This window comes from Atractosteus spatula, chromosome 9 (assembly GCF_055471065.1).
Source record: "Atractosteus spatula isolate fAtrSpa1 chromosome 9, fAtrSpa1.hap1, whole genome shotgun sequence".
Lineage (NCBI taxonomy): Eukaryota > Metazoa > Chordata > Actinopteri > Semionotiformes > Lepisosteidae > Atractosteus > Atractosteus spatula.
In genome coordinates this window covers 14,573,481-14,707,500 of record NC_142714.1, presented here as the reverse complement: position 1 = coordinate 14,707,500, position 134,020 = coordinate 14,573,481, and the positions used below count along the sequence as shown (strand labels likewise).

At 36.5% G+C, this 134,020-nt stretch overlaps 3 protein-coding genes across 3 annotated transcripts in view; all 3 read left to right on the top strand.

The window, feature by feature from the left end:
• dph6 (diphthamine biosynthesis 6) overlaps positions 1 to 62,092 on the top strand; it is a 78,862-nt gene extending 16,770 nt beyond the window's left edge. Inside the window, exons 4-15 of the mRNA XM_088925935.1 lie at positions 3,959 to 4,032; positions 4,820 to 4,938; positions 12,426 to 12,487; positions 13,141 to 13,235; positions 14,853 to 14,946; positions 17,276 to 17,420; positions 19,132 to 19,263; positions 20,321 to 20,450; positions 25,247 to 25,421; positions 45,409 to 45,654; positions 52,067 to 52,460; positions 60,818 to 62,092. Of these exons, the coding sequence (XP_088782061.1) occupies positions 3,959 to 4,032; positions 4,820 to 4,938; positions 12,426 to 12,487; positions 13,141 to 13,235; positions 14,853 to 14,946; positions 17,276 to 17,420; positions 19,132 to 19,263; positions 20,321 to 20,450; positions 25,247 to 25,421; positions 45,409 to 45,654; positions 52,067 to 52,460; positions 60,818 to 60,936 (1,785 nt within the window). The 3' untranslated portion in view covers positions 60,937 to 62,092. The remainder of the gene's footprint in view (positions 1 to 3,958; positions 4,033 to 4,819; positions 4,939 to 12,425; positions 12,488 to 13,140; positions 13,236 to 14,852; positions 14,947 to 17,275; positions 17,421 to 19,131; positions 19,264 to 20,320; positions 20,451 to 25,246; positions 25,422 to 45,408; positions 45,655 to 52,066; positions 52,461 to 60,817) is intronic.
• A 6,659-nt stretch (positions 62,093 to 68,751) lies between these two features.
• Positions 68,752 to 77,051, top strand: znf770 (zinc finger protein 770). The gene is made up of 2 exons (XM_088926021.1): positions 68,752 to 68,840; positions 70,290 to 77,051. The coding sequence occupies exon 2, from the start codon at positions 70,533 to 70,535 to the stop codon at positions 76,233 to 76,235; it is 5,703 nt and encodes a 1,900-aa protein (XP_088782147.1). The 5' UTR covers positions 68,752 to 68,840; positions 70,290 to 70,532; the 3' UTR covers positions 76,236 to 77,051.
• Positions 77,052 to 80,081: 3,030 nt separating this feature from the next.
• Positions 80,082 to 133,795, top strand: aqr (aquarius intron-binding spliceosomal factor). The gene is made up of 36 exons (XM_088925593.1): positions 80,082 to 80,197; positions 80,720 to 80,799; positions 80,991 to 81,047; positions 81,485 to 81,525; positions 81,941 to 81,976; positions 82,074 to 82,194; positions 82,541 to 82,681; positions 84,464 to 84,532; positions 85,206 to 85,306; positions 85,683 to 85,759; positions 87,573 to 87,637; positions 87,808 to 87,924; positions 88,665 to 88,778; positions 88,900 to 89,003; positions 92,720 to 92,822; positions 95,078 to 95,198; positions 95,540 to 95,681; positions 96,915 to 97,093; positions 97,324 to 97,491; positions 99,631 to 99,800; positions 103,311 to 103,552; positions 103,958 to 104,101; positions 105,004 to 105,073; positions 106,092 to 106,202; positions 106,928 to 107,037; positions 109,895 to 110,030; positions 111,508 to 111,717; positions 114,365 to 114,502; positions 114,936 to 115,007; positions 116,419 to 116,606; positions 116,918 to 117,089; positions 121,193 to 121,363; positions 125,466 to 125,551; positions 130,586 to 130,760; positions 132,596 to 132,709; positions 133,280 to 133,795. Exons 2-36 carry the CDS (start codon positions 80,725 to 80,727, stop codon positions 133,514 to 133,516), a joined length of 4,377 nt encoding a protein of 1,458 aa, XP_088781719.1. The 5' UTR covers positions 80,082 to 80,197; positions 80,720 to 80,724; the 3' UTR covers positions 133,517 to 133,795.
• The last annotated feature ends 225 nt before the right edge of the window (positions 133,796 to 134,020 follow it).

Genomic DNA, 134,020 nt, shown 5'->3' with positions numbered 1-134,020 from the left:
TGTAGTGTATATACCATATGTACGTACAGTATGAGGCAGTGTGTACACAAAGGTCTGCCCCTATATTTATAGATTAGCACTAATTAAATTTAAAATGCTATGCCTTGGTTGTCACCTAATAGTAATTTTACAGTCCCTTTCTAATCCATCTTACATTACATAATTCTTTTAAGTTTAAAATTTGCATCTTTAACTTCTGCAGTTAATCTATTTTAAAAGGCTGTAATGAAAATAATGTCAAGTTGTCAGATAATGTGTACAATTAAATATGAAAAAAGGCCGGACTATTAAGTGTTGCTATGACCTTTTACTGACATACGGTTCAGGAGGTAAAAATGGTAATACCTCTAAAGTAGGCAAGGTGTATATTAAGAAGGGTTTGGTTCACATTGGAATTATGACCTCCATCCCAACACTTCACCTGTAGCAAAGTCTAGTATTTGTTTGTGGCTTTTCTATTGGATAAATACAAACAATCTCTGGTAAACAGAAATGGTGATCAAGTGACAGATGTGTGATTTGATAGGTGTCTGAAGTCTTGATGAAGTCCTGTTCCTGTTGTGTTTTTTAATAGCTTCGTGATAATATAAGAAGGATAATATATTGGCGATCCGGCAGCACTGAGTGTGGATGAGGGTCTTGGTGGCCCCTGTCAGAGCCTGGATAATATGGCGGCAATGGGCTCTGGATTGCAAGCTCACTGGGTTGTGTTGTTCTACTGATGCCGCCTGCCTCTCAGACTTAGGGCTCCGCAGGACTAGGCGTGCAAGCTTTAGGAAGCAGGCAAGGGATGTCTGGCCAAGCAGGAAAATGTTGATACGGTTGTTATGTAAACATCCCTGCCACATATCTGATGTAATGGGAAGACAGGCTGTGAGTAACACTTGACAAAGCTTTTTTTTTCTCAGACGGGTAGTGAGAGTTCCTTGAAACTGGGTGGTCCATTGTGGCTGTTAATTGTAATGAAAACAACATATATACTGTATATGTTTTTTTGTTATGTATTTAATGCCAAGCACTAAATAGGTGTCTAGGGTAATTCTGGGTGTGGTCTCTCAATGTGTTCTGGTAATATCAGACTGTAATGTTTACAGTCATATTTGACTATAATTTGCACTCTTATCACCTAATATGAGCAGCAAGTGCAGTGGTTTGTAATGCGTCCTTGCAGCTCTGGGTCTCTGAGTTCAATCCCAGACCTGGCGTGCTATTTGCATGGAGTTTGCATGTTTGTGTAGTTTCCTCCAGGTGCTCTGGTCTCCTCTCACAGTATAAAGACATACTGGTAGGTTAATTGTCTTCTGGGAAAATTAGTCTAGGTGTCTGTCTGTGTGTGTACCCTGCAATGGACCCTCCAGTGTCCCGTTGCGCCCGTTGCTTGCTGGGATAGGCTCCGGCTCTCCTGCAACACTGAATTGGAAAAAGCAGTTAGAAAATGGATGGATCACCAACTATTATATAGTTAAAACACCCCCCGGACCATCAGCCCGATCAGGAACTCCCGCCGTAACAACCCCATTCCTTTGGTGCTTCCTTACCACCCTAACACACTTCCTATCCCCAGGACCATTAACCACAACTTTTCCATCCTACAGGATGATCCCTCCATTGGGGCCCTCTTTTCTGATAGCCCCATCATCTCATATCTCCAACCACCTAATCTGCGTAACCTCCTTGTTCACAGCTCCCTTGACCGCCCTCAACAACCATCCACACCAGGCACTTTCCCTTGCAACAGAGCTCGCTGTATCACCTGCAAGTACACATCCACCACCACACTCATTCAAGGCCCCTCAGGACAATTCCGGATCACCCAGACAGCATCTTGTACCTCTAGCAACCTTATTTACTGTATCTCTTGCAGTAAATGCCCAGCCATCTACATTGGAGAAACAGGAAGGAGACTCGGAGACCGCTTCAGAGAACACGTCAGGGCTGTGAAGATTAAAGATCTCTCCAGGCCCATTGTTTCTCATTTCACCTCTGACGGCCACGACCACTCTAATCTCTCTGTCTGTGTTCTCAAAGACGGTTTTCCGAACTCATACATCAGAAAGACCACTGAAACCAAAATTATTCTGCAGCTAGGATCACACATTCTCCCTTCTCTTAACGACAGACTACTGTTCTTTTAAATTTTCTCCATTCATTGGAAGTTTCATTTCACACCTCTCTACACCCATTCTGACTTCACACCTCTTGATTGGCCTCTCTTTCTGTCCCCTGCTACTGCCTCTCACTCCTCCTCCCTCCCAAGCTTTGTTCTCCCGCTACTTTACCTTTGCCTACTGCCCTGTCTCTCTCACACCTGAAGAAGGCTCCACGGCCGAAACGTTGTGTTTTCTTTCTTCTTTTTTTCAGCATGGAATAAACCTATTACTTGTTCCTTTGCAGCCTACGCATGCTGACGCAGCTACCCACCTGAACTATTATATATATTCTTTTAAAATAATACTTACAAGATATTTGTTGTTACAGAGGTGCTGCCTTGTAACATGGAAGTTAGGTTCTATGAGCCAGGGGCTGCATTATGCTGTACTGAACTTGGCATTTTTGTTCCTGAAATGATTTACAGTGCATAGTTCAGATCATACGCAGTGGAAGTCATGATTACACTAGTTAAAAGCCCACACTCTCTCTTTCAAATTGAATATTTTTATTAGACATTCATTTATTATAAATAACACAAAATGCAAGGACGTTTATGCATAATTTTGATGGTTCATACTAATTTTGTAATATTAATTTACAGTTTGGTTTTCTTTTAAAAAATTTGTAAGACATGGAGCTTTGTAAGCATTAGATGTTCTAGATTCATTTTAAAGATGTTAAATTAATGTCAGAACAACAACAAAACAAAACAAGTGTTGTAGGCTTTCTTTTTCTAAGATTTTGAATTTTTATTGCAATTTATAGACATGATCCTTTGTGCTCTTTTAAGCCAACCTTGACATGTGTTAATTGCTTTCTCAGTCAGACTGGAGGCTAGGGAGCCTGGGCTTAATACATTGCATTGTTATTAGTTTTAGAAGATGATGGATGCTTTTTTAATTGCTAGGTTCTCGCGTTTTAGATAGTTAAGCAGGTTAGAATAAGCAAAATAACATAAAGCCTTGAAAAAGGTGGTTGTTTTAGTACAGAATTTGATGTTCTGTACTAAATATATTCACATATTAAAGTGAAGCACATATGGTGCATCAAGATCTATTATAAACTGTTTACAAATGACTCTGAAAGTTCTTCATGATTTACAGAATCTGTTTCCCGACCAGCAATAACCACCAAATGCCTCCTTAAAATGCCACCTCATGCTTACTTTAAAATGGGGTTAATTTCTTCAGTGGTTCTAAAACTTCTCTGCCTGTGCTCGCAATATAGTATCAAACAAGGACACCCTGTTGATTTTCCTAGAAAAATCCAGTGAACAGCAAACTACTTCATTCTCCCCCCACACATTCTTACCATGGATTGTCTTTTCATCATTCACATTATGTAGACTTTGCAAATCTGTTGGAAATGTTGCTCAGTTTTGAGTTAAATAGCATTATGGGGGGAAAGGAAGCCGAGGGCAGTTTTATGACTACCACATATAATGTTGTAACAGATTTCACTCTATGATGGGTTGCTTTGTGATGGAATATCACTGTACATTTACAGGTTTAGAGCAAGATTTTTTGCATTTTCAATGATTTTTGAAATGATAATTATTTCATTTTCGGTTTTAATTTTTATTTTAAAAATAATGCGAGGTGGCGACAGTGAGGGATGATTCCGATTAGGTAGCCAAAACGTACTTTGTGATTTTTATACTTTTGTAAGAATTCCCTTTGAAGGGACACGTTTCTAAAATGTTCAAAAATGAATAAAAAGAAACTCACCACATCTCCCTTTAGTGTGTTGGAAAAGATGTGCTCCAAGGTAATTACAGATTTTGTTTTTGTGTTTGTTTTTCCTTCAGGAGAAGGAGGGTGTTGAAGCAGTGTCTGTGGGGGCCATTCTTTCAGATTACCAGAGGGTCAGAGTGGAAAACGTGTACGTTTAATTTCACTTGACCTCTAGCTCTCACACTGAACAGTTCAAATACCTTTGAGGACACACTGCTTCTTTACACTAAGAAACTCTTTTGAGCTGAGCATTCTCCCGTGTTGTGGTGAGCTGTGGAAAGTGGGTTATCTCAGGTGTTAAAAAAAGCAATAAAGTGACAGGGGAGCTAAGCTTTAAGCAGAAGCACCATTGATCAAAAGTATATTTCTGTGTACTTTAGAAAAGTCATTCTCAGCCTTTTCCATACCACCGCACATTTACATAAATGTACAAATTTTACAGCACGCCTCCCCCTTCACCACACACACTCAAGCACACTTTTATTTTATTATAAACAGAAATTGCTTCAATGTTTAATCTGAGTTTGCTTTCAAGTACATAGTGACTATATACTGTGTTTCCACGCACCAGTTGAGAAATCCTCCTATTCAAAATCTTGGTATTTTACCAACAGACACCCGTATGAGATTGCAGATATTCCCACTTTTCAAACAACAGCCAGTGCCTACAGCCTATCTAATTATCTGTGCTGTTTTTGCACGTCACAGATTGTTATGGGGTGTAATTATAATGCTCTTTTCGGCAATGTCCATTTAATTTAATTTGTTAATCACAAATAAAGGACATGCTTTGAATAGCAGGTGGGTTCTGTATGCTTCTTGCAGTCACCTTAAAGATCGCTCTGTGCAAATGTGACCAGTAGTCAAATAAAAGAAACAAAATGCCTTGGTGATTTTGATTTGTCACGAGTGATACTTAGTTTATCTTTTTACAGGTGCAGGAGGCTCGGCCTTCAGTCTCTAGCTTACCTTTGGCACCGAAACCAGGAGGATTTGCTCAGAGAAATGATATCATGTAACATCCAGGCCTTGATCATTAAAGTCGCAGCTTTTGGTAGGTATCCAGGCTGCATGAGAGCAGTCCATTTACACTCATATAATCTCAGCCCTTTTGTAAATGAGCAGCTGTCAGAGTGAGGGGAGAAGAAAGCACAAATCATCAATCACCGTTTTGTAAAACTGTTAAGACTTCTGCCAGGGGCTAAGGCAGTTGAGTAGAGAACAATATGAAGAGATAAGGGAGAATCTGGCAGTTGGAAAATGACCACAGATAATTACATTTATACCACATTAATGAAACCTGTCAATAATCGCATACCCCTTATTGTGCTGTGTGAAAAGGTGTAAAGATATATTTTAGACTGTTGCATTCCTTTAAATTCATGAGGCGTGCAGCACAGATTAAAATCTGGTATACCTCATTTAACCTCTTAAACAGTTTAACCCCCCACCCAAAAAAAAAATGTTAATGTACTATTACCTGAAATCTTTTACAGACCATTCTGATATTTTTGGTAGCAGCGCTGTTAAAATATTAAATATTAAAAAGTTAAAAGTTTTAAATAGTGTTATTTGTTTTGGTGCTCTTTAGTTGTCTAACATTACTGCCTGCATCTGAATCATACTGTACCTCTACCTTTCTAACTATTGGAATTATCAATGGGAACACTTTGAAAATACTTCTCTTTTTTTCAGCTGTAATGATCATGTATCAAAATAAAAGGCTCTTTCCTTCCATTAAATTTAACGTTTGTTGAGGCCATATATGTTAACAGTGCTCCCAAAGATGTAACAGTCCAGACTGTTCTGTACTTTTTCAGTTTTTATGATAAAGAAGCTGCTTGTCAGGTGCTTTAAGCTACATTGTCTTCAGTTCCCTACAGTGTGTACCAATTATGTAAGATAGAATCATTTTTTTCAAAGTAGCTGCAAAAGCATTTAAACCTATAACCTATGTGCTGGGAAAAGTACATTTTTAATGTTACAGTATTGTAATGGAAGCTGTTTTCTGAAATTAACATGGAAATTGTGAGATAAATATTTAGTATTTCAAGAAGAAAATGGGTTTCTAAAATCATCTTTGGGAGTTCTGTTTTTTTTATAAGTCAGAAGGGAGGGAGTCAGATGTCTGTACATAAACAGCCTTCCTCTGTTAAACAATTGACTTTCATGATCCTACATGTTAAAGAAAAAAGCAATATAAAAGGTATTGTATATCTAACAATCTTTAGATTTTTTTACAGTTTACTTTAATACTGCACTAGCTTTTTAAATACTTACATTAAAACAATGTAGATTATTATAATGTAGATATGAAAAATAAGTCAATTAGCATAGTTCAACATTAACAGGAGTTTCTAGATAATATTGTAAGACAGCTGCTTACTTTTGGCACTTCTGGTGGGTCTGTTAAAATACCTGGGTTAGCATTTTAGGTGTTTTTACAGGTTGGAAATAGCACTTTTGTCTTACATACAGATAGTGTCTTAACTGAGGAACATTCCTTTCTGCCGACACTGAAGATCGAAGGACCCATCTGCTTTCTCCAAGTGAGAAAAATGAGTGAAAGAAAAGATTTAATTATCTTGATCTGCTTTTTTTTTGTCTTTGTCTGGGAGACAAAGACTCTTCATTTTTTTACCCAGAAATTTTGCTGTCTTTAAGCAAGCAATGGGAGCTTTACCAAATTATCTAAAATAATCCTTCTAGCGAAACATAGAGCCTTCAAGACAAGTAAAGGATTGACAGTACCACCTAGTTTTTGGTCTTATGCAGTGATTATTTTTTAATGTAGTCATTTTAAAAGAAAATGCTCTGCATTTTTGAAGATTGGAGTTAAAAAAAAGACTACCTTGGTTTTTGGCTACAGGTAAAAAGGAAGATCTTATCATACTCTGTTTCTCACCTGCCCCAGGCGGCTGTAATTAGATGTGAGATAATTTAATAGTCTGAGTGCTATGGGGCTATTAGGCACCACTCAAATAATTGCAGCTTTTATTAAAACAGGTTTAAGCAATAAAGGCTGTTGTTTAACATATCAGGTGACTGAGGAGTTAGAGTAGAGGTTACCTCTTTAGCCCTCAGGTGGATATTAAAAGTCCCTTCCAGGTAAATGGTAACGAATGCATTTAAAATGACGGATTTTCATAGTCTGATGTGTCGTGGTTTCAGTGTTGCGCTGAACAGATGTTCAGTCTGGAAGCTAGATGGTAATTTGAGTTTAATATTGCTTTATTATGGGTTTAGAAAGACAACTTAAAATTAGAAGTAATTCTATATTAAAAGCACATTAGCAGTCTTTTTGAACTATAAAGAATTGCGTGCTTATTTAAGTTATTATGACCTCAAAAAAAAATTAAAAGATGGAAAAACATGAAAAGAAGAATTGACAATAGAGCACTGTTAAAACATTTAAAATGTAAATACAAATGTGTTATTAAAATGTGTGCAATGTTTTCCAAAGTGAGTATGTATATTTTTACACTAAATGTAGATTTGATTTCTACTTCTGAGCAGGTAACAAAAAATCAGGGGTGATAAGTATACTTAATGGTAAATATTGCAAAAGAACGTCCTTTTACGCAAAGTATATTTGATATGTTTCCAGCAATAAAAAATATTTAGGCCTCATTCCAAACAATAGAAAGTACCTTGTTCAAATTGTCTGGAGAGTCAAAACTAGGTATGATGTCATAATTATATTTATGATAAAGGAAAAGAAATAGCAGTTAGTTTTTCATTGTAGTATGAAATGGAGGTAACAGCATAGAATTTAGACAGGAGTAGTGTGTTATATATGATGAGCATAATTGAAATGTTTAGAAATCATCAGAAATAAAAACACTATAATATATTATTGCACACTATTAATTAATCACAGTAAAAATAATATACAGTGTATATCCCAATAATGCAGTGGCACTAATAAATCATTTTTAATGGCGCATATAGCATTTGTTATTTTGCCTATTTTGAATGTTTTGAAATATCCAGGGCGTTTCTTTTTCTCTGTGTTGTTTTCGCATGCTAGCCTCTGTAGGACAATCAACCTTTTAATTGGAAGACAAAAATATCTACCCAAAAGAGAGTGAACTTTCATTGCCTTCATAAAAGTACAGAGAATTAGCCTTGAGAGCTTCAGCGTAATTTGCTGTTGACATTTGTAGTGCAACAAGTAATAAAACATAGTGCAGGACACAATTAAACCAGCACCGACAAGGTGACAGTGAGTAGAAAACTGCTGCTTTCGGACTGCAGAAGTTAACCTTGACTGTTCAGAATTTCCTTAGCGTTTTTAACATCCTTCGAGTCAAGGTTGTACTTCAAATGCAGATGCATTTCACTTTCCCCTACAGACCCTCAGTGAAATTCGTATGAGTACGTTAATGGTTTTTCTTCAGGAGGCCTACAGTAAGTTGCTCACCCACAATTTAGTGTGTATGCATCAGTAGAATTAATTTATGGCCTTTTGTTCTTTTAAGGATTACATCTGGAAATTTTTCACCCTGGGCACCTTCTGTTAATATTACAGACACGTAGTTTAAATGATATATAATCTGACATCTTTAAATATGTAAGACTTCCTTTTTTTTGTTGTATTAAAAGTGGTATATTTATTAAGATTTATTTTTATTACCATTAGAATTTTTGAGGAAAGGCTTTTGTGCCATTTCACAGTGGTAAAGTCCTTGTAGAACTGGGAGATATCGATCTTATAAGGTTATAATTGCACTAATTTGTATTCAATGGAACAAAAAAGATTGGTTTTTGGATGCCAGCACTTTGAGTTAATCACTTCTTACACTATACATAGTACTAGAATGAAGATAAGGCCTTTGACCAAATTGACATAAACCTAAACCTTAATCTTATCTTTTCTTGTTACTTTACATCCTTCAAATTTTGTAGTTTTAAAATGTTATTTTTATCAGTGAGGCGTTTTCTGCCTTGCATTATAAGACTAAATTAGTTTGCTTTACAGATGGAAGTATTTATTTCATCCATTTTAAAGCTTAATTGTTACACATCACAAATCTGATTTATTTCCTTTTGTGCAGACAGGGGATTAAAGCTGTCTATCAGATTTTGTACCAGCTGAAAAAAGGACTTGCAAAAGGGTGATTTTTCAGTACTGGGACTGACTGCTATCGTATAGGTAAAATTTAGTACATTTTATTAGTTTTTATGTCTGACTTAGCCTTTGCAAACTGACAGTCCTTTTTGTTTTTGCCATAGTCATTTAAAAATGTCTGATTTACATTTTAGAGTGTAGTTTTAAACCATATCCATCATATTCTATCATAAAATTATCCACGAATAAGGTGCACATTACTTGACATTTTTAAGTCATTTTTATTTTCCATAAAACAATATCTAGGAGGTTATGAAGTGTGAATCAATCTAAGGACTTAACATGAATATAGTTTCTATTACACTAATTTTTGTACAGTTAATTTTTGGTTAATAGCATGTAACCTGCTGCTTTCAACTAATTTCCTTTGAAGATTTAGGCTAGGATTGTCATTGTCATTATTTCTCAGTTCCAGCAAAATACACAGCATTTTACTTCTTAGCTGTCTTGTATACTTGATTTCATAAATTGTTATACACTTCAACATTTTAAAAGCTAAAACAGATTGTAAAGACTGCAGCTGCATGTCATGTGTAATTAGCTGTATTCACATTTTTGGTGTTAAACGTTTTGTTTTCATTAACAAAAAAACAGTGTTAGAAGAAACTGAGACCCCCAAAGAAAAGCAGGGATGTCCAGTAAAGGTGTTCTGACATGTTCTTCTAATTCTAATCCCACCATGTAATTTAATTTGCAGAAAGGGGACCTCAAAACCATTTCTGTACAGTCTGTCTCTTGGTTTTGAAAGTTCACTGAATTTAATTGCTGTTTTATAGGATAATACATGATGGAATCCTTTTAAAGGCAAGTGATTCTTTTTGTTTCATAGACCTGGATTTCCAAAGTGCACAAAAACTGTCCTTTGAGGCAGACAAATGGCTCATTTCAACAGGATTATTTAGGCTTAATGTGGCATAATGAGGTTAGGTAATTGGGTTTAGGGCAGGTTGTAAAACAGGTTTCGAAGAAGCTTGATGTGAAGATCATGTAAATGAGTACAGGGTGAGAGGATCACACCATAAAACTGGTAGTTTAAGAATGTCAGTACTACAATTATTTTCTGACACAAAGTTCTAATTTTGCTCATGTCCCTGTAGACAACAGACTTTAGTTTAAAAGGATGTTTAAGAGGAAGGAGCTTTTCTGGGGGAAACAGTTATTTGACATGCAGAACAACATCGTAAGAAGATGACTTCACTGTTACTTTATTTTTACATAGTTCTCCATGGAAAATACATTTATGCCAAACGATCTACTGTATGTCAATACTAACTAACAATTTTATAGGGCTATTTAACTGTATGTTTGCTCCAAGTTTTGAGTTAAGGATAAAGAAAAGGATGAAAACTGTAGTGTGTATTTAATCACAAAATACTTACATTATTTCTTTTAAAATGCCATCTAGTACTGCAAAAGTGTTGTTCTTGTCTTAAAAAAAGCTACATTTTCTGTGCATTAGTACTTCTGTTACTAATTGGTAAACTACAGCTTCTGCCACCACATACTGTATGTATCTACATATATACACATACTGTATGTAGCCAAATTTATCATACTGGCTCAAGTATGTATAAAACCTTATAATTTATTTAAACAAATTACATTTGCAAGCATATTAAGCATCAATGTCCTTATAGCAATTTGAACCAATCATTAAAATTCATTAAAGGCATGATTAATTAAAAAGGACATTACATTGAATTGAATTTTAATGCCTTCTCCTTATTACCTGTGTATTGGGTTAAGATGAAGAGATGTCAAGATTAGATATTCTCACACTAATTAAGCTTCTCCCCTGGGCTGAGGGTTGGGCTTCATCCAGCTTGTGCTCAACTGCACAAACTGCTGCAGCTACAACATTGTAAACTGAACTGAACAGAGCCTTGAATTACTTCTGTTGTATATTTGAAACACAGAAAAACGCACATTTCCCAGAGGATAACCTATGAGACACCAACAAAGAAAAGTAAAACAGGTCTTTTCACCACTGTACAATGTACATTTCATTTTGAAAAAAAGAGAGTCTTACAAACAACTTGTATAGCACATTACCGATTCTGAAAAGGCACGTTGCACTTGGATGTGCGAAACCAAAATAGCAATTGATGTAATTTTGCTGCAGGTTTTGGCTTTGTCAGTCTTTGATCAGTACACCAGCTCGCCCAGTCATGCTGTTGAGTTGATGCAAAACTGTAATGCATGAGTAAGCACAGGGCTACACAGAGAAGCATTATAGTTTTCTGACTTAAGCTCCATTGACAGTGTCTTGAAAGAATAGTGCTGAAAATGTTCCTTTGTGAAGAAAGAAAATGAAAAATGGCCACTTTAATATATATATACTGTATTTGAGTTTCCCACCCAAAACTAATTATCAAGTGGTAAATTATTAATCTTGCTGCAAATCCCTTAAAAAAAGGCTCTGTTGGAACAAAAGATAGATATTGTCTTATAAAGTCAGTATTGTTACTGCAACAAACTTTCAACATTGTCCTGGGAAGCTTTATATAATTGTATTGAACCAGCAAATTTTTAACCAGTTTTTTTTATCTGTGCAGTGTTTTTCTGTGTAAAGTTTTTTTTCTTCTGCCAAAGATGTGTCACTGTTTAATGCATTTTGTTCACATTGGCTATGTGGCTTTTTTTTAAGTTCAGTGTTTATAAACTGCAGCTGCTTTTCACTTGCTCAGGACACTTGAATTCAAAGTTGATTCCAAACAGTTCTATATTATAGAATAGAATTAATACTTCTATATAGTGCTGGGTAGTTCCTAGTGGGTCTAATAGGTCTCATTCATTATAAAGTGAAATAAATAGATATTAAGAAAGATTTCAGGAACGGTATAAGATTAAAAAATACATTTGATTATACGGATCTACATTTAAGAATGTATTTCGTGCCTGTTAACGCACTAAGCAACTCTGCAAAGATTTAGTTTATCTACAATTATTCTATGACAGAGTTCTAAGGTAAGCAAAGCTGTCTTTTCTACCAAAGGTCGTTCGGGAATTTTCTGGAGATTTGGCAAGACTGGAGGCATTCTGTTGAGACCTTAGTCAGAGCTAGGCTGCAGGATTCAGAGCTGAAATTTCATTCCAGCAGCTAGCTGCCATAAACATCTGCAGGCTCTGAGTCATTTCCCTCTACGGTTTAAGGGCAAAGATAAATAAACAAGGTCTTTCCAGTTTATATTCACAAAGAAACAAATCAGGGTTCACTTTTCAGCACAACTGAAAACTGTTAACCTTATAAAAAGAGATTTGTGTATACAATTTATAAAGTCAAATAAATAGATAGGACCTAAAATATCTATGGGAAGGAGGGTGTTTGGTGACAGAAATTCTAAAAATCTGATTTCAGATTTTCTCCAATCAGTGGTTCAGTCTCAGACATTTTCCTCTGTTTTTGTCAGGTCTTGATCCTGATAAACATTTGGGAAAAACACTGGGTGAAATGGAACCACATCTTAAACAGGTTGGTGATACATTTTGGTATTGTTCGCTTCCTGTCCACCCTTAATGGAGACAAACATTTGCCTCTTTCTGGAAACTTTACTTGTTTATGAAGCCTTATTAAAGGGGAAATGTAAATCATATAATGTATATTCTATGTCTTTTACAAAATGCCTAAACAGCACAAAACAACACTATACTTCAGTGTAAATTAAACATTAACCTCTACTACAAATTTAGATACTTTACATTCAAAATCATTGTTTAACAAACAAGCCAAATAAACTGTATGATCTGTAACACTTTTTTTGAAAACGTCTTTGACAGAGGCGTGTGTAGCTTAGAAGTATGAACTTTGTTTTATAATCACTTTCTTTTTTAAAACACACTTGATGTGATAAATACTTGGTATAAACCATCCTAGGTTGAATATAATGCCTTAGTGTAAGAGCTTTAGTATTTTTTTTATTTTTTAGGTTGATAACGCATTTAATTATGCCTAGTAATAAACTACCCAAAATGTGCACCATAGTATCCTGCTGTATCATGGGTTTTTTACCTTTAAAGTTCAGTTGAAAATTCCAAGTTCTCAGCTGTCCCTGCTGTTCATCATCTTGCTGAAGGCTAACATTGTGATTCAACAGTATCCATTCCTTTCCGTTGTTTTTGAATTAGCTTTCCAAGAAGTATGGTGTTCATGTTTGTGGTGAGGGTGGAGAGTATGAAACATTTACCTTGGACTGCCCTTTGTTTAAGAAAAAAATTGTCATGTAAGTAAACCTCTTATTCTCCACTATAACCTATTTAGTATTATATATTGTAGTAAGAAAATATTTTTAACTAAGCCTGTAAGTTATTTGTGTTACCAATCCATGGTTTTTCATAGTTGTATACATGCTAGATGGGCCACCTTGCCAAGAATCTATGCCTTCTGGCCAAACAAATCTGTGAATGACTACAAAATATACACAAGAATCCGTATTGAAATACTGTTTTATTGTTATACACCACAACATCATTTGCCAGCCTGCAGCTGTGATGGTATGCAATCACATAACATTTGGTGTGAGTCTCACAATGAGACTGAATCTCACGGTTTCACGCCTAGGTCTGAAAATATCAAGTATTTGTATCAAGACTAAGTTGATATACAAAACTGAAGTCATCACTGTAAAGTTTTGAAATAGCTGTAAAGTCTTACCATTCTGTTAATTATCCAATGTGTCCCTTTGAGGCTTGTGAAATTTGTGTGAGAGACATCATCTCTAAAGAATAATAAAAAAGTATTAAAAAGAAAATAATACTAATTTCAAAGTGAAAATAGTATTATTGCCTTATTAAGTGCAAAATAATGAACAGTGCCTCAATAGAAAAAACCCCACAATCATGGCTTGATGCACTCAGAAAATAGCAAATGGCAATGTGTTTTTTAAGCACAAAGCTCTTCTTCAGGCTACATCATGGGTAGCCTACATCTTTGATGGATTCTGTAAAATCAAATTAGATGTTGTGGTCAAATAATTCCTTGTTCAGGATAATATTGTCTAGTTACGGTAATAAGAGTTCACAAGCTAGTACTGTAATCTACTAGTTAGCTAGATAGACAGGCGTGGGGTGGTGGACGAATGTTAAACAAAACATGCAGTCCCAATTTCTCAGACCGGTTCTTAAATCTTGGTAAAAAAATAAACTGATTGATGGCATTGCAAAAATTTAAAAATTTACAAATTCTGATCGTAAACAAAATCGTAAACTTTGTGAAATGACTAATTATTTGTTTCATCACAAATCCCTGGTTTTGCTACGGACAAGACTGAGAGTGTGATGCGGCCCTTTCTGCTCACTGGTCACTATAGGGACTGATGTAGTGCGATGTACGAGTGAATAAGTACAGGTTGTGCAGCAAACATTTCACTGCAGAAATGTTACAGCGTGATCTACATATTAACAATTACGTAGTGTTTGTCGGCAAAACTGTCTCGAAGTCGAGATTAATATTTCTATTGGATTAAAAGAGCTGTATTCACAAGCCTGCTTGTTTACAATGTAAGAAGGCCACATTATGTCACTGGAAGTTTGGTTGCCTCATTCTGAATCACACAACATGGCAATGCGCATACCGGGAGATTTTGTGTATTTTGTGATGTGAATTGAAGGTTTAACACATTACTGTGTACAATTTACTTTCATTGTGGTTTGAAACACACTCATTAATGCTGCTTCTTTATAAACCCAAGATATAAATATAGTACTGCAGTAGGTTACACTTGCCCTAAATATTTTTCTATGGGAAACCTGCAGGATTTTATAAATTTAGCGCCAACACGGTAAAAGTAGAGAAAAGGTTTGCCTCTTCCCAAATTAATGTAATTCATTCTTTACTCTAGAGATTCAATGGAAGCTGTTGTCCATTCAGCAGATGCTTTTGCACCAGTTGGCTATCTACGGTTTTCAAAAATGCATCTAGAAGATAAAGTGAATGTAAGTATCATTTTGTCCTTTCTGGAAAGTAAATTATGGAGAATTGTTGTGTTCCTGGTATAATGTTTGACTGTGTGATAACAAAAAGATACTGATTGACCATCATCTATGGTATCTTCTTGTAACTTCGAAAATTAGTAATTTAATTTATTGAACTAGAAATCTAGCTGAAAGTCGAATGTTAGATTTATCATGGATTGCTAAAGAAATAGGCTGTTTTTCAGTGTTTCTCATTATATTATCTTGTAATTATTTCTATTCTTTTATGAATGTCAAAAAAGCTTGAAAGATATTTTAATGACATAGCAAAGAGCAGAAGTTTATTGTGGGGTTTACAGTTAATAAAGATAAATGAAAATGAGCTGCCTTGAATACATTTGAAAGTGTTCATAAAAGTAAATTGCTAGTTTTAAAATTGGTGAAAACGTTAGAAAACCTTTGTGTTTATGTGCCAGATAATGGTTGAGAATTTTCTACTTGTTCAGTGAAAAAGGAACACATAATGAAGCAGATCTGCAGGGGTTTTTTATGTCCTCGGTTGTTCTACTTTGACATCTGCAATATTCACTTGTGCCTCGGACTAAGCCTGATTTAATAAACATGTCTTGTCAAATTAAGGCACTTTGGATTCAGGTAGTCAGGATTGCCTTGGATAACCATGTCACCACACCCTGAATGACACTGTCACTAGAGGAATTAGTGGAAAAGGTTATTCTGGCCCTTCAGATGGAACAAATTCAACTTGAAGGGCTGCTCCAATTGGTCAAAATTATGAAGGAATTTAAAATTTGGTATATGTGTTCTCTGTTGCTTTAGCTGATCGTACAGCTGGGTAGTTGTTATTTTTATGTTATGCTAAACAAGGAATATCATCAGGGGCGTGTTCACAGAGATATAATGTAAACCACAAGAAAGGCTTAAGCCTTGTATTTCACCCTTATCCTCTCAATGGCCATCTCATATTAAAACGAATAATTAAACCCTAATTGATGTATTGTTGGTTTTATTGTTTTTACAAGCTTTTTGAATGCTTTATAATTATTGTTATTATTGGGTACTGTATGTTCATATAGTAAGTCCTCAGTTGTATTGTGGGGTTGTAATCTGCTGAAGCAGCATTCTTGTTGCTCTAATTTGGGAAAACTCAACTCAGCTACTTTTTCCGAATCATCTCATGCTGAAAGAAGGGCATCATCTCTCTTTTTGCTCAATACTGTATCTTAGAAGCAGTCATTAATAATGTGTCTCTTGTCCTAGGAGGGGCATATTGTATGTGTGACCTTTATAAAACACTATGGCTAGTACTGTGACCTGTACTAGGTCAAACAGAGGTGTCTTCCCAAAATATAGAAGAAAGATCCTAAATAAGAACATTCAGATTTCCCACAGCAATTGGGGAAAAAAATTAGACTGTATGGACACTTGGAACTTAGTACAAACATAGTCCTAAAAGTATATTTAATAAACAACAGAGCTATAAAATTAAAGAAGCAGAAACATAGCTTTGTTACTATACAGCGAGCCTCTGAGGTGACTGAGAAGCGGTAGCAGCCACTGGCAGGAAGGGGCTGTTGGAGAGTTTAACTGGCAGCTCTGCTCCCTCCAGCAGTGAGTCTGTAGCGAATGGTGATTCCCTCAACTAGGGCACGAGGCACAAGGGGGAACCTCCCCTTAAAAACAGTCCAAACAGCTTTCTTTCAATCTGATAGATCTGACCTGACAATATAACTTGAGGAAATGGAAAAAAAAGTAGTATAATTTGCCCTCCCTTAATGGTAGTCAAGCTATTTTGTATGTTGCAATGAGGTTCGTGGTATAATTAATGTGATTATCACATGGGCAACTGCAGTTGACAGCACAAGAGAAAAAAAAATCAGCACTGGCAAGATTTTGTTTAGAATGTGAATGCACGGAGAAAAAAGGCAAATGAGCAAAAATGTGTAGTTCAAGACTATCATTTCAGAACATGTACGGAAAGTGTTGGAGTCTGAAATTGCCGCTGAGGTAATCAGATTCACCGTGTCAGACAACTATGGCCCAGACTTATTTATAACTGATGAATATATAGTGTCTGTTGGTATGATGATCTACATTTAGGCACTTTGCAGTATTTTGCATTGATATAGAAGGGTGGTGACATCAATATGGTAGAAATATTGCATTTTGAAAGCTATTAATATAAATAGACTGGCAATTTTTTAGGGGAATGTCATAGTCTTACGATGCAGTTAAATTATGCTTCAAATGCTCTGGTGTACTTCAAGCCAAGCTCTGCGGCTTGGTAAATCCATTGAACTATTTTTTCCTTATTGTGTTCCAATTTATTCAGAGTCCATTGCCTGCTTCAGTTCCTTTTGGTGGTTGTCCATGTCTAAGCAATATTGACAACATCACAGACAGTGTGGAAGATGAAGTTCTGGAGCCCCTAGAAAGGATTTCAACAGATACATACAGTAGAGGTCTATTGGACTATGGTAAGACTTTTTCTTAAGAAGTCATGTATCATCATATTTACTTAGAGGGCAGAGTTTAAGTCAGGCTTGGTGTCAAAAGGAATTAAACTCACTAAGACGTATACAGTTTTCCTTACCAATGCCAGAATCTGAAAATAAAATTTGAAATTGTAATTGAAATCACTTACGGGACTTGCCATGAAAATTGTATGTAATTTCATTTGACCTCAGTCTTTGGTTAAGTTTGTTAGTCATGCGTTATGCGTTTGCCCCTTTACTGTATTTAATGGTTACCCTAGACCGGTGATTTCTAATGCTTTGCACCCACAATTAGAGAGCTGAGTGCCCACAGTGGTCATACAGAAGGAAATGAGGCAGCTGTAGTATAACTATTTTCCATCTCCTTTATAAGCCATACATATTTAATTCGAATTTTGGGATGTTGAAAAAGCTACACACTATCATGTTATTAATGTGTCTTTGGGTGATTAAATTGTTATTTTTTATTGAGGTTTTATATGTGTGTTGCACTGTACAGATAACTGCTCTGAGTCATTGTGTAGAGATAAAAAAAACATTTTTTCAGTGGTAATAAGTGAGTTTTTGTGAAAAAAAGGTCTATGTATTGAAAGCAAAATCTAAAGCAAATTACATGACCTACAAGACATAATTATATCTGTAGAAAACTGACACAAATTTGCATTGAGAAATAACAAATATATACGGGAATTAGAAAAGTAGAACCATTTTTAAGGCTTCTTAGCAAATCCTGACCCACATTGTGAGTGAACTACGAGTAAGCAAATGGGAAACTAGAAGCAAATTTGGAGTTCCTTGGCCGAGGAATTATTATTATTATTTTTGAATAAGAGCAGGTAGTGCCTAGCAAGCAGTCACCTGCTGTGTGTTTGAAAAGTGTCACAGCTGCTTTGGAGATGCAAACCTTTAACAGGTCCTTGTGTGTTGAAATGTCCCGAATTTCAAATCAATCAGGATAGCAGTTATTGTGCTTCGTGCATGAAACCTGTTAGACTATGTGTTATCTGTAATATTAGTAGAATGATACTTATCATGTGTTGAGTTAAATGGCTACAGGCATGATGCAGCACAATAGTTATAAGTCTCGGCTAGACAATGGAAGTTAGGCAGCCGCCATGGTTTACTTGAGAACCCCGTTTTCACATATTCATTGCCATGGTGCTATAATTATACTTAACATTCAGAGTTAACTGATTAAACCGTTTTTAAGCAGCAACAGTGAACATGATGCACTACATTTAGATAATGGTTTATGACCAATTGCAATTGTAAAAATTAACATAGCACCTTTTCAGGTGCAGTGGTTTGTAAGTTTTTGAATGAGTTTTCTAATGGATTAGTCTGGCTGCCATCTTTGTTGACGCGGAACACCTATGTTTGTCACCGATTTAATCTATTCCAATAAAACTGCTTAGTGTAAGGTTGCTTAGCTGTCCGATCTTTAACGCTAAGCAATTTCAAAAGTTGGAAAACATGTTTTTAATTTAAAATCACTATAGGTTTTCACTGATTAGAAACCTAATTATTATGTATATGTATTTACAGGACATTTTGAATTAAAATACTGTTTTTTTCTGTTAGCAATTTCAATTTAAGAAAAATTAGCTTCAAAAGTTGAGATAGCCTTAATTGAGAATAAAGATACTGTGACTTTCACATTAATATTAACAACTGTGTTTCTCTATTTTGAAAGGAGACCTTTGTTCTTGTTCAGGAAGAACTAAGCTTGGCTATCAGTGGATTTGTGGCATTTCTGGTGTTTCAGTTGGCCATGAGGATGCAAGTGTGGAGGATCAAACTAGGAATGCTTTCTTGGTGCTACAAGGTAGGCTGGAAAGAGAGTAGGAGGTAGCAAAGTGGTGACTCCATCTTCAAATGCATTTTAGATATGTCTTCTTTCTCATGAATAATAAAAATCATCTTCCAAACTGTTGCACTTCATCATTAACACCATCTCGCTGCAAAAACTTGTATAATCCACTTTGACTCTGATCAAATAAGGATTGCAACTTTTACGAGTTCCAGAAAAGACAGCTTTAGATGACTTTTACAACAGTGGAATTGAAAAAAGCTGTTACTTCAAAAGGTTACTTGTAGCCTTTTTTAAAGGTTCAGCACTTATCAGAGCCAATTCTGAATAAGGGAAGCCCCTTTGTTCACAAGTAGCTTTTATGTCTTCTTGTTGTGTTGGCAAAACACATTTTAGAGATCCAGTAGAAGAAAAGGAGTGCTTTGTTTAGGAATGCTCTTTTAAAGTTTGAGGCAATAGCAAACATGTCAGGGACCCTGTCGATCAGAAATGCAGTATTGCGATTGTAAAATGAGGACAGACACTTCAAATTAAGTCTAAGAGAAGTGAAACTGCTTCTTCAAAACACACAGTGCAAGATTCTTTTTTGCCTGCAGAGCTTAAAAAGTGCATGTTTTAGCAGAGACTCTTTTTAAAAAAAACAGGGCGAAAGATGAAAAGCATATTTAATGTTTATCATCTCATTTTTGTGATTTTGTACAGACTGTACAGAGACAATGTTAAACATATCAATATTTTATAAAGTGCCACATTTTGGTAGCTTGTGGTATTGAGGTATAGAAATGGTCTATTGTATCTACTAATATATCTTACTATTTTTGTATCTATAGGGTAAAGCTACTACAGAATTTTATTTGGATACATTTTTTGGATAAATACCTGTTAACAAGTCACTAAAATTCATCATCCTTAGTTTCTGATAAACAAAAACATGTGATGTTAATGTGACATGTGATGTTAGACATAAACATGTTATTTATTAGCACTATGTATGTATGAGAACTGGCTTGGATAGAGGTATATTTAATGATTATTCCATTAGTAAAACAGTTGTTGTTTGTTGTTGTTGCAGGTAAACTGGAAGAGAGAGGATTTCATCTAAAGAATATTGTTTTGGTTCACTTGTATGTGAAGAGCATTGTTTACTTCAGTGCAGTTAACACTGTGTACCAGTCCTATTTTGATGTAAATCCTCCTGCCAGGTATGTTGTTTTATGCACAATGTTAACTGATCTGGAAAAAACGGCACAGGGTCTAATTTACAATCTCAGAAAACATTGTCAGAAACACCACCAAGTAAATACATTTGGGAAAAATCCTGTGTAGAGAAACATGTATGTCTTGAGAAAGACATTCTTCCAATTGCTGTATATAAGGACTTAAGTATAAGTAATCAATGAGATAGATCATTTTATTAAGCTCATCTTGTTGAATTAGCTGCTAGTAGTTTGCCCATCCACATTTTCTTTTTTCATTCAGTTAATACCATGAATTAATTCAATCATGTGTCCATAACAGCAGCCATTTCACTCTGCAACTCACAAATGGCAACCCACTGAAGCAAAGCAGGTTTGAGCCTAGTCAGTACCTGGATGGGAGACCTTCTGGGACGGGGACACTATACTGTAAACAGGCGCCGTCCTTCGGATGAGATGTAAAACCGAGGTCCTGACTCTCTGGTCATTAAAAATCCCAGGGCGTTTCACAAAAAGAGAATCCTGACCAAATTTCCCATTGGCCCTTACCAATCATAGCCTCCTAATAATCCCCATCTATGAATTGGCTTCATTACTCTGCTATCCTCCCCACTGATAGCTGATGTGTGGTAAGCATTCTGGCGCACTATGGCTGCCATCACATCATCCAGGTGGATGCTGCACATGGTGGTGGTGGTGGAGGGGAGTCCCCATTACCTGTAAAGCGCTTTGAGTGGAGTGTCCAGAAAAGCGCTATATAAGTGTAAGCAATTACTGTTATTATTATAACAACAAATACAGGGTATACCCAATCTGTTCTTTTTTATCCTTATTTTCAAACTCCAAGCAAATCAACAAACACAAACTAAAAAATGGTAAACAGTGGCTTACTATTCAAAAAAGATGTTTGAGGTTAATTGGCCAACACCTTATGGCCAGGTTGTGTCACAGGGTCCAGACAGGTGTGGGTATAAAATGTATTGTCACAATATATGCGGTGCATGTCTTAAGTTTGAATGTTGATGAAACCTCTCAAATTTCAGTTCAACCAGTGCAGTGGTACAGAAGTGGTACAGAAGAAGACAGAAGTCAGCCTGGTGGTCAGGCAGCTGTCTTGATTCACACATAAACATCATATTGCATATTTAAAATGATTGTCACATAAAATCACACCTATCATGTTTGAAATTAATTGGTTAGACAACCTTTGAACAAGAACTGTTTGCAAGGGGGGATGCATATAGTGCTCAGGTGGCCACTCGAAATTATTCAGAAACCTTATTTTTCCAGGTTTGAATTGCATTGCCATTAAAATGCTAACAATTGAGTTTGGATAATTCTTGAACAGGAGCAGAAGCCTTGTTTCAGCCAACTGTGGACCTGGTTTGAGCACGACAATTATCACAGCATTTTGTGAGGTGCAGCTTTAGCTACTGATAAAATGCATCTTGTTTAAATTATTTAGCATTTACCAAAATGGCAGCCTTGCCGCCATCTTGTTTTGCTCGGGAATGACTAAATATCAGATGTTAATGGTATGATCTCTACAGTGATAACATGTTAAAAGCTAAATTCCCCAATAGTGTTATGAGCAGTATATGACTACAAAGAATAAAAATGATCGAGAGGTGGCCATTTTGGAATATGAAGGCACCTCATTTTCTCACATATCCATCCTTTTGGTACTAGAATCCTACTAATTAAGTTTGAAGTTAATTGGCCAAGTAGTTTTTGAACAGTTCCTGAAGCTGTCGTGCACTTCATTTTTCCAACTTATTTTTAACCTTTTTAAGCCTCCAGTGTGTTTTGCAGTTTTAATTATTCGTAGAACGTTGAGTTCTACAGATAAATAGTATCATTAAATATGTGTGTACTTGCATGTTGTCTGAAACTCAAAGTTGTTTAAGATTTTAATGAGTTGTCAAAATTACATGCTCTTAATTAGGGGACAGGAGTAACTAGTTTAAAATAAGTCATTTGTTTAAATTGAGATGTACTTTATATATATATAGGTAATATAAACGCCCAAATTCACTACTTGGATGCCTAAAAAATACCTTCAAATAATAGGAGCTCACAGAAATAGAAAATATTTTAAATTATTATTTAAAATGAGCAATCGTCAAAGGGTCAGCAACACAGTCACATCCGAAATCACATTAATTAAACAAACAGGACACTCCCAAACCATGTTTACTTAGATCTCTGATATATATTGAGTGCATCTGTGACAGAATGTGATCTTCATGTACAGCTGCTGGTTTGATATTGCATATATTCTATGCAAATATTTAAAACATGTTTAGTTGGTTTGCTCTTTAAAGGAAGTAAAGCATTATCCCATGGCACCACATAGAAAGAAAGGGTTGAGCAAAGTGTAGGGTACATAAAATGCCATCACTTGTATAAATGTCTTTTTAGCAGAATATGGCACTGCGCATGGCTGGAAATGTTTTCTGTTTTGAGATGTATATTGGAGGTTTTACACATTACTGTGTACAATTTATTTTTATTGTGGTTTGAAATGCACTTATCAATGCTAGTTAGGGCTGGGCGATAATTCGATAATGATAATTATCGCGATAAAATTTTCCTAGATGTAAATTTAACAAAAGTTCGATAAATGTTCGATATACCTGTTTATGCTTTGCGCATGGTATGCGCATGCGCACAAAATACTGTGCGAGTGTGCGTGCGTGTTGCAGACCGGGCAGCTAACGTGGGGCTGTTTACCCACACGGTGGTGGCTGACAGGATTGTAGTTAGAGTGGAGAAATGAGCGACACTGAAGCAAATGTAGTGCTGCCAACGACCAGCTCGAAGGACGATGACATTGTCAACAGAAAAGGTCATTCAACTTTGGAAATTTGGAGATATTTTGGCTTTTTACGATCAGACATAAAACAGAGCACTTTAAACTTCGCAGTCTGTCTGAACCATCTTCTATGTGTGTTTTATCACACTGCAGTATTTAATTTTTCTATTAAGATATTTATTTTGTAAATTTTACTCATGCATATTTTGACATAAAAAAGACTTGAATACTCTCTATTCATTTGTTTAATGTTTCTGCTGTTTGGCAAGTGTTTGTTGTGTTCTTAAAATAAAGAGTTGTTTAATTTTCCAATTAACTGTTTCTTCAACTTTCACTCAGGAGAAAAAATCTGCCTTTAAACTTGAAAGAAATAATGATTTGAGATTTATCGTGATAATTATCGATATCGACTGATATGAAATTTTTTATCGTGATAATGTTTTTGGCCATATCGCCCAGCCCTAATGCTAATTCGTTCTAATCCCAAAATATGAAAATAGCGGTGCAGTTCCCCTTTAGTAACATGTGTCACTGGTTCTCAGAAAATACAATAATAGTGATAGTTGTTAACTCTCATGAACACCCCACCAGAACAGACTCTGGCGATTTCTTTGACTCAGTTATATTGATAATGAATAGCCAAAACCAAAGTATTGTAAAACTGCCCATAGGTAATTCTCTTAAATGGGTCATTAAATGCCTTCTTGGTATCTAAAGACATCACTGTACATGTGTACAGTGTATTGTGCTGTTTGGGAACCTGATACAGAACACAAAAGAGGCACTGTACATTATTGGAAGTATGTTAGTAAATTGTGCCATCAAGAAGCTTAAGTGTCTGATCATTGGCCTTCACGCAAATGTTCACATCTGAGTGTAATAGCAATAGCAGCCTATACTTAAAGCAGTTTCAAGCTAAATTAGAACTGTTATTTGAACTCTTTGAAACGAGCCAGTGCAAGGAAAAGTCTACAGCATTTAGTATAAATGGGCCAACGTGATTGAAGTTCTGCCTTCCAAGCTTGTGAATAGATTTTTGCACTGTACTGTGAGAATGAAATAATAACCAAGGAAGAGCAGCACTGAGTCCCTGTCATACCAAGGTGGTGCATGTCATGCTCTGTCCATCTCAAGGACGTGCTGTTTGTCATTATAGTGAAGAATATTAAAGTTTAAGATGCAAGGCTTGACCTGCTGTACAGAACCATTGTACATTCTATGAGACCTCATGATTTCAATGAGCTCCAACTCTGATGATGTTGCGACTCTGATTTTGTACTGTGAAGTACTGAGTGTACTGTACTGCTTACTTTTCTCCACCTTCCGAAAGCAAGTACTGTATGGTCCCCAGAGTGGTGTAGACAGCTTTGACATCAGTAAAGAGACTGTTTTTCAGAGAGTCCCTGAGGCAAAATCTCTGTGGTAGAACTCTGTGTCACAGGGTTTAGTAGTTTACCTTGTGAATCATCACAGGAAGGTGAGGTGTCTGCAAATGTGGCCTGAGAGGAAAGAATCTATTTCCTGGTTTTCTTCTCTTTAGTTTTGGGGAGTCGGTGCTTGGCTCCATAGCTAATGAGATATAATTCTCAGAGGAACTGTGTTATCATTTGTATCTGTGAAAACAACTGAGTTATAATTAAAGTTGAACGTTTAATTTGAGTCAAAAGTTGAAATTTAACTTTATTTAATACATTTAAATAGGTGAAGCTTGTTGATTAACCCATTATCGTGCTATGTCATGAGGTTACCCTGGGAACCTACTTCATCATCATGAGTGCACAGAACTTTCCAACTACCCACATACCTTTGTGTGCCTTGTATTTTCAATCCTGAATACACATAAGAATAATAATATTCAAAATATAAGGTACAATGAACTCTAAATACAAAGCTTAATTGATGGAGTTTGTTTTATTGGGAAAAACATGTCTACATTCTTAGAGATTGAAGTAACAGTTGTATTTTGTTCCCATGATCGGTACTGAAGAGTCTGTGTGGAAGTCCCTTTACCTGAAGAAGAGTTAATCCAGATTGACTGTCTCCTTCATAATTGTGAAGTACCTGCAGAAGATACAATGTTTCAATGTAAGCAGGTCATGCATATCCAAAGCATTTCACACTGGGCCCCAGCTAATATAGGACCCTACTCTCAGGCAGTGAAGGTAAGAGGATGGTTTTCTATGTTTCTATCTTTAAGATGTGCCTAAGACAGGTTCTCATGTAGAGTAATATACAGTATATCACTAAAATATATAATGAGTGTTGTACTTGAAATTATACTACAGGAGTCAGCAGGTCCACTTTCAGGAAGATGAAAGGGCTGTAGTGAATTGCTGGACATAGCACTAAAAACATAGTAAAGATTGCAAATAAGAGGCCATTTGTCTTGTTTGGTTGCTGGTATCTAATGGATTTGAGGACCTCATCTAGCTGCTTCTTGTAACAAGCCAGGGTATGAGCTTCAATAACGTGGCTGAGTAGCTTGTTCTAGACTCCCACACCCATGTGTAAAAACATACATTTTGTTCTGGGTTTTAAATCCACTTCCTCTTATTTCTGATTCTGGGATTCAGTGCTTTGGTTGCCTTTGAAGATTTTGAATAATTGAATTTGGTGCCCTTGTAGTCCGCTTTGTTAAATACTAAAAAGATTCTGTTTGTTTAGTGTGTCAAAGTAGGATATTCCTTGAAGCCCAGGAATGTATCTAGTTCCTCTTGCCCTGGACTGGTTACAGAGCAGCAATATATTTTTCATTACCTGGCAATGAAAATTCAATACAATATTCTAAATGAGGTCTACTAGTGCCTTGTATGATTTAACATTACATCCCTTGATTTACATTCTGCACTCTTAACTATATATTTTAATGCACAATTTGCCTTTTTGTTGCTGATTTCAGTGGTTCTGTCACTCCTGTTTTTCTTACTGTCTCAGTTGTTTGAAAAGTTTAAACCAATTCAGGTATTCATTCTTACAGGTGCTCAGTGACACACACAATAAGGAAGCAATTGATAGCTATGTTCACAAGATCTAACGTTGAGTTATATCCTTTCAGTTATAACTGCTGCCAGACCTGATGTTTTTTCTTAAGCTGTATGAGGAAAATTGTTGTCTCCCTTGACAACACTGCTTCCTTGTGTGTGTGTGTGTGTGTGTGTGTGTGTGTGTGAGTGAGTGTGTGACTCTATAATATAATTAAATATATTTATTAGACACTGCAGTGTTTTCAAAACTACCATTGTGATCAAATTCCCAGTCAGGAGGATATTAATGTCCATCTTGAGGGTTACCAACATTTTCTCTCCAACAGAAAGAGTTTTCCCTGATTTGGTTGTGATATATGAATGTATTCCAACATAGGATACTATGAGTACTGATTTGTTTTTACAGATCAGTTTTACATTATTCTCTGTATTAACCTCACAAGGGTGTGGCCTCAAGCGTGTATGGTGAGGAATGGAGGGTGTATATAGCCCAATCGAAGATGCTATACTAAAAGATGGTGTCATGTCTTTTGCATTGTACTTTGCTTTCGCATTTTACTACCTGTGGTTATGGTATGTTTTCAGAAAGTGGTTTCTGCATTTACTTTTATACACTCATCAGTAGTTTTGTGGGTAAAACCCCCAGACATTTTCTGTATGAAAGATTTCTTTTTAATCTCTATTTCTAATGAAAACAAAGTTACATAACACATCTCAGAAAAGTAAAAATATATCTTCATATGCGGTTTTAGAGATATTTACTAGAGAGGATTATTAAGCTAGACAAGGTACCGTCATCAGTTCAGGTGTCATCCTTATCTTTTTCCCTTGGTTCTGATGCAAAGTTTAAGAACTCTAAAATGCTCATTAGATTGCAACTGCAATTTTATAATCTACCTACTCTGAGGTATAAGGTTATTATCATTCATATGTTGCACTGCTTAAAATGTCAGCTTATTAAAGCCATGCAAACTTTATGAATATAAAAGTGAAACGTTTCTTAATTGGAGATTTGTGGGTGAAATGAATTTTTTTTAAATAATGGATTACTCAAGCATCCAAGCATCCTATATGGTTAGCCCTGGTTATGAAGTTTATAAAAATCCACATATGTATTGAGAACTGTTTTTAATTACAGTTACTTTATTTGACTTGTTTTTGAGAATCCTTAGGATTTGTTTTTGAGCTCTTGGGACAATGTCGGTTTGTTAGATAACTTTTTCTTATTTCTAGAAAGGTCATCTTAGAAATGCTTCAAGGGCAAAAAAGACTGTTTTAGCACCAATGTGTGTTAATTTAAGAGAAAGTGTTTTTTTTGTTAGATACTATTTATTACTGCATAAAGCACTATTTGTTTAATTGCTGGAAATGTAAGCAATATGGGCTGCATGGCATCCACTCTTTCTACATTTTTTATGTTGAAAAAACATTTTCTTGCAAATCATTGTGTGTATCACTTTATGTCTAATGGAGGGATGTTTTTTTTAATGAATAACTATGAATTCATAGTTCTTATTGTGTTTGATTACATAATGTTTCAGCAGTCCATGAGTTAAATTTAAATTTTATTTATGTTAACAACTTCTTAATGTAAGTGCAGTTTTACATATGAAACAATTAGCCTCCTGCTGCGATGCTGCAAATGTGTCAATTCCCCTGACATGTTCTTAATGAGATTGTGCTTTTTAGTTTTAATGTGCAGCAGCTGTAATGCCACTTCAAGGTTTTCATCTGCAAAAGCTCATTTTAGATTTTGAAGAAATTGTATTTATTATAAGAAAAACATAAGAAAACGATTATTGACCCTTGTGCTGTGTGTGAATGAAATCGGAATATTAAATCTCTTTGAGTTTTTGTCTCAAATAACATAATAAAAATAATCATTAAATAAGTACTTTTTTTCTCTGGTGGTAGAAGATTAAAAAACAAACCTCCCTCTTGTAATCTGGAAGCTGAAGCTCTGTTTAGTAACACAGTGTTCAGATTTCATCAGCAATGAAAGCTGGAATTTTATTTTGTATTTAAAACTTTGAAATCCAGCTTGATTTTTAAGCTTAAGCAGTATTTGAGAACATGTTGGAAAGGATGCCAGACCTTTTAGTTGTTACTGTCTGTTTAACCTTTTTGTAATTGCTTTAAAACTGTTGATTTATCGGTCATGTTATTTGGCCCAATGACAGAATATTATCTGCTGTGATTTTTTAGAATTAGTTAACCTTTACAGTTCAGTTGCTGAAGGGTTCAAATGCATTATAGGCCAGCGAAATCAACTGGTGGGTGTATGTTAGCATTTTCCAAAATATTTTCATTTCAAAATACATACTTTTAAAATGTGTCATAATCTTAGAGTGCTAAGAGCCAACAGTGTTTTTAAATATTAGCGATGAAAAATGATTGTATGTCTTTCTGTTTAAGTCTGTGATATTTGGTAGGACAATAGTGTGAAGCAGTCGTCCTAATTGAAAGGCTCTTCACGTTCTGTGATTTTTCTAACCTGAGGAAATTTCAAACAAATGTATTAAGGTTAGATAATATATATCTGAGATATCAGAAATCATTTCCTCTATTCAAAAAGTTGTTTTTCTTCAGCCATACCCAATAAAAGCGAACAAGAAAAATCAAAGATAAATTATGTAACGGCTGTTTGCCATGAGGATATGTCAGGACTCACTTCCTTCCAGTGCTATAACAGTTTTTGGAATCTAAAGATTGTGAGTTTGGCAAATATGGTAAACATACGGGTTAATTAAGTGCTTAATTTCCAATGAAAAGCTTAAATACAGTAACAGTGCTGCTCAGAATTTAAGAGATTGACTGAGTTGCTTTAATGTCACAAGTTAATACTGTCAAACGTTTTCATATGTGTGTAAGTGCAGTGTATCAATAAAAGAAATAAAGGACAGTCTCAAAAGAAAATCGGTTAACTGCTTGGATCAGTATACTGTATTCCAAAACTGTTTGATGTATTTGCTCAATCATAAATTGAAATATTCAAATAGCCAATATTCAATATTTTAAAAATTCCAAAAATTCAAAAGATGCCTTGCTCGATTCTGTTTCAATTCTGTGTTGAATGGGTATTAAAATATTTAGGAAATGTTATATGTCTGTGAGTTATTAATTATAATGTTTAAAAGTTTTCATTTCTGAAAATCCTGCAGTGACAGTGTTAAAAGTAATAGATTGAAGTAGGAAAAATGTGTAATAGTCATAACAACAGACCCCTTTATTTGTTGTGTCCTTCCTAGTTAAACCAGTGACCTTTTTTGTACTTTCAGCCCAAGCTTTAACAAGAATTTATTTTTGCTGTCTTTTTTTTTAATGTATATTTCCTGTTAAGAAAGACAGTTGGTTTATGAGGTTCCACTCATAACAGTGAACAGGGCCTGATGACCTGCTGTTAGAAAATTCATATCCAACACAGGCTACATTGTTTCTAAAAAAATATTACCAAAATGTCTGCTCACATATATCTAAAGCCTAGGTACTGCATTTGAGTTCATGGAAAATGGCAACAATTGTGGCATTTAAAAACCTGTTTTAGTGAAAAGTCATTGGTTTTATAATCAGTTTGTAATTTGGAATGTGAAATCCTGAATCTTAATCCACCATTTAAAAATGCAGTAGCTCATCTTTGCCTTTAATTTGCATCTTATGCATAAACTAAATATTTTAAGATTCTATGAAATTGAAAAATTGTAAAAATATAGAAAATGAAAGTTTGCATGGACATATGTTGAAAATTCCTGTAGATTATTCTGTGATCATCTACTGTTACTGGGAAAATGAGTACTTTCTAAAGATAATGTGTGTAGAAATCTAAGACAATATTTCTTATAAATATTTCTACGACATTACCAGCATTGAAGTCATAATGACTTCAAGGACTTCATAAACAGTTAAAGGGAACTATCCTGTCACCGAAGAAATACAGGTTTTCTTATTGTTTGATTTTTTTTTTATTTTGGGAATTTTAATATGTTATTCAAACATCAAACACCATGCCAAAGGAATTTGGTTCCCACATTAAAAGGGGTTGATACATCAGGTGCTAAAGAATTGTAGATTTTATCACTAACCATTCTTGTAAAGAAATCCCTGGTGAATATGTTTCCCACACTCATGCACCATCATAATCACAAAGCCTGGGTTTGAAATCTTGACTGTTCTGCTAAATCACATTGGTAATGTTGAATCTGTTCAATTCCTCCTTTCAAGGATCATAATACACATTCCAATGCTGCTTGCAGATCCAATTTTGTAAATTGTATTTCTTGATCAAGTTGCTTAAGGTGGTAGTGGTGGGAGGCTTGGTTCCTGTTTACTCATGTAATTGGCAGTGACAAGCTCTATTGTCAAGGAATCCTCAGCCAGTTTGCTATTGAATTTGCACTGGATTTTGAAAATTGTCAAAGTGGACTTTACTCTGGAGAAAAGTGGATCTGACATTTGCAATTAGCATCAGATCTAAAGCAGTCTGTTGCTTCAATGAAATTTGAATAATCTGTTTTTTTTTATTTGGGTTAACTATATTAAAAAAAACGAGATGGACTGTTATTGACCTTTTCACTGACTGGTTCAGGGATCAGGTTAAACAGCTTAGCCAATACATTTCCCACATATGCTCTAATAAAAGATTAAATTCATGCAGAAAAACAGGATTTTCTAGCTGTAAAATTGTATCTCCTGTAGGGAGCATCATTAGCTGAGGAAAGTAGGCCTCCTTTGTGAATTCACAAGGTTTAAGGCAGAGATAAAGGCTTCTGGGGAATTGTTTTTGATTAATAGGAGTTTTCATACAAAAATAAAACAAAATCATGCCATTAGGAAAACGGCGGTTTAATTGATGATATATTATACTCTAGCAGAATACATCACTACCATGAAAGCTGCGTGTATAGTTAATTTTTAGAGAATTATTTAGCTGAAACCTCCACTGGAAGCATCCACCTCAATTATCAGAGGGAAATAATTAGCCCAGAAAACCAAGGCATCTAAAGCTTGAGGAGGTCTATGAGGTTGTATTCAGGGGGTGCAATGTGTATAGATTAATTAGGATGTTTAACTTCATTTTTAATACAACAAAATTAATCCCATAAAAATTACTGATCTCTGAGGAATCAGTTGTCAGTTTCTGACTGTCTCTCTTTGCCATAATCTATTAAAATACCGCTTTCATCTTGTCTCGATTGTCATATTTTATGGATTTTTTCATAAACACTGCCTATACTTCATAAATGTCTCAATTTTCTAGTCTATTAACATTACTTCAAAAGCAATTGATAAAAGAGTGGGGCATGCATGAAATAATACACCAATAATATGAAGTGCTGGAGGCAAGAACAGTGGGTAGTGTCTCCACACAGCTTGTGAGCCGAAACAATGAAGGGATGTTATCGGCAGTAATAAAAGAACACATGATAATTTTTGGTAATAGAAAAAAAACCCTTGGTAATTGAGCAGAAGAAAAATGAAGCATCATTTTGAACTAAACATAATCATCTCTACATACTTTAAAACCAGAGGACTTAAAATATGTTCCAGTGGAATAATTTTGTATTGCTGGATGAAGTGCAAGGTCCTTTCCATTTATGGATTACAATACCATAAAAAGAGCAATGCCGAGCATTTGTTATGTAATTTTTTTCTCCCATGCGTGTTCAGATTTCTTCAAGAAAGTAAAGGGTCACAGAATTTCATTTTACCAAAATGAAAGATGCCACACAGATAGCTCTTTTGTGCTGGTGTCCAGTAAGGGATGCTCAGAGGTATTTAGTACCTGGCCTGACCCTACCTGCATTCCTCCTCATCATGTGGGACCTGCTGCTTTAAAGCATATTGAGGCTTTTATTCATAAGGTGTGAGGTGATTTTTGTAATTTTTTATTAGTTTTTTTGCAGGTTTGAACCTGACAGAATTAATATTACATACTGTTCAAACCCAAAGCTCTTCGACTGTCGCCTCACCAGCTCTTAAACCTACCAAACCTTATATGCTGCATTAAATTCACAAATTAAATTAATTAAAATTAATTCACACGTTAAACTCAGCTTTTCAGTAAAAATGTTTGTAGGGTAAGTAAAATTATCAGCATTTATACTTATATCTGCTATTAAATGTAGTAGATATACAGTGTTAAAAAAATTATATCTAAATTTTTTACAAAAATTTATCTATCTTTTTTTTAAAGAAGTAGTTGCCCGAACTTCCAGAATTTGTTTTTGTGCTCCTGATTTTAAGTGTTGTTTTAGTGACGGTGCTTGAAATATTAATCTACGTGAACGGGAAGCACAGACACTACAGTAAAAGCCGGCTGCAATCAGGACGTTTGCATGGGGCGGCGAACTGCACGGCCAGACGAAAAATGATTTGCTCTGCGTCTCCACATTTGGAGCGAAATAGAGCAGCAGTGGCAGCAGTCATTTTGTTGAATCAAAGCCCATGTTAGCCGCATTATACACTGCCACACAACATTGTTAGGGCTGGTATTAGCATGTACTGCTGAGGACATTGGAAGGACTCGATCTGTCACACTAAATCGCCTTCTTGCCCTCAGCCGCTGCATTCTCTAGCTACTCTGACATGTTCCTTCATTAATGGCCCAGCCTTGACAACTGATCCTAATTGCCTCTGAACAGCTCTTCATGTATTATTGGTGCTTGCCTGCCCTGCTACATGTCAACAAGCCACAGGAAGGAAGGGGATTGCCCCCTTGTGCCTTCCTTGACCAAAGCTGGAGTACTCACCTTACACCTCAGGGTGTAAGAGGTTGCCTACCTTCAAAGTGGGATGCCTTTTTCTGAATGAAAAACCCATTGCTTCCCTTTTGCCGAAGACACTTGGGAGATGCCACCTTTGTTGGCTGGGTGAAAAGGAGAAGTTCAGTTTTGGACATTACCCAGAAGAACTGTGTAGTGTTATCTGGATCTCTCAATATGTGGTTTCTGGATTCAACACAGCACATTATGACTTTAGTTCTTCTTGTCCTTTTCAAATTGGCTCTTTTCACCCATCGGATTAGACTGAACTGTGCATCTGAAAAAAAATTAAACATGCATAATGTAACAGTCAAAATGTATGAACAAGCTATGACAGATTAATTTGTGGCCTTTAATTTCTATTAAAGCTGATTCTTTTTGTGTGATATCTAATGTGTGCAAGCATGTTTATTCTTTACTTTGTCAGTTGTGATGGCTCTGTGATGGTGAAGCGGTGTAATCCGGTTCTTCCAAAGTGAAGTTTTAAAACCTTTGTGTTGTAATTGCTTGCCAGAAGACATAAATGAAAGATATTGTTCTCAAAGCAACAATTAAAGAAAACATTGATACAGCATAAATCTCTAAAAATAAATTGCATACATACAGTACATATTGCATATTATATACATATGCATATTATATAAATATTAAAAGTTAAAATTCTGAAAGTTATGGATTTTAAACTTTGTACTATACATGCTAATGTATTCATATATGAATATGGAAGACATAGCAAACTCTCAATGTAATACATTTAAGCACTGGAGCAATATGTTAGTGTAAAATTTCCCTTTTTGTTGTGAGATCTTTTTGCCAGAGGAGGGACACACATACCTTTCTGCCACTGTGATAACTAACCTGGATTTGGGGGTTTAATGTTAAGTTTGTTGCTGTTGAGAGCAGAGAGCAGTACTGACAAGCGAAGAATGGACAGAAGCAGGAGGTAGACAGCACTGCAGGCAATGAATACAGTGTAGGCAAACACATAGGGCAGGAGAAAAGCAAAATGTTGGGCAAAAATATTTTTAAATCTTTTCTGAAAGGGTTAAGACAGACTGACTATGGCTAAGTGTTGATAAGATTAACAGAAAAACATGGAGGAAATTGAAAACCTTGCTTTATAAATTAACTGTCTGAGCCCTGTAATAATTAAGAGTACATTGAAGAATGATTCTGGCAAGTAAAAAGTTCAGTTTTTTTCCCATTGCAATTTTAATTTTCAATTGTTTATATAAACAGTATTAGAAAAATAAATGATATATGGAAAAAATAGAAAAGGTTAATATAAATTCATATTCAAACAGTAATAGAAATATAGACTTGTCTCACAAAGAGCAATATCATACTAATAAAACATATCTAATTTGGTAATAGTCATAATTCTTTGTTCTTTGCTCTGTAATTTTTAAAATTTGCTTTCAGGTGGCTTTGATTTTATATTCGGAGCGAGTTTTGCGTCTGGAGCCTTATTGAAGGGTTAACATTTATGTTCCATTTACTCAAAGGTTACACATTTGTCATTAATTTCTCATAGAAAGATTCGTTTGTGCTGTAATTTTTAACCTAGGTCATCCATTTTTCATAACGAGTTGTCATTTTAGCACTTTTACAGATGTAGAACTGTATTATAAATGAATAATGAAAACATTCCCATTTAAGCAGGCATATGGTCTAGATGTATTTTATATACTGTACAGTTTGGGCTTTTTCTAAAGATGAACTGTTGTTCTAAAAAATGCAATGACTGTGTGGATCTTTGTCTAAAAGTACTAGCTCGGCTCCGCTGAGGATGTCGTACAGACACATTTAATAAATGTTTAATTTAGTTACCACAATAATAGCTACTAAATACTGAAAAAAAATTTTAGGGTTGTAAAATCCTTTAATATGCTTTGTTTGAAAACTTGTATTTTAAAATCTCTTCACTGTGCTTTGGTGGAAGCTGCAAATTGAAATAATATAAATAATAGAATGCTGTCACCTCAATCCATAGGACCTGCATTCAAATCCATTAATAAAAAAATAGTAGACTACAACAATATATAATGCAATAACAAAATCAGAACTAAGCATATTTATTATTACAGTACTAGAATCTAGTAGTTGAAGCAAAGCAGTACAATATAAAGCAGGGATTGGATTATACATATACAGTATGTTGCTAGCAAGGATTAAGCGTTCCACAGTTGAAGTAGTCTTGCTGAATATTCTGTATATTTCATGCTAATAATACTCCCCTTCATGATCAGAGCATAGACATTTGTTCAACCGCACATCAAGAACAAATTGATTGATCATAAATTTGAAAGAAGTGGGAAACTCTTAACTGTTAGTTGCCTTGATTGTGCATTTGTGCAGTAATTAGGAGAAAGTTTGAAACAATCGCTTGAAATAACTTTTTATTTATGCTTTTTGTGGCTTTTGAAAGAATGCACCAGGTAAATAAGATAAGGAATAAAACGGTTTGTACAAGAATAAAATTATATGAAGCATTTCTCATATTATTTAATCTCCCTTTGCTGCTCTGCTGAGGTTTTATCAATGGAAGCAGCATTAATTTCTGACAAAAAACATACCTGAAGAAGCTTTAAGGTGTTTGTTAAAAAGATAAATGTGTATTTACTGCAGCATGAAGATAGGACCTGCTGTCTTTGGGTTTGGATGTTTTTCCATGAAGTAACAGTGCCACCTTCTGAGACTATGAAGAACTATCACCAATTCTGTCTTACTCTCCAGGAGAATTTTTTTCTTCTTCTGCAGGTTGTCCACTCGCTTCAAGCAGGCAGCGTCATGTAACCTTGTAATGTCAAAGTGCCCGAGTCTCAAAATTGCCAGAGTCCTATCAGCTAAGTGATTGCTTCATAAAGCGACGCAGGAGAAGGCTTTCTTCTCAGAGAGCTGCATGCCCAATGTGACAGCCTGACAGGCCAGTGGAAGGCATCGCAAAGACGAAGCGTACATCACTCATTGCAAATTCTCCTACACAGCGCAGCACCCATAGTACTGAGATAAAAACATGCATACGAGAGGTTTGCATAGGCGTTTGAAAGCAGAAGTATGTACAGGTGGAAAGGACTCGTCTGCGAAGGTTTACCTTAGTTGCACTCCAGTAGTGGAAGGTAAAAACGGTACCTTGAACTCGAAAGGAGGAGGTGGCACAGCTGGGTTTGGAATGCAAAGGGGGTTGAGGGTACAGTTTCACCATCATTCAATCAGACAACATGCCCTTCAGCAGAACAGCGAGCCCTCCCGATTCTCTCGAATTAGGGAGATTAGCATGAAGCGCATAATGCGGGATGATGGAATTTGTCATAATTTGCATTGTCCTGGAAAGATTTGGTTTGATAGAGCGATGCGTCTAGGAGCATGTCATGTCCCACGGGCAGGTCATAGAGGAAGCTTGGCAGAAATGATTTTTGCGATATGTGCATCAGTCGTAAACGCCTCACAACCAATTTGTCAAAAAATCTGAGGTCGGGAAAGTTGAAGGCAGTGGGCATTTGCCCTAACACAAAAGAAAACCGTGCTTCTCCATCATTGCCGCGCAATCTCGAAATTTTACATTTGCTCTAATATTCCAAGACTTTTTTACGTTCTCGTTGACCTTTATTAATGTAATTCAATAACTTTGAAATGTGTGGATTGTAATTTTTGCCATTTGTAATTACCAGGGCATCACAGAATAACCAAAGATGCCTCAGTTTTATTGGTCATAGCAATGAACTGAATGTCCTGTTTAATAAAATATTTTTTTAGGCTGCAGAGCATCAGGAGGTGTCTTCTGAGCGATTGCTCCTGACCTTGATTATGTTCGCAAACAGCAGATAGAAAAGGATAATCAGCATATAGTTGACAAAATGGACGTGACAGTGTTACTTATCCACTGCGGCATTTCTTGAAATGGGCATGTAGAGTTTAGACAGGCAGGGAATACGGTTATTTACAGTAGCGTAGCAAGAAGAAAAGGTCCCGTGTCATGAAATGACCACGTTCTATTTATGGGCCAGCTGATAATGATGCCTCTATTTCATATGTAGAAATTTGGTTTGCCCATAAAAATGATATCCTCTTATAGGTATATTTTCTTCTCGTTGCAATATACAGTTATACTTCAAGACGACGTGTAAAAACGTCTTCTTTATTTGCCCTTCTTTGCACATCTCAAACATGCGAATAATCTAGCTGTTTAAGTAACACTGATCCTTTGTGACAGTTGAGCATTCTCGGGTTAGGCTCTAAGTAGAGCACAAACATTAAAAAAAAGAAAACAAAAAAAAACAGACAATTTCTGTAGAAGACCAGCATCAGTTAAAAGTACTTTACGAATTATGCAAGTGTTTTTAAGCGAGAATATCTTAACATTTTAATTTGTAAAGTAAGTGCCATTGGGTGTCCAAGGGGCACTTCACAACATGTACCCATCGTATATCATTTCCTATTCCAGACATGATCTGCTTTGCATACACCATTGCTGAATACTCAGTGCTTGTTCAGGATGTAAACAGAACACAGACATGACAAATCACAGTCGGCAATGAAAATATTTATATATACTTTAAATTTCATACAGATCTGCATTTTATGTATGATACGTCTCATAAGTTTCGAATATATAGTTTATATATAGTTTAAGTTTTGTTTTCTTGGTTTTCAGTTGAAAAATTAATATCCGTTTGATTCACAATGAATTTTCTGCATTTGTCAAAAAGACCTAATTGCATAAGTATATTAATAAGTAACATTTTTTTTCCAAATTCAGGAGTTCTCACTTTGATTAAAGGATATTGACATATTTCAGTCTTGTACCGTTATCAACATGATGATACAATAACACCCCCTGCCTTTGGACTGAGGCATTACAACAAGTTCAGGTTTGTCAATATAGTAAGAACTATAATAATAATAGCCGTATTGCTGAAGCATTGCTAGAAGTAATTTAAATCATTTATAGAATTTTGGCTACTATTAATAATAGTAATAGGTGAACTTATACAAATATTGTTTTAGAGTACTTTTGAGTAGTACATGTCAGAATTTCTGAGACTGAACTCATAATTACTGCTCACATTTAAAGTGATTTTTTTCTTTTTCTTATTTTGTAACCATAATTTATTTTCCTGTTTCCTGATAGTCTTTGAGGGTAAAAAGAAAACCAGTTTTCTTCTCTAGTGAAAAAATGAGAAACTGATCCCTATACCTTTTGACCACACTGGAGAAAAAATTACCCTTAAATCCTGTTCATTCCACATATACTCTTATCTGAATAGACTATAATCATTCAGTTCTTACACAGAACAGATCATGGAAAAGTAACTCATAACCAGTGGAAAGATAGAGGAGATGTTTGGTGGTCACTCATTCGTGGGTTCAGGGGTGACATGAAACTTGAAAGAGAAACTTGTGAGACAAAATACATTGTGATAACTAAATGTCTGCTGTTACTGCTGATTGTAATAACTATGTGTGGTTTGTATATAGATATACAAGAGTCATGAATGTTGCAGTCTCTGGAATTGAAATATGGTATCATTATAAAGGTGTTCTGGATGTAACATTGCAACGTAACTTAAAGGTGTATGGTGTTCATAACTAGAACACCATGTGCAGTTAAGAAGGCATTACTACGAGCCTTGCAATCTTGAAAACTATACAATATCAACAGGCTAATTTCCCTAATCCTACTAGTAGGGGAAATGTGTGAACAGGGCAGTGCTACCAAACGTCTACATGTCATTGCAGGGATTGAAGACTGGGTCTTTGAGGAAGCGATACTTATGTCCTCAAGGCTGTCTGAGCTTTGGACACATCATCCATCCATCCATCCATCCATCCATCCATCCATCCATTTGCTAACTGCTTCTTCCAATGCAGGGTCGAGGGGGAGCCTAAGCCTATCCCGGCAAGCAACGGGCTGCAAGGCAGGGTACACCCTGGACTGGACGCCAGTCTATTGCCGGGCATTTGACACATCATTTTAATAATAAAAAGAGTGATATTTTAACAGGAAATATCACTATTTCTAATGCCAAGACTTCTCTCTGTAATTCTGTAATACTTCTCTGGAAAGTCCTGTACAATATGGTTTAGTTTGTTAAACCACGATCCTGACTACTTGATCATTAAAGGCTCCATATCGTAGCACATGGCGTTAACCCTGGTGCCCTGGCTAAATTCCAGTCTGGGCTTGCACAATCTGGCCTCCCTAAATTCTCGCGTTCACTCAACGTGCTGAGATGCTGTGTGGTGAGGCCACTGACACATAATGGCTGAACTGCTGCAGAGATGCAGTGAGCCCTTTCCAATGTGTGCAGCTGATTTGGGATTCTTTAGGGTGAAAAGTACTACACAAATACAGGCTATTGTTAATGGTCATTATTATTAAGTGGTCACTTTATTAAAGTTTGTGCAGGACCAGAAGCCTTCCCTAAAATGTAAACTTTGATACAGTGCACTGAAGGAATTCCTTAAGCTCATTTTTTATTTTGTGGGTAGCCATTTTGTGAATCTAAAGGTTTTTTGCATTCAGTGTTACTAAGATACAGAAAGTATGACTTTTATATATCTGATCTGATTTAAGAGATTATGCATTTAAGAACCATAATTTACTGTATATATATTTTTAGTTGTACTGTACGTTTCTATTTAAAGATACTGTTATGAAAAATTTGTGCTGTATAAAATTAAATTTATTATGTGATTATTTGACCCTATGAATATTGAAGACCTCCATTGCTCCATTAAAAATGTATGTTGCATTGTGATTGTTGATCAGTTTATGAAGCCAATGCAAATTCAACTGTCTTCCTGTCAACATTTGAAATGAATAATGTAGTCATGTTGTATATTCAGGGACAGGCCATTGACAGTCAATTAACGAGTTTGATTGGTGTGTGAACTCATTCTTTTGAACTGTTAATTTTATGTTAATAGCATTCACTTTCTTTGCAGAAGCCCCCTTTGCAGGTTCACAGTGAAAGCTATTTTCCCCTTACTAAGAGCAACCTAAAATAGAACCTTAATAATAGATTATTAAACACCTGTCTGGTGTAGCTTTGGGAGGTTTTGCAGTCTGGGGGCTCACAGCGGCCTCTTTTGATATTCAAATCAACAAATGATAGCCTTTTTTATTTAAAATCGTCAATTCTTTTGATGGTTAGCTTGTTAGGAAATACTCCACTGCCGTCCGCCCTGATCTGGTTTTGCACAGAAAAGATCTGATGCTGTTTGATGGTTCATAAATGGAATGCCAATGACAATTTGTTGTTGACGTTTTGCTGCCTCAGCCTTCAGATATCATGTGTTGATGCATCACTTGTGCTTCACCAAATAATCCTTGCAGGTAAATGATCTTGTGATTGATCCGGCCAGTTCAAAGCTATGAGTTCCTATAGCTCGTGTGCTGTCCCAGTAATTTGGAGTTGCTGAGGCTGCTGCTGAAGATTCATCAAAGTTGACAACTGAACCCAGAAGCGCAGAATCATGGGAAACCCATATGATTATGGAAATAGATGTGACCATTTCCTCCCTCTAGCTAAGCGTTGTGTTGTGCAGTTATTTTTAAATATGAGTTTTAGGAACCATTTTTTAAAGGAAAACAATCCTTGTCTTGGCCAAACTTGTGTTTCTGATTGTGATCGTTTTAATTGTTTAAGACATACAGTAGTGCTGCTTTTTCTAAATTTGTATGTAGTTTTTCACACGTTTCTGTGAAAGGTATGACAACTTTCAGTTCCTATTTCCTTCTTTAGATTTACATTATAAGAGTTCAGTTTCAGTGCTGTTTTATTTCATTTACATCTTTTACTATGGTAAACTTTTCTTTGGAAATATCTCAGAAATTGAGAAATGCTTGTTAATCTTGATTTGAAATGTGCATGTAAGTTGATGAATAACTGCAATAGCAGACAATATCCATTCATGGATCCTTTAATATATTATGGAATGGTGTCAAAGAATGAGACGGTACTCAGTTCTTTCCAAATAAACATCAACAATTCAGGAGTGAAGTACACTTGAGTTATCACATTGACTAGATAGTGCACCACCCCCACTTCATCTGTGAAAATGTAGTGAGAGTTTATTTAGATGTAAATATGAAAAAAGATGGGGTTTTCTTTAGCTGTGCAAATTGTATTTTCATGGAGAAATTCTCCGTGCACCAAGGTATTAAATTACCTTTGTTATACACCAGCAGAAGAAAAATACCCAGAAAGTAGTAGTCTTCAAGCTGCATGTGAATATGATATTGTTTTTGATCTTGGGAAATGGTAGAGTGTAATTAATAACACTCTTAGTGTATCTGTGCAATGACTTTCAGGCTGATCCTTCGGCCTGGTGAAAGCAATAGTAGATATTGATTTGAACAACTAAATAAATAAAGCAGATGACTCTCCACTGAGATGGCAGTTGGCAGGCACCTAGAGACCACAGTGGGTATACTGCTGTAGCCAAAATTCTATAAACCATGTCAATGCTGTAGTTCTAGGAATGGAGCACTGTAGTAATCATTGCTATTCAGCATGTCAATTTTGAATTATTTTGAAATATTCTGTGTGTTTTTTTTGTTTGAAAAACAAAGGCCCTACCCTCTTAAAAACCGCAGGTTTTGAAATGAGTAGCTAGGATTGATCAGTCTAGTCCAATAAGCAAATGTAGCTTAAAAATAAATCTTACAAATAAAAATAGCTGAAAAATAAAACTATTTATCTTTTGTCTCTGCTGATGTATGCTGTATCTCTTATTTATCTGTATGCATGTTTTTTTTCAACACGTGGAAAACAAGTTCGCTCATTTTAAGCACATGATCTTACCATCATTAGGTAGCAAAATGAGCACAAGGAGCAAGGGGATTAACTTGCATTAATGACGAATTCACAGCCTCCACTCTGTAATCCAGTTAGAAAAGATGATATCCAATCTTTGATAGTAAGATAAGGACCTAATTTTGTGTGATGTGTCAACTTATTTCAGCCATGGCGGTCCATATTAAGGTCACTGATCCAATAGGTCTTGTCAGAAGCTGCCAATTAGCACGTTGTCATTTTCACTTGTTTACATTGACTGCAACATGTAGACAAGTATTTGATTTTCAGTTCAGGGGTCATTGGATCTTTTGTGAAGCCTGACCTTTGAAATGCCATGGATCACTCAGGTTTCCAGCTGCATTAATAAGATGGATTTCTAGTTAAAATGATTGAGTTTCAAACTTACTTTAACACATGTTTATCCCCTCTCTCTGAAGCAATTGTAATTTTGCTAATTAAGCACACATCTTTTTCTGTTTTCCCTTCTTTTAATAGAGGATAGCCATGAAACCTAGCAGAGCAGGTGATAATAGAACAGCTAGACATGTAACTTGTTAATTAATAGTGCTAGATGCAAAGATAGTGCAGTAATTAATTCTTTAGTTAAGTGTCACATGGCAGTCTGTACACAATATTTCTGTGATACCAAATTGAGCTGCTTTACCTATAATGTGCATACTGAGAGGCATTAAGATGCAACAAATTAGTTTAGTCTCAAATTTACTAAACCAGACCAAAATACAGACTCATTTATATATTAGAAAAGAAAGAAAATGGCATAAAAATGGGCTGCTGTTCAAATCAATTATTTACATATAGAGTATCAATTACATACGCTGCTGGCAAAGCTGGTATTGTACCTGATGTAGAATTGATGTTCCAAAAGTGTTCATTTAGATTCCACTCTTCCAGAAGTGCTGCCCAAAGCCCAGCGAGTGCGAGTGCGTGGATCACATGCTTATTCAGTGAATTCCAGTGGTGGTTTATTGGGTTCATATCAGACGAATAGGATGGCCAGTCCATCACATGCACGTTTTACCGAGCCAGGAAAGCCTGACAAATGTATAAGGTAATGTGGCCTTGCTTTATCATGCATACAGTAAATGTGGGGGGTTTAAATTCAAGCAAAGTAAGGTGCAGTATGTGGATGGAGAACATCATTTCTATAGTGTTGCACAGTCAAAGAGCCATTAATACACAATACTGTTAACTCTCCATCCATGCTGTATTGTAGCTCATATCATCACATATCCATCTCTGAATCGGTCCATTTGTGCCCAGTGGTACCTCTTCTACCTTTTGCATGGAGAGGTGGGTCACTCTCTGCCTACCGTCATGCCAGAACAAATTGAACCATGAATTGGGACATGTCAATCTGCATTTAGCCAGAAATAAAATTCATGGGTCTGAATACTTGTACAGTATTTCTGTTTTATTCTCTTAAGCTTTTGCTGAGTTTTAGTGTAACTTATCCTACCTGTAGAAGCTTTACATTTGGGCATTCAGGTTTTGAATAAAATAAGTTAAGTTTTATTTTTAAATTTTAATTGTAATTTCACAAAATGGGACCAACAGAATGGTCTGAATGCTGCTGTGAGGTACTAAATGCAAGGGTGAACATTTATTTTTGCCATTTGTTGAATAGCTATCCCAATAATATTATTTTCTAAAGAATAGAAATATATGTGGAGAAATATATTTGTCAATTACAGCTTTGATTTTTAATTGTCATGGTTAATAAAAAATATTGAATGCCCAGAGAACAATGAATAAGTACTACTAAATGTGGTTGTTGTGGATGTAAAATAGAGGCTGATTTGTTTTTTAAAGGAGGATATATATCTAAAATAAACTCTGTTAAGGCAGAATACTGATCATTCAACAGGTCAGTACATGATACTGGTGCTCACATCAAGAAGAAAATCTATATAATGAACATTATTATGCTTAAAGATTAAGACATTATAGTGTCATTGTTACCATTGTTATAACAATCGTTGTAGTAAAGGTTCCAGATCTTCTCTGTATAATACCAAAGACTACAGTGTAAAATTGTTGTAGTTTTACAACAAGTTTAAATGTAAAACTGACATGTGAAGAGGCTGTTCAAGTACTCTGTTTTACTGTATCTGGCTGCTAATTGATTAATTGATCTAATTGATCTTAGGATATCTTTAAACTATTATAGCATAGTCAATACTATGGGGTCCTAGTCCCAGCTTTCCATAACCCTTTTTGTAAAAACATACCCCCCTTTTTTCAGTTTTAAATGTACTTTCCCTTAATTTTTAACTTGTGTTGTCTGGTTTGTATTTCACATTTGATTCAGAAGAAGTCCGTGGAGGTGACTCTGTCAAATGCCTTTCATGAATTTCGATTACCTGAATGGGATTATGTCCCTCATAGTAATCTGTTTTCAGTACTAAAAGGGTTTAATTCTTCAAGCTGATGGAGGATTCCTTTAAGCCCAGGAATGTACCGTATGTGGTTGTTCTTCTCGGACCTGATTCCAGAGCAGCAATATCTTAATTTTGTGATCAGAATTGTTCATAATATTCTAGGTGGGGTTTTACCAGTTCAATGTACAATTTTATCATTCCTTAATTTAAATTCTACATTTTGGCTATACTGTATATCCTAATGTTTTTCATTTTTGTTGCTTCCCCACATAATCTAGAAGTGTTTGCCGATCTTCATATTTTGCTCTCATCATTAAACATGGATTGTAGCTATACCAGAATCTAGATAATTTATATATATATACATGAAGAAAAGCAGTGGTCCTAATACAGAACTCTGGTGTACTCCACTAATTACTGTATGTTAAACCAAGCATTCACCCATTGTCTGTACTCTTTCTATATAAATTAACCAGTTCTCAATTTAATAAAAACTTGCATTACTTTGAATACCTACGACATGTAATTTGTATACTATATCCTGTTTGTATCCATTACTGTTGTTGAAAGAACTACAAGTTAATTAATATAGGAAGTCCCCATTTAACATCTCCCTGTTCAACGTTGTTTTGCATTAAAGTCATCCAGAAATTGAGGTGCACGACATTAAACAGCCCCTAACTCATCCAGAGCGACTGTAAGTCATTTTGAAAATGGTGCGGAAAGAGATGTGCAAGTGATAGTGCTGGTGTTTGAAAGCAAGAAAAAGCTTCTTAGTATTGGTATTGATGGAGAATTAGATGTGATGAAAAGAAACAAAAAAGGTGAACACAGAGTTAATATTGCTTTTTAATGTCCAATTTAATATCCTTTTTTAATGTTTCAGTTTCCTTTTTTGTTTTATGTTTAATATATACATATCATTGATAAAGTGTATGTCATTGTTGTAAATTAAGTTTATTAAATGTTCCTTGTTATTTGGGGTACCTGCATTATTGATAATTTGGAGTGGAAATGTGTTGCATTTCTAAAGTGGTTTACTACACATAAAACTTTCCAGCAATTATATGTATCATTATTATATATTATATATTATTGTTTATGGAAGTGCATGCATGGCACAACATCTTCAAATAAATAACTATACCAATTATAAAATTATGTTCATGTCTTTCCTCTTATTGTTACTGATTTATCCTTCCAGGTTGGTGACGCTGTATTTTGTGCTGGGCAGATTGGTCTTATCCCATGCACAATGCATCTTGTCCAAGGGGGAGCACCGACTGAAGCCATGCTATCTTTCAGCCATGTGGAGAAAGTGCTGAGTGCAAAAAGTAGTGGTCTGACTCTAAATCACGTACTCCTAGCAAACTGCTATGTCACAAGCAAAAAGAACATCCCACTTGTCCAGAAAGCCTGGGAAAGAAAGTTGAAAGAGCAATTTGGAGAGGTATGTTGGACATTATGTTTTACATGTATGTTCTTCCAGAGGGTGCCCTTCGTTATTTTCAAGCTCACTGTAACAACACTGGTAATTCTCTATCTCCAACATCTGACACGTTTCTTGTGTATTTTATCGCTGATTGAGTTGTAGTAATGAACCCACTGTTTGCACTTCATCCATCGGGACAAATCTGACAGGTTCTACCAAGGTGGAGTTAGCCTGGTGCCGAATTAACTCCATGGAGAAAAAGTCTACTGAGTGGTTGTTTTTACACGTAAGCTTAATATTTGGCAGTTGTATTAAATATTAAGAAAGGTTACAAACAAGAGGAAGCCATTGTATCATTTTGCCTTATTACAGTTAATTGATTCAAGGATCTGAAACCAGGGTACTGGCCTCAACAACATAGCTGGGTGGCTTGTCCCTCTCAGGACAGCTCCTATCGTCTAGAATTCAGGACAGATCGCCATCAAAGCATGCCATAAAAAAAGTTTTTAACTTGGGAGACTCATTAATTTAACCATTTATTTCAACATCTGTGCGTTTACTTTTCTTTTTTTTTTGCTTCTACAATTTAGATTTTGTAAGGGTGTCTGCAAATGCTAATGGCAGTACATTTCTCCTAGAAAGATGAAGAGAGCTCTCATATTTACAGTATGAAAGCTCATGAAAAGTTTATGACTAGGGAAATGCCAATGTCTTTGATAATATGGAGCACAGCACCAAAGCAGATGTCTTCCTTAGAGCCTCCTAATCCATTATCCCCTTTTTAGAGCACTGCTGAATCTTCTGATAGGCTAATCCTTTCTCCCACTGCAGTCAGACACCATGCTGTTAATAAGAGCTGAAGCTCAATGATTGCCCTGAGTAGAGAATCTCCAAACAGAGAATGTACCTTGGGTACTAATCTGATGAGCCCTAAACTGGGGTAAGAAAATGCCGCTGTTTTTATTAATGTCTCCTAGTGCTCTACTGCAGTTTCAATCCGTGCATTAAGAGGGTATGTCCCCCCTCTTCAGTTGTGTCGCGGTCTGTATAACAGTGGTTTTCACCTCGATTTCTGTGTTTCTTGTTTAGATTGCAGTTGATTTAGAGTTTTTGACACAGGTGAACTCCAATAAACACTTAGTTGAATTAATAGGGCTTTAACGAAAGGAGACAAGCGTTAAAACATTTTTTACAAGAGAGACAGTTTCTTAACATATAAAAGAGTTTGCAGCCATCTGTTGTATACATGACATGGAAACAGCTGATTTAAGTTGATTTGGAAATGTTAAAGTAAAGCCAAAATCACAAATGCTTCCAAAACAAATCACACTTGTCATTATTAAATGAAAATGTTAAGATTATATTTAATAATATTATTAAAGTATTTAGTAAAGTTAGTTTTATTTATCAGTTCAATATATTGCAATTGTAGTTACCTACATAAGATATTGAAACATTTTTTGACAACGTAAAGGCTTTTTAGTACTCCTTCATACTCACAGATTGGTTCCATTACACATTTTTTATACATCTTTAGTGTCGAGGATTGACTTTTAAGAGTGCTGCTGGTTACAGAGGTCTCCTCAGTGCAATGAATTCAGATGACACAGTTGCACTTAGCTTTTTTATCTGGTGCCTAGTGTATTCAGTTTCCCTGGGGTTGGGATTAAACAGAGGTTTCGTATTCATTTGAAGTGATTGTAATGAGAATATTTAACACAGGTCAAATGCAGATAACAGAACTCCTGAGGAATGGGAGAATATTTTACTTTTAGACACTAGTTCTCTTTTTCACATTCTGAATGTTTTAAAATAGTCCTGGACTCGCAAAACAAGAGTTTAACTTGTTTTCTGATCATGATAGGATGAAATACCTTAAATGTTTAAAATAACTAAATCATATAGATTTCCTAAATAGAAGGTTTTTATCTATTTTTAGAATTGTTGTTTCGCTGCTATTTCACTACATTCTGCTGTCTGTAAATGACGTCTTTGATTACAACACATACTGTTTATCCCAAAATAGTTATGTAGTGCATATTTTGTAAGTAAACTGGCATAGCATTACTTCAGAGGTATGGTTAGAATATGACTATAAAACATACTGGGTTCATTTCATAAACCAGGGGATGTTGGCATGAGCAAAACTTTTCTTGATTCCTTGTTTCAATACAATCAATATTATGTAAAAGCATAAACACTTGCCATTACGAAAGGTGGTCAACCTGTCTTACCAGAGACCTCTGTCAAGTGTATTGATAGTCATGTACACTATATATAGTGATATCAATTGGTAATATATTACAGGCACTGTTCTGTTGATTTGCCACTGTGAAAAAAAAGAAACCCATTTACAATATTAATCCCCCTGGTTTACCACATTCTCTTGTTTGGTACTGATTATATTTTGAGGGTACCTCCAAAAACAGCATGAAGATAGTTTTTTTTAAAAATGTAATGATCTAAAGAGCCAAAATAATATACAAATAACCATATATCTAATTACTACTTTATCGTATTTGCTATAAATTAATAAAAAATGTGTTATATTTGGTTGTAGAATAGAACAAAGTTTTTTTTACAGTACCAATCAAGGAGCTGACAACCCAATCTAAGAACAAATACTAAAACCCAATTATCACTTTTATGGTTGCTACTATGTAAAATACTACTTGCAGCGAGGACCAAAGAGGAGTGTAAAATCAAATAATTCATGTGGAAGCAATCTCCCATCTAAACACAAGTTATTAGGAAGTGCAAGAGAGTTGATTTTTTTTCCTTCCACTTTAGACAAGGAGCCAAATGATGTTGTGGTGCATTCATAATTTCTCTAATCAGGTGAATATAAAAACTCAGGAGGTTAATTGGGTGCAAGATAGAGTTGATGCATATGAAAACACTATCATAAAACAATGGGATGCTGATCATAGTGAACGACTGGCCTTATGATTTTCATATGTAGTGGAACAGTATGAGTTTAAAGAAAATCTCCACTTGAAACAAAGTGTGCCCAATTCCCCATACCTGTGTGTTTTTCAAGTTTCAGGAGGAATTAGTACATGATGCTTCTTTTTAATGAAATAATAAGTATAATATTATTATATACCCACCCATTTAAAATGATTCCATTTGGAGTTCAAGCATCCTCTATAGTCCTCTCTTTGTTTTCAACAGTCAGCTTCCCTTTTTGAGATGGTACACGGTGGGTTCAGCTTGTGGAAGTTTATACAATTGTCCTTGCCTGGTAATCAGGGCTGTGTAGTTGGCTGTGAGAGATCTCGAGATAATCGCCATTTTGCCAGCACCTAGACAGAATCCACACAATCGCTCAACAAGAGAAGGCTCTCCTTCTAATTCAAGAGTGGCTTATCAATTAAAGATGTATTGCTCAAGCCTCCACTGAACACAGGAAGGGAATAATATTTAAAACCATTAAAAATGGTTTTATTTGAAATAATTTTAGCTTTGATTATCTCTGTGTGATGTTGTTTTTATTTCTGCTATCTGCTAGTGCAGTATTTACCAAGGACAATGCAGACCTCTACTCAAGTCGTGTGTGTGTGAGTAAATCTCGGGCTTGCCTGTGAAGGGCAGTGTTTCAAAACCTTGGAGGACAACAGCGAAGCCCATTTCCCTTCAGGGAGATCATTTGGAAGTTCAGCGCCACAAGCAGAGCGTTATGCAGTTTACACAAGTTGATTTTTAACTGAAACTTAAAGGGGAGGAAGTGGTTCTATTATTGAAATGATGGCCTTGCGCTGAGCTGAGGAACTGCTTTCACCATTTGATGAAGTGCCCCTGCTGAGGAGGAAATGTAGGGGAACTGGCTGAGTTTTTGCTATATCAACTCCCTGCTGCTAAAAGGCTTTACACTGTTTCCTTATTACCGTATTTACCATTTAAGTTTCACGCATTCTAAGCAGGTCTCATGGGCACCCATACAAAAGATACCATGGCTGTAAGTATATCAGTACTGAAAAATTACAAGCTCCTGCAGCTGTTGGCTCGAATAATAATTGTTGTAAGTAAAAATTGCATTTACTGTTTATTATGGTCATTATTATGTTGGAATAGATTTCATTCCTTTTATGTAAATGCTATAAAACAGGTTTTCAACCTTTCCTTCCTATAGGACCCCTTTGTGTTGAAATTACTCTCAGTAAAGGCCTCCAATTTAGACATTAAATCAGATTTAAGTAAATTAATGTTAATTAATTGGCAGCTGCTATTAATTTATAAAATATTCATAGCAATACTACAAGTCAGTAGATCCATAATAATTGTTGTCAAAGCAAAGCCACCATGAGGGACCTGGGGTGAAAACTCCCCCCTTGTATCTGAGGGCCCCCACAAGTCCCTGGACTCCTAATGGAAAACCTTGCCTCTAGAAATTCCCAGGTGCATTGCCCTTTTAGTTGGATAAAAGGCAGCGATTTTTCCTATAAACTGTAGAGCAGGTCAATGTTTTGTGTTTCTACTCCAGTTTCATTGCAAAACTTTGTTACAAACAGCTTCTCAGTTAAAAAAAACTTAATGAATGAGGATGGTCATAATGAACTTATGCAGTGAAATGGATTAGTATCCATTAAATGGAGCAGTATGTGGAATAGCCCTGTTGTAGACAATCAACTAAACCATATATCAACTTTTGTTGCCTTGTATTGTATTAGTTTAATCTCTTTAAATGATTTCCTGTTAAGGGCAATGACTGGAAATAAAATAGTTGCACATCTGTCAGTGTACAGGCAGTTGGGAACGCTGTGCGTTTTTAATGCTGCTCTCAATTTGAACTGCATTGCACCTCAGAAAGATTATCATTTTCTGTTGGTGTTGTGGTTTGTTCTGAATTAATACACATTGCATGTGTCCCTAAAGTTAACATTTGCAAAGTTATTGATTTAACAGCCTTAGACAAGTAGAGGAAAGTAGGAAAGTTTATGCCTGTGTGAATGAATTGACCTGCAAGAGGTTCCACAGACTTATTTTCCACAAACAGTACCTCACCACCTTGGGCCAACAAAATGGCCTTTAAGCCTGAATGAGCACTGCTTTTTCCATTGGAGAGCTCCAATATTTCATCTTTTCAAAGTGTTTTGCAGCACTTGGAGGGGAATTAGTATTGACAAGGGTAGAATTCATCTCCTGAAGGAGAATACCTTGCTTCTGTTAAGTGCTAATATCACATTTATGTTAGAAAAAAAACAAACTTGGTAATGCTTCTGACACACCACTCCAAGCAAACAGGTCTCTGTGAACATTTCTTTATTGTGAGGAGAGCTTTGTCAATTTGTGGAAAATTATCCCCTGTTTTCATTCCCACACATTAAAGCTAAGATGGTGGAGCAATATTTGCTCTAGATACACAATTAAGCTCTGCTGAAGTTTAATCTGCAGGTAAGTGCTGCATTCATGTAAACAGTAGAATGGGTCAAACTGCCGCACCTCTACAGGGTAAAAGTGCTGTTGATGCTCTTGTCAATAATTTTTGTGAGTGAATTTCAAAATAAAGTGTGTGTAACCTATCATTATTCCCCACTTACCAAGTCGAGTGTAAGTGGATGAAAATTGATCCTGTAAATTGAAAAGGGGGGGTTAAGTGTTGCAGCCTTATCGACTTCAGTTGAAATTACTGTTTTAAGTTGCTTATTTCTTATCCATTAGTAGATAAGGCTGCAACAAAGTATCATTTGAGGGCTTTATTGTACTACAAACTGGTAAAACATATTCCAAACCTAATAGTGGCTCACACATAGCAAAATTATTTTAACTCTGGAGAAAAAAAAATCTAAGACCTGTAAGCATTCTATTCCAGACCTCTGGTAGTCAAGTGGCATGTTTTAGGTTAATCAAGCCTCAGATACAGTCCTAATTTTTAATTGGAGTAGAATATATATATATAAGTTAGGTTGACTTTATCCATTGAAATACGATGAAGATTTGAAGACAAATAGCAGCCATAGGAATGTTTATTTAAAAAATGTGGGAAAATATAAAACCAGATGTTCACATTTTATAGTATGTAAAATTACTGTACATAGAATACACTTTTAAATCTGGTGCACATCTCTCTTTCCCAATGCATTTACCAGATGTGTTAAAGCTTGGTATTGTATAGTTTCTTCAACAGTAGCCACTAGTGCCCATTTTCCTTTTTTGTCCTTCTGAGCAAATTGAAATTTAGTAGTTAGTGGATCTGATTTTCATTCATATCTTTCTGTAGAGTATTTGAGGATGGTTGTAAGAAAAAGAATGTGGATCACAAGGACTTATTTTCACCTTTCCACCAGCAGTTTGTATCTCTCAAGCTATAATTAACTGTTCATTTTTGCAGACATTCCACTCTAAAAAGATTATAATCAGGATGAAAATGTTGTAAGGTTTTCATCAATAAGACGGCGGTGAAAGCTGAAAAGAACATTGTACATTGCAGGAGGAAGCATACGGAGAGGAAGAGACCAAGTGTGGACCTATGGTGGTAGCTGTTATCTCCCGTCTGCCCAGAGATGCAGCTGTGGAGCTACATGTCGTGGCTTGCGCAGATGACGCCAGGCAGAGAAAGTCCTTTTCCGTCACCAGAGATGTAACACCTGGCAGCATAGAATGTGAAATAGTGGAATCCAGCTCCTCGTCCTCAGCCAGCATCTCCTTGTCTCTGAGCCTGCCATGCTCTCCCCCTGCCACACAGGCAGAGGAGGGGCCCCTGCTTTCTGGTCTCATCTCAACCTTCCAAGAGGCGCTGCAGAAACTGGATGGCTGTATACTTCCCTTATGCATCAGGGCTTTCTACAAACGCAACAACGGTGTTGCTAGAAAACTTGCGGCAGGTAAAACTCTCATAAAAATCTTGTTACCTTACACAGTAGCAGTCCTTACATTGATGAATGTCCAATCAGCTCTCTGTAGTGAACATTTTTTTATCCCTTGAACTAGACTGGACTGGCGACAGGTTGTTCATTGTAGCACTTTACATCTTAAAGTTTTTCACCTGAACCAGATATTTCAGTTCTGTTTGTTTAGTGTTTAGTTCAGCCAGCAGCCATATCACTCTGCAACTCACAACTGGCAGCCCACTGAAGCTCAGCAGGTGTGGGCCTGGTCAGTACCTGGATGGGAGACCTCCTGGGAAAAACTAAGGTTGCTGCTGGAAGAGTTGTTAGTGGGGCCAGCAGGGGGCGCTCACCCTGTGGTCCATATGGGTTCTAATGCCCCGTCCTTCGGATGAGACGTAAAACCAAGGTTCTGACTCTCTGTGGTCATTAAAAATCCCAGGGCGTTTCTTGAAAAGAGTAGGGGTGTAACCCCGGCGTCCTGGCCAAATTTCCCATTGGCCCTTACCAATCATGGCCTCCTAATAATCCCCCTCTATGAATTGGCTTCATTACTCTGCTCTTCCCACTGATAGCTGATGTGTGGTGAGTGTTCTGGCGCACTATGGCTGCCATCGCATCATCCAGGTGGATGCTGCACATTGGTGGTGGTGGAGGGGAGTCCCCACTACCTGTTAAGCGCTTTGAGTGGAGTGTCCAGAAAAGAACTATATAAGTGTAAGCTATTATTATTATTATTATTATTGGCAGACAGTGAAGCTTCACACTTAGAAGGATTCAGAGAAAACAAACAGGAAAAAAGATTTTTTTAAAACGTGGCTTGAAAAAGGCTTAAAAGGTCGTATTTAAGACAGACACCCTAATCACGATTGCACTGTTGAGTATAAGTAGCGATGTCCGTGTGGCAGTAAGTGTTCTCATGTATTCTTTCCACTTTCCATGTCTCCATCTTTACCATTAACGTGATCATGTGGGGTGACTTAAGCCTTCTGTGAGCAAAATGAAATCTATCATTTCTCCAGATGCTCTCAATCTTGAGAGAATCTTAATATCTGCAAAAAATGAAGCAACAAAACCATAAATCAGAGTAATTGTAGCGTGTTCTGCAAAAACAGAATCACGAGTGAGATTCAAAGCCAAACCAGTCATTTTCCCAAACTTTTTTCTACATCAGCCCAAACCGTTATTGTGGCAGAAATGCAGTTCTACTTAAAATCACAATTAAAGATCAGAGTATTGTTTTTAAATTTGTTAGGATAACCTATCATACCAACTTGTGCAATGGTGTACTGTATATAAAGCTGGTTTGTCTGCAGATCAATATCCAGAGTTAGTTGGTTATTTGTAAGCACGTTACTTGATGTTTGCTCAGTGATTAATCTATTCTGAAACGTATTATAAATATCACAGGCAAAATACCTAATCCCTCTTTTCCTCAGATCCTCAGATTTTTTCTTAGCTCCTTACACCTCCTGGTCTGTACTATGAAGATTGAAATCTGCATACTGTATGCAGGCACAGTACTTTAATCGCATTAGCAGTATTTAGTGCTGTTAGTCTGTGGCATTTCCTTGTATGACAAAGCCAGTTCTGTTTTTTATACAAAACATAATAATGCATTCTTTAATTATAGGATACAACATAACTATACTATATGAATTACTGCAAATCTAATCAGATTTTTGGAGGTAGCATAGAGATAAATTATTTTTTGACAAAAATAAGCAAGTTATGGTACATTGTTATGTTTTCTAATATTTGTCCTCTTTTTGACCTGTTAATTATAATAATCTTAGTCACTTGGTACCCGAAACATGAATATTATATTTCTGAAATTCAGGGAATGGTAGTGAATACTAAGTACTGTTTTTCTGTGTTTAATATCAATGTTTTCCTTTTAAAGGCTGTTAGTCAGTAATAACAAATATGGGTGAATTGTCCTCTGAGTTACCCCATTTTTTTATTTCTTGCTCAAGTAAGAGACATTTACTTATTGGACTCTTACTAAATCATTATAATGACATTTATCTATGTGCTAGTGAAATCATGCCTATCCAATATATACTTAATATCATCGGTTACATTGGAGTTCCAAACCTTAAGCAGGACTGTCCTAGTATGATACGGCATACTGTCATATGTTTCGTACAACTGAAATTAAAGCCCATGCCATTTTAAATTTTAATTTTTATGTACAGTACATTGCATAAACTCTGTTTAAATAATAAGGTTCTCTTATCACAGTTCCAGATTGATGGCAAGTTATTTGACAAATGAATTATAGTAGATGAGTGCTCATCTGGAACTGAAGCAGTTGACAGAAAATGTCTTCTTGAACTAGCACCTTGCATGAGAAGAAATTCCCTTAAGAGTAGGATATACTGTAACTGAAACTATTATACCACTTAATCTGAGAACATTATTTTAAACAGCTGATATCTTTCAGATTATCTTTCAATTTTATGTCTACAGTTTACTTTGAAAAATGCCTGTTTAGACAACATGCTTCAAAAAAGAATATATAAAATATCAATGAAATCTTGTAATAAGCAACCATTATGTAATCATGCATGATTATGCTAGGTTCCTAACTACATTTCAAAACGGTAAAGGATAATTTTTATCCAAGCATCTCTAAAAAGATGTGGGTGTCTTGTTTCTTTCAATTGTATTGCAATTTTAGCATAACATTCCCCACCACACTATAAGTCTTTCTAAGCTTGCTTTAAACCTTGGATTTAAAATCTATTTAAAGCATGAAAAAAAACTTTGTAAAATTAGTCATTCACAGTACTGTAAAATGACTGTAAAGTCAACTGTGGATATTAATAATAAGTATTAGATGCTGTAATTTTGATCTTAGTCCTGATTTCTATCCCTTTTCAAAGGCTAGGACTAGGACTCTTGGAGTTATATTGTTTACAACAATTGGAAACTATCCCAGTTTTCATTGTTGTGGTCACGCTTTTCCTAAATGTGTATAAACTAATTTGAAACAGATTTTCTGAAAGACAATACTTAACTGTAATTAAAAAGTTACTTTTACATATACTCTATTATGTTTTTCAGTTCCACAAACATATAATCCTAACAATTTGTTGGGTGTGTTAACACATACTGTTTTGCTTCAAACATGTTTCATTTCATGCCAGATCATTAACTTCCAAGCAAACTCAAAATGTGTGTAGGTGGTGTATTCTGAATCATAATGTGACTAACATTTTAAAACACCACTTACTAATTAGGTCTCATTTTAAAATAATTTATTTTGTTGGCAGAATAAATTGAATGCCAAATTTTGTATCTGTGTAAAATGATATTAATATTTCAAAATGATTGAAATAAAAAAAATGGGGAACATTAAATATAATGCAGTTGTTTTAAGTCAAATTATACCATTTTAAAAAGATATGTAGTATTTAGATATCTAAGCAACAGAAATTCAGTTCTTAGCTGAAAGAAATAACACATGTAAAACCAAGCTTTGAAAAGTAAAAAAACAAACATTTTTCTCTCAACTTAAACTAAAGAAAAAAGAAAAATACATCTCTGTTTTTGTATTACATGACTTTACAATGCATTTTTTTACTGAACACTTAAAATTGTATATTAACTTACCATTGAACTGGAATTTGTTACCTTTTCTCAGCAAAAAGCTGCTATGCCCTCAATTGATGCCACTGGCTTTGTTTATGGGTCAGAGCTTTTACTCAGTGGATAATTCTTTAGAAAAGTCAACGATGGATAATGAGAAGTAACACACTGGCATTATCAAAAAAGTCACAAGGAATAAAGCATACCCTTTAGAAAGGCAAACCATATTGAAAATGCGCAACATATTTCTAGATGTCTAAACTTTATTGTCTCATGGATTTAAGCTGATAGGTAGACATTTAGTTTTGACAGTCTGTTCATTATCTAATGTCATTTATGTATGAGAGACTGAGGTCTTTTGATACATTACTTAAATACATTTTCTGTATACAGTAAGTGCAGAAATCTTTTTAAATAATATGGATGTTGTTTTTGAGCTCTAGCTAAAACATTCAGTACTGTTTTTTTAAAAGAAAAAACAAACTGTCCCCAGGTGAATAAGCAATAAATAGTTGTGAGGCACTGTTTGCTTCTTTGACTAAAAACTGCGAACTACAAACCAAACCGTGATCCAGTATGAAGGGAATTTTTGTTTGTCTTTATAGTGTAAAAACATCCCCATCTTTGCCTACAAAGGTTGATGAAGAGTTGTTTGTAGCGCTACTGGATTCCATTGTCTTTAGCTTTGAAGAAAATAGTTTATATAAACTTATCATGTACTGTAAAACTACTGTACTGTACCACATTCACAATTTTATTATTTGAAAAAGAACCAAATCATTTTGCGGCAGGTGCACGGACATTTTATTGAATAGACAAAATTGTAATTATGCTCATGCCATCAATTAAGACGTACTGGTTCCATTTTGTGTTCCTCTATTCTCACCTGACTTGACATGCAATAGGTTAAATCTCTTCATCCACTGTGCCCAGTCACTTAGGAGGTGACTTACTGTAGTGCACATGTAACAAAGTTACACAAATGTATCGCCGTCATGAATGACCGTATACATGAAAGACCATATACTTTATACTTTATTGTCATGTACTGTATGGTCTCCCTTTTGTTATATAACTGCTTAAAAATATTATATGTTTTTTGTGACAAAAGTTGCCTGTCATGAAGAATATTTCTCTCAGTATTTCAGTACATTTTTACCGTCTTATCAATACTTGAGCACATATCTTATGGAGTTTAATGGTTTTACCCTTCCACATAAACTCTTTGGCTTTAGCACATTTAAGGTAATCAGACTGAATTCTAAAACTTCTTTCAGTATTTTAGAACAATGAATTCAGGACATAAAGTCTACTTCTACATCATAAACTATAAAAAACGTAGAAACCCTTGTTAGGCCTTCCTGTTCTAACATTTTAAGGGACAGCTATTGTATATACAGTATGACTAGAAAGACATGTTAGATTAATATCAGTTCTGTATATTAACATGCAGTAAATAAACTCGTACAGTACATACAAATGCTTGTCTAAATTACTGGCTTGAGCTAAAGCCTTATGTGGAAACTGTAAATGGCCAGTATAACATGGTGCAGTTCTATTCTCATGGTGAATGACTAGTTTTTTCTCTGGGCAAGGTGAGAATGAAGAGTGATCCCTGAGGGCAGCAGCTGGAAACAATAGTAGACCCTGAGGCCAGTAGGCAATTGAAAAAGCAGGAGGGACTCTGCTTTTCCTGCCTGGCAGAAACACCACTTGAGCATCACAAATGGGTCCCCTTTTATCGGAAAAACAGGATCATGCTCTACAGTAGGTTAGCAGAAGTACTTTAAAATAACATAAGCAAATATACACTTCAGCTACTGTATGGGAAGAACACTAATTGTGTTACATGGTGTGCTCTGTAATCCTGGTCTGTAGCATTACAATCCAGCCCTGGCCACAGACTATCCTCAGGAGAGGAATTACAGAGATGCCTTTGCAAGGATGTGCTGGGGACAGCCAATACACACTCATTAGGGTTCAAACCAGAGGATGTGAAATAAACAGTGGATGATGATGGTTTTAAAGGGTATTCTAATGATATTTAGTCTTGGAAAATTGTTATGCAGTTTCTTCAAAATACAGTACTTAAAATAGTTTTTGGGGTTATAATAAGGCTATGCTTATCTTAATAATTTGCTTGTTAAATCCAAACTGAGATCTGTGATCTACAGTATATACTGTACTTATTGATCTATATATGTATCCGCACAGTGAGTATATTTATAGAAAGAATAAATGAGAGTTACATCAAAGAGCAATAAATATATCTGAAATATTTCAATAAAAAAAACTCAAGATTTTTCTCAGACGTTTCATGTATATTGTTCATATTTGAAATTTGGTTAAATAATCTATTGCCTTTTTTGTTATTCTGCTAGCTTAATGGCTAGCTTCACACAGTATGTTTAAAGTGCTTGAAGGGGAATTTAAAAGTGCAAATTTCAGTGGGATGGTTTCCACTTCCCTGTTGAAATTAACAACATTGCCTGTATTTTGCCTTTCTGGCATTTTGTTCTGCCACCTCTGCCTAAATGAACAATTTTCATGATCTGATGGCTGCTAATTATGCAGTTGTTTATCGGTTAATTTGAAACAGTTTGAGATTCATTCTAGCAAAAAACACTACTGTGCTTTAGGCTTTTACCATACTTAAAGCTCACAAAACCCAGCAGGCATCTCCAGTCTCGAACAAAATTTCTTCCTCTTTTTTAAGAATACCAGTCCTAAAATAATGATAAAAATAGTACTTAGTATTAAACTTAACAAGAGGATTGTTGCACTTACAGTCCTGATGATGAAAAATTTGCCAGAATATTTCGTGGAGTACTGTTTTATCATTTGAAGCAAAAGAATCAATTGTACCCTTGGGTTGATGGTTTAGTTCCATCCCATTGCTAATGTGATTGCTTTTAGGATTCGTGTGATGGTCTCTGACCACTTTTCTTTTTTTTAGATGGGTATCCACATTAGAAAACCACTACAGCATCTGGCATGGCCATGTTTGTGTTCCTTCTCATGGGGCTAAACATGGTGTTGCCCAGTACTCAAATTAGCGCCAGATTATTGGTCACGGTTTATAAATAAAAAGGAAAACGCATTCTTTGTGCCAAAAAATATTTTCCAAAGTGTGATGACGGAGCATTGTTTTGTAATTAGGCTGTTATTTTATGTGATTTGCATCCTTTCTGGCCTGCTGTCAACTGCTGATCTCATGAGAGTCATACATCTTGAGGTGACTTTTAAGCAGAGAAAGGAGAAGCCATTTTTTTAAATAAATGGAAAGGTCCTTTTCAGTATTGATATAAGATGTGATTGCTAAGACATGCTAATTAGTGTATTTGATTTAAGGCTTTAGACCTTTTTTTTATTTGCTTAGGAAGAAAAAAAAAGAAAATCACACTGATTATATTTTAATGAATCCCACAACCAAGTCTTTAAATACACAAAAGGAAATATTACTCCTCAGCATTGTTATTAAAATGGGATTCACCAAAGAGTTAAGTTTAACAACATAACAGGTCTGCCTTTTCTTTTTCTAACATGAGCATCTGTCTTTCGATTGATGTGTGCAAATTCAGAATAGCACTGTGGGTGAGGTTGGCTGTAAGAGCACATTCATTAACCCCGTTCTTTTAGTAAATATCTTTTTCACAATTTATTTAGCCCTGAAAACACACAAGTTTAAAAATACTTAATTAGGTATCTTTCTGATCCTACTGTTAAGCTCTCATTTTGGAAGGCACAAAGAGTGGCTTACCATGATCTCTGTTTCCCATCTTATCCAACAGGACACTAATGAACTTTATCTGATTAGCATACACACAAAAACAGGTTGTTTAAAATGTTTGACTACAAGTAAATTTTAATTCTATCACGTGACCACACTAGAATAGTCAATGCACTTTGAGACATCTTCTATTTAACTGCCACCCCCACCTCCCAGTTAATCTGAATGTTTGTACCACATTAAATTAATTAAAATGTGCAGAGAAACTACATTTTGATCAATTCAAGTGATCCAATAACAAGCAGCTAATCATGTATTAACAATGCTGAGTCCACTTCAGTCACCTTCCAACATATGCATGCTTCTGGATCAATCTTGGCAGAGCACATGTTTTGTTTTTTAAGTCCAGCCGTTAGTGACCATATGCTTTGACTTCAGGGAGCTAAATGTCTGGCTACAATCTGCCAGGGATTTGAGGACATCAATAATTTGTGAACAGTCATGTCAAATGTGGTCGAAGGGTTAAGTGCTACACTGACCACAGGGCACATCTTCTGGGACTGAGCGATCCTAATCCATGGTTTGGATCCTAATATAATCCAACGTGTGGTAGCTTTTAGGTTCTGTAGAGACTTTAAACTCCAATCAGAAGATTGATCTTGTTTTAATTTAAATGTACCTCAACAGCATTGAACAAACAAGTAAAGTTTTCGCATTAGTGTACTGGTAAGTAAATTGAATAACAAAGTAATGATATGCAGTTATGATCTACGGGTACTTAAATTCTCTGATTGAGCTTATACTGTATTGGAGTAAATTGTATCCTGGTTTAAAATAAAGCCTGCTATTAAAATGTTTTGAAATCCACTTTCTTGAAGACATGTGCGGCTTTAGTCAGCATCATTGGAACTCAGCAGAAGAAAAGTTAAATCAATTAAATCAAAAAAAGATTGCTAACATGCATTAATCCCTTAAGAATCTACATTATACTGCTTTATTTATTGTAAAGGATTACTGTTTGTTTCCATAGGATTTGGAGAATCCCTCAAGCATCATTTGGACCAGAGGAACCCTGCAATGGTTTTTGTACCAGTCGATGATTTGCAAGACTTGAGAGTCCTACAGTTTTCCTGCTGGCTAAGCCAATAGTGAACAGCAGCGCATAAACTGTTAAATTGTTTTTCACTTCAGATCATTCGGTTTTGTCCTTAGTTTAGTCAACATGCGGAAAATGTATCATGAACTTCAGTCTTGTTTCTCCTCCTTTTCCTTCTGCACTACTAAGCAGTCTGTAGTGTCAATTGGATTCATAACTGCAAACATGGCTCCGGAAAAAGGTTCTTTTCTTTCTACAGCTTGATTTACCTCACTGTCAGTTTTGTGTCTTCGTGTCTCAGTAGTACCTGGGTGTTAAAGTGTACTACAGCAAACAGAGTTTGGTATCTCAGGCTGTTCTATCTAAATGCATCTCTTTTTATTTAATAAAAGTTGTAGATTTGTTAGGTTTCTGAAAAATGTACAGTGGGGCTGTGCTTTCTGGCTGACCATATTAACTGCCCATTCCCTGTTGTGTAAGTTGAAACTTAAAGAAGAGACGCATCTGGTTTAAGTCCTGCTTTCACCAGTTTTCTGACCATGACTTGGAACTCTATAAAAACCATGGTGGCTTTGGCTCTCTCAAAACTGGTAAAGAGAAATGTTATAGATCTCTCTATGCAGCTACTGAACTCAAAAACATTGAGAAGGATGTCACATGCCATGCTTCGTCACACTCCTGAACTGAGAACCTTGGAAACATTATTTTGCATATGCAATATATTGTTTTACATGAATGTAAAAAATAATTGGTAGTGGAATGTTGTACGTTTTTAAAGAAAACATGACTTACAGTACATGCTGAATTAACTTGCAAATTAGGGAACGGTGCATGATACATATCAAAACTGGATATTAACTTTAAAAATTAAATCCAGACTTTCCAAAAAGTCAACCCACCAAAGAATATTGTTATGAAGCAAAATGTCGCCTTACACAATTGCCACTACCATTCCACTGATGAGAGTGTGCACATATAACCATTTTATTCTAATTCTAATTAAGTATTTTTATTTTGTAAAAATGCATTATGAATTGCATTTTGTAACATCAAAAAATAAATACAGAAGTGATGTGTATTTCACCTGTGCTATGTTATATGTACTGTGTATGTTTTCTCTAACATTTTTATACAGAAAATAAATTGTGGTTTTCACACCTAGGGAGTAGATCCAGTGCATCCAGTTCTGAAATTAAAGGTATTAAACAGTGTTGACTTTGTGCATTTCATGTGAACTGTGTATTTCAAAAATATTTAGGTTGAAAGGCTTCTTAGGTGGCAAAAAAACTTTAATACGAATGAAAATATAATGGGGGTGACAGACTGGTGCAGTAGCTCTGGGACCTGGGGTTCAGTTCTGGACATGGGGTGCGATCTGCGTGGAGTTTGTATGTTCTCCCCATGTTTGTGTGAGCTTCCTCTTGGTCCTCCAGTTTCTTCCCACAAAGACTGTTGGTAGGTTAATTAGCTTCTGGGAAAACTGGACCTGGTATGAATGTGAATATGGTATTATGTCTGTGTCTCCCTGCAATGGACTGGGGACCCATCTAGCTTGTACCCTACCTTGTGCCCTTTGCTCACAGAAATAGGCTCCTGTTTCCCTACAACCCTGCATTGGACGAAATGGTTAGAAAGTGAATGGATGAATGAAACATATGGATTGTTCTCATTTAAACATCAAAGGTATACTGTTCTGCCTTCCACTTGCGCGAAGTGGAGAGACTAGTAAAAATGGCAGCAAGCTCCTTTTGGAAACATTCTCCCGGCAACAAGACATTGATCATTTACTGTTCCTCACACTGAGGTCAACAACAGGTATCACTGATATGAGGGGGTTTCATTGTGTTGTATGGCCAGAGTATTTAAGGCAGAAATAAAGCTGTCTGTTGCCATCTTTGACTGGATTCTATGTTACCCTTGGATGTTTTTTTGCATTACATGAATACCATTATGACTGTAGAAGGCCCATGATTTTGAGTCCAGTGGCAGTTCAGTGGGATTGTATTGTGCTAATCATCTGATACAAATCTAAATGGCCAGATGGAGGCTTTCTATGGTAAATAAATACCTTTACCTGCTTACATTTTTGGGTTGTTCTGTTTTATGCTTCTTCAGGCTGAAAGGTATTATTATCTAGTACTGGGCATTCAGCACCAGGCACCTCAAAAGATTAAAGGCTTGTACATTCCATATTGATTAAAATTCTGTCTGGTAAATAAGAATGGACTGCTAAATACACAGCTGCAGGCCAGGATTCCTCATTTAGAGCAAAAGAAAAACACCACTATTTACTTTTTTATCACGTTTTTTTCATGTATTGAAAAACACAATTGAAATGCATTATTACTTAAGTCATTGTCTCTATTGTGCTTGAAAACATAGTATCTTAGCAGGTTATTGATCAAGACACTGCTATTAGTCTGTTTTTTGTTTTTAAATTGGCTTTGAGATATTCATTACTAGAGCCAATAGAAGTCCACAAGATTGCTTTCCTTGAAATTACAAAGTCAAAAACCAAGTGACCAATGTGATTGTCTTTAAGGTATTGACTTTCAACACAATAAAATATGGTATTATTTCGTGCACATTTCACTTGCATGACCTGACAGAACTGCGGTGTGACACATTGTTAAGTTTTGGTTAGCCTCAGTGGGTATACCAGTAAGTGACCGTTACTCTTGATCAACAATCCTGAGCCAATGCCCTAGTGTGGTCACAAGTTGCGCCGTGTATTAGGAGGTGCTGGTTTTAGCTGAGACAATTAGCTGTGGTATCCTTCCCACTTACAAAATCCCAAAGCACTTTCCACAGGAGCATGGCTGTTAACACTGGTGCAATGTCCTTATCCATAATGAGGTAATAAAATCCGACTTGAACAATGTCCTCTTGAAGTTCTCCCTCACATGTCCTTTAGTTGTTCCTGCGGTCAGAATGAGATGTGCTTTGCTGTCACAAATAATGGCTGCTGAATTAAATTTAAATGGTGCTAATATCATGTAAACGGAACTGTTATGTATATGAATACTAATAAAAAAAGTACAGTCAGATATTAGCAACTGCTCCACAAATAAAGCAAGCCTGAACTTAAAAAGAGATCGTTTAAATTAATATAGTACTGTATATGAGTGGCACAGCAGATGCTGTAGCTTCTAAGTGGTCTATGGGAAAGACATTTCGGAAGTATTATGTTATTAGAGTACATAAGAAAATATTTGAATATTTAATCAAAATTGTGATCCAAAATCTCCTTTGGGTGGAAAACTAGCTCGAAAACACCCTGAAAGATAATGCATACCAAACAGTACTTTATAAGTACGTTGCTAAAAAGTAGCTATGAGATCATCATTAAATCTTTCAATTAAACTTGCCTGATAAGGATATATTATGTAATAAAATTATATTCCTGTTAGTACTAAACAGTCACCTTATAGAAATGTTTTTAAGTTAAGATTTTTTAAAATTTATAATATATATTTTATGAAACTGAAAAAGACCTACACACCATTGTCTTTTTATTCTGATTGCTAGCATGTCCTTTCTGTGCACTTCAGAGAATCTCTCCCTAGGCGAACTCTGGACTTGTCATTTTTAACCTCTGTATAGACTTCGGGCACAGCAGAATACAGTGGCGGCTGTACAGACAGAAAGAGCTTTTCTTCAGGCTCTCTTGTAGCGGGAGTGTGGTCAGTGTTCCATCATGATTGTAGTTACCAGAAGGTATTTCCTTCTGCAACAAAAATGCCGTTTGCGTTTTTAAGAAATACATCATTGATATAGTTGTTGTTCATAATGATTTTCATTCACTTAATGCTGACTTTTTTCATTTTCTAAAACGAAAATACTTGTAAATTTATAATTTTTATATTTTTCTAGCCTGGAGAAAATTCAGTCACGCCTTGCATTATGGAGAGTCACCGACAGGCAATGATGTTGTAAAGGAATGTTCACCCTATTCGGTGGAGTATGCTGCCCTCAAGTGTACAGGGTGTATAATAGTCCTGCTGACTTCGTGTTGTATCCTCATTTAATCCCAGGACTAAGCTTCTATACATTCATTTTCTAAGCACTTTATCCATATAGGATCGTTGTGGAGCCTCAGCATCCATCATGTGCAAAACATTTATGCATTTGTGGTGAAGCTGAACCTAAAAATAATAGTTGCTTAATTTCAAGGAGGTTTGGTGTGCCTAAAGTAAAGTACAGTCTTGCACGACACAGTGTTTCTGTGTAGGATATTTTATTGTTATGACATCAGATATTGTTGTCAAATTGATACATACATACAGTAGAACATCACGACCTTATTGTTGAACTTTGTCCCATTATGTTGTATTAATTCAAGATCTCATACACTTTAAACTCACTTGTTTTCCGTATATTTTGTTATTGATAGAAATATTACAGATTCATAAATGCAAAATTACATCAAATGTTTCAGTTAAAACTCTATTTTAAGGAAAGGAATTAATATAATTATAGTAACTGATAGATTTTTATATAGTCAGTGCAGTGATTTATCTGTAACTAAGTGTAATGTGATTCCTTAATGACAGGTGTGAGCTAAGTGTTGACTGGATCAAAGCAATGACTGAAAAAGATGGGCATTGAAGACCAACAAGCATGGAACTACCTTCTATGTTTTTTGTTACTGACAATTAGTAATATGGGACAAGTACAATACAGTCTGTTAAACTACATTGAATATTACAAGCCATTTATCCCAAAAGTTTTCCCTTAAAAAACAAGACCTTTACCTTTATTAAAATCCAGACTAATACATTTTTACAGTCAGTGACATGTTCTTTACGGTCTTGGAATATTGTGTAAAAACTGGTTGCACTACAACCTTTATTTAACTATAGAATCACAATGGTTGTACTCTACAATCTCCTCTGGCTATACACCAGACATTTCCAGTCCTGTTCCAATTCAGCAGGTTTTTTTTTTTATAAACAGCTATTTAATCATCAAATCCTAATACTTTGAACAATTTAAGTGTAAATTTAGGTGATTTGTTTAATTCAGTTAGAAGGCCAGCAGCCATATCACCCTGCAACTCACAACTGGCAACCCACTTAAGCTCAGCAGGTGTGGGCCTGGTCAGTACCTGGATGGGAGACCTCCTGGGAAAAACTAAGGTTGCTGCTGGAAGAGGTGTTAGTGAGGCCAGCAGGAGGTGCTCAACCTGTGGTCCAGGTGGGTCTTAATGCCCCAGTATAGTGAAGGGGACACTATACTGTAAATAAGTGCTATCCTTTGGAGGAGATGTAAAACTGAGGTCCTGACTCTCTGTGGTCATTAAAAATCCCACGGTGTTTCTTGAAAAGAGTAGGGGCACCCTGGCCAAATTTCCCATGCCTCTTAATAATCCCCCTCTATGAATTGGCTACATTAGTTTGGTCCCCTCCCACTCCGACGGCACTGGACAGCACTCCAAATGTGCCGGTTGGAGTATTTCTCGGTCGCAGTTAATGGCAACGTCAGTTCAAACCACCAGACAAGCGTGCTGACAGGTGGACCCTGCTGATCCGGGATTAATGCTAGGAAAGAAAGAGAGAGAGTTAAATTCAGTGAGAAATTATTTGGAATATAAATTATTAGGACTTCTCCCTTAATAGAGCGCTAGATGCACTTCATTGTGAGAAATTACAAATGTTCCCAGTCTCCAGAAACAGGTGATTTGGTGTGATGTGTAACACTTGTTGACCAGGTGTTTTCCAGGATCAGTTGCTACACACTGTTTTTCAAGAGCCTTGGATCATTCACTGAAGTATGGTGAATTTCGTACCAAAAGAATTTTGTTGTGATTGATTAAGAAGGATATTTGTGAAATTTAAAGATCATTTGGGACCAAATGGGATTTTGTAGGGCCCTCCATCCCACAAAAAGGGGTTTTCGTACTTGCTCAATTCATCAACAACATATACAGTTCTTGTTCTTTAGGAACAGGTGGCTTATACAAGTAACTGGGTCAGAGCTCTTCTGGACCAGGGTTGGAGACCCCTGTCCTGTTGTAGTACATTACAGGCCTGTAAGAAACTGGACCAAGTATACAAACAGCAATGTAATGAGCTAAAACAGGAACAGTAGTTAAAAAGGAATACAAAAACTTAAGAACTGGCTCTCCCACAACTTTGTCATCTGTTCCTGTGGAGACTCCGCCCTCTACAAGAAGTGCCTCAGGTGAAGTGACCTGGATGAAGAGAGTTAACAGCAAGTCCCAGTTCCTCGTGCCTTCGGTGACTGATTTTAATTCCCTGGCCTGAGGGAATTCTTGCCCACCTTGGTACTGCTTTCATTCTTTGGCTGAGATTCTGGAGAGGATCCACAGGGGGCTCATTCTCATTCTTTGCCAAGTGGTAGAAACACTCACAGGTTCTGAAACTGCTCACTGGGTGTTTCACAGATTCTGATTTGTTTTCCCATTAACACCAGGAAGCTGAGAAGATGACCCTGTCAATTTCTACCTCTGGTCAAAATGCTGGGAAGCCCAACGACTCTCTCACAGCTCCAGACTCATTCAGCCCTTTCTGCAGCAATGCCCAGGACTCCCAGGTATCATTTGGAGCTCTTAGGGCTTTGGGCCAGAGTGCTGTGAAACCTACTGGTGCTCTCACTGCCCCATGATGCTCCACAATACTTTGTAGCAGCCACTATTGGAGGCATGGGTATATTCCTCCTTACACTTTGAAGTGCTTGTATATGTTCTAAACAATAAGGAAGTAGAAAAGGAATACTTTCATTTAATTTAAATGGTCAAACCTAGCTCCCAACTTTATACCATACAATAATACACAGCACATAGGAAGAACAGACAAATACACACCGTAGTACAACACAAGAGTCTCTAAATAGTATCACTTATTAAACAGTATATCATTAACAATTCTAACTAAAACTATAAAACAGAAATAATAATTTTAAAAAATACAAGAACATTAGAGGTATAACTAATTCACTGAGCCTGAGGTTCTTTTATTTCGCGCTGCAGTCCTATCACCTACCTCCAGGGGCCCACGGTCATTCTAGTACAGTATAAACACGTCACATTCAAACAATTTGTATTTTTTCCCTTCTTGGTTTTAAATGCCCAATTTCTTTTACCTTTGCCTGAGAAAACGTGGCCCACAGGACTCCCCTTCAAGACTGGGATAAAAACTGCAGTTTTTAAATTGAGTTATAGGGAATTATTCTTTGGTTTATTAATAACACACCGTTTTGTTATTGTAACGCATACGGCCGACATTACAGGTTGTGCGAGTCGGTTTGCCAGCGCGGCGACGCGTTACATTATACATATAATTTATAGTTATAATATAACTACTTATTTATTTGATGCCTTAGTAGAGTGTCGTTTTTGGGAAAATAAAATAATAAGGGAATGTTGTTCTGTACCAAGGAATAAATGGATATGGAGTGTAAGACAAACATCAATGTGCTTGTTAAATATTAACATGGAGAAAGTATACTTTTAAATTTAAATACCTTTAGCGACGTTAGTTCTTTTTAAACGTGTACGTCTTGGATTTACTCAAAAAAAGAAGGGTATCTGCATTTGGTTTGACGCAATTCGTAGTTTACGGTTCTAAATACACGTAGATTCAGTTAAGTGTATTGAAATTTAATTTAAATTTCGTCTTTCATTCAAAGCGTGGAAATATTATTGGTTCATTGATGAACATCACGTCGTTGTGCGCTTCCAAGGGCTTTAATTAAACAGATTTAGTTTCAAAATACCAATCTTATATCAAACATTTATAAATAAAATAACATGGTAATGATGTGCAAGAACGCCGCAAGTCATCCCGAGGTAGGAACTAATGTGTAGAAGCCGTGTTTCCCCCACGTTGTGTGAGAGCGGACTTTGTGTTGTCAGCTCTGATGTTTGTGTGATATTAAGGAAAAAGCGATGGTTCTCCTATAGTTCATGGTTATAGTTGTTCTTTGTTGCAGTCAGGTGAGTTGTAATGGATATATTTTTTCTTTACGTTACATCATACATTAGTGTGCTGCTATTTTTAATCTTACCAATTCGACCCACAGTGGTTTATTTTATTCATCAATGTTTTCATTGTGTGCTACGTAAAATTTACACCAGGGGTGGAACGTGTTTTTTTTTTACTTTGGATGTTGGTGATGATGAAACTAAAAAACAGTAACCACAAAACTGACTCCTGGATTACTCCTGCTTTGTGAGTAGGCTGATCGATTCCCATGATCCCCTTTGCAAACCACAAGACTAGGGTGTGTTTCTTTTGACTTCTTCTGTAACGAAGGAATCTTGTGTCCAGAATTTCTGCTCATTTTCCGACAATGTTAAGTTCGTAAAAATAGAAAACTGATGTGTTAGAGTTGTCTTTCGTGTCATGCTTTAGAATTCAAAACGTCTCTAGCCGTAATAGCAGGAGGCGCTGTCAAACTCCTCTTGGCAGAATTATTCTGTTAGCTTAACGATGATCAATTTCTGACTTTAAGGTAAGATTCTTAAGGTTTCTATTACCGGTGCTCTGCTCTACCTGTTTCTAAGATTTACAAAAGTAGAAATGTGGAAGAAACGGGTTTGAATTTATTTGCATTCCCATCAGTTACATTAGTATGCTTTTATTTTTTGGGGGGGGAGGACTGTAGGAAACGAAGTAGGATGTGCTGGTAATTGTATCCGTTATAGTAACACAGACTCAGTTTGTTTGTTTTGTTTTTATTACAATTCCAAAACGCCAAATCGAAATATCTGATATTTGAAAACGTGTTGTACATATACAAGAAATAATCAAAGGTTTATGATCAGAGTTGCGTCAGATATTTTAAAACCTATAAGAACAACGGGATATTTCCAGATGCCTAGCAAGGGAACTGCACGTTTTTTACATCTTACTTTAGGATTTTGGCATATCTTGATCTCAGTTGTTTTTTGGCTTTACATGTTCTATGTATCCTGAATGTACATTTGTTTTTAAACTTACAATTCCTCAAATGGGTTCTAGGCCACAGCTTTTTATCAACAGGATGCTACTATGCCCATGTGTTACTGGATTTCCTTTATGGTTAGAAGCCACAGTTCTGGTTAATTTTGTGTCTGTTAAATTAAAATTTGTTAGTTAAAGCAAAAAGCTATATTTTATTATTTAAATATACCCTTTGCTTGCCTCATAATATAACTAGGTTTGGAGGTAGAACTTCTGTTTTTTCACAAGTGTGGCTTGTCTTAACTGAAAAGACTTGCTTTTTGCATCAGTTATAGACTATATCCAGGATGGTCTGTTTTTAATGCCAATGCAGAATGTTAAGTGATGAGAAATACTGGGAACATTATTATTATTTCTGTATTGCACCAATCTCACTTTCGTAGGTGTCGTTAGTAATGTACATTTAGATTTTAAAATGATCTTTTTCACTTTTTGTGCAGGTTTGACAGTCAAAATAGTTTGTTCCTAAGACAAAGACTACAGGCTTTGGCCTCATAAAGGACACCATGGAACAGAAAGCCCACCACGTTTACAAATCTTAATCCTCAAGGCAAAGACTGGATTTGAATAATTTAATGGGAGCAAGAGAACCAAGCACCATTACTTTTCAAAAGGGCCTGTGGGAGACAAGGAGAATATGAAAGTTCTCATAAAAAGCATGACATCCCAGAAACGTACTGCACATGACAGGTGGAATTTCTTTTGAAATGATTTCTCACCCACTGGCATTTGACAAGATGGAGGAACAGCCACTGCCCGAGATGGGCAGTGGTTTTGAAATTTACCACTCAAGTGCAGAGTCACGTCTTTCCATTCCTACTGCACCTATTAAGAGATGTGTTAAAACAGAAGGGGAACATCAAGACATTGAAAATGCCAAAAGCGTTTTAATGAATCATCAGTGCTCTGTTTGCTCTAAATCTTTTAAATTTGCCTCAAAACTTGAGCGGCATTATCTAATCCACACTGGACAAAAGCCTTTTACCTGTTCTGTGTGTGGAAAAGGATTCAGACAATCCATACATTTAAAGAAGCACCAGGAAACCCATAAAAAATGGAGACCTTTTAAAAATAGCTTCCAACTGATGGATTTTGCAAATAGAGAGCAATCATTTGAAACAAAACCATATCAAGCCATCCAAGATGGTTCCCAGTGCAGTTATGCAAGCAGCAGTCATGTTGAGTTATGTGCTATTTCCCAGAAAGATGATCAAGATGAGTCAGAACAGCCAGACTTTGGAGACTCGAAACCCACTGAACAACCTGGGCTCAACTTGAACAGCACGGATAGTATAAACTCTCCTGAGTGGCTGCTGGTTGACAGACAGTCTACAACAAAGCAAATACTTCAGGAACATAAGGTGAACTCTTCTTTTGTGACAGAAACTATCCCAGATACCAAAAAAATCCACCAGTGTACTGTATGCTTAAAATCTTTTAATTCCCCTTATAAGCTACAGAGACACTTTCTTATTCATACTGGACAGAAACCCTTTCAGTGTTCCATTTGTGGAAAGACATTCAGGCAAATGGTACATCTAAAACTCCATTCACAAACCCATTCAAAGTCTAATTCTCCTCTGCATTCATTTCAAAATGAAGTATTTAGAAATAGGAACTTTGATAATGGTGACAATGAGTTGCAGTTTGAAGACAACACACTGAATGAGATTCGTGTGATGAGTGTAGAGAATGAGTGTAACTCTGCACAGTCTTACACTACCGAAGAACAGGATTTAAGTAATTTACACATACCTAAAAGTGCCAGTAATGTAATGTGTGAGTCTAGTCATTTAGATCAAATGGCTTTTAATAAGAGTGTGACAAAATGTGAATTACCCGAAAAATGCCTTGATTCTAAACAGAAAAGTCAATGTTTGTCTGCTAATGGTGAACAGAAGAGGAATCATCTGTGTTCAGTTTGTCTGAAATGCTTTAGTTCCCCTTCTAAACTAAGGAGGCATTATCTTATTCACACTGATCTAAGGCCCTTTGATTGCTGGGAATGCGGAAAGACCTTTAGACAACTGGCACATTTAAAAGTTCATCAAGAAACCCACAGAAATGGCCGAGACTTTGATAATATTCTGCAAGAGGAGGCGTTTGGTGAGACAGGTGAATTTGATGACCAGGATGAAAGCCATAGTAAACATCTGCTTTCAAATTGTGATGAATCTTCTTTGGTTCCAGCACAACCCTGTAGCCCCAAAGAGCACAAGCCTATGAGCTCATATCCACCGTCCCAACTGAATTGTTCTGTTAATATCACTCCTGCGCATGAATCCAACAACAAATCTTCAAATAGTGAAGAAGATCTCACAGCGCCTTCACGTACACATGATCTCAAAACGGAAACAAAACAGCTCCTTAATTTCACTGCATTAGATGAGAAATCTGTCCATGAAAACGGATATGTTCGCAATCAGTGCAGCATCTGCTTGAAGTCTTTTAAATTTGCTTCAAAACTTGAGCGCCACTACCTGATTCACACAGGATTACGGCCATTCAAATGCCCAATCTGTGGTGTAACATTTAGACAAGCAGCTCATTTGAAAAAACATCAGGTAAAGCACAGAAAAGTGGATGATTCTAATTATATATTCCCGGGACAAGACTTGGGGAGTGTTCAGGATTCTGCTTTAACTGATGGCCACCACAGGCAACATCCATCTGGGGACACAGACAACGTGCAACAAAGATCTTTCCAGCCCTGCGAAGAGAATGCCCTACAACAGGCTAAACAGCTTCAACTTAATATTGTTGTGAAACCAGAAGAGCCAAGTGAACACTGGCATGACAACAAGGATGAAGAGGCTGCAGATACTATAGCACCTGAGGAGACAATTTCAAATAATCTGTTACAACAAACAATTGATTATACTAAAAGTGAACACCAAACACTTAACAGGAAACTCCATCAGTGTGCTATGTGCTCAAAATATTTTACATCACCTTATAAACTCCAGAGACACTTTTTAATTCATACAGGGCAAAGACCTTTTGATTGTAAAGCATGTGGCAAGACATTTAGACAGCTTGAACATTTAAAATTCCATAAACGCACCCACATCAGACTTGAGCATTTGCAGCAGGAAGAGACAAACATTGACCGTGACCCTTCTACCTCTCAGCAAATTGGAAGTGGAAGTATGACTGCAGTGACTGTTTTGAGTTTAGATGCCTCTTTAGAGCAAAACCCTCTTGAACAAAGTGAACTGGAAGAGTCGGAGCCTCCTGAAATTGATTCCGATATGAATATAGCGAATGCTCAAGAAAACATTTTTAGCAGCAGTGAAAGTTTCGATCAGCCCGAAACACAGATCTCAATTTCAACAGAAAGCTTGCCTAAGGAACATACGCTGGGCTCGGACAAGATTAAAAACCACAGGACACATCAGTGTTTGATGTGTTTAAAATGCTTTGATTGCCCTTCCAAACTTCAAAGGCATTACTTGACTCATACTGGGCAGAAGCCATTTCGATGCTTTGCATGTGGTAAAGAATTCAGGCAAGCCATACACTTAAAAGTACATCAGCGTACCCACAACAAATGGAGGGCTTTCAAAAGTGCCTTTCAGCAGCAGAAATTTCTTAATGCAAACAGATTGGGCAGTCAGGATCAGTCCCAGGGAAATGAAAAAACATCTCAAAGTCAGTGTACTCATGATAATGCTCCGCAGTCACAAGAAGACACAAATTTAGTGGAATTCAGTAAAACCGCTGAACATACTATAGATGAGGATGCTTTTACCGAAGAAGTGTTTCAGGCGAACCACACCTACAGTTCTGAGAACAGTGACAATGCAGATGTCAGCAGAAGAGTCTATCAGTGCTCTAAATGTTTAAAATGCTTTAGTGCACCCTCCCAACTAGAGAGGCATTATCTCATTCATACTGGACAGAGGCCTTTTGAGTGCCATATTTGCCGGAGGGCCTTCAGACAGTCATCCCATTTAAAAGCCCACTACCGCACTCACAGAGATATAAAAACTATGAAAAGCAACTTGCAACACAGGAGACTTATTTCTCTCAGGAGGGTGGCAGACTTAAAGCAGAACCACACCCAGAAGAGACCACCTCTGTTACACGGTGTGTCTAACACTGCACCGGTGGCTTTCTTTACTGGAGCTGGAAAAACACACGATGGAGTCCAACTCACAGAAGCCTCTGCACACTTAGAATCCGAGAAGCCCATCCTGGATAACTATGTTGATTTAGTGACGGACACAAACGGAACACCAGTACAAAAGAAATGTCTGATGCAAGATCAGACGTCACTAGGGCATCTAAATACTGGAAGCACAGAAGGAAAAAATGTCAAAAAGCGTATCCATCAGTGCTGCTTGTGTCACAAGAGTTTTGATTGTCCTTCCAAACTTCAAAGGCATTATCTTTCACATACAGGGCAGAAACCTTTTGAATGCTATGTTTGTGAAAGGAAATTTAGACAGCTGACTCATTTAAAAAGACACCAACAAAGTCACAAAGGTCTGAAAAACTCCATTAGTCAGTCACTGCACCATGGAGACCACAGTCCTCAAGGACACCTTTCCCCTAGCATTTTGTCCCATGCCAGTGTCTCCCAAGACAATAAACAGAAACAACATGAACTTACAGACACATTACGGTCCGATGTTTTGAAACAAGAAAGTTATGTTGTCGATGGCAGTGAAACACCAGAGAATAAAGAAGTAGAGAGCAGTTTTACTGCGGATTCACTGGCTCTTAACATGCAGAATCATGAGGCTGAAAATGGAAAAAGTGTTCATGACAGTAAAAGGATTTATCAATGCACCAGATGCTTAAAATGCTTTGAAGCACCTTCTCAACAAGACAGGCATCATTTAATTCATACTGCACAGAAGCCTTTCATGTGTTACATTTGTTCAAATGCATTTAGGCAACCATCTCATTCAAAAACCCATCAACATACCCTTAAGAAGTTAAGAGCATTAAAACATTCTTATGAATGTAATGTAAACCAGGAGCACAACCAGAGTGCACAGGGAATATCTCTTTATGATGATCAGTTTTCTGTGTCTTCTCTGTCCCTTGTCCTGCAAGAACAAAAGCTAAACCTAACTGAGCCAGCAGTTCCACATAATCCACCACATAGCACAATGGGTGAATACAGCACATGTCTTTCTGAAGAAGAGAGATGTAATATGCCCCAGACAAATCTCCCTGAATCAAACCAAGGGAAAACTTGTCAAAGGAAGGAATATCAGTGCTCAGTATGCCCAAAGAGTTTTAATTCCCCTTCCAAACTCAAAAGGCACTTCCTTATTCACACTGGTCTGAAACCTTTTAAATGTTACATGTGTGGCAAGTCATTTAGGCAGCTTTGTCACCTTCAGAATCACCAGCACACCCATTCAGAGTGGAAATTCTGTGATAAGACGCAAAGTGATTTTGAGAAAGAACATCCCTGCAGTCCTCAGAATCAATCAGAGAATCAACCCCCTTCTGAAAAGCTGACTTATGAAATACCATGGTGTGCATCCGGAGCTCTTCAGGAAAACATAAAAGGTCTAGAAGAGCAGGCAGACTGTGTTTCAGAACCACATGGACAGAACGCTAACCAGTGCTTAACTGTTAATGGCAGTTTGGATCCAGCGCAAGAAGCTAATGATACAGTATCAGACAAAATACTGGAAGAATGTGCTACAGACTCATCTGAAAAAGTAGAAGACGAATTGAAACAGAAAGAGAAGAAGCATAAGTGTTCTGAATGTCTCAAATGTTTTTCCTCCCCTTCAAAACTTGAAAGGCATTACTTAATTCATGCTGGGGAGAAGCCCTTTGAGTGTTGTGTGTGTAATAAGTCATTTAGACAGGCTGCACATCTCAAAGTTCATCAACGAATTCATGCAAAACGGTTTGGTGGCTCAGATTCCTTTCAGCAGGAGGTTACAAACAATGACTTCAGTGAGGATCATCAGGGCCAGAATATGCTTCAGTCATGGCAGCTTGAAGCCGATTCTAAAACCTGTCCACAATATAATACGAATCAGGTAGCAGTTGAGAGATCAGGGGATGAACTGCCTGAACTTGATACGGCCTCAGAGTCTGATTATACTAATGGATACTGGAGTTCCTCCAGTCCGAGTGGACTTTTCAAGTGCATGGAATGCAATAATTATTTTGGAACAGAAAGGAAGCTTCAAGTGCACAAGTGCACTTTTAAAAATCAGACCCAAGCAAAAAGTACAAGCAGGAGCCTTTATCAATGTGCTATATGCTTCAAAAGCTTTGATTCTCCCTCTAAACTCAAAAGACACTATGTAATTCATACAGGGCAGAGACCATTTGAGTGTTCTGTATGCAGGAAGACATTTACCCAGTCTTGCCATTTAAAAACGCATCAGCTTACTCACTTCAAGTAGAAAAACCTGACATGACCCAGATCCAAACAGTTATTTTTTTGTAAAAATGTAAAAGACAATGTTATTGAGTTACTGATATTTGTGCAAAAAGTTGCTGTTTTTGTTTAAAGTAGTTTACATAACTTTTTGGTATTTCTCAAAAAGCATGAGGATGAATTGAGTGTTCGTCATTTTTCAGTCTTGTTTACATTTATCAGGTTTTACAGCATAGAAAAGGCATGTATACTTGTTTTAATAAGGCTAATGCATTTGTTTTTTATTTTCAAGTCATCATTGCATTTTTGTGTCCTGCATCTTGCGACTCATATGATGATCAGCAATATAATGGTATTCCTGTCTTTTATATTGTATTATTTTTTTATACTGGAAGAGTGCCTGAGCATAATTTTAATAATATTGAAGTACTTTGTGGTTCACACTTTTGAGACTTTTAAATGCATGCCTTTACATAAAATATGTGTGATTATATCTAATTATTTACTTTATGTTGTGAGTTTTTATTTATAGATCTTTAGAATTTCTTTTATTTAAAATGCAGTATTCATTATGTCTCAAACTAAGGAAAGAATTGTAGCAATATATTTGCAGTTTTTTAAAGTTATATTTAAGCAGCTGCATGTCACTTTCCATTTTATATGGTGTATTCATACATGTATAAGTGCATTGTAGTCCATTCTTTTTATGAAAATAATTTTGTTGCTTTTTAAAAAAACATGAAACTGCACTCAAAGCTGAAGTTTGTATTGCACAAATGATAGTTTTTTTATTGTACAAAATAAAGCTTACATAAAGGTGTACCATTTGTTGATTACAAAACAATATTTGTCTTATATTTGATGTTTGCTATATATTTCATTTATGTTATAGATTTAACTTTGGAATTGTATTTTTTAAATTAACATGTCAGCCTATTAGCTCTGAAAAATGCAATCCTTCTCCTCTTAGACTATATACCACAGTACATTTCATCCTTAATCATTGTTATCTGCATAAAATCCAGAAATTATGGTCTACAGAATTGCTAAATTTCAAATCTGTGTTCTGCAGATTTAATATTTTGACTGTTTTTTATGAGTTATGTTGTGTAGATTCAAGTTGGACCAGACAGGTGAATGACATGACAGTATTTCATTCAGGTCTGTTATCTTCACTTGAAATACTGTCTCTGCTCCAAATCCTCTGTTGTTCAGAGTTTTGGAATAAGATAAGATCACTTTATTAGCCATATACAGTTTCTTGCATTAGGAATTTCTCTTTTCACATACCCCAGTTTGCTCTCCCTGAGACACAGATACACAGACAGGGAGAGAAGCTTGGGGTCAGAGCACAGGGTCAGCCATTGTACAGCGCCCCTGGAGCAGCTGGGGTTAAGGGCCTTGCTCGGGGGTCCAGCGGAGTAGGATTCCTCTGCCGGCCCCGGGATTTGAACCAGCAGCCTTCCAGCCACAGTGCCACCGCTCCACCCCCACAGTGCCAAGCGGTAGCTGCATTCAACAGCCTAACCTCTGCACCTGTCAGTGTAGTGCAATCCTTTCCTATGAAGTTACATTTAATGCAAAAATGTGAATCCCATGAACTGAGTTCAAAGTTAACATATTGCACAATACTTATTTAATGTTTTTGTAGTACAATAAATATTGCACAAACCTGTATCTTGTGTGGTTTTAAAAGTTGGTTTATCTTTTTCTAGATGCTTATCTTCATTAAATGTATATTATTTCACAAAATGTTATCCTTCCTTCTTTAAAATATATAATACAGTGTTGTATTGCTATCTGTAGATGTATACATCCAGAAGACAAAAAGAAACATTCTTGTCTGTATTGCAGATTTCTGATCTATATTTGCAGATTTAATAGAGGAAAAGAAATTGAACATTGGGTATTTGTTTTTGCTGTTACATTCTATTTACAGTATTAAAGTCAGATCAATAAGGTGTAAGACATGACAGCAAATGATTCAGTTGCGTTATTCATATTGTTAGAACTGTTCTTGCTTTAGTCCTCAGCTGGTCAAAGCTCCAGAATAAGGAGAAGTCAATATCATAATCACTGCATTCGACTACACCAATAAAGTGTTTATGAAGCAGTGAAGAACTTATTTTTACAGGTGAGTAAAGTGTTGTTGTGGCAGCATTGAATGCTAGTAAGAAACAAATTTGGTTATTATTGAATAGAAATATGTGATTTGGTTGCACAGTGAAATATATTGGTATTAGCATTTTTTTTAATGTAAAAAAAAATTACAGAACCATTAGCTAACCACATTAGCTACCCCTAACCAACAGGACTGGAAGAAGGTTTTCAATAGTATCATACTATAACTGTATTATTTTGCTCAATGTTAACTGTAATGTCGTAGATATTCTGAAATGCCAAATTACAAGACTGTTCATAGACAGCTAATTCTCTCTAAACACAGAATACATATTTCTCATACACGTTAATGTGGAGTACGTCTTTCAACTAGGAAAAGTTGCTGAATAGCCATTATACTTCTGAGAAGATAACTATTCAACAGTAGTGTTAGTACAGGGTCATCCAGTCCTGCTGCTAAAAACCAGGTGTCTGTATAATTTCTAGGTCTCTTTAAAGCAACAGCACTTGAAGAGCTATTAGAAGCAGCTCTTTCACTTTAAAAAAGCTGGGTTGCAATGAAAATCTACAGATTTACCCCCCTAGGGCCAGGAGTGGACACATTTGTCCCTTAAGGATGCCAATAACACTGTACAGTGTTGGTGTGAAAAAGTTGAACTGCAGGATACAGGATGCCAGCAGCATGGAGCCTCACTGTCCTGTCACTGATGTGGGCATTGTGTCTGCCACCAGATTCATCAGCAGTACGGGTGGCAGATCTGAAACGATCTCTCAGATGGACCAGTCTGATGTGTCGGTCCTGCTCTGGTGTGGTCACTGGAGGGCGACCAGATCTTGGACAGTCATCTGTCCTGCTGGTTTGCTGCATGCCAATGGTCCTCTCCTTGCTTCTGGTGACATTTGAGGCATTATGTAATGCACAGAAAACTGACCAAGTGTGGCTAAGTTTTTCTTGCAGTGACCTAAGCTTTCAATTAAGGCATTTTTAAGTTGACTTGATCAAGCATTGTTCCACCTGGACCTCGTTGGGTAAAAGTGCACCTAACGAACTTTAGTGTGATTGGCAAGTTGCAATGCCTCACTGCACAAGCTGTATTGCTTCTCAGAGGGTTTAAAACAAATTGACAACTTTTTGTGAAAGTACATAAACTATAACTATAGTATTCTAATTCCAGAAAATGTTGCGTTTCTTTTTTCCATCAGTATATATGTTCTTGTTTCTTTGTCGAAAGACCTGTTTCTTTAGATCCAAGATCAATGTTCTGAAAAGAGAAAGCTAGATTTGATAAAGGGAAAAAGAAAAAGGAATTTGCTACTGATGGATTTGCTACAATGAGGAGAAAGCACTGTTGCGTCATTCAGAAACACATGGGATGTTTTTTTTTCATCTATTGCACAACGTAACTGCTTATCGGTTTGTATTTCTGTTTGTTTTACTGATTTAACACGATTAATGTAATAAAAAAACACCGTTTTCTCTCACGCTAAAATACAGAATATATCAAAATGTCTCGGAAAAAAACAATTTTTTATAAGCTACATCACATTTATATAAGGATTCAAACATTGCACAATATGTAAGTCTACAGTACAATTATATATCGAATTGGATTTATATTTTTAGAGCCATTTCTAATCGTTTAAAACATTTAATATACCTTCAATTTTTGTGTAACAGTAAAGAGCACCCTCAAACTAGGAACTATTCTTTTCATTGCACATTTCTGGGGGGGCACATGAAAGTGCGGCACAGGAACTTTGTCGCAGAAAGCGCGTTGAATTTTGTTTGACTATGTGCATGCGTACACTAAGGCATCACTGGTTTTGAAACGAAGAAGAAATAAAGAATTGAAAAGAAGAGATCGGGTTGGTTTCTTCTCTTTTTATAGTAGTTTTAAACATCGCGTCTTTTGCTTTGATAGAATTATTACTTTACAGATTAGTTAAAAATTGGGTGAACCGATTAAGAAGCTTGGCTACCAGTATTTATAAACGTCACTGTTTCCGAAGAATGAAAACTGGCCAGTATATTAGAAATTTTGTGGTCGAATTCAGACCTGTACTGTAGTCGATATTACAGTGATAGTGGTGTACGCTTTTTCATACTTTATTACATGTAGTAAAGATACTGATGTTAGATGTTCGATCTAAGTCGCGGAATACTGGAATTTCAGTTTGATGTTTTCGTTTCACAGAAAGTTTATGCATTGAAGTAAGTCTCCGAATTGTATAGTCTTGGATTAAATTGACAAAATTTTATTTCGCTTGTTTTGCGTTGAAGTTTCGCCACTTTAATGACTTTCGCAGTTGAGGAGATCTGTATTATATTTAAATAGATATTGACTACTGGAGAATGGAGAGTGACGTGTTTTTTTTTTTAATTTAAAGAAAACATGGAGAAAGTTGCTCAAGTGAAGAAGGCTTCTGCACCTTCTGTATCGCAAATCAACGCTGAATATGTGACACAGGTACCGTTTCTTTAAATTTCTTTTTGAAAAAATGGTACAAAGAAAATCTGTTTTTTTCCCACCACAACGTTTTGACAGCGTGTTTTTTCTTTCAGTTTTTATACTTCATCAAGAAACGAAGGACTATATACTCATTTAACACCACCATGCCTTTGCCTCGAACACTAACTCATTTTTATTTTTTCTTTCAGTTGGCAAATAAGTATTGGGCCCCTCATGTCAAAAAGAAACTGCCCTTTGATCCAAAGGTAATCAACTGCTCTTTAACACCCTGACTCTCATCTGGCAGAACTCGAGGTTCTCCAAGGGATTTCTAGATGCATATCACAGTTTATTTTCTGAAACATCACAATGGTGTATAAAGTCAGCAGTCTTACATAATCATGAGTTTTGCTTCTTTAACCAACAGAATCGGGAGGCAAAATTGGAGGTTTTTTGTGGCCTGCAGCCCTGATAAAAATGTTACATTTTGTATTGTTTGTGCTTTGAGATTTTTAAATTGGTGGTTATTAAAATGAAAATGCTTGTTAAGAGGCACCGCAGCGGGGATAAAAAACCTGAGAACCCCTGTCCCAGTGCAGTCATGAAGTCAATGGTTTTTGATTTTTGCACATTTTCAGTCTGATTTTCAAAGTTTCGGTTTACTTATGTATGCCGATGTATTGTTTTTTTTGTCATTTTCCAGGTTTTGGAAGATGTGTATCAGAAAGAAATTCTGAAATCTAAGTGAGTAAGCCTTCAGAAATCTAACATCGATGACACAGCAACATGCCACTGAGACTGGCTCCTTGAAATTTTGAAGGACAGTACGGGTGGAGAAATTTACTGTATGCATACAGAACAATCGCATATTGCTGGAATCATAGAAACATGAGAACTGTTACAAATGAAAAGCCCCCATTTGGTTATTATTAGCTAATTAATCCAATGCTCTCATTAAGTCTTTTCTTTGAAGGAATTTGAGTAGAGAAGTGTCTCCTGTTCTCTGTTTAAACTGGTCATCTTTAGCCAGTGATATTGTGGGAGTCTTTTGTCATAGCACTGATTACCTAGAACACCACACAACACAAGTCAATCAGTTTGGTCACTTACATTGATACCTAATATGTCTTTCACATGAACTCTTTCCTTATTCTTTTAGGTTTGCTATTAGAAAAATCATGCTGCTGGAGTTTAGGTAACTTTCTATTGTTATTCTTGTAAATTTGATTTTCATTGTAAAAGGGTTTTTTAATGTGCTATTACTAACCTTTGGTTTGTTGTTATTCTTTCAGTCAGTATCTGGAAAATTACCTGTGGGTGAATTATACCCCTGAAGTATCCAGTCATGCATATTTAATGTCTATCTGCTGTATTGTTAATGAAAAGTTCAGAGAAAATGTACCAGCATGGGAGGTAAGAAATCTAGTTTTTCTGTGTAGGTGCCTTTTTTTTCTAAAATGTAGATGTATATATTATTTTTTTAAATAATTTTAATCATTTTTATATTGTTGTGGTGTAGTCTATCATCATGCCATTAATTCGGTTATAGCCAATTAGGTGTTACTCTTCTTTGAGTGCATGTGTAATATTAGGGAACAGTTTGTTAAATTTCTGGTATGGTTTGAACAAAATTCATGGCTAGGCATGTTTATTGTCTAAATAAAATAGAGTTTGTTCTTTTAATATTTTAGCCTTAATCTTAATGGTATATGATTAAGTCCTGTGTAATTAATGTTTCCATTTTGCTGTTCTTTCCCAGGTTTTTAAGAAGCAGCCAGAACACTTTCCATATTTTTTCAAGTGTGTCTTGGAAGCATCATTAGCTGGGGAAGAAGGCGATTTGTCATTGCGACAACAGACTGTACTTCTGCTCTTTTTGGATCACTGTTTTAACAGCCTGGTAAATTAAGATTTTTTTTTAAGTCATATGAGGTCAAATGACGGTTGGCATGGTGGCACAGTGGTTAGCATTGCTGCCTTGCAGCGCCGGGGCCCTGGGTTCAATTCTGGACCTGGGGTGCTCTCTGCATCGAGTTTGTATGTTCTCCCTGTGTTCCCGCGTTTCCTCCAGCTGCTTCAGTTTCCACTCACAGTCCAAAGACATACTGGCAAGGAAAATTGGCCCTGGTTTGTCTGGTCTCTGTTCGTCTCTGTGTGTGCCCTGCCAAGGTTGGTGTCCTGTGCAGGGTATGTCCTGATTTGTGCCCGTTGCTGGCCAGGATAGGCTCCGGCTCTCGTGACCCTGTATTGGATAAAGCAGTTAGAAAATGGATAAGACTGAAAATGAATAGATGTGTAGCTGTTTGTAACTTCTGACCACTAGGTGGTGGAAGGGAGCTATTTGGTTTTCTTTTTTTTTTAAATAGCACATCCTACCATCAAAGTTAATAATAATAGTAATAATAATAATAATAATAATTGTTTACACTTATATAGCGCTTTTCTGGACACTCCACTCAAAGCGCTTTACAGGTAATGGGGACTCCCCTCCACCACCACCAGTGTGCAGCATCCACCTGGATGATGCGACGGCAGCCATAGGGCGCCAGAACGCTCACCACACACCAGCTATCAGTGGGGAGGATAGCATAGTAATGTAGCCAATTCATAGATGGGGATTATTAGGAGGCCATGATTGGTAAGGGCCAATGGGAAATTTGGCCAGGATGCCGGGGTTACACCCCTACTCTTTTTGAGAGGCGCCCTGGGATTTTTAATGACCACAGAGAGTCAGGACCTCGGTTTTACATCTCATCCGAAGGACGGCGCCTGTTTACAGTATAGTGTCCCCGTCACTATACTGAGGCATTAGGACCCACATAGACAGCAGGGTGAGCGCCCCCTGCTTGCCCCACTAACACCTCTTCCAGCAGCAACCTTAGTTTTTCCCAGGAGGTCTCCCATCCAGGTACTGACCAGGCTCACACCTCCTTAGCTTCAGTGGGTTGCCAGTTGATATGGATATGAGTTGCAGGGTGATATGGCTGCTGGCTGTATATAAGTTAATATAAATTAATGCAGTTATATTGACCATCAATGAAGCTTTTAACATTTCTACTATTTGAATGAGGAGCAAGTATTTGAATGATTTTTGTTCGTTTTATTATTCAGCACGTGTGTATGACTGTTACTTCATGTGTTCAAGTGTGGATGGCATGTTCAAGTTCAAGTTTGTCATTATACTCATATACAGGTATATGGTATAGCGAAATGCTAAAAGTTAGTGAGGATCTGGGAACATATCTTAGCCTTCTGCAACTGTCTTAGGAAGTACAGGCGCTGTTGCACTTTCTTGATCGGACAGGTGGCGTTGAGAGACCATGTGAAGTCCTCGGTGATAAGGACGCCAAGGAATTTGAAGTTACTGACCATGTAAAACTTGATGGTGCTGCTGCACCTCAGCAGCTTCACAGCTCCAGCACAGGGAGCTTTAGTTTCCTCCCACCTACCAAAAAGACGTGTTTTGTTGGTATAATCGCCCCCTTCTCCATGGCCCTGCCGTGGGCTGCTGTCCAGTCCAGAGGGAGAGCAAGGCTGTTGCTCAGGGATACACTCTGACTTCTGGTTTGCAGTGTTTTCTCTTTGTTTAGTACTTAAGTGATGGCCAAATATAAGTGATGTGTCCCTGTTTCACTACATACAGTATACCACAGGCATAACTTATATTTCTTCTATCTGACAGGAAGTAGACTTGATCAGAGAACAGGTACAGCAGCTGATCTCTCTTCCCATGTGGGTTTGTCTTCTACCGGTAAGCTCTTTCTAAGAATCCAGTAACACTGCACTGTGAAATATATAGAATATGACATTTAACATAGGCCAGTGAAGTAGATGGATGGATGAAATACAAATCACACTTGCAGTTTCACTTGTTAAACCAGAACATTTATTGTAATGAACACTTTGAAGGACTGACTTTAAATTTCTGAGTGCTTTTACTCAAGGATGAATGGTGCTCCATACAGAAAGAAGTCAGGAGGAAATGAGAAACATGGTTTCCCCTGTACTTGCTGACTGTTCAGAAGCTCCAGTTAGTTTTCGAACAGATGATTGATATGGATCCTGTGAGATTTAGCACAGGGTTCCATGGACTGTATTTTATAACTGTATTTTTATAGATCCTTTCAGGAAACTTGATTATAGTTCAGAAGTGCTAGATGGGCTGTATTTTATAACGGTCTTTTATAGGTCCTTTCAGAAAACTTGATTATAGTTCAGAAATGTTACAGACTGGTAGGTTTTGTTGATAAAGGCAGTTTGTCTCTGTAATATGCTGTATATATGTTTTATAAATGTATCTATGAGTACTTCCCAACAGTTCAAAGGCAATATTGCGTTTTTGTAATGTAAACTTCATAGTCAGAATTTAGGACAAAATGTTAATTTCATTACATTTCACATTTTTGAATTTTTAATTGTTTTAGTCACGGCTTGAACACGAGATGAAGAAAGCACCTAAACTGCAGAAATTTTGGAATCTGATTAAGAAGAGTTATGACAAAATGGATGAGAAATCCAAGGAGCAGTAAGAATTTTTACCCTTTGGATACTTGGTTACCTCTCTGTGTACAGTATAAGTGAATGCTGATTTTGATCAGGAAAATAATTGACTCAGTATTTTTGTGGATAAATTCAGAAGGATCATAGTGTGATGATGGCGTATTTTCTGTAATACTTTTGAGCCTTTGATGTTTATTTAGGATCTGTCCAGGTCCTTTTGAGTCATTTAATTAGACTGTGTTGTTTCACTTCTGTGAATTGATAGATATCTGCTCTATATTGTATTTAACACTTTGAAAGGGTTGTTAACTCTTTCACTTAACTAAATATTTGATGGTAGCTCTCTGTCAGTTATAATTAAAAAGTGCTCATAATGTAGAGTCTTTGTTTATTTCTTCCAGGGCTAATAAAGAGAGAACATTTCTGTCATTACTTCTCAGAAAATTCCTTGGAGTCCTGATGTCCATTCCTCCATCAGGTGTTTATTCTTCTTTTCTCATACAGAGCAATTAGTATTTTAATTGAAGGAGGACTTTCACTTTTTTATTAATGTTAAAGAGCTGATGTTTCTATCCAGTGACTTCAGTTTGTACCCATCTGTGTAATTGGAGATTTTTCTGGAGCATTTTGGGTACAGAGGCAATGCAGCACTTTGGATTTGAACCCACAACCTTCCAGTTCCAAGTCCAGGACCCCCACTACTCCTGTACATTGCCTTTTTGCATTTCTTAATTTTGATTGAATATTTAATTGTAGGATTGGTGGCAGTTCAGTCCATCTTAATGTCCAATATGAATTTACATAACATCATAAGTCCTGAATTATCATCTTAAAGTGACGCAGGAAGAAAACACTGCAGTTGCTGTATATAACAGGCAAAATGTGTTTTAAGAGTTTTCACTGCTGTACTACATTGTCATTTACTGCTTCTAAGATAATATTCATCTAGCAAAGAGAGCTCTCACACTCTTTATAGACTGTTATAAGGCAGGTTTGCCTCACTGTGGAGTTGGTTAATTCTGGAGTTAGTTAAACGTCCTGAAATTCTGCACATTTCCCAACATGATAAGGTACGTTATATCTCATGACGCTGATTTTAAGTGTAGGGGTGTTAACCCCATTTTCTTGCACATTCCTGCATTCCTAAAGTTCTCCCTTAATTCATGTGGAGCATCAGTTTCCACCTTCCTTAACTGATCTGTTCTGTGGATGCTGGTGCAGGTGGGTGCTGCTCATAAGTGGCAAATTATTTGGGTCCCTTTTATTATGTAAAACCAGTAATGTAATTGACAGTTTCAAAAAATGAAAGTGCACTGAGATCCAGGACAGGCTCAGCATTCTTTGGACCCATATCCAACCAGTGAAGTGAGACTGAATGTGCTGTAACACCCTTAAACTCTATAGTGATTTTTGAAAAATTAGACTACTGGTGCTTTTGCCTTTGAAAACAAGTACATGGCAAAATAATAAAAAATAGTTTAGAATTTAATATTCCACTTTAAAGAGCTGACAGATTTCCACAATTCCATTTGGGAATGATGCTTGTGTACCCACGACATCTATAATGTGCAGATCATCTCTTTTTCAGCCAAGGGTTTTGTGCAGTTTGCATTTGCAAAAGCAAATCTTTTATCTCTAAGAATATTTGCCCCTTAGGATAGGAATAGCAACTTCTTTTTAAAAACAGCCCAGCCTGCTACAGCCACATGCTCCCCAGAACACTGCTGGCAGCCATTGAAGACTCTCCATATACATGCACTCTGCTTTAACTTTGCCTGACATGTCCCCCGCACTGCCTCCCATACACGCCAAGAATAGACCTGTGTAGGATCCTTCTATTGCTTCACTCTAATTGCAGGTTTAAGGCTACTTGCCAAACCTTAGACTTTGCTGCACTGTAGACTGAAGAGGGCTGACAAACTGAGAGCAGCACTCCAGTGTGCTGAGACACCCTGCTGGCTGAAAACTGTAATTTCTTTTGTCAGCTGCTCTCCCTGGGGGGCGACCACTCACCTCGTCGGGCTTCAGAATACCACACTGAGTGTGAGAGAACGCAGGCCTGAAATACAGTATGTAACGTCTCCAAGTGGAGGTTACTTTGCAGGCTGACAGAGCTGTGATTCAGAGGACACAGTGCAGCGCTGCTGAGAGCTCATGCTTGTTTTGTGCTTGCATGTCAAAGGGTTTTTTTTATTTCATTTTTCTTCTCTCATTCATGTTGACATCGTGTCCCCTATAGGTTTATGTTTTTTAGATTAGGCATACTGACCTGTGCATTCTCCCTATTTTAGGTCCTGTCTCCATGGAAAAGGTGCATTACTGTGAAAGGTTCATAGAACTGATGATTGATTTGGAGGTAGGAGCTGTTTCCTTGGAGTGGAAACTTTTGTGTTCTAATTAGACTTCTCTGAGAAGTATTGCCTGTGTTTTAAGACCTTACTCTAATTTTACGGTTCTTGAACTGGTTAGTTTGGAACACTGTACAAGCTGTAAATGGGGTAATTTGTTTTTGTTTTTTAAAAACAGGCTTTGCTCCCCACTCGTCGCTGGTTTAATACAGTTCTGGATGATTCCCATCTTGTTGTCCACTGTTACCTGTCCAGTCTCTCTCAAAGAGAAAGGGAAGGGCATCTTTTCTGTCAGGTGAGAGAACACAGTGAAACACTAAATATGCAGTGTAAACAGTATATATCACACTTCTTGTAACAGTACAATCATTTCAGTAATGTAAAATATCAGGAATAAAACCTCTTCAAAAGTGCCTTTAGCATGTTATGCAAGAGAATAACATTACTCTTTAAAGTGCATAAATATTAGAGGATCTGTGGACTCATTGAAGAAGAATGAACAATACCGTTTCCAAGGATTCAAGTGTCCTCATTTGGTATTTCCTGACCAGTGCGGCAGTTTTATTAGTTAACTTCCATTGCGTGTTCAAGCTGCTGTTATGACTGGTAATCTAAATATTATACAAGTACTTCTTTTACTTCTAACATGTAATCATTCTGTGTTTAAAATGGTTGATTAAATTCATAAGGGACTGGATGTTGTATTTATTCTGTCATCAATATTTCATAGTAGTAAGGTTTATTTCATGCTTAAAAGCAAAGAGATGCAGCGTTTCTCTTATGTGAAGAAGAGAAGAAGGCTTCACAGGCGAAACTTCGTGTCTCTCCTTTTCAGCGTGAAATAAACCTTTTAGTTCCTTTGCAACCTACGCATGCTGAGAGAACTACCTACTTAAAAATATTTCATAGCTACTGAAATCAAACAAAATGATCCATAATTATCATAAGTTCACATTTAGGTTTTTTATGCTTTGTGCATTTGGAAATGGCATCATTCAGTTTTTATTATATCTTTACTACTATGTTTGCCTGTAGCTTCTGGACATGTTGAAGTTCTACACAGGGTTTGAAATCAATGACCAAACAGGGAACGCGTTAACAGAGAATGAGATGACAACTTTGCACTATGACAAAATCACATCTCTGCAGGTAAAAGTGATGCGTATTATTTTTTTTTTATTTAGTAAATGGCTGAAATCACCAAAAAATAACAATTTCCTAAATAGTGGTGTACAGTGCCTATAGAAAGTCTGTTTTTTACATTTTTCAGCGGGCGGCCTTTGCTCACTTTCCAGAACTTCACGACTTTGCCTTATCCAATGTGGCAGCAGTGGACACTCGTGAATCTCTCATAAAACAATTTGGCTATCTGAGGTAAATATTTTACCCTTTAATTTTTCAGCACAGATTGTATTGCAAATCCTTAGGTTGCATTTTATAATGGACTGAAATGAATAACCCTCTTGGTAAATCTTTTTCCACTTTTTTCTTTCCTTTTCAGTGTAGAAATATTTCTTGTTAACAGTACACAAGTCTCTAACTTCAAGCCTTTTGGTAGTAATTTATGTGTATTGTATAGTATTGAGATTCAGCTGAACTTGAAAATTGGAAATACTAAAGCCAATATTAGATCAGTTTATGTGGTTTTGAATGAAAACTAATAGAAATGCTTAGAGTTGGTCCCTTTAAAGCAGAGAAATAAAAATATTTTACTTTTTTATGATGTTTATTGAAAGCAATAATAAACACCCCAGGTGAAAGAAAAATCAAAACTAGTTTCTTTTTGTGCTTGTTTTTGCTCAGAGAACCCTTCCTTTGTCAGAGATTTTTTTTAAATGATTTTAGTGCTGATGAGAGGTTTTCAGAATTTGAAAGGGAGTAAAGGCTTCATTTTCATAGAGCTCTGGTGGTATTCTGAATTTAAATGCAATGCCGTTTATGCTGCAAATAGCCAGTTCTGGTCTTCGCTCAAGATATGTGTCAGTTATGGATGAGCACTTTCATATACTGAAAGTGATATAAGTGGGTTGGTCTAAAAAATTAAATTGAATTTTACCAAACAACAGACACAAATATAGCGCACGTAATATTAAATTAATCTATTTTTTTTTTACTTGGAAAAAAATCCTCCAGCAACCTGAAAGTCAGCTAATGTCTTAATAGGTGTAAATGTCATATTTGGTATGAGACTTTGCAAGTAAAAGTTTCAAGATGTGAAATTCTGTAATTGAGATATAGTATTGCAAAGGTCTGTTATTTGTATGACGGGATTCTGTTGACACTGTTAAGTGAGAAACTGCTGATCAGTTAGAAGTAAGGCTGTGAGTCGCAAATATATGATATGTGATCATACAGTAGGGGTGGGAAAAAAATTGATTCCTAGATGCATCATGATTCTCTCTTGTACGATTCTGCATCAATGCACAAAACTCCATAATCTATCTTTTTTTTAATTATGCACAGTTCTGATAATTTCAGATAAGAACACTACAACGTGAAGTAAAGGACAAATTGAGTAAATAATAATAGTTTAGTTTTTTTAGCTTAAGATGAAACTAATTGCGTGGCGAAACGTAAAGAAATGCTCCATGGTTACATATGAACAAAGCTAAGCTAACCGCTTTGTGAAGATGGACAAACTCCAGCCACTTGGAAAGCCGCTGTATGGGCACATTTTGGATTTTATGAAGTAATAGGAAAAAATGAACTGGATAAGAGCCATGCAGTATGCAAGCTGTGTCAGATTAAATATTTCAGGAATACGATGAACATGCGAAATCACATTTCACGTCTCCATCCGGAGTTGGAGGAAAAACAGCCTGTCCTTGTTGCTGCCGATCAGAGAGCCCTTGAGCAAGTGTCAAAGCTTCCACATAGTTCGGAAAGGGGCTTTCGCTTAATGTTGTAAACACTGGAGCCGAGGTACAACATACCGTCTCGGCGTCACTTTAGTGAAACGGCAATACCAACGCTCTACAACGACTCCAAAACTCAAGTTTTGGAATCATTTAAGAAAGCAATTAGGGTGGCAATAACCTGTGATGTGTGGATGTCCATTGCAACAGAATCCTATATCACTATAACCGCGCACTACATCACTGATGAATGGCAGCTCGTGTCTTACATACTCCAGTCACACAGTTAGAAATACAAAATCATCATGTATATAAAAAAAAATCGAGATGCATTGAGAATCGATTTAGAATCGCATTGTGGCACTCTGAATCGAAATCGAATTGAATCACGAGGTGCCTAGAGATTCCCACCTCTATCATACAGTAGATTGAGCATGAGAGGTTTGCAAACAAGACCGTGCCATTTGGCCCATCCAGCCTGTTTGGTTTTGGTTCAGTAATGTTGAGAAAATCCTCAAATGCCTGAAACACCAACACAAAATGTTGCAACATTGCAATGGTTCTTTTTCATTGCAGTTCTGACCCATAAATTAAGATGCAGCAGTGATTTCTTCAAGCTGAGATTTTACCTAAGAAAATCATACCACTGCATCTCCTGAAAATGGGATCCTTAGTTCTGGATGAATATTTCAGTCTCTGACACACAGCTTGACATCTTGTGATGAGCTGAAGTGACCTATATCTATGTCTTTCCTCTCTAATGTCATTCACCTGCTGTTGAATGTGCTACCTGTCCCCTCAGTGTCTATCCCGTATATCAGGTTAGGATCTGAAACCTGCCTGCAGTCTGTGTGGCAATTTAACTGGGTGTGCTATGAGATTTCGTCACCAGCTCAGACGGCAGTTGATCAATATACAGTGCTTAATGTTAGAGAACCTGGCTCTTCTTCTGCTCTCTCTGTGCCAGGTGTCTCTGGTATGCTAAATTTAGTCTAGTGTTAATTGGGGATAGACTTTTCTTGTGCTCATATAATGCTGTATAAAAATTAGAATACAAATAAGCTAAATGTCAACTGTTAAAGGAAACTAAAGCTTTATGTCAAATGCAAATAAACATTTATGTAAAAGATAATTTAGGTTTTGGATGTAAATTATCCTGAAACCTGGATTAAACTTTCTTCCTTCTCTCATCGACAGGCTCATCTTCTTCTCAGTCTTTTGTTCTCCTATTCCTTATTTATTTGCTACTTTCCCTCTTTCCCTCACACCTGAAGCGGAAACATTGTTTTTTTTTCATAAAATGAGCCTTTACCTGTTCCTTTGCAGCCAATATATGCTGACCCGGGTCCCTACTTGAACTGTACATTTCAATACTGCTCACCCATTATTGGATAGAAGCATTCTGCTAGGCAGTCTGTAACAAGGCTTCTGCAACCACAAACAGCTGATATTTCCATTAAACAGCTGGTAGTCTTTTGCCGTGGGTTCTCCACTGTCTGATCTCTTTGTTTTAGTGCTTGTGTTTACAAAATCGGCTTGTGTAAAGCAAGCTACCATTATCAGTTGATAAGCAGGGTTGTGAACAGACGAGGTCATTGCTGTGGTGTTTCCAGTGACAATTTTCATGAACAAGTTTAAAAGTCGGGTCTGAACTGAGTCTGCTGACCTCTCGAATTCAGTCTGAAGCTGTCAGTGGGGACAGCAGTACCTCATGTGATTCACACATCCGAGTGAGTGAAAGGATGTGCTTGCTCCTCGGCAAAAAATTAGAAAGTGATAATCACCTTGGGAAGGACCATGCTGTTTCTTCATTGCCCCCATCATCTGTGATGATTTGTCAAAACATTAAAACTATGAGACTGCAAGCCCTTACAGAGGTGCTGTCTGTTCAGGCTGGGAACAAAGCAGTCTGTTCAAGCCAAACAATTTGTTTTTGACCTGTTAAGATATTACAAGCTTTGATTAGGTATTTCCGTTCAATGAAAATTTAGTATTATATTGAAACACAGTTAATTATTCCATTCCGATGTGTAATCCTACCAATACATCAAAACCTCAAAGGGATTCTGCAGATAGTGTTGCCACACTATGTTGTAAAGTTTAGACATTTGCTGTGATGTTTTATTTGTTAATCCTGAAGTGATTGGTTTATACATTGCTAAATATGCAGAAAGCATTTTTAATGACCTTTTTTGCTTAGTGAGGAATGTTTTTTATGGATTTTTACATTTTCAGTCCCAACACACTCCACCGGGTGGCATCCTACCTCTGTCTTTTGCCAGCACTCCCTGAAGGAGAGAACACAACCTATGAAAAGGAAATGCTCCTAGAGCTGCTGGTAGGTGGTTTAAATTAAATGTGTGTTGGGGGGAAACAAAATTACCTGTAACGGTATACCAGGATAAGCGATTAACTTAATGTTCTTTTCCTTTATATGTTTCTAACATCATATGTGGATGTATACATTGTGATTATCACCTGACCTTTATTTTTTGATGTTAATTTAATGCATGAAGTTAAAACATTTTTTAGACCAGTGAAAGGGAGGGTAAAAACATTTGTTTCCATATGTCTCTGCTTAGATATTCAAGCATATATACATTTATCAATAATCGGAGGGCTTTGTGTTAGTCTGCAAACATTTTTTCAATGTTTTTAACAGACCTTGGACAGAATTATTAGAAGCTCATCATTGTTTGTGTCCAAATTAAAATGCAGACCCATTTAATCATGTTTAATTACATACTTGGGCTTTTTCAAACTGTTTATCTGCATCACACCGTAATTATCCCCTGGTTTTGTTTGAGCCAACTTGACCGATGATGAGACAGGCAGCGTAGGAGGTTAATACATGGCATCATTAAAACTGGGTGTCTGTGCCCTGAGAGCTGATCCATTCCTCTTGATTTATTCATCAGTCAAAGCCCAAGACAGTTGATGTGTAAATCCCATTGTGCTTATTTGCAAAGCTGTGCTTGGGTTAGAAACAGGATTGTGGAGGGGATTAATTTTGTGATTAAGGAAATCTAAATGAAAATCGCTGTAAATGAAATATCTCTAATCTCATGGTGCATGCGGAGAGAAATTCCAGCAAAAGTAATGGATCAATCTGCAGGCAGTACATTCCATATCTGAACTGTTCTGAGAGCTAGCTTCCATATTTAGATTTTGATTGCAGTAGCATTAAACATTTTCTCCTCCCAACTCATTCTGGGATATGACTCGACCCAGTTTGTCTATCAACACTTATTGGTGTGACCCTAAAAGGTTCAGTAAAATTAAAGCTCTTGCTATCAGCATGTCCTTGTATTTGGGTCATTTCATGCTATGTGCCACATCCCCTAGCATCTGTCAGTGCTACTTTACCTTGTATATAGTAGTTCATGAAGTATACAAATTGCCTCAGGGCACTTCTACTTTCAGAGGCTTCAGCAAGCTTTTAGGTGACTTTTACATGCAATAATAGAGTTCCTAACTGATGCAGATGTAGTAGTAATAACAGGAATAACCTATACCGCCATGCAAAAAGTATTAAGACCCTTGTACAGCTTTCACATTTTGTTGCTTTAAATGCTTTAAAAATAACACTTTGAAGTAGCAATTAATATTTGTTACACACTGTAAATAACCTACTTCACACATTCAAAGCAAACGCAAAAAGAAGTAACTAAATAATTAATCTGAAGAAAACAAATTATAAAGAAAGTATCACCTAAGAATTTAGACCAGCTTTAAGAAGGCACCCAGATTCCGTCAGATATAGTCCAAACTGAGCAACCGGAAAGGAGGAAACTGATTAGGGATGCAACTGTGAGGCCAGCAATGACTTCAAAAGAATAGATCAGCAGATGGGAGAAAATGTCACTAGTGTCAACAATATCCTGATCACTCTCAACAGGGGGCTTTATGAAACTGAAAATACTATCTAAAATCCCACATGGAGTTTGCAACAAAGCACCTGAGTGATAGAGCAAACATGGCAAAAGATTTTGTTGTCAGACAGCATAAAATTGGATCTTTTTTATCTAAATGCAAAGCTTTATATCTCATGCAAACCCAACATAGTGCATCCCTCCTGTCAAGCATGGTGGTGACATCATTGTTGTAGCTCAGGTTATCGTCTGCGTGGACTGGGAAACTTGTCAAGACTGATGGGAATATCAATGGAGCAAGGTACTGGCAAATCTTAGTAGAAAAACTACCTTGGACCTAAATCTGGAACAAAAATTCACCTTTCAGCAGACGGTAAACTAAAGTTACACTGGAGTGTTTCAAAAATAAGAAATCAAATGTCCTTGAGTAGCCCTAGAGAGTCCTGATTGGGGCCCTTTTGAGAATCTGTGGAAGAACGTGTTGACTGCTGGTTGGCCATTAGAGATCCCCCAACAACTTGAGAGAACTTGAGTAAATGTGCCAAAAAGGAGCAAAAACTAAACCAAGCTGGTGTGCAAAGTAGGAGAGACTTACCTCCAAAAACCTTGCAGCTGTAATTGCTGTCGGAGTGTTTCCAACAAATAAGGAAGATAGTTCTGCTAAACTCATTTTAAGTTTAAAGCTTATGTGGTAATTGTTTTTTTCATGTTTGTTTGGCAGGTGTCCCGTCACGAACGAAGAATCTCTCAGATAGAGCAACTTAACCAGATGCCTCTTTATCCCACAGAGAAGATCATCTGGGATGAGAACATTGTCCCCACAGAGTACTACTCTGGCGAAGGTTTGGACCCATCCTAGAATTTAAGAAAGGAAGGTTACAAGGAGGGCCATTTAGACCATCCAGCAATAATTTCTTGGGGTTCTCTTCAAATGCATTTGAGAATTGAATACAAGACTCTATGAGTCTTGTTAGAATATGACTAGCGAAAAATGTTGGTCGATTGAAATGTATGTGGTTGTGTTTAAAATGTATAATAACAGTAGATCACTATTGAAAGGGCAAACATTAAAATAAATATAAGTATCATTAATGTGCAGGATTAAATTGGTTAAGATTACTGTGAGAATGTAATTCACTGTGTCCATTTGTATGAGTTAATATTTATTTATGCTTTGTTTCAGGATGTCTGGCTCTACCAAAACTGAACTTGCAGTTCCTCACTCTGCATGATTACCTTCTGAGGAACTTTAATTTGTTCCGCTTGGAGTCCACCTATGAGATTAGACAAGACATAGAGGATGTGGTCAGTCGAATGAAGCCATGGTCAGTTTCATTAGGAATCTGAGAAACAAGATTTTCCAAGTGTGGATTTTGTGAATATTGGGAGATTCTTAACCTCCACAGTAGTAACTCTGAGTCCACCTAGTGGTGGAAATCACTTTAACAAATAGTAACCCAAAGCATAACTTGGACTGCACAGTTTTAGACTTTTGTACATGTAAAAGACATTTTGAACTGCCCTTGTCTTGTACATCTAATCCTTACTTACATACTTTATATTCTGTTTTCTAAAAGCACTATGCTGCTACGTGGGTATATGGTTTTAGTTCTAAAAAATATAGACAATTTCTTCTGCTTCTGTCTCACTCAGTCATCACAATTATTCCATCTTTCATTTTAATTGGTATGTTTTGGCCTGCCTCTGCAGCTGGTAATGTGCAACTGTGTTTCAGTTTCTAATGCTTATCTATGCACACATACCTGCATACCACTTGTGTGAACCCCACATTTTAATTTCTTATTGTATGCCATTAAATATTTTATCTTTTAGTCTTTATTTCTTATTGCAAATAGGAATGGATTTGTCCTACATTTTTCCCTTGACAACTGCAGAGTTTGCTCATACACATTCCAACTCAGTTCAGTTGCATATTTTTCACATTAGTGTGTGCATATGATTTCAGTATATTCAGTTCTTTTGCTATTATTAAGTCTAAGGATTGAAGGTCATTACTATTACATATTACTATTAATTATTTTTATTACATGTATGTGCCAAATTATAATCCACATTATAGTATGTGTCATTTTTAAAGCCTAAACCCCTATTTCCCATATTTTCAAGTATTTACTAAATACAGTTTTGCCAGTTGCAGTGTTCTGCGGGAATGGAATCTGTCCGGTTGGCAAGGGAAGCATGAATAAGCAGAAAAAATGTCTTCACTCACTTGACGACAAAAGACACCTTCATATTTCCATATTACAACTCATATAACATTTTGAAAATTTTTAAAAATATGGGTTGAAATAACAGCTGAATTTTTGGTGGTGATGGTGATGTTTACTTTACTTGTTTAGCTTGTTTTATACTGATTCTGAACAATCTGGCAATTGCAGGTATTTGGAAGAATGTACAAAAGGAGAAGATTATAATAGCTTTTCATTAGGAAAGTACAGGTCATTCTTAACGGTCAAGCTAGCATCTTGAAAACAGCAGAGATCAACATGATTTGACATCAAGGTGATATATTTCTCAACATCATTCAATGTCCACAGGCAATCAGAATATGGAGGGGTTGTGTTTGGTGGCTGGGCGAGAATGGCGCAAACGATCCTTGCGTTTTCCATCGTTGAAGTGGCCAAACCTAATATTGGAGAGAACTGGCCGGCTAGAGTCCGTGCCGATGTCACAATCAATCTGAACGTTCGGGATCAGATCAAGAATGAATGGGAAGGTGAGTATTTTCGGTCACCAAATGTTTCTTGTATGATGCCATTGCTTATCTAAAAGTGGTCTCTCTGGCTAGAGTAAGATCCAAGTCTGTTGAGTAGGAAGGAATTCTTTCTCTGCATACCTTTGTGCTTTGGCTTTCTTATTCCTGGGGTTGTTTTTTGTCTTTATACTAATGAATACATATTATACTGTTTCATGTTTTGCTCCCGTGACGCAATCTGTGCATTACAGGACTGCGTAAGCATGATGTTTGCTTCCTGGTCACCGTTCGACCAACCAAACCTTACGGGACCCGTTTTGACCGTCGTCAGCCTTTTGTTGATCAGACAGGCCTGGTGTATGTCCGGGGCTGTGAGATCCAGGGCATGCTGGATGAGAAGGGAAGAGTCATTGAAGAAGGTACTGATGGAATTTTTACTAGATTCTAGCTGTGCACTGAGAAAATAAAAGGACGCAAAACAAAACGGGGAAAACATTTCTTAATGTTAGCTGTGTTTCTTAATTTTTACAGTCTATTGATTTGGGTATTTATGACATCAGTTATGTTTACATCTGACGCGAGAGTCGGTTTCGTGAGCTGCAGGCGTGGTCCTTTTGGAATGTTGTTGCATCTGGATGAGCTGTAGGAAAAGCAGCAAGTTAGGTCCCAGGGCTTAATCAGCATACATGCTGTGTAGTCAAGTTGCTCAATTCAATCATTTTGAATCACTTTCAATCATTACAAGTGAGATTTGACACTCCTCCCCATCAGTCTTGTTACCGTTTTGTGAATTGTGGTCTCCGGGTGTGGCCTGTTATTGATGGAATGAGTTTTTGGCCCTAAACTCTTGCCAAGTTTAAAAATGCTGGTTGTGAGAAACTCAGACTGCAATTGACAGTACACTGAATTAGTCCAGCCTCCAAAATAACAATGGCACAAAGCCACAGCTTTCTTTATAAGCAGAGTGTATTGCTTTTTCTTCTTTGTGGTTTTCACCAATTTAGTGTTCATTTCATTAAATTACTTAATTATCTTGTAACAACTGGAGTAAAATATATTACAGTCTGCCATGAATGATACAAAAACATTTCATTAATATCCAAAAAATGGACTTTATTCCAAAACATGCATGCATAAACATAGTGACACGTTTCTTCTGATGCTTATTCAGTGTCAGCAAATTACAGGAGAGCTCACTGCAAGCTATGCTCAGCACAAATTGAGCATGTATCTTTTGATACCTTGTCTATTTGACCTCATTTTTGACTAAAATGAATATTTATGAATTGCTGTTTTGTATATGTTTTTTTATCTGCAAATAATAACTACTTCATAAATTATTACTTTGTAGTCTTAGTTTTGATATTATTTTCAGACTATCTCTTGACCATTTTCAGTCCCATCTAGAAACCTCTACGTGAAAGTCTTTAGGTCTTCCTATTCTGGAAAACCAAACCTAACGTTACATTGCGTGTATGATTAGAAACTTGTTGGCTGTTTAAGATTTCAGTTACTGGTTTCTTGGACGACATTGACAAGAGGAAGGACAGTCAAAACTGTTACATGATACCTTCTTCATGGCTTTGTCGTCGTCTGTGACTGTGACCTTGTCTCTACATCAGGAGCTGTCCGGCAATTCTCAGTGATCAATTTCAAGGAAAATCTCAAGCCCTATCACGTTTTGTTTACATTTTGTTCCTTGACATTTTCAAGGCCTCTAAACATCTTTTTGTAGAAGTGTATGCATCTTTTCTGTTTGACATGCAATGACAAGGTGCCAAGTTCAAGACCTTTGCTGCTGAAGTTATCTGCGTTATTATTAATAGATTGCAGTCTGCGCTTGTGAGTGGTGGTTTCTCTTCCAGATTTAGAGCAGGAGGATTCTGATGAGAATAAGCAAAGATATGCAGAAAGACCATTTGGGATTTCCTCCAAAATTTTTGTGGAGTCTGCTTGATCGCTTAAGTTGTCTCTCATTTCAGATCCACTTTAATTAGTGTGGAATTGAAACACTATATTTTGCTTTATATTCTTTTAAGAAAATGGAAAAGTTAATATTATTTAAATAGCTCATAACTAGCCTATCTTTAAAATTATCTAAACATTTATAGTCAACTCACCTTGCTTTTTAAATGCTATTTAATGTATTTTTCCTTTTAGACATGCAGTTGAAAATTCTAATAGTCCCTATATCATAACCTTAAATTTGCAAAAATCAATCATAGCATAAAATGAGAAATTTTTCAAAACAGTTTGTATTCATAAAGAAGTTTTGTATAGTGTTGTAAATGTTCCTGTAAATCCTTATTTAACTATCAGTTTTACTAATAAAACTCTGAATCTGAATTGAAAAATTTGAGTCTTTTTAAATAAGTGTTACATTTATACCTACATACACTTCACTCAGAATCTTAGGAAGAAATCGGTCTACAAATTGAAAAAAGTGCTGCATTTTTGGTAAAATGCTGATACATTTCTATCAGGTTTCAAAATATTTTCATATTCTAGGAACACAAAAAAGCAACAAATTATGTGGCTTACGGTCTTTTTTTGTTCAGGTCCTGAGCCTAAACCTAAGCTGAAAGGCGATACCAGAACATTCAGGGTCTGGCTGGATCCAAACCAGTATCAGCAAGACATGACAAACACGATCCAAAATGGGACAGAAGACGTCTATGAAACCTTCAATATCATCATGAGGAGGAAGCCCAAAGAGAACAACTTCAAGGTCAGTTGAAAAGGCTGTATGTTTCTGAGGAGATGTTCCAGTGTGTTCAGCTCTGCTGTCTGATCTTCACTGATCAATCGTTCTGACTTACTAATAGCTCTCTCTAATATTGCTCTTAGTGTTACGTACGTTTAAAGCTCTATGATTCTGCTGGTGATCTGAGCCAGAGCTTGGAGGACTGCAGGGTGGTGACCTTATGATGGCTTACATAGAGAATTTCTGAGACCTCCTTGTATGACGAGCTATCAGATTTCACTTTGGACCTGTATACAGCTTGATAGCTTCCTTTAAACAGCAGCACCTTTCCTCAGTGACACTATTATCCTTTGAGCAGTTGTGCCTTTGAAAGAGATTAAAACCAAAAACATGTGATTGAAATATTTTAAGACATGCAAAGAAATCTTATTTCAAATATTTCAAAGATAATTTTTTAAATAAATGCTGGAAAAGCAGGTATTACCTTTACAAATAAGTAAAATTTGTATTCTGTTTGTGTTTGCACTTCAGATGAAGCATCAAATGCTAAACAGTGTTGGGTCCAGAAGTTACAGTTTGAAAATGTAACATATTTGAACATTGTTGATGCCCTGAAGATGCCTTAATCAGATTCTTATAATCAGAAGGATCTGTAATTATTTTTTCCTAAAAATTTGCTTTTAAAATCAAATGTCTAGAAATACCGTTTGTTTTAATAATGACGGAAGAGTGAAAGGTTTTATTTGGTCATCAGATCTACACATTGTATATCTTATTCCACAGCCCTGTATGACCTTACTGACAGACAGAGCAGCTTTCATTTAGCAGCTACTGTAGAGCACTCTAGGGCAAACAAACTGCTGTGGCAACAAGAGACAAAGGCCAGATCTCAAATGCCGTCCATGTGTAACCTAAATATAACTTGGAAAAGAACTGATCTTCATTGGATCAGACAGCAAGTCCTTTCACTGAAAATTTCTTTCTTAGCATCTCCTTCATGATGTTCTATATTTCTCCCAGGTGTAAAAGTCTATATTTTTGTAAGACCCGTTATCCATTGATGCTGTGTAGTGCCTTATACGAAGGTATTGCAGTATGTAACTTTTTGCACTGTGCTTTATTAGTCCTATTCATTTAACTCAAAAGTGTATAGGCATCATTCCAGCGACAATACAGTTCACAGGGGATTCCTCCATAATCCACAATAGCTGCTTGAGTGCATTTTTAGCTAAATTAAAACCACTGCTGTTTTGGGAATAGTTTGCTGGCGAAATTCTCTAGTACCACTCGCTGCTCTTTTTCAAAACTGTATTGCCAAGGAATGCCAAACTAGGTAGATTTCATTTGTAGTCACAGTGCAATTACAAAATGGCAAAATTGGATTCTTGTGTACACCATGTGGCCTCCATGTCCACCATTTTGTTTTCTAGTTGATGACAAGACAAACTGGTCTTGTACAAAACCAATTTGGCCAATTAACTTTGAACTTCTTAGGTATCGTTTTTGTGATTGCAACTTTAAAATTATAATATGGGACTGGGTTTGTAACACAAGGCTATCACTGTGATTTTTTTTGTTATAATTTATAATGCACTTGTTTTGGGTACTGGTGCACCAATTGAATTTATTATTACATATCCAAGTGTCTAAACTTTCTGCAGAACTAGGCCTTTCTGACAACTTAGCTATTCTCTTCAATCTGGAATGACCTGTTTCTATTCCCCCTCATGCTCCGTAAGTTTTCACAACTGGCGATCAGTTCATCAGCCAAGGTTTACTAATTCTGTTCTATCCTCCTTAACTTGTTTCTTTACCTCTGATCCTCTATTCTAGAGGACAAAATACATTTGCTTATTAGCACCCTTTTATCGACCCTGGACACCTTTGCTCCTCGGAAAACGTGAACCATCTCTTTTTCACGCTTTGCCCCCTGGTATGCTGCCTATTTGCGATCAGTGAAGGCTTGGAAAGATATGAATATAAGGATACAAGGAGTCTGCTAGATCCACCTACTTCTCTTACATCATTGAAAATAACCAATATAGGCCTAGACACCTTATCTCCACCATCAACAGACTGTTAAAGCCAAGCTGCCCCACCACATTACCTGCCTCATCACAACTTTGCAACACATTTTTAGATTTCTTTCACTCCAAGATCAACAACTTCCGGCATCACATTCTCTCCAGAACACGTCACTTCCACATCTCCTCCCTGCTTTACCAACTTTACTGGTTCCCTTCTCTCCAGCTTCTCTCTTCTTGTCTCTGCATCCATCAAGTAAACTGGTTTTGCATATGAAATCCACCATCTGCCTATTAGAATTGAAATAAAGTGGTGGGAATGGGATCTGTTTCACTTCTCTCTGCTCCATTGTCCTCAATATAATAAATGAATCCTTGAGCACTGATGTTGTACCAACTGTCCTCAAAACTGCTGCCATTACCCTCTTGCCAAAAAAGCCAAACATGGCTCTAGACAATCTAAATTTTCATCCCATCTCCAACTTACCCTTTCTTGCAAAAATTCTAGAACCCCTCCAATCTGGCTTCCAGCAACTTCACGTGACAGAAGCTGCCCTGGTCAAAGTTACTGATGATCTTCTAATAGCTTCTGATCCTGGTTCTCTTTCTATATTCATTCATCTTGATCTCAGTGCTGCTTTTGACAGTTAACCATGATATCTTGCTTTCTTGTATTGAGACTGTGTTTAGAGTTTCTGACACTGCTCTTAAATGGTTCAAATCTTACCTCACTGATCACTGTCACTTTGTCTATGCGAATTTATGTCAGAAATTGGACTTGTTAAGTCTGGTGTACCTCAGGGCTCAATACTGGGCCCCCTACTTTTCTGCATTTATATGATTATACTTGGTCAGCTTTTAAGATGTCCTGGTCTCAACTTTCTCTTCTATGCTGATGATACTCAAATCTACTCTAATTGATTTTTTTACATAAAACATGGATGACTTTCCTTCAAATTCTTCATCTATCACAAGACTGAGGTCATGCTTATTGGCACCCCTCATCAACTTTGTAAAGCCAGTGTTGTAGCCCTACTATACTTAAACTTCAGTCTAAATTGAAAAACTTGGGGGTGATATTTGATTAAGGCTTGACATTCAACCCACTTGTGGAACATATTGTCAAAACATCATTTTTTCACCTCAGAAATATTGCCAGACTACGTCCTATGTTATCGCCGTCTGTTGCTAAAAAGCTGATCAACATATTTGTCTTCTCCCAAATTGGCTACTGTAACGCTCTACTCGCTGGGATTTCTGAATCCACGTTAAACAAAGTGCTTTGAGAAGCCACCTTTAAAGGTGGTATATAAAATAAAGTTTATTATTATATTATCATTACTTCATATGTTGCAGTTATTCATTTTATGCCCACACTGGGTCATTATTCACTTGTGAAAGCCCTTACGCAAATTGGTTATGCACAAAAAGTATTTGTCCAAATAACGCCTAACTTACAAGGCTGTGACTTTCTAGCAAGTTTTCAAAACCGGTTTCCTTCTTTTTACAGGCAGTCCTAGAGACCATCAGGAATTTGATGAACACAGACTGCGTGGTACCTGACTGGCTACATGACATCATCCTGGGATATGGAGACCCAGGCAGTGCTCATTACTCTAAAATGCCCAATCAGATCGCCACTCTGGACTTCAATGATACCTTTCTGTCCATTGATCACCTGCAGGCCTCCTTCCCAGGATACACAATCAAAGTCACTGAAGAGGATCCATCCCTTCAGAAACCCCCCTTCAGGTGATAATCACTGCTTGCTCTAGGAAGGCAATTTCAAATATGTATGTTTAAGGAATTAGATTTTAAATTTTGTCTAGTCTAATTAACCTAGAGGGCTGTTTCTTTGTGTTAAAACCAATGGCAGATTCTCGTTGTCTAATGAATGTACAATGTTTCTATTCACATTTTCAGTGATTTTATCTATGTTTAAAATAATTTTACCCATTAGGCCTGAGCTTTGCATTTCCTTTGTGCTTTAGCATGTCTTTGTATACTTTCTCCTGTTTGACAAAATTGTGTAGATATAGCTGTGTGAGTCCTCATTTTATGTGATATAAATGAAACTGCAGTCCCTCTAAGCATGCAAACTAACCAAATTCTAAATTGTTCTGTTTTGAATTAACATTGACAATATGTTCGTTGTAGAATTAAGTTCCCCGTCAGCTCTCCTAAAGGGAAGAAACGAAAGGCAGACGAGAAAGAGGAGAGGAAGGAGGAGGACTACCATTTAGTTGTCGAACCCCATGTCATCCTAAACAGGGGGCCATATCCTTACAACCAGCCCAAACGGTAGATATCATACATGTGTTTGCGTTCTTTTACTTGGCTTATACATAGGTGCAAGTCTTGTAGTGTTCTTTTGTAGTTCTTTCAGTGTTTTTTTACAACCTGAGTGCTTAGACATTTTAGATATTGGAAGCTAAAGCTTTTTCTATATTCTATAATTTCATCCTTAAAATAAATCAGAATCCTCTTTGGTGTTGTCATAGGTGCATAAAGATCTTGTTATATTTCACCCTTTCATGTCCTTATTTGGAATAGCCATCTACCCACTATGAGTGCTGTTTTCTCAGGAATGCACATCACTGGATGGAAACCTTCAATATTATTATCAAGTCTCACGTTAACTGTTGAAAGTGTTTACACTTCACACTAGGAGAATGAAATCTTACTCTTTTAAAAGATCCATTAACATTCCAAGGTTTGTTACATACTAGGTTGCCCATTGCATGATTAATATGACTTCATATTGTAACGTTATAGATTGTTACTTATTTGAATTAAAAATAGCAAAGAAATCCTTTGATCCTCCAGTTAAATCTGGTGTTATTTAATCTTATTTTGCATTTTTACGATATGGAAAATTACCCCATTGACCGATTAAACCATCCACATTACATTATACTTTAGCTGTTTTACGTCATTTTTTCATAGTTTGGTATGAAAGAAGCTTTCTGTTTTTAATTGTGTTAAATTTGAACAAATCCTGTAAGATCATTTAAATATAAATTGTAAGATTCACGTTAAAAAAAGTTTTTTTTCTCATCCTTAACTTTACCATGCTGTGTTTTGTAAATTTAAGTGTAGTAGGGACAGACAGTCATTTGAACACCACTTAATTGCATTGTTTATCATTTTTATTTCAAAAATATATTTTATTTTTAAATTAAATACTATTTATTTTTCAACAGTAATATGATTCAATTTACACCTACACAAATTGAAGCCATACGTGCAGGCATGCAGCCAGGCTTAACTATGGTAAGAAAGCACTTTATTTAATACACGTTTTGCAAATTAATTGCAAATACAGGCTTATTGTTAATAGTCTATGGTGTTATTCTGTGAACTGTTGAAGTTTATTACTTGGTGAATCCTATTTATAGCCTCCAAACATTGTCTAAAAATTATTTTTTAACAGATATTCACAGATATTAAATAATATCAGTAAGTAGAAATAAAATGTAAAGGATTATACTGTATAATGGTGATTGGTTGGTGCCAAAAGAGAGGAACGTTCGTTTTGAACTAAAGGTTCCTAGTAAATACACCAATGTCATCATCAGTTCAGTTGTAAAACAACTTGACATAGAATAGAGAAAATGTTTCTCTTTGGATTGCCAACATGTGGAATTACAATCAACACTCTTGCAATGATGCAGGGATTCTCTGGTCATTCACAAACTGCCAGAGGTATCTAGGGGGTGTGATGTGTTTTGACAGGTTTACAAGGGGGTTACACCATCTCCTGAAGTAGTATAATAACACTTAAAAAAAAAAACAGACCAGAAGCAATTTGTTTACCTGAAGCAATAGCTTTCCTTCACAAGTTCTCCTCACAGATTGCATCACTAAGTGTCATGGTGAGATTCTGTAACTGTGAGCTACTTCAGGATTGCCTTGTTAGATCTGGTTTATGTAAAAAATCAGTGGCTGAGAGGCCTGACTGTACGTTAAACAAATAATACATGAATGCCTTAAGCATTTTGTTTCCATTTAAAAACTTCGCCAATAAAGGAACAAAAAAACATGGTTTATCCTTCTGTTAATTGTAGTCCAAAAACCATCGGTTTTCTTTTATTTAAATTTTATATGGAGTTTTTTTTTTAATTTAGAAAATATCATTACAGGTTGTACTTCTTTTGTTCTGGAGAAATTAGAACCAACAAGTTGGAATGATTATCATGGCATGAGCAGAATGCTGTTGTCATAGCCAGTATATCCTAGCCAGACAGAGCACATTTCATATTACCTAATGCACCTCTCTTTACTTGTGTAGGTCGTAGGACCTCCAGGCACAGGGAAAACAGATGTGGCTGTGCAGATCATCTCCAATCTCTATCACAATTTCCCAGAGCAGAGAACTCTCATAGTAACACACTCAAATCAGGTATGTGGAGGGAAGAAGCACATTCTTGACCTTTCAAGCTTTCAAGTTGGTTTATAGAATGTATTGTTTTTTTAAACATATTCAGGCATATCCTTCATTCTTGGCATATGACATAAAGCGAATTTGCGTAATGCAGGAGACATTTTTTTAGCGAGTAGATGTAGAAGGAATAATAATATATTTATCTATCTATAGAACTATGCAACAGACCTAAATAACGCATTTCAGTCATCAAGGATGCGTTACAGTACTGCTTGACACACCATTGTCACTATGCCTTCACATTTTAACTTGGTCAATGACAAGCTCTTTTTTTCTTATCTGCCATGGTTAAGAATTATTGTATTTCTGCAAAAACAGATGAAAATCAAACATACTGATGTAACTGCAAAACAGAAGTATATCTATATTTCAATTTTTCTGTCATTTTTTTTTGTTTGCAGAATTGGCACTGTATGTATAACGGTGTTTCTAAGGTTAAAGCTTGTTTTTTGAAAGTTATTTTAAGCATTTTATCGCTCTCTGTGTCATCACCATTCTTCCCCTGGAATTCTCTGTTGGTCTTATTTGGGAAATCCCTCCTCTTTGCTTTCTTTTACAAAGAATTGCCAAACAAGGCTGTTATCCCAGCATCTGACTATAAAACTGTTTTGTCTCTCCTGCAAACAGAAGCCAGCCAAGCTTCTAAAAACTGCATCTCCTCCTGTCCCTGTCACTCTCTGTAGGCCCTGAACCAGCTGTTTGAGAAGATCATGGCTCTGGATATTGATGAGAGGCACCTCCTCCGTCTGGGCCACGGAGAGGAGGAGTTGGAGACAGAGAAGGATTTCAGCAGGTGAGGCCAGCAGGTGGCCGGTTTAGGTGCTATCTTCTCAGAGAACATATGATGCACAAAGCCATGTGGCCCATTCAGAACCTGTTAAAACACTATAGCATGAAAGGACCTGTCTCACTGAGGCACAGCAGTATTTACCTTTTTTGTCTGTTATGTTTGTATAAGTTTGAAAGTTGTTTGGAGGACTCTGCCTTGAAATTATTTTAATACACTTCTTTTTGTAATCGGAGGAGTAACAAAACCTTTTTGAAAACAGATCTATTGTCCCAGTCGGTGCATTCTCCTTTTTTTGTGTAATTGGGAAAGGATACAGTGTGCTGTCTTTCACACATTTTTGACAGACTCTCTGTATCACACTGTTCAGCAAATGGATAAAACCAGGGCACGTGGGTAAACATGATCTTCACATGCACATATGGAAATATTCTATTGCATAGTTACATAAATTAGTGATAGTAACAAAACTAGAACAATTTCAGATTTTTTCTTTTCTACATTTCACAGCAGTGCACAACCAGACACACAGCAATTAATCTGAAAAGGATGTTATTCTTTGATTTTTCTGGTAGTCCTTGAGTTTTATCATTTACTGAAAAAGCTGGAAATTTTGGACTTTCAGAGGTGATATATAGAAGCTCATTTTTGTTCAAACAGTGTTACTCCCTTCACTGGGTCTATCTTTATTCACATTTCTTAGTTATGTGGGGTTCTCGGTGAAATGAATGACGACAGTTTATTACGATAGTGAGCCATTTTTCTGCGACATGAGAGATTAGAATTGTGACGGGCACAGCGTTGGTAAGTCTGTGAACGAGAAGATGAGCTGCCGTGATCTCATCAGTTTTGTGCCCTTAATTAGGGGTACTTAACTCCAGTCCTGGTGGGCTTTGGTCTCAGTATAAATTGCATCAATTTATTGGCGTTTTCCAGCTTAGTAGTGTACTGCTGATTTAAAGAGTACAGCAGGTTTTGTAAGTGTGGCCCTCCAGGACAGGAGCTGGGCAGCTCTGTTGTTTGATAAAAGCATACTTAATCTAAAATAGTTCCCAGAATGCAGACCTCAAATCAGTTCAGTAGATGATTGATAATAAACGAATTTCACCAAATTAAATGTAATTTCTTTTCATTCTAAGCGAGATCCATTGATTGCCAGTGTAAATAATTGCTATTTTTAAATTGTAATTATAACCCTGTGGAGCATTACATCTTCTTACTGTGCTGTGTGTGGAGGTTTACCATGAATAGGAATTAATAACAGCAGGAGACAAGAGCGATAAGTAGGGAATGTCTTTAGAAAGCACAATGAGCTAAATTACTCGTTTAAAAAGGGCACTGATTAGTTTTCTATTGAATATATCACAAAGATTCTCTTTACATTAGAATAATATATATATTGCTGAATGCGGTGTTTCTCATAAGGATATGTTGAGGAAATATTTCCATTTTCTCAAGCTTAAGCAAGTGTAGCACATCCTCATAAGATGGTGTGTCTAGTAAGGATTAGATTTTGCTTTTATCCTCCCTCTGTGATGCGTTTGGAATGCTTCCATTGGTTGTGTACTGAGTGCTCATGGCACTTTTTTATCTTCTTAACTTTTGATGGGTGATGAAAGTCATGCACTTCAGCATTTCTCATTGAGACTGCCGTACCACACGCTCAGGTGTTTTGGCACACTGATAGCAAGCCTATGTGTCTGTCAGCTACAATTGAAATTGTTTATAAAGACACATCTAGATAGAATATATGCGACCAACATTAAAAGAGTGTAAAATCTGATGGTTATAAATATTTTTACTATGCTGACCAGAATTAAAAATCAAGACAACTGAAAAAAAAAGTAATTCTTTTGCCTAGAATTTCTTACGTTGAGCAATATTAGTTAGAAGCTTGCAGTAGCTATGCCTTTTCACCATATGAAATAGAGAATATTAAGTACATACATGCAAGTTACATTGGTGTAACTAGGCTGTTTCCAGATTAAGTTGTTATAGATTCTGACGTAAGTAATGTCTTTGTTTTTGCTAAACTAAATTTAGTTCAGTAGAAACACATTTTATATGAGGCATATTCTTATCTCTGTTCCATACTAGAAGCAATTATATAGTTCAGTTCATTTTCTCCAAGATTGTAGTGCACTGCAGATGTCAATTCAATAAGTATTCTACTGTTCTAATTAGAAATCATTTTATAATTGTTTATATTCTTGTAACAGAGCAGCTTTCTGTGATCTATAAATAACTTGTATGATAAGCCTACTATAATGCCAGCGTCTAATTACTTCTTAGTCATAATTATAGGTAGGTTTAAATTAAGTCACGTAAATTGTAATTCAGAAAGGAAATCCCTTTCTGCTTATTGTGGAAAAAAATCAGAGTACCGTCATATTGACTCCCATGGACGTTTTTACACATCTGCTGATTAATAGTTCTGTTAACACTGAGATTAAGACCCCTGACGTTTTTATTAACTTTAGCTGTATTCTAGGTGTTGAAAGATTAAAAACAAAACAATAAAAACCACCTTCCTTGTTTTTGTAATGTCACAGTTCTCAAAAGCTTTAAAATCAGCCTTTGGCTCCAGCCTACACACTGTGGCAAGCGGTGAGATTTGTTTTTCAGTACACCCATCTCTCAACTCTGATCCAATGGTCTTTTGACATGCAGTCAGAAATGCTATCAACTTTGCCCCTGGCACTAGTTACGCTATTTTACACGTCAGTCTGAATTTGATCATGCTGATCAAGTGTCTGAAAAATTTAAGGAGAAAAAATCTGAGAAAGGATTTCCAGTTTCAGAAGCGTATTAAAAGGTGTGAATGTTGAGTGAATGAATGTTGACCGCTGTAATCTGTCCTTAGGTATGGGCGCGTGAACTATGTCCTGGCTCGGAGACTGGAGCTGCTCAGGGAGGTCGCCCGTTTGCAGGAGAGTCTTGAGGTGCCAGGGGATGTGTCTTACACATGTGAAACTGCTGGCCACTTCTACTTGTATCAGGTAAGAATGTGGTATATAGAGTTCTGGTAGTGGATCAGTAAAATTATAAATACAATTAATATTGTATTTATTAATATAGCCTTTAATTTATAGTTATTTAAAAAAATAATAATGCGCATGCATAGACCTTTTTCTGTCTCCATCAGATGATTTATGACATTCTGCAATTTTATTTCCCTACCCTGAAGTGCAATTTCCACCCATTTTAGAGAATGGAAATGAATCAAGCTGAGTTTTATTTTCCTTGGATATATTGGAAGTTAGTGTGATGCAAACATTGATGTATTGGACCCATGCAGCTTTAAAGGGCACGTCTTATGAAACTTGTTTTGAAGCATCGCTTGACTTTATATGAAATAAAGTAAATGTATTGCGAACTGTTTGATGACTGATCTTGTCTTAACCCTCTGGTTTTCGTGTTGATCATTTTTTTACTTGACAACATGTAATGTCGCCTAAAATACCTCTGATGTTTACAGCACCCTTACATCATATCAGAGAACTGAGACATCCTTTGTCTTTCCTCAGTATACAACTGAAGTGTGTTTCTTTATGACAAAAACATTTTTATAGTGTCCCCTTTTTTGAAATCTTGCAGTATCAGTACATTGACATTGATTCACCAATCAGAACATTTGAGCATTAAAGCCAACTAGCTTTTGAGTATATAATGTTTGAATGAAATTTACATTACGGTTTATTAAGGTATTGGTTTCCGCTGTAATTCAAAGTAAATTAATGTCCACATATGTTTGTACAATTAAATTTACATTTTGTGTGTTGAAACTTAATTTCCATAAACATATATTAACCTTCTGTTGTTTTGATGTACAATATAAAAGACTATCAGTTCTCTCCACTCTTGAGACCAGTGCAGGATTTTGCTTTCCCCCCTTCCTTCACTATTGGCGTGTGTTTGAACTTTTTTATTCTTAACTTCACACTGGTTTTATGTCTTGACTGAAGTTTTATAATTTATTTGTGCCCTTCTGCTGAGTGCTTTTTAAATAAACAATTGTCTGCTAAAAAAAGAATGTTTCCATTGTTCTAATTGAATTGCTTCCTTGAGACTGGCTAATTGTGCAGAATGGGCAGCACCAAGGCTTTCCATTTTTTATGAAGTAAAAAAAGTCTTTTCACTCTCAACTCTCAGGCATGAGCCAATATATGTGCCTAGCAATGTGCAATATATACCGTATGACTTTTCACAAATGGTCTGGCCTTTTCTTAGCAGATTCACTGGTATCTGCTTTGAACGAACACTTGAAATTTGTACTGTTCTCCATATGGAAAAAAAAATGTTTTATTGTGACGATTTGTTTAGTTATGTGGGCTGTCCACATCTATCTTCATACAGCTTTGAGAACAGGAAACACTTTTATGAACAGAATTCTGGTTGCGCTGAAACTCAGGTGAGCTGGTATCTTTCCCTTCCCTCGTCTTCTGACTCTCTTTCATTTGTTGTGTGTCACTTCAGGTGATGTCTCGTTGGGAAGAGTACCTCAGCAAAGTGAAAGTGAAGCCTGGAAAGCAGATCGATGTTCAGGATATCTCCAGACATTTCCCATTCCACAAGTATTTCTCCAATGCACCTCAACCTGTTTTCAAAGGAAAAACATATGAAGAAGACATGGATATTGCAGAGGGCTGCTTCAGACACATAAGGAAAATATTCACACAGCTCGAGGTGAATTGAATCTTTGTATTTTTTAGCAGTAAAGATTTTGAATTGCTTGACAGTCATGAAAGAGCTCTTACTAAAGGTAGATCAAGCACATCTAAAGAAATATTTAAGAATTGAACAGATAATAATAACTGGACTGACTGAACATGCTAGGTTTTCTTATGAACTATGTTCCTTTATATTTTTGTGGTTTAAAAAAGTTTAACACTTTAGGAGGAGAGTAGTGTAGCAGTTCCCATTGAATTAATGGAGTAAAAAATGTGATTAATGGATCTTGATGGCCTTTTAGGTTTATTTTATACTCTCTCACAGATCAGTAATTAGTTACTGGCATTTTCTTCCAACACATCATAAAAATGAGAAGCCTTGGCATTTCTTTCCTTTATCTTTCCCACCTTCTCTGTGAAAAATATTTGATCAGACACAAGATGGATTTGCATTATGTTATCTTATGTTATATTCCATACCATTGACGTTGTCTCCCAGTCTCCTCGGATGTGGATATAAGATTGTCCCCCACATTCCAGCCTTACTCATGAAACATTGAAGATCCTTAGGCAGCAACCAGACTAATCTCTACTACTTTTAGTTTTATTGTTACATCTTTAGAATAGGTTGTGAGCTTGCTGTGGTTTCTGGAAAGTGTTGGATTTGATTTAGATAATGTTGTCGCCGGTGTCCTGTCCAAGGTGTGTCCTGCTTTGCATCCATTCCTCTTCAGGATAGGTTCTGGCTCCCATGCAACCCTGTATGGGATACAGTGGTTAGAAATGTTTGAATGGATAATATTCTCTGTGATTTACTGAGATTGACACTGTAGAGTTTTGTAAAAAGTGTTTTTGCTTTTGCCAGAATACATTGATTTTATTAAAGAGGAACCAGAGCTCTGGAGATTTAAATATATTGGCGCCAAAAATAATACTGAAAGAGAAGTTAAAATAGGAAGTACCCTGTGGAAAATTCTCATTTAGTCTAATATGTAAGAATTCTTCTAGCTCTTGTCTTTTTCCATTTAATTTCCATTCTCAGTTGCAGAGATTTCTGTTCCTGCATCATATGATGGCAAAACACATGTGGTCTAACAGGCGCAAGGCACTGAATTTCTACTGGCACATATGGTAAAATTGGACTTCAAAATAGTCTGTTAAATATTTTATGTGCGAGAGGTTAAAATTAATGTTAAAATAGTAACGCATCAAATATTTATGTGCCAGTGCACTCAGATTTCCCTAGTTCTGACACGTTGTGAGGCTTCCTGAAATAGCATGCCAATGGCCTTTGCTCCCAGAGCACCATTAGCAGCATCAGTATGATGAAATGTTTCGACTAACAGAGCTATGATACCGCATGCTACACAATTGCCAAGCTGGTTTTATTGAAAAGGCAGCTTGGTTTCTAATTCAGGACCTATGTGTAAGTAAATCTGCACAAAAGTGCACTCTAAGCTAGTATTGAACGGAACAAACACCCCTAATGCTGGGTCATATAGCAAGTACAGCCACAGAAATTGACATGCTACCATTTACTAGCAGGAAACTGCGGGATTAAGGATTAGCGTAATGAATCTTGAAGCATTTTTTTTTTCCTATCAGCAAGTGTTGCAAGGAATTCCCTAAAGGGGATGAATGAGAGATGGCCTGTCTGCCTCTGCCAGGAAATGTTTGGCAGCAGTGGGCAGTGGTGTTTTATGCGAGTCACTGTAGTGTAAAAGCCCTTATCATGAAGAATTGCATAATGATGAAAATGCAGACGAAAAGGATGAACTGTTAGCAGCAAGAGCATTTTATTGTTTAAGAAGGGCATGGGTGACTCTTTTCATGGCTTGAGCAGTTATGTTTGATAAGCATCAATTTTAGATGTTCAGGTGTGCATGGGATTTGAAAAAAATGGCATCTGAGTTATTTTCATTGCATGATACCCAAGATGCCATTGCTGTTTAACACGACCTGACTTACTACCATCTATTAAAAAGATCAGTGGCAGTGAACATTTTTTGTTACTGCTGGAATGTATGATATAGAAAATCTTTGATCCTTGAAATACCAGACTATAACACCAGAGCCATTATGAGTGACTCGTTATCTCAATAACTAGGGACCCCATCATTTTGTTTTACTTCTGTGGTCTATAGACAATATTGTGGTTTAAAAAGATAGTTCTGTAATTGAGTCATGGAGAGAATGGTTCCAGTTTTTGTGTTTTTATTAAAGATCATAAAATTGATTTGGAAATGACCATTGAGAAAGCATAAGCAATTTGAGATGGTATGCTATTTTTTTAATTTATCTTTTTGTTTACTTGGAATTTAATCGATGTTTCAAGCTCATTCTGCGATTTGGAATTTTTCATGTTGCATTTTTGTCACGTTTCTCATCAGTGAATTATACCACAAGGTTTAATACAACTAAGATGCAGTAGTGTTTTACAGATTATGCTAAATGTTTAAAAAAAAGATGTAGAGATAATACGTTTTCCATGGCTCTGCAGTACATTAATGTTGTTATAGTAATTTTGTGGTCTTCTTTAGTTTTTCATCTTTTATTGCCACTGTGAATTATGTTTTAATTTTACACACCTCGACTTTTTTGGCTGGACTAGAAAAGTTATTTTCAGTACGTTTCCATACATTTCTGTCCTCCTTTCCACCTAGGAGTTCCGAGCATTTGAGCTTCTGCGCAGTGGTTTGGACAGGTCCAAATACCTGCTGGTAAAGGAAGCAAAGATCATCGCCATGACTTGTACACACGCAGCTCTCAAGCGACATGACCTAGTTGAACTGGGATTTAAGGTGAGAGCCTCAAGGCAGATGATGTAATGTTTTATTTAGCCATTTCTGAGCACGTAAACCTGGCTTTTTTTCTTCGGTTATTGACTCATTGTGCCAAAAGGAAAAGAGCTAGGCTAAATAACTGCTGTTTGACTCAAGTGTATTTGAGAAATATTATGTACACTTGATCTGTTAACAGTTACATGCTCATATTGTACAGTAGAATTTGACTGTTTAGCAAAATATCCTATTATCCTTTGTAATTCGTGTATATACAAATGTACTGTAGAACATCCACTCAAAAACAGGATTAAAAGAATCTCCAAATAATGTATCAGGAATGCTTTCATGTAATACATGACATGTAATAAACATGCCAAGGAGATGCTCTGAGGAAAGCATAAAAAAAGAGCAAATTAATTTTCTTAATGTTTACATGTTTATTTTTTTACAGTATGATAACATCTTGATGGAAGAGGCTGCTCAAATTCTGGAGATTGAAACCTTCATTCCACTCTTACTGCAGGTAAACAAGATGCAAATATTAGCATAAAATGTATTGCATACAGAATGCTGTTCTCATTGTGTTTCCTGGTGCAGCTTTATAGAGTTTGTATATAAAAGCTCCAATCAGCTTAATCACAACAGATTGGAACTAATATTTACCAAAATCCATAAATACTCATCGGGTCAACATGAAAGCCTTTTGCATTTCATTTGTTGCGTTTGCCCTTGATAAGCTCTGTTATAGAATTACTGTTGTTATCAGATTTAATAATTATCCTTAACCTGAGCAATTTCCATTTCGCTTTCTGTCTGTACTCGTAAATAAGTTAATTTGTGAACAAAAGCAGTTTGTATTTTCAGTAACGTACTGTAGCTTGTAGCTATTGTGTTTTTCCATATGGACCTTTTAGATTCTAATTACCTTCAGTGGGGCAAAAAAGTGTTTATATACAGGTATGTAAATATTAATTTGTTGACCAGCATTAGCCTAGATGCATAAAGTATGTGACAAATGTATAATTATGCAGTAGAGTGCTGTACAACCGCACTCCAATGAACCGCATGTCTAATCACTTCACATTGCCAAGAGGCTTTGTTATTTATAGCTATTTATATAGCTATTGCTTTTTTAAGTTAAATATATGAAAATAAAAGAGTACACCACAGAGTATAAGAAGGGCAAAAATAGTTCCAATATGTTGGCTCAAAATCATAGGTTTATTCCTAGACACCATACTGCATATCACAGGATTTTTTAATCTTCATCCACATGATCTAGAGCATCAACAAATCCAATGAAAAACTTTGTTCTCCAAAGTTGGAGACACCAGTAGACCCCCTGGCACAAAGATTGTCAAGGGGTCTTGAGTTTCATTCTGTGGATAACTATAAGTGCCATAGCACTGGAGTTCTTGTCATAATAATGCAGTTTTCTTTGTCTATTTAAAAGCTTTCATCTGTTTTTCAGAACATTAAACATTAATTTTTCATTAAATACGTGTTTTAATTAATCTGTTTGTTTCTCCCTGAGTTTATATACTATTTGTGGAAGTATGTGAGGGTACTGTAAGCATGATTTCTCCTCACAGCCACACAAGAGTCAGTCCTGACTAGTGCTGTAACTGAAAAGCTTCCTTTTAAAAATGCTCATGAGAGATCTTTGTAACCTGGGATGCCATTAATTACTTGGCTGCCAGTGATCATGAGACTTATATCAGCAAAGGTTCTCACTGCTTTAGATAACAGATGATGTTCTTTGATTATGTAGAATATAGAGTAAACACTGAAATAATAGGGTCCATCAAATATCTTTTATGGGTTGATATTAATGTTTAAAGCTGCTGTTGTTATAAGATTATATCAGTTCCCTCTCCCGGTTCATTAAAAATGTCTTAATTATTTAATTACCTCTGCTTTTGTACTCTCTGTAGAACCCAGAGGATGGGTTCAGTAGACTGAAGCGATGGATAATGATAGGAGACCACCACCAGCTGCCACCTGTCATTAAAAACATGGCTTTCCAGAAGTACTCCAACATGGAGCAGTCCCTCTTCACGCGCTTTGTTCGCCTGGGTGTGCCAACAGTGGACCTTGATGCCCAAGGAAGAGCGAGAGCGAGGTAAGGTGGTGGAAGGTCATGTTTTGCCTCTTATTGCAGACGCTCTTGAACAAAAACAGGCCATGATAAGTCATGTGAAGTGTGTTACCGTGGGACATTAATGTTTCCGGTTGAACTTTGCATAGCTTGGCCAAGCAGGTGCCTTGCTCAGGGGTACCGCAGGGGTTCCCAGCAAGGACTTGAATGGACAGCCTTGGAGTTAGGTGTCCAGAGCTCTAACCCTTCCTCTCTGCTGTCCAGCAAAAGAAGAGAAAACAAAACAGGGGATGCAATAAAGTGTGTGTTTCTTTTTTTTCCCCTCCACGCTACAGTCTGTGCAACCTTTACAACTGGCGGTACAAGCAGCTGGGGAACCTGCCCCATGTGCAGCTGCTTCCCGAATTCCAGTCAGCCAATGCAGGCCTGGCTTTTGATTTCCAGCTCATCAATGTGGTGGATTTCAATGGTGTAGGAGAGTCGGAACCCAATCCTTATTTCTACCAGGTACAGTATAGAGAAATATAAACAGCAATAAAAGCAGAGCTATCATTTAAAAAAAAAGGAAGTGCAAACTTTGTTACTGAAAATAAAAGATAGCCATCCTTTAAGCACCATGAATATTGGTGTTATTTTTGCTGCATCTGCCTTAAAATGAGTATTTGCTTATTTGAGGCTTAGGCTTAACCTGAGCCCTAAGGCTGAAACCTCCATAGAAAAGGGAAGTCAACCAGTTGTGGTATTAAATTGTTTCCTAAAAAGATCTGGATAGTAATGCATATAATACATTCTAAAAAAAAAAACACCTGTACTTTAGACAACTATCTCTCAATTGTAAAAGTGCAAGAAAAAACATTATTTGTAAAAGATGATATTTCTGTTTAGGGTTAAAAGACTCAAACCACTGTCTGTTGTAGTTTATAGATTTCTGAAGCACTTTATTGCTCGAAAGAAGCACTTGTGCTAAAGAGATCATGTGCTGCAGCATGCAGATCTTATGAGATTGGTTATGACGCTTGCTCCAGTTTTCAGGCGCCAGAATCACAATTGTGCTTCTCGGAATTCCTTTCCCCTCAGAAAAAATTTAATTTTACTGATTTTGAAGACAGCACAGAGATTTCTTTTGGTCAGCAACTGGGTTTACTCAATTTTAAATATTTTCTTCTGCGTAAGTGTACTATACTGAAAAATGTCTAATTTACCATATGTGATGGGGGGGCTTTTATATATATGATAATTTGCCTAGCCATGTGTTGTTCTTAATAGTTTATTGTTATCTGACCCCAAATTGAAGGATTTACTTCACTTGTGTGTTATAATGTTCTTTGCTTCCTTTAATTTTTTTTTTACTAATGCTGATAGAGTACCTCTAAATATACTGTAGAAGTCCAACCCTAATTTGACTGCTGATTCAACTCAATTAATTGAAGGATGGGCACAGTTTAACCCCATTCATCTGAAAATGAACTTTTTTCCTTCTCCTGGAGCTTTAAAAGCACTCGCCAGTCTGCAGCCATTACCGTTAAAGTAAAGTGATTATGTAAGACTGTGGGTTGCCATGGTTACTGGGATCTCCAAGTTGCTCATGAGATCACCTTTTTATTATGGAAAATGAAACAAAACCAAAAGCCATTGAATTATCAGCGGACATACTGTAAATTACTATTAATGGTACTGTATCAATAAAACTAGATTATTTCTGTTATAACTATTAAGAGAAGAGACTTTCTGACTCTGTATGCTAATAGTCAGGGCTTTATTAGTTCCTTGATAAATGCCCTTTCAACTTTCAATTATACATACAGTATTTCCCTTTCAGCAAGACATAACCTTAGCCAATCTTAAAATGCTAATTTTATGTTGCATACGTGAGCATTACCATTGTCACTTTGCAGAAAAAATTGAAGCATGTACACATTGGGTTAAAAATGCATTTCTTTAGCTTCCTTACATTACATTCTTAAAGTATGACAGCAAGAAAGCAATGCTATATAATAATACTTAGCACAGTAATGACAAGCATTGGTCTCAATTGAAAAAACAGGAATATTACACGGCTTTGTTTTGTTTTTTTTGGTGAGACTCAGGAGCAGTTCTGCCTATTGTCCTGTTTTCATGGGGGTGTAGAATGACTGTAAATGGCTGCGGAGATAGTTCTCATGTTAGTTACTGCGTTAGGTTTTGAGATCCAGCTCTCTGCATCTGATTGAAGAATATAATGTAACTTGCGGAACTCCCTGAAGTGGTGTTTAATTGATTGTTTAACAAAAGTAACTGGTTTAAAAAATAATGGCTTTCACTTAATAAATCCTAAAGAGAAATACAGATCTGCTGGTGCCACCCAGTGTGTTTCTGTGTACCTCACTGTTCCTTTGTTGGCATTTGAATTAAGTTGTTAAAGAAAAAACATAATATACAAATAAGAGGTGTGCATTTTCCTCATCACTGGTTATAAGTAGGATTGTCTGGAATCGTATGATAATTTTATCATAAGACACCAGTAAATATCTTTTCGACAAATATGTTAGCTTCATGTAAATTACCAGTAATATTTCTAAAATAAAATTCCCAACATTATCAGTACAGTAAACGCTCGGCTTAACGGACTTTGGATTTGAAGGACAAAATTGGCTTAAGGGGAAATTGTGAAATTTTGTCTCTAAAATCCAAAACACGTAACCGTTTTTGCAATAGTGATGAAATGCGCAAATAATAAAACAAAATTAAATACCAAATAGGTTAATATTGAGCCATATCAATATTGCCCTATAGCACTTTGTATGAATGTTGTTTGTGCTTTAGCAAAAGATACAAAGGTACAGAACAATTTTCATTGTTATATATTTTTCTCATGTAATAGTGTGTTTTTGGGGTGGAAAAACATTTAATTTGTGATTTAACAGCAATATGGCAATAAGGGGCACCCCCTTTCCTGTTTTAGCTTGGTAGACTGAGAGCTGTGAATTTTTTAGTGACTGGGGAATTAAAAACAGTAAGCTGATTTGTCACCAATGCATTTCTCCATAGTGTTGCACCTGTTACAGTATATGATCACTGCATTAAATTTTTCTCTAGCTAAAAAGAAGCAGCCAACACAACATTGAAATTATTTCCTTTAATTTGGTTCAGATCCTGTTGTGAGGGAAAAGGTCTGGCTGGGAAACTTTTTACATCAAAACCGAAATAGCCCTGGAATTTTTTTTAGTGAATGTATTCAGGTTGGTCTTGGTCTTCTGCGAAATTACAACAGATAGAAAAAAAAAAGATGAGACTAACATGATGAGTTTGCATTCCAGATGGCTGTAAATGTTTATTTTTTTAAAAAAGGAACCAAACAGCATTTATCATTTCAGCTGAGTCTCACCAAACTCAAGTCCATTTTGGTTTACATAAAGGCCAGTGAGCTTCATTTCAACACAGTGCTTTAAGCAACATTTTAGATTGCATTCTTTTCTCACATTCATTTAGATTCATTTGTGTTCAGCACCCCATGCATAAAAATGAATATAAAATGCAGAAAAAAAGTTGCCTAAAAATTGTGTATTTTATAGTAAATGTGTTCTAAGAATCTTGATATTTGTGTTATTGTCTCTGATTAAATGACTATTCCTAGTGTTGCAGCATTTGCTGTAGAAAATGTAGACTAAAGGGCCTATATGTTTGATATCCATTTGTTTTGCTCAATTGGTTTTCTATAAAACTATCTAGATCCCAGTTATTTGAAAATGAAAATTTGAAACAAAGCCATCTTATCATAATTAATGCAGACTCAATTCAGGTATATTGGAAATGCTTTGCTCACGTATTGTGTTGTTTTCTCTTAGTAATCCTTGTGAAAAAACAATTTCTTATTCTTATTGCTCTGAATACACTCAAGGCTCAAGTTTGCAACATTGGTAAAAACAGCCTAGAGCACAATGTCAATTTCATTCTGATAGTATCATGTCAGGCAGATACATTTCTGTTTTACAGACTCTGCAGTAGTTACTCTATGAAATCAGATATGAATTTGGTTTTTCACAAGAAATTTGACATGTACTTGACTAATTGGTCACCCCTCCTACAATTTCAGTGCAAGGCGCTTTTTATTCACTTTAATACTATTAGTTGTCAGGACATTTTGTGACAAAATTCCTTTTCCACCAAATAGTTTGTTTTAAAAATGCTTGTTTTGGTATTATTGAATTTCACACATTCACAGTTAAATATTTTTCTTAGTACAATTAGAAACTGATCTTTCAGATACACTAACAAACATACTGAGCTTTGAGTCGGTGAAAAAATAAAAAAAAAATCAATTTTGAAAAATTATAAACTCTCTGTGGTGCAATTTAAATGGCAAGGCAAGCTCTCCATTTTATTTCCATGGTATATCATATGCAGCAAAATGTTTTTTTTTATGTAAGTTGTCTTTAGTTATAGACAGACATTCTGAAAGACATTAATTGTAGTTTATTTGTCGTGGGGAGTGGGCTAGGGGAGAGGACACAGGGGCTTATTATGACGGGCTTTGAGCTCAGATCAGTACCCTGCTATTGACAGTATCTTCATGTTGTGACTGGATTGTCTTTGTTTTTCAATATTTTGTATTGTCTTTGTTTGACACTCAGAACCTGGCCGAGGCAGAGTATGCAGTGGCTCTGTTTATGTACATGCGGTTGTTGGGATACCCAGCTGAGAAAATCAGCATTCTGACCACCTACAATGGGCAGAAACACCTCATCCGGGATGTGGTCAACCAGCGATGTGGAAACAATCCATTCATTGGACATCCAAGTAAAGTAAGAGCGTCATCAGTTTCTAGCATCAGTATAAAACTATAACTGCATGGAAAGACATTACACACTTCTTGCTTTGTATTTAAATGTGGGTTATGTGACCTGTACAATACACTTAAAATTGGTCTAGGGCCTTGAGATGTCTTTTGAACATTTCCACATCAAACCACCATAGTTAGTGTACTAGCACTTCTATCCTTATTTTCAGAGATTAAAGGAATTGTTAGTGATTTGTTAGGGTTGTTATGTATTAGTTTGTAACACAAAACTGTGAATACAGTGCTGCCTTCCATGTCATTGAAAGAACTGCTATACCATTCAGTAACCAACTTCCGAGATAAATTGATTACTCAATTAATTACTATGGCTGTTCTTTCAGTGACACCGAAGGCTGCACTGTATTCACTGTTCTGCGTTACAAACTAAGCAGAAGATGTGTTTGCAAAAGATGTTAAGGAACTGAATGTGGAAATCTATCCTTTTGAATGAAGGTAACAGGCGTTTAGCTGGTATTGTCAGGGTACCCAGTGATAAGTGCAATAATAAACATGTCGTGTTTCTGACAGTAAATCAAAACTACAGCCCACTCACCTGCATGTGCATCTTGCTTACCCTGTTCTTAATGGTGGTCTTATAATTGCTTGAAGGTTCATCCTTCTACATAATGGAAACTGGGTTTATAATTTGTGATTGGGGGATGGGTCAGTGTTTTATCCAGTGCCCCTCCAGTGTCACTGTGGAATAGTTATTGTTTTAAATGCTTAAGATACCACTTCTAAGAAACAGGAAGTATCACATGCTACTGAGAGATGAAGTAGCGGAAACTTTAATTCCTGTTTTAATATGAAACATTTCTTTGCTAATTATGCACTTGTGATATCTGATCTGGTGGAAGTTACTCAAATCTAGATTTTCTCCCCATGATTTGATCAAACTTGTTTTTAATCTGTAGGGTGTTCAGTAAATCAACACTTCCAGTATAGTAGTTCTGCTTTGTATAGTCAGTGCAACAAGTCATGTCTGTTATCTGGATTTTCAGACATTTGTCCAGAAGAATAGAACACAGCAAATAGATTGTTGCCTTTATGAATCTTCAGTAGGTTTTATGAAGGATGTTATTATCTTTTAGATGTGTTGGTGACCTCTTCTAGGTGACAGCTTGTTACATTCTGCAAAGAAAGCTACTTGCAAACTGCTGAGCTTGAGAAAGGTCAGACTCACAAGCAATTGGGATACATCATTTGACAGTTTGTCAAAACTACTAAAACAAAAAAAAACATTTCATAGCATGCATAGCATTGATATATAATAGCTCATTTTAACAACAACAAAAAACTTTTGTAAATCTTTGAATTCATTCTGTTATTTTGTTCTAAAAGAGATTATTCAGTATGCACTATTTTAGGTCAATGAAAATAGGTATGCTTAAATGGTAAATTAAGAAACGACCAATCATGAAGCTTTTTTAAATATAACTGTTGTGCCAAACAAAGATTTTCATCATTTCAGAACTTAAACTAAAATAATAACCATGGTTTTGTCTTTGAATTAAGTAGTGGACATTGATAGAATCCTAAATGGAGATGAATACATCCTATTTGCTCCATTCAGTGAGGCTAGGAACATAATTGGATGTTAAGATAGAAAGCAGCCCCTCTCTCCTTCCTCCTTCAGCTATGTGCTGAAAGCATGGTATATTTTAAGACTATGCTCTTTTTCACAGAATTTCTAGTGCAGTGATGTTTTGGGGATTTTTAAAGAGAACAGTTGAGCCAGCAAGTGTATTATGAAATGTATCAGCTTCTCTAGACACATGGTCACCGTCTGCAAATGTAATATAAAAAAGAAATGTTCAGTGAAAACCCCAAGAAATTAATAAACACGACGCAATGTACAGTCGTCTGTTGACAGGACTGCCTGTGGTGTAGCCTTGAATGAGCAGGATCTTCACTGCACATTGAAAAATGGGACAATTAAGAATTCTGACTTGCTCAGTACCTAAGGCGTATGCAGATTATAAATTAAGCAAGGAAACAGACACAGTGGTTACACATGCTGAGATCCTCCAATAAATATTTAAAATTGATGACCATCTGCTGCAACATGACTTCTTCACTGAGTAACGCAGCACAATTGTCAGTATTTTGGAGGATAAAAAAACACTTTGGAGTTTGTGTGGATTTTTTTACCTTTCAGTTTGAATTAGGTGTGCTGCCAAAGGTTAAGGTTGTGCATCTTTTCTGTAATTCTCCATGGATATTACAGCTTAGGGATAGCTGTAATATTAGACCACTCTACATTTGGGAGACTAAACATGATTTCTATCTAGCATAAAATGCAGTGTCTTATTAAACATTTATCTCAAAGCTGTTAAATACTAAATTATCGGAACACTAATTCTGTTAATTTATTGTCCATCATCAAAAAATGAACTTGGATTATATCGAGAAACATTACTGTACATGTAAATAAAATAGAGTGTCTTTTTAAAAAATCCTAGGCAACACGTTAAAAATGTGAAGTTTAACTCGGGCAATGTGTAACTTCAGTTTAATTAGACAGCTAAATGTTGATAAAGGGTACGTTCCAATAAAATTTCAGCACTGCACATTCCTGCTAAATTCAATTCCTGCTTCTCTGGCTATGACCATTGCAGTAGTGAATGTTGTAGAGGATTACACAGCTAGTGAAAATGTGTCAACTCATTCCACTGCAGTAGAATGTGTTTGGCTAAGGACAACTAATACAAATGAAAAATTCAAATGAACATTTTCATTTTAAATTGAAAATTGGTATTGTTATTAATCATTTTTTACAAAATATTGGACATAAATGTCACACCATATTTTTTCCCCCCCATTCAAAGTTTGCCGCAGGCTTTGCCCCCAGAGCTGTCGGCAGCTGAGATTAAATGAATCCAAGACTGCTGCCATTTGAATGTACCCCTGTGGTAATAACCGGATGTTTTAAGGGCACTTCTTATGGAAACGAAATCATAACTGTTCAGAGTACCAATGCACACTGGGGAAAGAGGGCCTGTGGAGAAGAGCATATTGTTGCTTCTGGTACTGCACCTGTTGTGTGCTTCAACTGGATAGTAGTGTTTCAGATATCTGTCTGCAAATTATTAATTTGACATACAAAGATCTTCAAATGTGTGTAACTGAAAGGCAGTGAATATTATACTAGCCACAGGATCTACATATGCTGTATACTTCTCCAGTGCTCATTTGTGGAAGATCCGTAGAAGGAGTGCTATATGTTTCATTAAAAAGGATTATTTACTGTTCCTCTAGCCAGACTTTATGACCATAGAGTTTGGAACAAACGTTTCCAATCAGGATTGAGTCCTGTGAAACATATAATTGTTTAATTATATGAAACTTACAGTAAAATAACTTTTACAGGGCATTTTAACAGATACACTTCATTTGTAGCAGTGTTGGTATCATACTGAAAACCAAAAAGCTTATCAAGCAATTTGTTTTAGTATGCTAATAAATCTCCTAATTTATTATGCTAATAAATAAGTCATTGCTTGGCCATTTTCTTAAAGAATCCAGAACTCTCTTGTAAAGTACCTTGTATTTCAAGTAAATACTGATTTGCACAGCAAATTTCGTATGTGCAAGATCTCCTTGAGCATTAAGATAAAATCTGAGAGTATTATTACAAAAATTAAGGTCTGCAATATTCTTAAATATGCATTGATTTAATTGTCTGTATTTGTGAGATTTAGGCGATAAACTGGCAAGACACTAACATCAAAGTAAGAAGACCTGTCTGAGATGATGTGATTTCTTGTGAAAAGTGCAGTGGTTTTATTCTGAGTTCTGTAAATGACTTATTAACTTGTGACGAAGCTCAAGAGATCTGCCTCCATTGTGAAATCGGCGAAAGAAAAACCAGGCAAATAGCCTATGATATATCCTGGATTTATCCCTGCTAGCAAATGTGGTTTGCAGTGATAAGTAATTATAAGTGAATTTGCTGGCCAAGGAGGTGAAGAGAGTCACTATCTTAAACATTTTAAATAAAGCTTTTCAAAACACTAGCAATGCACTTTGGGTTTTAGCAATGCTAAATTATTTATGTCTGCTTGTAGGTGACAACAGTTGACAGATTCCAGGGTCAGCAGAATGATTACATCATCCTCTCACTGGTCCGAACCAAAGCTGTGGGACACCTTAGGTAAGCGTGTTTTTTGAAGAATCCTTTTAACAGACAGGGTATTCAGAAAGCCTTTTATAATATCCTTAAAAGGATGAAAATTCTTTTACATAACTAAAAAGATTAATCGGTGACTGACAGCAGCATTTCTTAAAAAACAGAACACAGGGTTTTATTGTCCTAATCAGTGTATTAAAGCATCTGTATAGCTGATGTTGGGGGAAAAATCTTGTGGAGCCAGCAAATATTTGATTTTTGTCGAGAACGATATTAAATCATGAGCTCCTGATCAAAGAAAACTGCACAGTGGGTTATTGAATGACTGTAGAATTCTGTTTCGTGCATTTACTTTTAACATTACATTCTCAAATGCAGTCTTTGTGCTTTGGATTGCTAAATTGTCTTGTGATTTTATAGCAAATCATTTTTAAAAAACAAAAGCTTTGCATTTATCATTTTAAAAAATGAACTGCTGGTGAATTAATAATAGCATTAATTAATATCATAGCATTAATAAGTCTCTTTTCTGCTAAACAAAATCAGAAAATGGCACTAGAGCTGTAACTTGAACAAAGAGAAATAAGATGTGAACAAGAGCTTCATTATGGGAACCTCCTACTTTATTGGCAATAGGAGTTGTTTCCAGTCCAGAGGTCATTTCTGTGATGAGGCATCGTACTGACTTCACATTTCTCTGTCAATGTTAGGGCATTTAGCTGCTTTTCTTATCTGGGGGGAATTCTGCTAGTCCTGCTTCAAACACCACACACACACAGACACACACACGTGCACCCCTGTACGTTACATCACATTATGCTTCTTTTAATCACTCAGTCATAGTGCGGTCACCACTGTTGTGGCAGCCACAGGAGCCATGCATGACTGGACAATGTGACGACGCTAGCTTTGGCGGGCACATGGGAAAAAGGGAACCACAATCCTCCTCCGCTCTCATTTTTAGAGGAAGGCCCTGTCTGCCAGCCTTGCGGCATTCTCCTTCACTGTCCCTGTAATTGCACACTCTTCCGCCGGCCTCTCTGGTTCTTGGCATCACCTGCTCACTGGAGTGACCCCACCCCCACATCGTGTGTCTCGAGGTGCTGAAGAGTGAAGTGTTAGTTTTCAGGAAGTTGTTCCATGTCTTTGCTACTACGATTTTGCCAGTGTATCTTCCCCCCTGCAGCACTATACAGCTAACAAGCTACTTTACTTTACACATGTATGTAGAATGAGAGAAAGGCAGCCGTATATAATATATTTATGGACATGTTGAACTGCACTTTTTAATTTATTTGAATTTGATCCTGTTTAATCTGGCTTTACTGTTTGTTGGTAATTGTGTTGTTTTTTTTAAGCTACCTAAATCTGACTGGAGTTTCTCCCTGACATTTTGATCACTAAGGCAAACAATGAGATGTCTGTTCACTTTCAGGGGAGCTAATATTTTTGTGACGTCGTTTGAAAAAAAAGTTATTTCTTAAGGCTCAAACTGAATCTCTTCTAAGAAAAAATTCCAGAAGATGGCATATCTTTGGGCCACTACACTGTGTGAAATAACAAAGATGCAGGCACATGTTTTTCCTGCTGTGTACATGCTTCTACAATCGAGGGCTTTTTTGAAAACAAGGATAACACACTAAATCACTTCTGTAAGCAGCTGTATTTAAGTGTATACTGTATGTTGACAGAGAAAATGTGTAGCGTGTTAATCCATTTAAGTTATAAAGGTGGTTTCCTTAGAAATCTTCCATCAAAATGCAAATGTATCTCAAATAAGAAAAATTTCGACAGTGCTCAAAACTGCTTAAAACAACACATGGAAGTCGCCTCACTGAGCATGCTATTATGTATACGTTTTTCTTGTTCCAAAAACAAAAAAAACATTTTCTAAAATAAGGAAAGAAAAACATTGACAAAGCACTAGGAGCATCTTACTTCAAACAGCTCTGCCGTTAACAGCCACTCGAGACATTGGTGAGTGGTGTGTAATTCAGATGCTCTATATATTCTCTCATATTGACGTTGCTTTCTCTTCAGTGAGCAGCATCTAGGAAATCAGTGAAAGAGTTTTCTTCATACGCTCAATTAAACCCTAGCACCTGAGCATCTCCTGCATTATTCAAATGTTTGCTGATTTCATGTCCAGACAGTGATTCTAGGTCTGATTGATATAAAAGCCAGTGCAGTGTGCCACCTTTTCCTTTATAGCTTTGTTTTAACTTTGTATTAGATAAACCTCTTTTGGCTTACATCTGAAGGTACATTGAAACAATGTTCATTGCACCTAATATGAAAGTCAGTGTCATCAGAAATCACCGGTGTCCATCAGAAAAACACAACAGCTGCCAGTTTCTGGCTCTGGGGAAAAGGGGTCAAGGTTATAATTTCCCCACCAGATTGTCGTTTACCAACACTGTCAAGTAATCTGGTGTGAAACAAAACAAAGGATCGAAAATAGCATCCATCCTATAATGAGAGTTCTAATCGCAGGGGTATGTGGGTTAATCAAAGCACAAACGTGCAATCCATGGGTTCTCCGTTAGCGGAAGTGATTTCTCTTTCTTACGTCGAATGGAAATTTCTCTGCATTACAAATGCAAGCAACAGAACCACTCACTTTGTAAATGTATATACAAACATGCCTCACATATACATAGCTGTTGATCCTCACAGTTTTGCACTGAAATAATTGACACGTTTCCCCCAGATCAAAATCTGCACTAACACTAAATAAAATAAAAGGGACTTTGGTATTGTTCGCCACAATATCTTATGAAGATCAGATTAATACAAGCAGATCCTGTTGATGTTACACATATCCCCATACAAGACAAATCTACATATTTATTCTAACTGCATGTATAAAATAGATCTCTATAGAAATTGCAAGTCTTATCATGAAACGAGTTAGTTGCCCAGGCATTAGGCAAACCAAATCACCAGGTATCAAACATATTTTTTAATATATATATATTTTTATTTAATATACAATAGCCATAAAATATATTATAGGTATATCTATAATTATAAAGATGTCTGTTTTGTTAAGCTTGTATTGAAGTAAAACAATGCATCCTTAAAACTACTGTGCCTTTACAGCTATTTTCCTCCTTTCATTCTGTGTTTTTGCATCTTTTGCATCTTTTCCCTGCAGACTATACAAGTTACACTGATTATGGTTGCTCCATATTCCATATCCAGTCTTTGTATGTTGATTATCTACCACCATTACACATAACCATAATCGTAATTGTTGTTTGCGTATTGTTTCAATTGAAAAATGTGTTGTTGTTGTTATTATTATTGTTAATTGGTATTTGCATTCTTCATCAAGGAAGGTTAAAGCACATTGCAAACAACCGTTGTTCATTCTAAAAATAAATGATGCTAACATGCATAAATAATGCGCATCAAAAGAATCCAATCACTTATGACTGCAACAAATTCAGAGTTACAGTATCAGGAAAGTGATAGTGCTTTTGTCAGGTGTCCGCACTGACATTTTATTGAAATGACACAACAGGCTACTTCCTTATGCTGATTAACATTTGTCGTAAACACAGTTGATCAACAGGGACTCGACTGTGAAAATCACAGGCTAGTAGTGTGTGCGGCCACCGTTGGAAGCAGTACAAGCTGTGCATCTGCAGTGCATGCTCTGCAACGGGTTGTGCATGCTGTCTTGTAGGATTCTGTCCAATTCCTTTGGTAGACCATGGACAAGCATGTAGTTGTTCGCTGTTCTCTTTGCAGTAGGTGTCATCCCAGCTCATCCCACACATGTTCAGTGGGGCTCACGTCTGGCGTATAAAATGACCACAGTATAACCATCACATTCTCATCTTTTGAAAACTGTTGTTATACAATCAGTGTGAGGTTCTGCTGTAATACTAAGTTGGGACATGCACCTAGAAAAGGCATAAAGTGAAAACTTGGCGAGGTGTCATGACTCACGGTCTTCTAGAGTGATAGCCTATGTTTGGCTGGAATGTTTTGCAGTTGAGACATTTCTGGATTGGTCTGCCCCCCAACATGTAACTGGAACAAGCTGTATTTAACTTGATAAGTGGGGCCATGTTGGTTCCTTTCTCATTTTCTTGATTTTCACCAGGGTTGACATTCTGCAGGTTAAGTCACCTCATCACTTTTGCTCAATCCACTGTCTTACTGTTGAGCTGATTAAGTGCTTACGACACAGTCAGAATCACTCAAGTGTATCACGGTCAGTCACAAATAATCAGTGAAACAAAATTACATCAAAAACATATAATCAATATTCAAAATCTTTTTGCTTTATTTTTCCCCAACATGGAAAACGCATACATAAATATTGTCATAGCTTTCTTTTCATGTAATTTTATATTTTGTATTTACTCTTAGGTTGGAATTCATTTGAAAGCAAGCTAAGAACATTCAAAAGTCATACAAAGGGATTGTGCAAATATGCTTTGTACATAAAGCTGTCTCCCTGTGTTTTTCTTTAAAATTATCATGCTGCTCTGTATGTCAGTAGGAGTAAGAACTGAATTTAGAGATGTTGTACTTAATCAGTCTAAAATAACCAAGCATTTTTATACTTGATTTTTTCAATCAATACTAGGTACTGTTTATTGTATTAGTCAATACAGCTATGCTGTAAATTCATTTTTAAATATATCTCTGATTTATATATTAAAGAGATTTGCTTAATTAAATGTTGAAAAATTAAATTAAATTCATAAAACCATGCATAGTCACAGAAAATGAAAGACACTTGAAAAATGGGGGGAAGGTTATAGTTCAGGGTAAAATTAGAATCCATTTCAATTTCGACTCTACTCTCTTATCAGTCTTTTCAAATGCAATGGATTGCCTCTTTTAATAACATGGTTGCCTCAGGGATGAAAAGTTTAGCCTTTTAAAATCCTTTATTAGAGGAGATTTTTTATTGGAAAATGTAGAGTATTCCTGACTGGAATAATCTCAAAGTTAATCCTTAAATTCTGAACGTCAAAAAATGAAGGTACCATTTTAATTTTTATTTTATTTTTCTGTCTTACCTTCTCCGTTTCCTAGAGACGTACGGCGATTAGTGGTGGCCATGTCCAGAGCCAGACTGGGCTTGTACATCTTTGCGCGTGTATCCTTGTTCCAGAACTGCTTTGAGCTGACTCCTGCCTTTAACCAGCTTACAGCACGGCCTCTCCAGCTGCACATAGTGCCCGATGAGTACTACCCCACCAGCAGATTGGTAAGATGCACAGAAGAAAGAGACTGTATTGCTTTTTCTAGAGTTGTATTCCAGTTTCTTTCACATACACACACATAAGAGTATGTCTTAAACACTATTCAAATACAGCCACTGGGAATTAATGAGAAGAAATATAAATTGGTTCTTGCCATTTCACCATACAGAGGAGGAAAGAGCCATCTGAGGAGAATTCTGATTCCACCCTATAAGTATGCAAAGTTGAAGCCAGCAGCCAGGCACTGCTGTTTCACCAATATTATAGCTTGTCAGCATGGCATAGTTAACTTTGACGACTGAAGCTCACATGTATATGTACTTTGCACAGAACGTATTACAGATGGAAAGCCCTTAGTGTTGTAATTGTTGTGAAACTTGAGAGAGCTAATTAATACTCTTTCTCATTACTAATATAGACTTGTACAGAGGAGGTTGAAATTTAGTGTGCAGAGTAAAAAAAGAAAAGGTCATATTGTACACAATGTTAAAAAAGATCACAAAATCATTTGTTTCGTATATTCCAGTCAAAAGTCCTTCTTCAGCTGTTTAGAAAGAAATAATACTATTGGCACTGGACTTAGTTCTTTCTGAACAGCTGAAGAAGGCCTTTTGTCTGAAATGCCCTGAGACAAATTATTTTGTGATCTTTTTATTATTGGCTACAGTATAACGTTTTCTTTATTTTGTACACTACAGTTCAAATTTCTCTAAAGAAAGGTAGAAGTAATTTGTGTTTATATATATTAGCATAGTCCAATGTACGTCCCCGCTGTGCATAGAGCTAGGATTAAGCCAAAGAGATGGGTGGTGTTGACTCAATTAGCTTAAAGGCACTATTACTGTCGTATTTCTATCACATAGAGGACTTAATGGAGTATAAAGCTGCAGGGAAAGAAAAGGTATCTGCTGTGTTGTGTTGCCAATTGCTATGTTTCATACTAAAGTTAACATCAATGATTTCTTTTATTTCCAAAATATATTTAAAATAATACTGTACCATACATCTAACATCTAAAGTTCTAATAGGTAATATTTTACTAGTAAATGTTGAACATGGTGAACACCAGCTCACTAGGGTTCATGTAAATGTAAATATTTCCTAAAAATGGTAACTCACTCAAATCTAATAATAAATATTTAAGGAGTATTTCTTGTTTAAAAACAGATATGTTAGGCTAAGGCTTCTTTTAGTGAATTTTCAACAGAAACAAAAAATCTAAGTAAAAAGGTGACAAGATGTAGAACATAATCAGCAATTGTACAAAAGAAGCATACAAAGCTTATAAATAATTTAATGGTAAATTAACAGTACTTATATACATATTGTATTATGTATGTACAGTTAATATGTGAACAGATGCATACACACTTATACAGTATGTTTGTGGTTAGCTCAGAATTTAGTTAGGAATCCTTTAGTTCTCTGAGCAGTTCTGTGCATGTGAAGTTATTTCCAGAGGGATTTTTTTCCAGCTCACTGGAATATGAGACATTAAAATGATGCCATTTTTACTACAGGATAGTGTCTGCCACAGATTATGCTAGCAACCCTGTGAAAAGCACACCTCCAGAAGCAGGGGGATATTCCATTACTCCTAAACGCCTTATGACATTGTGAACCCTACTGATTTCAATGATTTCAGGCAGTTGCTTCACTGTTTCTGACGCATTAACTCGGCTCACTGAATTTCTTGTCCATTATCTCATTCTGGAAAAACCTCTCCCCAATATAGGGGAATCGCAGACATAAAAGTGGCATTACTTAGAAGGCTGTATCACAACAGCAGGTCTTTTTTTTTTTCAGTTACTAAAGAAGAACCTGTATTTCTGTTTTGCAGAATGGGAGCCGCCCTGTCCATCCTGTGCAGGTTATCAAAAACATGCCAGAGATGGCCAATTTTGTGTATAATATGTACATGCACATGATCCAGCACACTCATCAGTACCAACAGGTAAAAAAAATACACCTCTTCAGAACCTTTCCATGATCTTTAATTAATTGTTACTCTTATAGAAATGTAGATTAAAAGTGCATTTTTATCTTTGAACTCTAATGCTTTGCTGAAAATAGGTCAGTTGTAAAAGAATTGTTTTTGTTATGCTTGTGAAAACTTAACAGGCCGTGAACTTAACATTTTAGATTAGGAGTAAATTACTCAACTAATTTAGGCAGCTTTTCTGCCTTTGAAGCTGGAAGTCCGCAGTATAGAGGTGGGGGGTGGGAAGATTGCATGTTGCCTCGTGCAAAAGCTGAAATGTCAACAGAGCAGCTACTCCTGTTGGCACAGCCCACTCCGTGCCACTGTCAGGAATGTGCTGTCCTTGTTTCTCCTGCTAAGAAAAGCTATTGAGCGCAGAGAATAATATTATAATGTTCAAGTATGAAAAGGAAAATTAAAAGGCTGGGGTGTTTCATTCATGCGGTCTTGCTGTGAATTGTATTGAAGCAGGCGGATAAAGACCTACTTGTCGTGCAGGAGGGAGGGAAAGTGTTTTATATATATATATGCGCTTATCTGCAGAACCAGCAGCAGCTATTGCCTCCCCCGCGCCAAATGGAAGAAGAGGCCGCCGCCGAGGCCCCCTCTGAGGCTCAGGAAGAGGAGACGGAGATGGCCCAGGAGCCCAGGGCAGGAGAAGAACCTGAGGAGAAGCCGGAGGAGGTTGAGACGAAAGAGGAAGAGGAGCACAACAAAATGCCGGAGCATCCCGGCAGAGATAGTGACAGTGAGGACAGCGGAGCGGAAGAGGCCCCGTAGAGCCTATCCTTCCTCTGTTCCTCAGTTTGTGACCCCGCAGAAGAGCGGTCAACAGCACGAATAAACCTGCTGTTATATCTGCCAGTGACTGGACAGAGTAGGTCTCACTGTGAGAACCACAAGACTTGTCACAGGTGAATTTTGTTCATATTTCCATGCAGCCCTGGTGACAGAAAAGCCACAAGCTGGTTGTCTCAGTTGTTGAATTAATTTTAACGAACAGTTTAATTTTTCATCTCTGTTTGCTTTTTTAAGTAAAAGGTGTAAAGATTGTTTAAATATTTTTCTGTTTTGTCATTTTTATTTACTTTTTATTTTCATATTAATGAAAATTAATATGAAATTATTAATATTCTGAATAATATAAATATGATTTTCGTATTAAACCATTCGTATTTGGTTTAAGAAAAAACAATTCTGATATTTTCTAATCTAGATACACACAGTAGCTTCAGAGTATTAATGCGAGAGTTTGACAAGGCCACTAATAAACCAAGTCCTAAA

Coding starts and splice junctions, on each gene's coding strand:
- znf770 (XM_088926021.1), top strand. CDS start 70,533: ATGACAGGTGGAATTTCTTTTGAAATGATTTCTCACCCACTGGCATTT.
- aqr (XM_088925593.1), top strand. CDS start 80,725: ATGGAGAAAGTTGCTCAAGTGAAGAAGGCTTCTGCACCTTCTGTATCG. Junction 87,638..87,807: donor AACTGATGATTGATTTGGAG/GTAGGAGCTGTT, acceptor TTTTAAAAACAG/GCTTTGCTCCCCACTCGTCG. Junction 99,801..103,310: donor CCAAAGAGAACAACTTCAAG/GTCAGTTGAAAA, acceptor TTCTTTTTACAG/GCAGTCCTAGAGACCATCAG.